The sequence below is a fragment of the Mustela putorius genome, unplaced genomic scaffold (genome assembly GCF_011764305.1).
Source record: "Mustela putorius furo isolate JIRA1106 unplaced genomic scaffold, ASM1176430v1.1 tig00000738_pilon_pilon_pilon, whole genome shotgun sequence".
NCBI classification, from domain to species: domain Eukaryota; kingdom Metazoa; phylum Chordata; class Mammalia; order Carnivora; family Mustelidae; genus Mustela; species Mustela putorius.
In genome coordinates this window covers 3,235,367-3,375,907 of record NW_025421463.1, presented here as the reverse complement: position 1 = coordinate 3,375,907, position 140,541 = coordinate 3,235,367, and the positions used below count along the sequence as shown (strand labels likewise).

Below are 140,541 nucleotides of genomic sequence, written 5' to 3'. Positions count from 1 at the left end.
CCCCGGTCCTCTAAGCCTCAACTCCATTGTCTGCAAAATGGGTCTAATAATTCCCGCATTGCAAGGTGGTCGAGATTGAACAAGTTAATGTAGGTATTCAAAACACGATAACTATTTAGGTTACTGGTAGTTTTATTAGAGTTCACACTGGAGAAGGAGAATAGGCTGCCCATTTGTTCCAGAAGCTTTCCCAGAGCCCCCTTTCTGGCCTTGCTGTGAACAGGGCAGGGACACAAGGCCTTGCCTTCAGGGAACCTGTAAATAATAATGATGCTCACAAACCCATGGGTCCCAGCCGGCTGGCTTTAGGAGGCGGTGTGCTTTCCTGCTTTATGAACACAACCTCAATTAATCCCCTAGAGAACCCTGTGAGTTGGGAGCCGCTAGTGCCATCCTGCAGATGACAAAACAGAGGTAAAGTACTTGGTCCGTGGTCACCGCAGAACAAGGACAGCCCAGGATTTGGGTGGAGGGTCCTACCAGCACACTCAGGCAGGACAGAAAGCTGCACACACTCTGCTCTAGATCATTGCTCAAATCCAGAAAGCACCCGAGGCTGTTTCCTCCCTCCACTGGGAGGGAGGGTGCTGAACGGGATGGCTCAGGAAGAGACCGACCCATGAGCAGGGACCTAAGGGTACAAAGCCTGCGACAGGAGAAGGGGAAGCGGCCAGGCAGAGAGGGCAGCCCGAGCCAAAGACAGAGCGAGGGAAGAGCAGCCAACCCTCCCCGGCCAGATCCTGGCTCTGCCCTCCTAGCTGATGCAGCCCGCTCACACTCGCTTGCTTTTGTGTCTGAGGTCCCCAATGTGCATGCCCTCTCCCTCTGCTTCCTTCCCGGTCCAGCGGTGGCACGGCAGGATTTGAAAACAGACCTGTGCATTTCCTGCCGCCCTGCTCTGCCTCATAGAGGGAGAGATTTGAGCCCGAAGAGGCTCACGGAGGGTGGAGTCTGCCTGGAAGCGCGTGGTGAGCAGGGGGAACAGAATGTGCAAAGATATGAGGGCAGAGTCTGGGTTGTGCCTGCCTGCATTGCTCAGAGTCCCCCCATCACATCCCAGGGCTCTGAAGCCAGTGCTGCTTCCACTGTCCTGCCTGAGGGGTGGTAGGGTATAGATAGGGCAGGGCATAAACCGGGTACACTTATACACTGGGATAGAATTCTGGCTCTTGTACCGCTCAGCCCAGTTTTTTCCTCTCCCTGAAATATGGCCTTCTGTCCTGTGACATGAGATTGTAGGCCCCACCTCAAGAATTACTTAAGCAGTGGGCACCTGGGTGGCTCAGTGGGTTAAGCCGCTGCCTTCGGCTCGGGTCATGATCTCAGGGTCCTGGGATCGAGTCCCGCATTGGGCTCTCTGCTCAGCAGGGAGCCTGCTTCCCTCTCTCTCTCTGCCTGCCTCTCAGTCTACTTGTGATCTCCCTCTGTAAAATGAATAAATAAAATCTTAAAAAAAAAAAAAAACAATAAGAATTACTTAAGCAGAGGCGAGGAAGGTCCCCAGCCCAGAGTAGGGTTTGCTCAACAAACAGCAGTTGCCTGGGGCATCATGACAGAGCCTCTGGGTGACAGTCCCCCCACCCCTCTGGCTCCTGGAATGGAGCCACTTCCGAGCCTGGAACCAGGAAGCCCTGGAAGTGAGGGAGGCTCGGAGTTGAGCCTGGGTGGGTCTGTAATTAGAGCAGTGAGGTTCTTACAGAGACAAAAAGAAAAAAAAAGGTAAACCCGGCCCCTCCTGGAGGCTGGGAAGTCTGTGGTAGCAAGAGGTCCCCTCTGCCCTCAAGGTCATGTTTTCCAAGGTCATTGTGGGGACCCTATCCCCACAGACGGCCCAGCCCATCTGACAGATGAGATGGGAGACAGATGCCTAGGACGGTTCAAGCCCTGCACGGACCCCTCGGCTCTCCAGACAGAGGCGTGGCTGGTGAAGTGGCCTTTTTCGCACTCTGACCTCAGAGCCTGGCCATCGTAGAAGTCTGGGGGTCCCAGGAGGAGACAGTGGCACTTACTGGGTACCTTCTGTGGGTGCTTTACGGTGTTCCCGGACTACTACTTCAGACACTTAGGTATTAATATTCCCATTGTACAGCTCGGGAAACTGAGGCTTGGAGAGGTAAACAAAAACTTGAATTGCTCAGTCCAAAAGCCCCTCTGACGTTATTCTTCCCTCCCACCGAATGCAGAGGTTGTTGGAACTCCCGTGATGATGGGGACCTCACTTCTGCAAAGATCGATCTTGGGCATACCCAAAAGAACGTTCTTCTCCGTGTGGGCTGAAACGGGCGACCTGAAGCTCCCAACAGAGCCCCCGGTGATCTGCTGCCTGGGCAGCCTTGGGAAATTGAATATAGCAGGACACCCCCCGATTAAGCAGCAGGACTCCCTTGGACAGGGCTCTTCTCTGAGCCTCACTTTCCCAAGCTGTACAATGGGGGTAACAACAGCCCCTGTGTGAGGGGGGTTGTGAGGCTTCAGGGAGCCAACAGCCTGGGAATTTTCCAGGAGCGTCCAGAGTCTTCAGAGAAGCTCCAGCCAAGAAAAGAGGCTCAGGGGGCTTTCCAGAAGCCTGACTCACCTTCTCCAAAGGAGGGAGTGGCCTTGATCAGAGCAACCTCATGGCTGTGGGGGGAAGGGACGAAAATTTGAAGTCTGTTATGAATGGGGATTTTGCCGTACAATTCTGCCTTTATTTTTAAAAAGAGGTTTTTGTAATCCCAACTTTTTTTTTTTTTCAGGTTTTATTTATTTATCTGACACAGAGAGAGAGAGAGAGCCCAAGCAGGCGGAGTGGAAGGTGGAGGGGGAGGGAGAAGCAGGCTCCTTGCTGAGCAGCGAGCCGGACAGGGGCCGATCCCAGCACTCTGGGATCATCATCTGAGCTGAAGGCAGAGGCACTTAACGGATGGAGCCCCCCAGGCGCCCCTTCCCCTCCTGCTCCCCCTCCTCCTCCTCCTCCTTCTTCTTTAAAAGAAGCTCTACACCCAACGTGGGGCTTGAACTCACAGTCCCAAGATCAAGAGTTACGTGCTCTACTGACTGAATCAAGCAAGCGCCCCTCACCTGTACAGTTCTGGCTCTCCCAGAGCCTGGAGTGAGCTCACCTGTCCCACCCAAAGGATGCGGCTCAGTTTTGTTGAAGTACAGCAGAGCGTGGGTTCAAGGCCTTCGTCTGCCGTTTCCCAGCCGTTTGGTAATGTGCCAGCAGGTCACCTCTCTGCTCTGAGCCCTGGCTTCTCCAGCTCCAGGGAAAGGCCTGTCTCTCAGGGCTGCAGCACTCAGGAGAGTATGAGGTTAGAGGTCGCCAGACCCTTAAGTGCAGAAACGGGGGCGCCTCAGGCCCCCACTGGGGACAGCCAAGCCACCCCCTCATTGTCTTCCCTGCCTCTCTGTTCGCTGAGGGAGGGACTGAAGAAATGCAGCCCAGAGGATGGCCCCATGACTTTGCACATTCTGTTTCCCCTGCCTACCATGCTCTTCCAGGCAGACCTCTCTCTACCCTGGGTCCCTCCAGGCTTAATTAAGTCTCTTCCTCTCTGTAAAGTAGGACAGTGCTGCAGGAAAGGCTGTGCTCAAGAGTCTACCGATGGGAAGCTGAGCCCAACGGAGGAGAAGCTCCGCATCCAGGATCACAGAGATGCAGAGGGACAGCGGGGATTCCAACGCAGCCTCCACAGCTCCTCCTAACACCTCTCCAGGCAGCACTTAAGACCTTCCCCAATCTGTCCCCTGCCGGCCAAGCTGTGCACATACATGTCGGGTACATTTCCCCCTGGGGAACCCCAACCTGGAAAACCTGCCCTTCTCTCCACCCACCAGGTTCCTGTTGACCTCGAAGGCCCCACTTACTCTCCTGTGCCCACCCAGGCCCGTCCTCAGCCCCAGGAGTGCACTCGCACTTGTCCGCCCAACCCCTCTTCCTCCAATTCCTCTTCCTCCTCTGGCCACCTCCTGAGCCACCACCTTCAGGAAACAACCTCTCTGAAACAAAGGAGAAAGTGATATAAACATCCAAGGAAAGCGCATACCTGGAAAAGGGACAGCAAGTGCAAAGGTCCTGTGGTAGGAATATACACGAGATGTTGGAAGAAATGCAAGGAGGTCAATGAGTGGTGTGAGGGTGATGGGAACTGAGAGGGATCAAGCAGCGGACAGACACAAGACTCTGCTTTGACTCTGACCGAGCCATTGCAGGGTTCTGGGCTGAGGAGTACAGAATTTGACCTAAGTTCTAACAGGATCACTCTGGCTGCTGCACCGAGAATGGAAGCCAGGGGCCCCAGGGAGAAGCAGGAGACCCACGAGGAGGCAGTTACACGCATACAGTGGCAGCGGACATGGTCAAATTGCTGATATATTTTGAAAGCAGAGCCAGGGATATTTGCTGATGGATTGAATAAGGGAGGAGCCCGGGGAGAGAGAGAGGAGAGAAAGGGAGGGGAGGCATCAGGAGTGTTTGCAGGGCTGCGGGGCCTGAGCAAGTGCATGGAAAGGGGAGGTGCTCTTACCTGAGATGGGGAAGATGTGGTGGGGGGGTAGGTTTCTGGGGGTGACCTCTGAGGGAGAGGGCCCAGCGGCCGTCCACATGGGGATGTGGCAGAGGGCATCGGCGGCATGGGTCTGTAGTTCAGGAGAGAAGTCCAAGCTGGGTGTGAGTCCCCATCAACCGTATGAGTGCCCATCTTTTGCACATAGTAAGTCCTTAGTAAATGGCTGCTGACCTGGCCCACAGGGCCTTGTGGGGGACACAAAACTAGCCACAGCCCCACTGCTGGCCTCTAAGGGAGGTAGACAAGGGCCCTGGGGCCCAGCGCAGAGCCACACCCTGAGAGGGGCCAAAGATGACCCGAAGGGAGGGTAATCTATGCAGGCCTCTTGGATGGGGCAGTGGAAGAGTCTTGGCAGGGACGGGGCAGCCACTGGAAGGCAGTGCTCCGGCTGCGCGGATGAGCTGGAACAGGTGGAGGAAGGCTCCACAGAGCCCGGGGAGCCGGAATGCGGAGGACAGGTGCAGGAGCCCACCCCCTGGCTCCAACCTGGGCTCCGTGACCTTGGGCAAAGATGCTTAATGTCTTTGTTTTTGCTTCTAAAATAGGAATCATGGACACAGGGGACCCATGGAAAGTTCTGTGCAGAGCAACGAAGAATGTTCCATTCGGCCCTTGGCTATCCTCCTCCTGGGCTCAGCTTGACACGTCCCCTTGCATCCCAGGCCCAACAGTCCTACCGGGCAACCTGCCTGCAGGGCTCAGGGGCCCATCTCATAAAAACAGCTAAGGCCTGGTGATCGCTCACTATGTCAGTCCTCACGATGGCCCCACATGTGGGGTTGGCCCTATTGCTATGACGCAGATAGTAGCTGGCAGAACCAGGATGTAAAAACCAGAATCTACACTGGCTTCGCTTGGCTCCAAGGCTGTCCCCGGAGCCCTACGAAGTGGTCGGGCACCTGGGGACTGTCCAGCCTTACGGATTCTCCCAGTATGCACGGTGGGACCCTTGTGCCAGGGGGTTGGGGGGGCTGGGCACTGACTACAAGATGACGTGACTTGCCCAGGGCCCCACAGCTTGTCCAAGTGGGAGTGGAGACTCCAATGCAGATCTGACAGACGCTAAATGCCGGTGCCAGAGGCGTCGTAGGCATAGCACCCCCAAACCTGAGCTTCCTGTAAACTGGGCCAGCATCGGGGGGAGCTTCCTCCGTCTGGAGCTATTTCTGAGCTCTGAGGTCCTCTTTGGAGGGGCAGGGAAGACAGTGGGTTCCCCCACGCCCACACTGCCCCTTTACTGTCTGCTCCCCTCCTGACTTTGTCCTTTCAAATCGGTTTTTCATCCCCAAAACCACCCTGTTCCCAGCTCCCTGTTCCTGGCTCTGCCCTGCCGAGAGGACACTGAAAAGCAGGCTTAACTGCATCGTCTTTACAGTTTCCCAGCCAGAAAAACCAGCAGAGGCAAATACAATGTTTGCAGACCAGGTCAGGTCCAAGGTCACGCTATAAAAATGGATTCCTGAAAAAACATAAACCAGCAATTTGCCCGGTGAATTTTATTGGCCTCAAACCCAAACAAAACAAAACACACCCAAACAAACAAACAAACAAACAAAAAAACTACCCCATTTGAATAACGAAGGGACAGAAACCATTCCCAGTTCCTCCTTTACTAGTGAATAAGGACACACAAAAACTCAACCAAAAGCAAACACATTGCATTAGGTCTGATTTATTAGACACTTTCAGTTCATAAAAACCAGCATTTCTATTAAAATAGGATGATATCCAAAAGGTCCGTTTGCTTAAAAAAAAAAAAAAGAAAGAAAGAAAAAAGACTGTATTTAATACAGGACAAGGCTTAGTTTTATTTTTTTGTTTTTTAAACAAAGCTCACATTCTCCTGACTTCACTCCGGTTACTACAGCCAGAGGGAAACTGATTTCAGAATCCATCTGATATGTCGGATTTCTTTGTGGCATCCACTCATCGCTCAGCAGCCAGCCATGATGTCATAAGCCCATCAGATTTCCGGTAGGGGGGAAACGCTGGGGAATTGGAAAGAATGGATGTTTCTTGCCGGTCAGGAAAGGGGGGCTGGGGGGGGGAAGGGGCTGGGTGTGTTAGGGAGGTGGGGGGCGGGAGGCAGGCTCAATGTTTGTGATATGTAATGTCAGGCAGAAATCTGAAAAATCCAGCCTCCCAGATGTTTTCTAAATATCCAGATGTCTGGCACCGAGCAGACCACGCTCCCCACTACCTCCCATCCCAAGAGGCGCTCGGCATTTCGGCTTTGACCTATGGCGAGTGCACGCTGCCAGGAGCCGTGCATCCTCAAGGCTGCCCACTCTTGGGTTGGGAATTTTTTTCTAAATCTTTACACATGGGTGACAGGGGTAACTAGGTCCAGATTTTTAAAAGCTGTTGAAGCAGTGATTTGAAAAGTTCAGTCCCTGGAATTAGCTTCCACGGAATACGCTATAGAAGCCAGAAAGGAAGAAAGCAATCCTATAGCCAACACTCACACAGACGTGCGTGACTCTTAAGCCACAGGACTTAAAAACCCCAAACAAAACCAACGAGTCTGAGAATGAGTCTGAGAATGGAGGACTCCAGACTGACACTGAGAAGCGATGAGCCCTCCCCCAGGAGCACGCTTCCCCCAAATCAGAAAAACACCAAACAGCTTTGTTCTTCCTGACAAAGCCCCTGGCTTCCAAGGAACAGACAGTGCCAACAAAAGCACAGGGTAGAACTAATTTACACTGAGGCTTGGGGCTTCAAGGAGTCATAAAGTACAGAAATGGCTTTGCCGGGGAAGCTGCCTCCCTTCAGCTAGCAGTGGGGACCCCCTGGCCTGGGGGAGTCCCACAGGCCACAGACGGAGTGGTGTTTGGGCTTCCAGGCACACACGCCCACTGAGACCACCACGGAGGCCTGTGACATCACGGCTAATTGCTCCTGAAAATGAGCCAAGAACTGCAGGCCCCTAGGGCCCAAACCCTGCGGCTCCGGCTTCGCAGGGAGCCAGGAGGAGAGGCAGCTGGGGAGGGGGGCCATCTCCAATTAGAACCCAGCGCTTGGATAATGCAAAAGAGGGTGGCCAAGGGGGAGGGTGTCTGGCAGAGGGGTGGAGGAGGTACACGGTGTGGTGGGGCTCAGGGGTCGACTCGGGGGTGCGCTCTGTGGCCTCATCTCCTAGAACAACCCCTATGCTTTCGAGATGGGGAAATTGAGGGCCAGGAGTGGCTGAGTGGCCCGCCCAAGGTCACCAGGCTAATTAGCGGGACAGCCTGTACCGGGGAACAGAAAACACAGGCCTGGCATTGCACAGCCCTTCCCTGAATGTTATCTAATTTAATCCTCCCAACACCCTGTGAGGGAAGGATTATCATTAACCTCAGTTACCAGAGGAGCCAATGGAGGCGCAGAGAGGTTAAGTAATTTGCCCAAGGTCACACAGCTTGTCATTAGCAGAACTCGGCCTGAACCTCTGAGCTGTGCCAACTCCAAATCCAGGGCTCTTTCTGTTGGGGTGGGGGTTGGGGGGAGATGCTTCAGGTTTAACTGGGAGCAGTGAATCTGATTTAAATACATATTTAAGATGCTGGTGATCCCCACAGAACAGAAGGACGTAAATCATTGCAAATTAATTTTTTAAAGCAATTCCAGTCAGGAGGGCTGGCTGGCTGGCTGGCTGGGGAGGCCGCTTCTGTTTGGTCCCCGCCAGAGCCTGAGTAAGGCTTGCAGACATTCTAGCAGAGCATGGAGGCAGCTCCCTGAGGTGGACGGGCGGAATGGGAGGGGGGAGCTGAAAGCTTTGTTGGGCATCTGTGAGAGCGTAATCTGCCACCGGAAAAGTGCCAGGCCCACAGGTCTGACAGAGCCAGGGGAGGGAGAAATCACCAAGTGTGGAAACTATGGAAATGAAGGAGAGTTGGTCTTTCAAAGCCTGAGTCCTACTTTCCTGCCAGGAGTTTCAGGGAAGGGTGGGGAACCTCCATGTTCCTCACAGCTAGCTGTGGCCCAGAGGCCTGACTCTGGGGCAGACAGGTGCCACAGACAGCCTGTCGGCTCCAGATTGGGGGAGAGGCAGGGGATGCCAGGCAGTTCCTATGGCCCTAGACCTTGGCCATCTGGGGACCCTGATGGCCACCACCTTCTCCAGAGAAGCATTTGAAAGAAATCAAGCCTCCCAGAGCTGGGACAAGGTTGAACTGAGGACTAGGTTGGTCTGAGCTCAGAGAACAGGACAGGCACATGTCCTCTGGCCTCCCCCTCTGCAGTCCCTTCCCTTCCAGTGGAATAGCCCTGGAGCTTCAGCGGGCCATCTCTGCCAGGCCTCTTCCTGCTCACTTCCTCAGCAGGCCTGCTGCTTCTTTTACTTTGCTTCTGTCAATTGCAAATGGGGTGTGGAGCCCAGGACTCAGTCCAGGGAAGGAGAGAGAAGTTTCTGCCATCTGGATGCCCGACCTGGCTGAGCAGTTCACATTTTTCTGGGGGAAATTCTACCCATCCTTTATTCAATTTGTCTATTGTCTACCCAAAAGAAATTTGGGTCCTGCCTTCGTGACACTTACATTTGATGGGGGGAAACAAATATTAACCCAATAATGACATAAAAATATCCATGGGAGGAGTGGTCCCCAGGCTATGACAGCCTGTCAACAGGGGAGGTGTCAGGTCAGTGAGGTCAAGGAAGGCTTCCTGGAGGAGGTGACTGGGGCCCAAAGGTTGAGGAGGCAGAATCCCTCACTGTCACCTCTCCGGAGCCTTTCTTCATGACCACCCAAGGTTGCCTCCCATTCCCTTGCCCCATTCCCTTCTGGACTATTATTCATCATCTGCGTCCCTGCGCTGGTCTGGAAGTCCCAGACTGGGTGGGCCTTGTTCACCACTGAGTCACCTGTGCCTGGGATTTTCGATGAGTACTTGTGGATAAAACAAAACAAAACAAAACAAAACACACACACACACACACACAACATGTGCAAAGGACCTGTGGTGCAGGAATCAGAGAGAAGGGGGGGGTGCAGGAGTAAGAATGGGGGCAAAAGTCACAGGGAGTACTGGGAAATGGGACTGGGCCACCCCAAGAGCCACCCTGGTATCTCTTCCCTCTTCTGGGCTCCCTTCTGCCTTCCCCCTGTGGCAGAAACTGGGTTTTGGGGTCTTCCTTCCCCTACAGGAGACTGTCACACAGGTACTCTGTCCCACTCCATCTGCCCCAGGCACAGCATCAGGAAGGCGGGGACTAGCATCACCTGCGCAATAGGCTTCCTCCCCACCCCTGCCTTCCATTCACTCCCTCTCCAGTGCTCAAGGGCCCCCCAGATCCACGGAGAGGCAGCGGGAGGCCGAGCCAGCAGTCCCGATCCTCTCCCTACACCCCACCCCCAAGCCCCATCTGCACCCGCCTCCCCAGCTCCCCCCACGCCTTTCTCCTCACTGAGGCGAAGTGGAAGGAGAGAAGGAGCTGGGCTGCGGGCTCGGACCAGACCGGGTTTGAGGCCCCTCAGCGAGTGTCGTGTCGGTAAGCTGGCCTCTGCCCCTCAGATTCCTCCAGGTGAGCTGGAGAGACCCCCGGGCTCCAGCGGGCACAGCGCGGGCGCTTCGGGAACCTGTCTGAAAGGCTCGAAGTCAATCTCCTCCGCTCTCCCGCCCGCGCTCAGTTCAGCGGCTCCCTCCGCCCGACCCCTCCCACCCCGCGGCGGCAGCTGGGCCGGGGCGCGGGGATCCCCAGGCTCCGGCGGCGGGAGCAGCGGACACTCTCCGGCCGCGCGCCCCGGGCCCCGCGCCGCTTCGCTCTGCGCTCAGCCCCCCGGCGCGCCCGCCCCGCGCGCTCCGGCAAACTTTCCGCGGCCGCCCCCCGCGCGCGTCTACACCGGCCCTCGGCTCTGCGGCGCTCCCCCGGCCCCTCCGGGGCGCTGCGGCGTGCCTCGGTCAGAGTCCGCGTCTCCACCGTCTCACTCCCGCGAGTTACGCTGACCGCCTGGACTACCTCGGGATTTCGGAGGCGCCTCCGCCGGACCGCCTGCGCGCGTCTACACCGCCACGGCAGCCCCCCGGGTCACTGAAGACTCCTCGGCTCAGGAGCCGCGTCCACGCTGCCTCCGACATGCCCCAGCTCCCGGACCGCGTCTACACTCTTAAGGCTCACGAGGCTCAGAGGGCGACCCAGGACGCAGACCCCGCGATAGCCGCTCAGTGAGCGGGGTGGTGCCGCGTTTTCCCCCGGTGCCCCCGCGCCCCGCGAAGCCGGCCGGGGGCTGCTTACCTTGCCCGCGCCCTCACGCTCCGGTCCCGGCGGTGCAGTCAGTCCCTTTCATACGTTTTGCAATATTGTCGACAGCGAAAGAAAATATTATAAATCCTCTCCCAGTCGCGTGGCTGCCCCCCAGTCTCCCCGCTTTCCTCTCTTTTCGGCCTTTGAGACAATACTCGGCCCCAGCGGCCGGCCGCTGGCCCGGGGGCTCCAGGCGGGCGCTCCTGGCCGCGGCGGGGCGGGGCCTGGGCAGACAGGGGGCGGGGAGGGGGCGGGGAAGGGGCGGGGCCGGGCGGGGCGCGCGGGCTCCAGCGGCCCTCCGGCGGGGAGCCGGGGCCCTGCTGCCAGCGCTCCTGTTCCTGCGCTGATTGGTCGGCCGGCCGGCGACGCTGAGGCCTGACTGGCTGAGATGAAGAAGGGGCTCAGGCAATGGGGTGGGGGTGGCGGGTTTCATTCTTTGCCTTTTCTTTCCTGCGGCCACCGCTGCTCTTTTGGGCCCTCCTGAGATCCGCAGCCTTTTCATCGCTGCTTCCGTGCACCCCATCGTAACACTTAACCACCGAGTGTAACTGCATTTCTTTGCCTTTGGCGACCAAAGAGGTAGCACCTTGAGGTCGGGACCCTGGGTACGCGGTGCTCACCACTGTACCCCCAGGGCCTGGCATGCAGGATGTACTCACACTGTGTTTGTTGATTGAATTAATGGAAATTAATTAATGGTTTTTAGAGCTCTCTTTAAGGCTGGTAACATCCCTAGAGAATGGTATTATCATTCATTCTCCTTCAAGAATGGAGAGACCGACGTGCGGAGGAATGCTGTTGCCGGGAGTGATGGCGGAGCTGATACTGGGACACGCTTACACCACTGGACCTCAGATCTCTACACAGCGATGCGCTGTGGACCATCAGGGCCTCAGTTTCACAATTGTCCAAAGATCAGATTGATTGGAGAAGGTGGTTTGGAAGTTGTTTCAGTGAATATGTTGTAGGCAGCCCTGTGCTTGTCCGTGTTAAATTCTGGGTTCCTCTCCTTTTCTGGCACCCCTCCCCCACAAATCACAGGGGATGTTAAAAGCGCTCTGGTCAAACCAGGCTACCTCACCCACCTCTGAGGGTTTGGGGACATGTGGGAGGATTTTTCTGGGGGGAGCCCAGGGAAACTGACTTGACCAGGCATGCTATTGCGGGGGGAGGGAATCCTTGGGAAACCCCACTGCATCCCAAACTGGTCCTTTTTTTTCTTTTCTTTTTTTTTTTTTTTAAATAGTTTCCGTGCCCAGCGTGGAACCCAACTGTGGGGCTTGAAATCATGACCCTGAGATCAAGACCTGAACTGAGATCAAAAGTCAGGCATTTAACTGACTGAGTCACCCAAGTGTCCCCCCAGACTGGTCCTTCTGACTGAAGGGTGGACTCTGAGATGAGCTAGGGGAGAAGGTTTCCTCCCATAAAAGAGGGTATAGGAGCTGCTTCTGGAGTTGGATGAGAGCACTAATTGACCAGAAATATGGGCCCCAGAGTAGCTCAGTGGGCTAAGCCTCTGCCTTAGGCTCAGGTTATGATCCCAGGGTCCTGGGATGGAGTCAGGCTGTCTGCTCAGGAGGGAGCCAGCTTTCCCCACCCCCACCCCCACCCCCGCCTGCCTCTCTGCCTACTTGTGATCTCTTTCTCTCTCCATCAAATAAATAAATAAAATCTTGGGGCGCCTGGGTGGCTCAGTGGGTTAAAGCCTCTGCCTTCGGCTCAGGTCATGATCCCAGGGTCCTGGGATCGAGCCCCACGTCGGACTCTCTGCTCAGCGGAGAGTCTGCTTCTCCCTCTCTTTCTCTCTGCCTGCCTCTCTGCCTACTTGTGATCTCTGTCTGTCAAATAAATAAAATAAAAATCTTTAAAAAAATAAATAAATAAATAAATAAATAAAATCTTTAAAAAATAAAATAAAAAACAAATTTAAAAAAATTGACAAAGACACACTGCCTAAGATCCTTGGATGGCCAGATTCAGGCATGCAGAGGAGCGGGCTTCATGGCACAGGGAGTTCTCCCTGTGTGTCTCTGTTTTCACAGGATCCCTTGTAAGGACAACCATCATTGCATTAGGGCCCACCCTAACACAGTATGGCCTCATCTCAACTTCACTACATCTGCAAAGGTCCTATTTCCAAATCAGTTACATTCACAGGTTGGGATATCAACATCTCTTTTTGGAAGACACGATTCCACCTGCAACAAGGCTCAATGAAGAAAGAACATTCTGGTCGGAGGAGGACAGCAAGAGCAAGTGATCCTTCTAATGCCCACTGCTTTCTGGGGTCTTATCTTTGGCTCCTCTCAGTTCCTGTTACCTGGCAGCTGCTTGTTCTGAGCCAGGAGTGAGCTGATCCTCTGATAGGAGGCTTTCTCAAGCCTCTCTCTCCAGCAGATTCTGCCCAGCCTGCCTGTCCCTCCTTTTCCTGCCTGCATGGTCCCCACCCCCATCCACATCCCACATATGAGATGGACAAGGACAATAAAAGCTGTTTCACAAGCAGGTGGTGATTAATCGCCAAGTTAATTAAAGAGGCAGTAATTACAGTCAGATTTCAGAGGAAGGAGCCATGTCTTGGGCAGGGATGGGTGGTCAGCCTCGGTCTCCCCGAAGAGCGGGGGCTGGAAGACAGAAGGGATTTGAAAAGACAGGAAGGAAAGGCAAGTAACATTTTTAACAAGTGGGTACTTCAACCGTAGCTGTAATGTTTTATTTGACGAAGTTAGGTGGTGGGCTCAGACATTAAGCTCATCTCTGTACTTTTCCGTGTCTTTGAAATATTTCATTAACAATAACAACAACAAAAAATGGCGGGGGTGGGGGTTAAGTTTGGGACTTATAAATGGCCTCAAATACCAGTGTGCCCCACTTTACACAACGGAGAGGGCCTTAACATTATGTGTAAATCGAACCCCTTTTGCCCACCCAGTACATTTTAACATCAGCAATGCTCAATCTTCATTTCTGATTGATTTTCCCTGGCAGAGGCACAGAATTCTTTGCTTTAAGTGTCAGGCTTTCTCTGTCAAGTAGTTAATGACCTATAAAGCACTTGAAATGTACTGGAGGAAATGCTATTTGGAGGCACCCTGTGGTGTACCCTCTTCTATTGTCGGTAATCACCCCTCATTTATTTGCTCTTATTGGTTTAGAATTTCCTATCAGCTTTCCCTAAAGTGAAGCCCATCAGGAAAAGTCCAATTCCATATGGGCCCAGGTGGGTGCTGGGGTTAGTACCCTGAGGCACCAGCAGCAGAGGAGGGAAAGGGTCTTTCCTTAAGAGTCCTTGACCTTGGGTGCCCTGGTCACCTCTTGCCACACCTTCCCTGACTACCTCATTCCCCCTGCAGCTATGCCCACCACAGCTTCCCAGTTTCTGCTCATCATGTGTCTGCGATCGCAACCTGTCCCCTGAGTCCTGATCCATTCTCTTAATTGCCTTTAGGACACCTCCTCCTGGTTGTTGCCCAGATTTCTCCCTACATTGGTGCTCCACTCCTGCATTTCTGGTCGTGTTTACTGAAATCAGCCTCTGTCCCCTGGATGAGGCATGGACACTTGAGGCCAGTAGATCACCAGGTTTTATTGTCCCCTCTCCTCCGAAGTGACTCTAGAGTCTTGTTCCCTGCCCCAGGCTATATCTCCTTGGCTTCAGTCCCAGTCCCAAAGTTTTCACTGGGGTCAGCAGCCTCCAAATGAAACAAACCAGCCTTCCCTGAGCCATTTACTTGAGTTGCCTCCTAAAGGACAGTGTAGGAGATTTTGCTCTTCTGCTCCCCAACTTCTGTGTGCTCTTCAGGCCTCAGTCTGGTACCCAAGGCCCTTCATGATCTAGGCCTGGTGGCATCTCCCCAGGCTCCCTCAGACACCTCACGTGTTCTGCCATCCCTCTTTTCATCTTCAGACCTTACTTAGCTCATGATATTCTCAATCTGGAATGCCTTCATCTTTCAAGGTCCCCTATTCCAGGAAGCCTTCCTTGGTTAGCTCAGGCTTGGTTTACTCTCCTTGGGGCTCCCATAGCCCTTCCAACAATATATTTTCTTTGGTTTTCAGTGTATGCCTGCCTTTCAGGGTCTCACTGAGACTGAGGCTGTCACTTATTCAGCAGTACTTATCAAGGGTCACTCAGGGACCCTCATTCAGTGTCCACTGGGAGAGGAGTTGTTAGGAGCACCAGCTCTAGGACCAGCCAGGTCCAAAGTTCAAACCTGGCCTTGCCCCTTGCTAGCTGAGTGCACTTGGGCTTTCACTGTCCCTCTCTGAGCCTCAGTTTCTTCCTCTGCTATACCCCAGAGCTGGTGCCTACTCTTGGACAACTAGAGGCTGACACCAGCCTGGCATTGTCAGTGCTGGGAGCAAGAGAAGAGGGCCAAGGTTGGGGCAAACGCAGAGCAGCAGCAGAACCTCCAGGGTCAGAGCTGTGAGAAGTGACCTCAGGGAGCACAGAGCAGGGAGGAGCCACCCACTAGGCCTGAGAGGTTGAACGAGGCCCTTCTAGAAGGGAAAGCATAGTAAACTTCTATAGCTGCTGTAACCAGGTACCACAAAATCAGTGGCTTAAAATAGTGCACATTTGTTCTCTGACAGTTCTGGAAGCCAGAAATTCAAAGTCAGTTTCACCAGGCTGAAACCAAGGGCTTGGCAGGGCCATGAAACTTCCAGATTTTGAGGATAATCTGCCTCATCCCCCATTCTAGCTCTAGAGCTGCATTCCTTGGCTCATGGCCCCTCCCTCCATCCTCCTCCAAAGTCGACAGTGTAGCAACTTTAAATCTCTCTACTCCCATCCTCCTATAGCTTCTGCCTTCTGTCAATAATCTCTCTTATACGAACACTTGCGAATTGTAATAACCAGGCTAATCTCATTTTAAAATCCTTAATCACACCTGCAGGGTCTTTGCCATATAAGGTGGCATTCGTGGGTTCCAGGAATTAGGATGTGGACGTCTCAGGGAGGCCCACTATTCAGCCTATGGCAGAGGGCCACTGAGCAAAGAGGTTCAGATCACAGACTCTGAAGTCACCGCTGGGCCTAAATCTATCTCAGTCTTACCACTTGGCCACCCCCCTGCCCCCGCCCATGTGGACCTGAGCAAGAGGCTACATATCTCTGACACTCTGTTTTCTCATCTATAAAATGGGAACAATGCCTGGCTCCAGATAAGAATGTAGCAGGCATGTAATTACACAGTAGGCAGAGAGGACTCCCATGTGTCAGAGTCTGGAAAGAGCCTTGTGTATGAGGGAGGGAGGAAGGGCAGGACATAGGGCGGGCAGCCTGGGGTGGAGAGCTGGAGGGTGGTGGACTTGGGTGCCTTCCCGGGGAAGTGTGTGTGTGTGTGCATGTGTGTGCGCACACATGTGTGATGTGTGCTCGGTCCTCTGTCCTGCGGGTCATGAACAGGGGACACAGAAAGTGGTAACATAGGGCAGTGTCTGGCTTTGTTTTGTCTTATTAAGATTTGATTCACATATCATAAAATTCACCATTTTAAAGGGTACAATTCAGTGGCTTTTAGCATATTCACAAGGTTGTGGAACCATTACCATTATCCTATGCTAGAACATTTTCATCACCCCAGAAAGAAACCCCATATCCATTAGCAGCCATTCCTCCTCCTCCAAGGCAAGGGCAGGGGTTTTTTGTTGTTGTTGGGTTTTGGTTTTTGGAGCATCTTAAAGCTCTCTGCGATCTCCCACTCCAGGCTTGAAGCAGGGGAGAAGACAGAGGTACCCTGTAGCGCTGAGCTGTGGGCTGGGAGCACCAGCCGTGGGACCAGTCCAGTCTGGGGTTGACTCTCCTCAGCCTCTCTGGGCTTCCTTACTATATCCCGGGAGGCAGGGTAACCCACTGTACAAGGCTGAGGAGGCCCGAGGTGTGGGAGCTCAGGGCTCACTTTGTATCAACACAGACAGCATTTTTTTTTTTCTGGACCTAGTCACTCCGTTCCAGAGTCTCCCTCCCCACCAGGACTAAACTGGCCAGACTTTTCCTAATGGGTCAAGGGGCAACTGTCCTGGCTTTACCCCCAATATACAGCACTTCAGGCTCCCTGCCCGCAGGAGGCAGTGGGCCATGAGGCCATTGGAGGCAGGTGGGGCGCATTTGAGGCTGAGTTCAGAGAGATCAGAGGAGAGGACTTTTTATAAACCCTGAGTCTCCCCTACCCATCCAGACATTGTCTGGGTGGCTCTGACCTGGCCAAGGGGCTTCTTGGGGCTCCCACCCTGCTCCCCGCCATGGGATCAGTGCTGCTGGCTGCTTGGAGGATCCCAGATCCCACATGGTCAGGGCTCGAAGCAGCTGAGGCGGGAGGAACGGCCATCTGGTGAGGCGAGGAACGGCGGTCAGAACATTGCTGAGCCGGCTAAAGCATCCCCTGGCAGTGACAAGGGGCTTCTGGGATCAATTAACAGAACCACCCGAACAGGGCTCTCGGCCTCTGAAGCAAGTTCCACAGGCACGTGTCATCGATCCGAGCCTCTGACAGCTTTGGGAGCAGGGAGGTGAAGCCCAGAGCCACTGCTCACTCCCGCTCTCGCTCACCTTTCTCTTCCTCATGTGCCTGGGCCTCCAACCACTCTGCACAGAGCCTGCCCCCTCCCGTCTGGAGGGCCGGTGCCAGCTTTCCAGACCCTGCACGTGCCTGGCCTCCCCTCTCCGGGACGGACGGAGCACCATGTCTGTTACAGTTCTCACCGATGTGAAATGGATCACGTCCTAGAGATCACTTTCTGAAAACTGGAAAATAAAATCATTCTTCCTCTTTCAGCAAGAACGGGCAGTAAGTTGCCAGCAAAGGTAAAAGTTCATTTATTCTTTAAACAATTCGCTCTTGAGCCCCTCCTATGAGTTAAGGAGATACACAGGGCCTCTTCTCCGTGCTCCCCTGGAAGTTCAGAGCCTGCTGGGGGGGGATGGGTGTGTTTGACCCGATTCAGGTCAGAGCAGTGAGAAATGCATGAACTGCTTGGTGGAAGTGGGGCTTGAAGGAAGGCTTCATGGAGGAAGTGGCATTTGAGCAGGAATACCTCAGGCAAAGAATGGAGTGAAGGGCCTTGGGACAGAGAAAATGGGAGAACAATTCAGAGCTTGGCAGCAACGTGAACTGCAGCTGTGTCCGGGCCGGTGGGCGCGGGTCAGAAATGAGGCTGATGGACGACGCGAGGACAGAAGCGTCCGTCTGTCTGTCTCTCTCTCTCTCTCTCTCTTTTTTTTTTTTTAAGATTTTATTTATTTATTTGACAGAGAAAGACACAGCGACAGAGGGAGCACAAACAGCGGGAGTGGGAGAGGGAGAAGCAGGCTTCCCTCGGAGCAGGGAGCCCGATGTGGGACTTGATCCCAGGACCCTGGGATCATGACCTGAGCTGACGGCAGATGCCTAACGACTGAGCCACCCGGGTGCCCCAGAAGCATCTGTCTCTTATCCCACTCTCTGCACAGGGCTGAAGAGTCAAGGCTCCAACCCGTGGACGGCGAAAGCCACCGTGTGGTTCCATATAGGGTGTGAGGTAGGGGTCTGGCTTCATCTTTTTGCATGAGAATGTCCGTATCTCCCACCACTACCTGTTGAAAGCCTGTTTTTGCCCCTATTGCATTATCGTGGACCCTTTGTTGCAATGAATAAATGTAAGTTACTATAGGGTTTTGAGGAGGAGAAGCATGGTCAGATCTGTGCTTTTGAAAGATCAGTTTGGTGGGGCACCTGGGTGGCTCAGTCATTAAGCGTCTGCCTTCAGCTCAGGTCATGATCCCAGGATCCTGGGATCGAGCCCTGCATCGGGCTCCCTGCTTGGCAGGAAGCCTGCTTCTCCTCTCCCACTCCCCTTGCTTGTATTCACTCTCTCACTCTCTCTCTCTCTCTCTCTGTCAAATAAATAAATAAAATCTTTAAAAGGAAATAAAGAAAGAAAGATCAGTTTGGTGGCAGAGACTGGGAAGGGCCAGCAGGAGAGGGGGTTGAAGGGACACAAGATGAGTGGGCTGGACCCAGGAAGGAGGGAGAACTGGGGAGAAACATGACCCCCTAATCAACCTGGGGCTCCCGTGGGGAGCCAGGTACAGGGCTGTGCCCTGAACCAAGGCCATGAGCTCAGCCAGCCTGGGGCCCCCGGGGCCTGCCTGCGGCACTCACTGGGGGATCGGAATGGGGTGGGCGAAGGGGCACAGAGAAAAAGCCTGGTCTCCTCGGCCCCTCAAGGTCCACAAAGTGGTAAACTTAAACCCTCTCCAGATACAGCCATTGCAAGGAGATTTTCAGGTAACGAGAGGGTTGTAAATGCACACCACTGCCAATTACAGCAGCGTTATCCCGGATTAGAAAGCTTCCGAGAGGCGGCTCACACCTCCAGGCGCGTTGTGCCCAGAAATTTTCAGGGGAGTCTAGGGATCCAAATGTCTTGGCTGCCTGAAGCCAGGCCCCACAGTGCGTGCTGTCTGCTGGGCGGGCCCAGGTCCACCAGGCTCTACAGACCCGCCTTCATTTCCTCAAGAAGATAGACCAACGGCGGGGAAGGAGGACCCCTGCCCCAACCCCCCAACAATCCTGGGCAATGTAATGCTGACAGTCTATCTCGGGCAGAAATTTGTCACCTCAAGGACTTCCCTAGCCCTGGGGGCACTGAGTCCATCCAAAACACTTTATGCAATACCCACCCCCCCACCTTCTGACCCATGGAGCCCGAAGACCACACACAGTGGGAGCCAACCCAGGGCTGCTCCTTCCGGGCTATAGGACCTTCAGCCTCTCTCTCTCTCATAGTTTCTGCTTTGGTAAGATGGGGAGACAAGGCCCCTGCCCCCCACTTCGCAGGGGGTCTTCAGGATTAAATGAGATAGTGCAGGTAGAAGCCTTAAAGAATGGAAACCCGTACAAACCTTCTGCATGCCTACTTGACAGCATCTGCTAAAAGAATAATGTCCACACCCTGCGCCCCCGCGAGTCCTTTCTGTCATTTCCCACAGAGAAAGTTCTGCAGATTATGTCCAAGACTGTTCCCTGCAGCACCTTCTGTGAGGCTGGAAATTGTAAACAACTGAAAAGGCCATTTATAGGGCTCTGGGTAAATTAGGGTCCATGGGTACTGCGGAATCCTTTGCTGTAATTAAGGAGTCTGGCAGCTTCTGTGCGCTGTCACGGGCAGATCCCCACCACGTGGGGCTGTACGAACAAAGCCAGCACAGACACCACCTACGGAACAATCCCATTTAAGCTTTCAGAACTCCCTGCAATCACTGTATAGTTAATATGTTCATATTTATGCATATTTGTTTGTGGACATGATGAAAACAGCCTGAAAAAAAAAGAAAACACACCCCAGTGACCCCGGGGTGGCCTCTGGAGGGGCCTGAGATGGAGGTGGCGACTGGCAGGAGAGAAAATTTGACCTCCTGGGGCACCTGGGCGGCTCAGTGGGTCAAAGCCTCTGCCTTTGGCTCAGGTCGTGGTCCCAGGGTCCTGGGATCGAGCCCCGCATCAGGATCTCTGCCCTGTAGGGAGCCTGCTTCCTGCTCTCTCCACCTGTCTCTCTGCCTACTTGTGATCTCTGCTTGTCAAATAAATAAAATCTTAAGAAAGAAAGAAAGAAAGAAATTTGACCTCCTGCGTGATGCCCGTTATGTCTGTGGCACACTCTTAGAAAAACACACGCAAAATACCGAGTGCAGAGTAGGGACCAGACCTGGGCTCGGTCAAGGCTTGCAGGTGGTAAATTAGAACGGCAGGTCAAGGAAGGAGCCTGGTGAGGAAGGTGGTCCAGCGCCTCCTGCTGGTGCCCCCAACACGTGGAGTCTGAATCCCGGTGGGAGGAAGCGCCTCAGGTGGGTAAGTGATGTTCCCTGCCATGGAGAGGGACAGAGAGACACTGCCTTGTCAGCCTAGCTGGGCTGGGGCCACAGCCCACCTCTCCCGGCTGAGCGGTCTGCCAAGAAAACTATTGAGCTACATAAAAATCCATCCTGGAAATCCCAAAGGCATCCTTAGAATGGAGTGCGCCTTTAAATTAGAATGTAAAAAAGAAGAGAAAAGAAAAGAAAAAGGCAGATTTGCCAGTAGCTTGATTTCAGGTTGGTGAGGGTGGGGGGCTGTGACCGTGGCTGTGCGGGGCTAAGGCCCCCGGGGCCCTGGTCCTGCACTCTGGGCTGTGAGGGGGTACCCCAGCCCCGCCGAGGTTCTGTGTGGAAGTGCACGTGTTCCCATGGAAACTCTGCTCCTCAGAATGCTCTGGAAATTGTTGCCGAGGAGGGGCCGCCGCTCCCACACCTATTTTGTGTTTCCTGGGCTTGGTTTTCAGGGATGATTTTCTCCAGCAAGCACTGAGCGGAGCGGGAGCAGGAGGGGGGCTGCTGGCTGAAGCCGGAGGGAAGGGGCCATGTGGGCCACATCTGAGGGGCTGCCCCAGAGAGGCCCTCGGAGGTGCAGGGTGTCGGAAGCAGCTGACCGGTTCCAGGTGCCCGAGGCTGTGTGGACGGTGACCCAGGAGGGCAGGCAGGCCCTGCTGAGAGCCGGGAGGAAATCCCTGTCAGGGCCAGGCAGGCCAGGTCCGACTGCCCCTCCGAGGGGGTACCTTGGGGCAGGGTCGGGGTGGGAAGGAGCGGTGCCCAGGGCCTGGCCCTCCAGGACCGCAGGGGACTTCTACCGGCCTAGGCCTGGGACCCACCACTGGGGATGCTGCCATCCAGCCTTTGGGTCTAAGGCTCCCCTCACCCAGGCCTGACCTGTTCCTCTTCAGATCCTCCTCCCGTGGGGGCGACAGAGCCCGGGGCCTGTTGTTTAGCGAACCCCCTCCACACTGTTCTGCCATCGCTTGTCTTTCCTGGAGGAGAAGCCGGAGAGGAAAACGCACACCCGCTGAGCAGAGAGTTCCCCATCTGTCTTCCCTGGGCCGCTCTGAGAGGTCTTGATTGTCCCGGCAACCGGGGCTCAGGAGGGCGTGGCTGCTGCGAGGGAGAGCTGGGGTTCCAGAAAGCTCGGCAGCCCCCAGCCCCACAGGGCTCCCAAGTTCCGTCCTTCCCTCCTCACCCTGCTCAGAGTCCAGAGTCCACACAGGCGTGCCCTCAAGGAGCTCAGTTCGAAGCCCTCTCCTCCCTACTGTCCCCTGCTCCCCCTGGGGGAATCTGCCACCCCTGCCCCCCACCCCTGCACCAGCAGCCCCTTGCTCCACACTGGGAGTCCGGGGATATCTCTTACCCCCCCCCTCCAGCTTGGCCCTCCTCCCCCTCCTCCTCCCTGCCTTGCTGCCTGCCCCTTGGACACCTCAGCACCCTCCCCGTCTTGCCCCCGGGCCAGATTCAGCCACTATGCTGGCAGTGGCTGTGTGTGCAGAAGGGTGGCAGGTTGGTCCTGAAGGGGCTTAGCATTTCGTTCCCAGTGAGGTGGGAACTGGGGACGGTGGGAACTGCGGAGCGCGAGGAGGGACGTGATCCCATGCAGATTTCTATTTATTTATTTTAAAGATTGATTGATTTGAGAGAGACAGAGCAAGTGCATGGGGGAGGGGCAGAGGGAGACGGAGAGAGAAACTTTAGCAGACTCCACAATGAGCAAGGAGCCCGACACGGGGCTCGATCCCAGGACCCTGAGATCAGGACCTGAGCTGAAACCAAGAGTCAGAGGCTTAACCTCTTAACCAACTGTGCCCCCCAGGCACCTGCATCCCATAGATGTTTTATCTGGATGCCCACCGTTGGGTGGCCCAGTACTGCTCGGGGGCCAGGGTCAGGGCCTGTGCCTCGGGCCCCTCATGGTCACTGTACATGCTTGTGGGCAAGGGCCCCTCAAGGACCTCTGGGGCAGCCTGGGGGTGGGAGGGAGGGTTTTACAAATGACAGAGTAGAAGGCAGTGGCAGGGGACAGGGGCAGGGGAGCAGGGGAGGGAAGGAGCCGAGCCCCGCAGCCTGGGGGACTCCCCACCCCTCAGCCCTGTCCGCCTGTCGAACAGGTTCCAGCAGGGCTGCTGAGAGGGAGGAACAAGCCCTGGGGGCTACAGAAATGGCTCCGTGCCCCAAGGGGCCCCCCCGTCTGGACAGGGCCTGAGCTCCAGCACCACCAAGCAGCTGTCCACCTGCCGGAGGAGCCCCAGGCACCAAGCCCGGCAGCTAGAGCTAGACGGTGGGAGGAGGGCTCCTCAGAGGCCTGGGCCAGGGGAAGGAGGCAGACCAGAGAGGAGTGGGGTGGGACCCAGGTACGCCAGACGGGAGCTCTGGGGAAGGAGGAGCAGGTGAGACCTGGACAGGGTGACCAAGCACGGAGTGCAGATGGCCAGGCTGATGGGAAACCACCTCCGGGTCCTTGCTGGAGGGATGGAGCGCTTCAGGCAGTTCAGCCCCTTTAGCCAGCATCTCCCCATTCCCTGTCCCAAGAATGTCAGATCTCCTTCCTGGCCCTCTGGCTCCAGGCCCCCAGCCGGATGACTTCCACTCAGCCGCCTCCCTGGCCTGTCCCCGAGCTCTGTCCCCGAGCCCAGCCGAGCCTCTGCGCAGCTCCCTTCTTGCCCATCCCCACACGCCCCCGCCCCAGCCCCCTGCCCCACCTTGCACGGCTGCCTTGTGCCTTCGACCCAGCTGGGCAGGGGGCATTTGTGTAATTGGTCCTTTAAGTGTCCCCACTGATGCTCGTGCTCACAGCAGGGACAAGGGTCCCTTGCCCATGGCTGGCCTTAGAGTCTGCGTGCGGGCAGGCTGGCGGTGAGCAAGCCTGTGGATCCTGAGAAAGTGCGGAGGGCTTGGGGAGGGGGAGGTCCCAGAGAGCCCATGGTGATGGAGGGAGGGCTGGTGGACAGAGGGAAGAGCCGGGGCAAAGGCCAGATGTGAGATGCTCAGTGGGTATGGCTGGGGCACAGAATGGGGGGGTAGGGGGCAGACCCAGGCTTGAAGTGCCTCGAATGTGGGGGTGAGGTGATGGGGCACCCCTGGGGCCTTCCTCCTGGTATGGGGCCCATCCTGTGGAACGAGGGGCTGCATGGGGCCCCGGATTCAGGCCCAGACCAATGGGCCAGTGGTTCCCGTTCTAGAGATTTTCATAGACCATGTTAAATTCACTGTCATCCGTAAATCCTTGCGGTTTCTCCTGGGAGAAGAAAGAAAGAAAGAAAGAAAAAAAAAGCAATAGGAAGAGAACAAAGTTGCACTAATTCAGTTTTAGTCAGAAGTCAACAGACAGCTTCCTGCGTGGCTTTGACAGGAAGGGCTGTCCTTGTCCCTCCGGCCACCCCGCCAACCTCCTCTCCCCCCATGCCACCCACACTTGCTCCCTGCTCTCCAGCCCTTCAGGCCTCTTCACAAGCTCTCCCCGTCATCTGGGGGGTTCCCCACCCCCAGCTGCTCCCCCACGGCCTCCTACTCACATTGCAAGTTTGGCTCAGCATCCCTGAGTGGCCCCTCCCCCAGCCCCAGCTTCCCCGCAGCCCACCCCTCACAGGGGGCTGCCAACGTCTCTGTTTGTCAGGTCAACGCCTCTTCCTGCAGACCTGAGGCTCCCAAAGGACAGGGCCACGTCCAACTGTCCCGGCCAGACCCTCAGGGCCCTGCACAGGGCGGACAGTGACTAGGATGGCCGAGACATCCTTGGGGGTCTCAGCCTGGGGAAGCCCTGCTTCCAGTCAGGGCCAAGTTCAGGGCTGAGTATAGAAAGGGCTTTGAGAAAAGGAGAGTCAACAAACAATGCCAGCCTGGGCCCCCTGAGCTGGGGAAGGCCAACTTCTGGCCCCCTCACTTCCTGACGCCTCTTCCAAGGTGTCCGTGGGCTCCTATAGCGGCTTGCTAACCCCTTGTACTTTAACGTGTCCAAAACTCTGGCGTAGATTAACCCAGAATTCATTTAAATTCAGGGCAGCTGGTTTTGCAGGAAAATGTTACTCATCCACTTTACAGATGAACAAACTGAGGTTTAAGAGGGAATCATGATCAGGTGCTACGATGTGGCCCCCATCATGATGACTACAGAACCCTGACCAGGCCAACCCAGGCCGGCACCAGCCCAGACCCTAGCTTCCCACTTTAGCCGGTGCCAGCCTGGGGACAGCTAGAAGCCTAGCAATACCCCCTGCCTAGTTGGCCAGTGTAGACACTGCTCACACTGCCCAAGGGCCCACCGGTCCCAGGACGACATTTAACCTTCCTGGCAGATCTTGGGGCAGAGGGCTGTGAGGCTCCTCGGGTTTGAGGAGGAGGGGTTCAGGCTCAGAGGGAGCCCTAGGAAGGCATGGAGCAGGGCTTCCAACCCTCCAGTCCCCCTAACCACCAGGCTGCCTGCCTAGGGGAGAGGGCTGGGATTCAGCTGCAGGTGGCTCCCTCCTGTGGTCCTGTTTGCCTTACAGACCAGAAGGGGCCCGGCATACCTGCGAGAGGAGGCTCTGGGTGGGCGGCAGCCTGCGGGCCTCATTCTGGAGGCAGGAGTAGACTTCAGTGTCTCTGCACTGCAGGGCCTGCAGGAGAGGGCGAGGGTCAGAGGAACGTGGACTGAAGGGCAGGGACGGTGGCCCAGCAGCCAGGCCTCCTTGTGGATGGCCCCTGCCTGCGGGAGCCCAAGGAACATTCCGAGTCCTCTGGGCTTCGAGTCCTCTGGGCCGGAGCCACCCGCCAGCCACACGCTGCACATTGCACCTGCTGTCCTCTCTCGCCGATACTCCTCCCCCTGTCCCCGCCTGCTCAAAGCGACCCTCTCTGGGCCCCCTGTCGCCTGCCTCATACCATCTTGAGGCTCTATGAGAGTCTTGTGCTCAGCCCAGGTGGGCCATGCTTCTACTGGGGAGCTGAGGCCCACTCCCACAGTCCCTGCCTGTCCTTAGGCCCTCAGGAACGTGGCTGCCAGCAGTCGCAGCCATGACACTATGGCTGTGGCTCCAATAGGCTGGCCCCCTGGGATCTGTCCTCACTCTGCCGGGGCCAAAGCTCCTTCCCCTGTGAGGGTCCCGGCCACCCCTCCTCCCCTCTAGGACTCCTTTGACACCCCACCTTGGCGTGTGCCCGTGGATGACTTAGGCACCCACTGGGGTCACATACCTCTCCCATCAGGCTGTACCTGGTTCACCTCTGGGTCACTGAATGCACAATTTGCTTGGCGCATGTGGACAATGGCCCCATATGAGCTATGAGATCCTTGCCCATGCCTGTCTTGGGGCCACACTCACTCTTGGCCCCCCTATGAGTAGCCGGATCAGAGGCCTCAGGATGGTAGAAAGAACCAGGCTTTGAAATCAGACAAGACTAAGTTCAGCTCTCAGCTCCGACACATTCTAACCCAGGGCAGCCCTGAACCTCTCTCCGTCTCCCTATCTGCAAATGGGAATAATTCTATTGATCTTGCAGGTTCAAAGCCTCATTAAATAAGGTATTGTATGTGAAGGACCCAGCACAGGGCTTCGTAAATAGTAGGCACTTAATAATTGCTGAATGATCGTCAGTTGAATGATCATCAAGGAGGGGGGCCTGATGCCTCCCTCCCCTCTCTGCGGCCCCAGCTTGGACCCTCCTTCAGACTCCGTCGGGCACCTGGGTCCCGGGCGACAAGCAAATGCTGCTCCTTGGAGTTGTCAGAGCAGAGCCACCAGCAGCCTAAGCGAGAGGCAGGAACCTTCCCTTCCTTCCCGCGTGTGCGTGTCACATGGATGCCGGCTGGTTGCCAAGGAGGTGGTTTCCCTGGCAACAGGCAAGCAGGGGTTGCCGAGGCAGGCTGGAGAGACAGGTGGTGCTCTGAGGCAAGGGGAGGGGGTGGGGAGGGGCGGAGGGAGGCGCGGAGAGGTAGCAGTGCGTGAAAACCCGCTGGGGAGACCCTCACTTCAAGGGCATCGCACACAGAGATGGCTCGGCAGCCCTGGGGATCAGTTCAAGGGGCCCTGAGTCGGAAAGAGGGTGGGTCTTGGGAGAGGGGCTTCTGACCTCCCTCCAGGCAGGGAAGCGGGCAGGACTGCCCGAAGGAGAAGCCCCATCCTCGGTAGAAGGCCATGTCCAGGGCCTGCTCCGGCCTATGGGGTCTTGATGCCTGCCCAGAGCGCTAGCCGCGGCCAGCAAGCCTGGCACACAGACCAGGCATCTGTTACTCGGCAGCCCTGCGCCCCCACCCCTGCCCGCCTGGACCCGGAGCTCCACTGAGCTGGCATCCCTCCTAGCTGGACGTGTCTGCTCATGTGTCTGGTCAGTGAAGGCAAGGGTCACCTTGCTGACCCCTCGGTGGGGGAGCCATTCTGGGGCCCCACAGGTGGTTCCCTTCTGCCTGGTGTCTGGCTCGCACAGGCTGCCTGTCCCACGTTAGCCCAGAGAGGCTCCAAGCTGTCCCAGGTCACACAGCGTCTTGGAGGTGGGGCCGGGATTGGGACTTGGGCCTCCCGCCCCAGCTCTGCATGCTCCCACTGGGCCAAGCCGTGACTAGGGGCTCTCTGGGCCCCAGGGACCCCACGGGCCTTTGACCCACACTGGAGGTTGGCCAGGCTAAGGGCGGGAGCAGCTGTGGGGCCAAGAGCAGGGGGGCTGCAGGCCAATTAGCAGCTGCGGAGTGAAGCCTTGGACAAGGCCTGACCTACCGGGCTGTGACTGCATTCAGGGTGTGACCCACATCTCTGGGCTGTGATGTGCCGCTGCCTTGTCAACAGGACACCCTCTGAGGCCCTGTGCTGGACCCTCCTAGCCTTCCTTGGTGGTGATGGCAACTGCCTCCCTCAGGGTGTGCTTGCTGACAGAGGACTGCCCAGGGATCTGAGTGGGCTGTGGGGGGCTGTGTTGTACCAGGCTGGGCTGGGCTGGGCTAGTCTGTGCTGTGCTCTGTTGTGCTGGGCTAGTCTGTGCTGTGCTGGGCTCTGCTGGGCTGGGGCTGGGCTGGGGCTGGGCTGGGCTGGGCTGGGCTGTGTTGAACTAGGGCGATTTGCCTGGGACCCAGGCCCTCCAAGACTGTTGGCTCCTGCTGCTCCGTGGGCGATAGCGCTGACCCAAACGGTTGTCAGCCCTGGCAGATGTGTGAAGTCAGCGGCAAAGCCTCCCTCTAGCCCCGCTGAAGTCAAAGCCAAAGTCAGCTGCCGCGGGCCGCCACTCTGAGGGTTCTAGACCTTGGTGCCCCTGTGAGACCTGCCCCTGCCCCGACCGAGGAAACACAAGAGCTGCACTCTCCTGGGCTCCTGCACAGAGACTTGTACAAGGCACTGCGGGGGCCGATGGGTGCGATCCGGGGGAGCTGTTCAGAAAGGAGCGGCCCTCGGGGCAGAAGAAGGGTAGTGTCCTGGCACGTCTTGAAGGGAGCGGCCTGGACTGGGGAGGGACTGGAGTCTGGGGAAGCCGGGCCAGGGTAGCCATCCCTGCTCGGGCCAGGGCAGAAGGCTGGCAGCAGGGAGCTCCTTGAGGCTGCCCGGTGGGAAGAGACGGCATCGGTGTAGGTCAGCGGGGCCCGCCGGCGGCAGCGAGCAGGAACGGAGCAGCAGCATGGCCAAGGCTGGAGCAGAGCTGAGGGGAGGAGTCCAAGTGCCCCTGAGGGAGAGCGACACCACCAAGCGGACGTCCCACGGGTGTCCCACGGTGCCTACTCTGCGCCCAGCACGGAGCCCCTGCGGAAACCCTGGCATCTGGAAGGGAGGAAGGGCCCTCCACTGCCGCCCATGGCCCCGAATGCTGAACACCTACTCTGTGTGGGACAAACGCAATCACAGAAGTAAGAGGGGGACGTAAGGGCTGTGGAGGACAGGAGAAGGAAGACAGGGTGGTTCGGGTCCTGGAGGGGGTGGGAAGCTCGCCCTTTTATTTATTTATTTATTTTTAAATTTTAAGATATTATTTATTTGTTAGAGAGAACACAAGCAGGCAGAGTGGCAGGCAGAGGCAGAGAGAGAAGCAGGCTCCCTGCTGGACAAAGAGCCCGATGTGGGGCTCGATCCTAGGACCCTGGGATCATGACCTGAGCTGAAGGCCGTGGCTTAACCTGCTGAGCCACCCAGGTGTCCCGAAGCTCGCCCTTTTGAAGGGGAGCTCAGGAAAGACCTCCCTGCGAAGGCGCCGTTGGAGCAGAGCATCGAGGAGTGAGGGGCAGCCCCACCGACCGCTGTGGACAGGCTGGTCCCGAGCAAAGGGGGCGGCCGGCACCAAGGCCCCACGGTGAGGACATGCCTGGTGCTCCGGGAACAGTGAGGAAGCCAGGGTGACGGGCGCCAGCAGATAACGGGGGGAATGGAGGTGGGGTGAGGGTACCCCGGGGAGTTCTGTTGGGGCTCTGATGTGGACTCTGAGTGAGGCGGGGACCTTCAGAGGCCTGAGCTGTTGTGAGAATGCGCTTCCCAGAGCTCCAGCGGCAGGAACCAGGACGGACCAGAGGTCCCAGCTGCCGGGCTCTGGAACCCATCATCATGGGTGGCTGGAGGCCAGAAGCCCTGTGCACAGTGGGCATGGCAGCACGGCCCCCTGCCCCAGGGAACAGAAGACGACTGCCGTGGGCACTCCCCAGCCTTGCTGAGCCTTTCCTACACAGTGTGGCCTCGGGGCCTCCCTGCGACCGTCCTGCCCACTTTCCTCGCTCAGGACCAGCTCTGTTTTGGTCCGACAGCTCACCCAGCCTTCCCTGTTTCCTCTCCTGAGTGGTTTCCCTTATTAGACCATGTCAGGCTCGCCCTAGCTTGGTGGCTGCTTCTCGGAGGACCAGGACTCAGCAAGTGCTCTGAGCAGACTGAACATAGTCTTGTTTGAGCAAGAAGTCACTCTGGCTGCTGCCCAAAGGCAAGGGTAATAATAAGCCAGTGAAAGGGTGGCAGGGTGACGCAGTCAGTTAAGCATCCGACTCGGTTTCGGCTCAGGTCCGGATCGCAGGATTGTGAGATCAAGCCCCTCATCGGGCTCCATGTTCAGGACAGAGTCTGCTGAAGTTTCTCTCTCTCTCTGCCCCTCCCCACACTTGCTCTCTCGCTCTCTGTCTCTCAACTAAGTAAATAAATCTTTAAAAAAAAATAGGCCAGGGGTGCCTGGGTGGCTCAGTGGGTTAAAGCCTCTGCCTTTGGCTCAGGTCATGATCCCTGGGTCCTGGGATTGAGCCCCACATGGGACTCTCTACTCAGCGAGGAGCCTGCTTCCTTCTCTTTCTCTGCCTGCCTCTCTGCCTACTTGTGATCTCTGTCTGTCAAATAAATAAGTAAAATCTTACAAAAAAAAAAAAATAGGCCAGGGGTGCCTGGGTAGCTCAGTCAATTAAGCGACCGCTTTCAGCTCAGGTCATGATCTTAGAGTCCTGGGATCGAGCCCCATGTTGGGCTCCCTGCTCAGTGGGGAGTCTGCTTCTCCCTCTGCCCCTGCTCATGCTCTTTCTGTCTCTCAAATAAATAAATAAAATCTTTAAAAAAAAAAAAAAAAGGCCAGTTGATCAGAAATAAATTGTAGGACTCCAGACAAGAAACGGCTGGGGCTGGGGTGGCTCTCACCAGTGTTAGTGCTGGAAGGGTGGGGAGGGGTGGGAAGGGGTATGTTTGGAAAAAAAAAAAAAGATGTGCCAGCAGATCAGATGTGAGTAGTGATAGAGGGAAGGAAAGGACCACTTCAGACTCTCAGCCTGAGCAACTAGAAGGATGGAGCAGTCAGTCCCTTGCAATGGGGACTATGAGTAGAGGCCCCTCGGTGGGTAAAGAATTGGAGGCAGGTCTGAGAGTGAAGCCAGTGGCTCGAATGGAATGACTCGGGTGTTCAGAGGACGTATCTGGCTGGAGACACAAATGTGTCAAATAGGTGTCAAAATATTGACGGTCTCAAACCTTGAGGTTGAATGAGATCCCCAGGGAAGGGACGGAGGTCAAAGAGGAAGGGTCCCAGGACTGGACTCCAGTGTTTAGAGGTCAGAGTTCCACTGGTTCCTAGAACCAGTTGAAGGAAGCTAAGAAGGCTTGATGGTGAATCGGGCGCAGGGGCATCAGGAGGGTGTGGAATGTTCCAGAAACAAGTAAAGAAAGTGCATCAAGGAGGAAAGAGAGGTTGATAGTGTCAGATGCTGCTGATCCATCAAAGACGATGAGGTCCAGGAAATGACCATTGGATTTAACAATGTGGAGGTCGAAGGTCACCTTGAGAGAGCAGATTTTGATGAATATGTGGACGGAAAGCCCAACTGAATGGGTCATAAAGGAGAGAGAAAAGCTGAAGACAGCGAGTTATGACAGTTCTCTTATGAGTCGTGGAGAAAAGTCAGGGTCACTGGAGAGAGATGTGGGCTCGAGAAATACAGGATGGAAGAAATTGTAGCATGTTTGCAAGTTTGAATGCAATATTCTGTTGTTAAGCCCTACTTTACAGATTATGGAGCCAAGACTCAGAAAATTTAAGTAACAGAATCTGTGAGCAACAGAACGAGGCTTTGAATCCCAGTCTGTTTGACCCACTACAAATCCATGCTCCTTAATAGATAACGTTTTAAAAACAAATTAGAATGACACAACTTTTTTTTCACGTCACAGTATGTCATGAGCATTTTCCCATACAAATAAAAAGTAAAATCTGACACAACTAAAAGGAGAAATAAACAAATCTGTAATCATATGGACAGACTTAACTCAATTCTCTTAATACCTGATAGACCAAAAAAAATCAGTAAGGGAATGAAATATTTTAAACAACATGATCAACAAACTTGACCTAATTGACTGCCACCTGGTAGCTCAGTCAGTTAAGCATCTGCCTTTGGCTCAGGTTGTGATCTCAGCATCCTGGGTCCTGGGGTTGAGGCACGGATCAGGCTCCCTGCTCAGTGGAGTCTGCTTCCCCCTCTTCCTCTGCCCTCTTCCCTCTGCTCATGCTCTCTCCTTCTCTCTCTCAAATCAATATATAAAATCTTAAAACAAAAAAAAAAAAACAAAAAAAACAAAACCTTGACCTAACTGATATACATAAAACATTTAGTCAACCATGCCCAGTGCAAGCTTTTTGCAAGTGTGCACGAAATACACACTGAGCCACAAAGCAAGTTTCAAAACTTCAAAGGGTTAAAATCATACTGAATATATTTTCTGATCACAGTGGAATTAGCAAGAAATAAAAAGCAGAACAATGACTAAAAGTAATTAAACATTTGAAAATGAAGCAAAACACTTTTAAACAACCCACGGGGCAAGGAGGAACTCTCAACAGAAAATTTAAACTGAAAGTTGGTGAAAAGAGGATGTATCAGAACTTGTGGGATGCAGCTAAAGCTATAGTTAAAGGGCAGTTCATAGCCTTTGATGCACAGATTCAAAAAGAAGAAAGATAGAAAAATCAATGATCCAAGGATCCATCCAAAGAAAGTAGAGGTAGAAGGTACAAAAGCCCTTTTCTGGAGGCTAGGAACAAGACAAGGATGCTGTCACCCATTCATCGTCAGACTGGACGTCTGAGGCAGTGAGAGAAAGGAAGAGAAAAATAAAAGCATGGATTGGAAAAGAAGAAATGAGACTTCCCTTATTCATGGATGACATGAATAGACTGGGTTCATAGAAAATCCAAAGGGATTTACAGAGACCTATTAGGATTAATGAATGAATTCAACAAGGTCACTCCATTATAAAGTCAATATTAAAAAACCAGTCATATGCCTACATACCAGCAATAGACAACCAGAAAATAAACTGGAACTGGGGATGACGTTCCAAGCAGGAGTGAGTCTCTTCCATTAAAATATGCTCTTGTAGGGGCGCCTGGGTGGCTCAGTCGTTAGGCATCTGCCTTTGGCTTGGGTCATGATCCCAGCGTCCTGGGATTGAGCCCTACATCAGGCTCCCTGCTCAGTGGGAAGCTTGCTTCTCCTTCTCTACTCCCCCAGCCCGTGTTCCCTCTCTCACTAGCTCTCTCTGTCAAATAAATAAAATCTTTAAAAAAATATATGCTCTTGGGCGCCTGGGTGGCTCAGTGAGTTGGGCCGCTGCCTTCGGCTCAGGTCGTGATCTCAGGGTCCTGGGATTGAGTCCCGCAACGGGCTCTCTGCTCAGCGGGGAGCCTGCTTCCTCCTCTCTCTCTACCTGCCTCTCTGTCTACTTGTGATCTCTCTCTGTCAAATAAATAAATAAATAAATCTTTAAAAAATATATATATATGCTCTTGTAGGGGCACCTGGGTGGCTCAGTGGGTTAAGCCTCTGCCTTCAGCTCAGGTCATGATCTCAAGGTCCTGGGATTGAGCCCTGCTCAGCATCGATCGGGCTCTCTGCTCGGCAGGGAGCCTGCTTCCTCCTCCCCCTCTGCCTGCCTCTCAGCCTACTTGTGATCTCTCTCTCTCTCCATCAAATAAATAAATAAAATCTTTTTTAAAAAGTGCTCTTGTAGAAGGGTAGTTATTCATGTAGAAAGATGCTCATGAGATATTGTAACATGAACAAAAATAGCTGTACTACTCCAAAAAGAAAAAAAAAGTGCGTGTGAGTGTGTGTATGGGTCTTTTTGTGCATATTTATAGAAAAAAGACTGGAAGGTATAGAAGTCAATGTTACTAGTATTTATCCTGGAAGAAGATAGGCTTAGGATGATGGTTATTTTCTTTATATATATGCGTATGTATATGTATATATATAATATGTGATATAGATAGATCAATCTATCTATATACCTATAGATCTACAGATATATCTGTCTATATCACATATTATATATATGTGTGTGTATATATATATAGAGAGAGAGAGAGATCTCACGTGTGTGCCCGTGTGTGTTTGTGGAGAGAGAGAGAGAGAAATGTTTTTATTCAACAGCTGATACCAGAAGTCCTCACAAGAAAAATACCATGAGTTGCTGGGAGAGGAGAGGGAATGTGGAGAAGTCTGAGGCCACGTGGGAAGCAGTGGCTGGTGGAAATTCCCAGGGGCGGAGGGGAAGGCTGTCTGCGGGCTGGCCGCGTTGTATTCTGTTTGGAGTTGTTGGTGTTGTAGCGACAGTCCCTTTGCCTCCTCCCCATCAGTCCCCACCCTCAGTAAACACCCCTACCCTGCATGCCCGGTGTGTGGACTCAAGTTTCATGTATGTCCGGGTGGTGGGGACAGGAACCGTGATAGCACAGACAGGCAGAACCCTCATGCAGGGGGAGCCCTCGAACGCGCCCCCTGGGGAACCCGCACATCCCCAGCAAGACTTGGCACCTGCCAGGGGAGGAGCCCAGTTCCTAACCTGTTGATTCTAGATCTCACGGAGTTAAGACCCCAGCTGACACGGGGTGGCATTCATTCTTCATCTTCTCTACAGTGAGCGCATGCTCCTTGCGGAACTAAAATAGAACTGGAAAGAATGTTTGTCCCCTTGCAGCTGCTGGGCCGAGAGGGCCGAGTCCCGCGGGGCGGGCTCACACCCAGTGCACTGGGCTGAGCCTCCCCCAGGTAAACACCGAGACAGGTGCAGCGACAGGAAATGCTCGTGACCTGGCATCCTGGCCCGTGTCTCTGCTTGAGTTTAAGGATAGAAAACAAGGGATGCCTGGGTGGCTCAGTTGGTTAAGCAGCTGCCTTCGGCTCAGGTCATGATCCCAGCGTCCTGGAATCGAGTCCCGCATCGGGATCCTTGCTCGGCAGGGAGCCTGCTTCTCCCTCTGCCTCTGCCTGCCATTCTGTCTGCCTGTGCTCGCTCTCTCTCTGACCAAAAAAAAAAAAAAAAAAAAAAGATAGAAAACAAGGTCTGCGTGTGGGGGGAGGGAAGTGTGAAGAATTGAGAAGCATCAAGTGTGTTAGGGCTCATGATGGTGCCTGACCTTTTCCTCTTTCTGTGATGTTTTGTTGTTGCTGTGATGTTGCTTGTGTAATCCAAACAGGAAGAGGCTGGTGAGCAGCTCAACATCATTAGTTCGGGTGGAGAAACTTCCCTCATCCCCCGCCGCCCCCTGTTCCAGAAGTGGAGGGGCGAGCCAGCGAAGGGGGCCCGGGGGCACCTGCGTGCCTGCGGGGGGCCAGGGGCCACACACGTGTTCATCTTCGGAGAAATTCCGCCAGGAGGGAATGCTGGTCCCCAGTTTACAGACAAGAAACCGGAGGCTGGGACCTGACCCAGCAGGGAGCCCAGCCCTGAGACTCACCGTGTAGACGGACTCGTCCAGAGGCTGCTGCTGGCCGCGGGCACCCGGGGCCGAGCCCTTCTGGGCGGGCTTCTTCCGAGGAGTCAGCCTCCGTTTCTGTGAGGACAGGAGTCCGGGCGGTCAGAGCCGGGGATGGGCGGCTCCCACCCCACAGACGCCCCAGGGCAGAGAATGGCCGGTTGCCAGGGGGCCACTCAGCACTGCCTCCCCACCCTCCCCAAGGATGGGCAGCAAATGCCTCTGGGACCCACGACATGCTACTCCTCTGTCTGCACAGACTGGACGTGGGATTGCCCGTGCTGGGTCACAGTCACGGTGACACGGGGCCAGGGTGACAGGGTCCCCGGCAGCAGAGCTGACCATTAAGGGTGGTCCTGAGAGAGTGCCAGCCAGACCGGATGTCCAGTCCCCCGCTGCCCCTTCCCCTTTCTGGGCCTCACTTTCTTCAGCCAGAACCTTCCTTCGTGAGGTTGTCGCAAGGATTCAGGGGGGATGAGGGGTAAGTGCTTGGCACTCAGGTGGCATGAGGTGGCCCTTGCCCGACCGACACACGCTTGTCAGCCGCCTCTGGCTAGCCGGGTGCTGTGAAGAGGTGGACACCGGCCCTGCGTTCCTGGGACTGAGGACCTAGTGGGGAGATGGATGAGGAACCCCGTTTGACTAAAGTGTGGTCCCTGTGCTGACCGAGAGGACACAGCCCATGGCACACACTGGGGAACAAATGCCTCACCTGGCAGAAAGAGGTGTTTGTTTATTTATTTGAGAGAGAAAGAGAGCAGGAGCTTGAGGGGGCAGAGGGAGAGGGAGGAACAGACTCCCAGCCGAGCAGGGAGCCTGACGCAGGACTCGATCCCAGGACCCCGGGATCATGACCTGAGCCAAAGGCAGTTGCTTAACTGACTGAGCCACCCAGGCGCTCCAGAAAGGGGTGTTTAAAACTTAAAGGCTGAGGGCGCCTGGGTGGCTCAGTGGGTTGAACCTCTGCCTTCGGCTCAGATCATGATCTCAGGGTCTTGGGATCAAGCCCTGCATCGGGCTCTGCTCAGCAGGGAGCCTGCTTCCTCCTCTCTCTCTGCCTGCCTCTCTGCCTACTTGTGATCACTCTCTCTGTCAAATAAATAAATAAAATCTTTTAAAAAACCAAAAAACTTAAAGACTGGGGCGCCTGGGTGGCTCAGTGGGTTAAAGCCTCTGCCTTCGGCTTGGGTCGTGATCTTGGGGTCCTGGGATGGAGCCCCACATCAGGCTCTCTGCTCAGCAGGGAGCCTGCTTCCTTCCCTCTCTCTCTCTCTGCCTGCCTCTCTGCCTACTTGTGATCTCTGTCTGTCAAATAAATAAATAAAATCTTAAAAAAAAAAAAACCACCAACAACTTAAAGGCTGAGAAACTCCTTGGGCAAGAGAGGGAGGGTAGGAAGAGGAAAAAGTGTGTGCCAAGACCTAAGGGAATGGGGGAACCTAAAGAGGGTCAGCCAGGAGGGGACCTAAACATTGACCTAAAGAGGACCAACGAGGGGAGGCGGGGGGACCTCCCCGGACAGGGGGGCCCAGCTGACAGCGTGGATGGCAGAAAGCATCCGAGCTTCACGCAGGAGAGGCCAGGAGGGGCAAGTGTCAGGAAGCTCACGCTGGCTGCGGAGGCAGGGGTGCTGGGCCCGTGGCGGGGCACCGGGCTCCGGGAGACAGGCAGCTCCTTCCGAGGCAGAGGGAGGCCACCCAGACGTCCCCCTGCTCGCAGGCACCGCTCTGCCAACCACAGGGCCATGACAGCCTCATGGCGGGGCCGGGGCTAATTAAAACTCCTGGCCGCCTGCCCGTCCCCTGCCTGTGCATGCAGGATTCGCTCCCCCGAGCTACTTTACCGTCAGGCAGAAGCCAGAACCACCCCGGTCACAGCCTGATCGGGGCCCAGGAGAGGGGCCTCTCCGGATACCAGCCAGGGCTCTCTCCGAACCCTCTCATGCGCTTCTCCACAAACCTGCAAGGCAAGTCTTCACACCATCTCTGGTCCACACTTGAGGACGAGAAGGCTCAGAGAGGGCAGGAGACTTGCCTGAGGCCACAGAGCCCGTTAGATAGGTATTGGCCTCCACGTGGCACTTTACTGTGTACAAAAAAACCCACGAGACACGTCCTTAGTCTCATTTAATTCTCTTCATAGCCTGAGGAAGTAGAGTTTACAGAGGGGTAAACTGAGGCCTGGCCAGCTAGTCAGATGGCTGCCTTTGGGTGGAACCCAGCTGTCTTCTTCCAAATCGAGTGTCCCTCCCCTGCACCACCTGCTTCTGGAGGCGTCTGTCACAGTCAGAGGCTGTGGCTCACCTCAAGATGGCTGGGGGGGCTGGTGCTTCTCCCCCGCATTGAGCCTGGTGGCCCGGACACTGTCAAGGCTGGCGGGTGTGAGCTCATGGGCGGGGGCTCTTCTGGACCCCGTGGGGAGCAAGACCCAGGCCCGGCCTCGTGGGGCTCCTACCGACACTGGTGGGGCTGCCGGGGAGGTAAGTGTCACTCTGGGGCTGAGGGAAGGAGCCCCACGACTGCCACAGGTCTGGGGCAGTCTTCTGAGTGCTTGCCCTCTTTCCCGAAAACAGAAGAGTCTGAGAAAGTATCGCAGGATACAGGCCATGGGGACAAGGCACCAGATCATATGGGGGCAGCAATGTCACACGTCAGGGACATCCTCAAGGATGGACCATCACATAGAAAGCCACCGATGGGAGTAAAAGGTGACAGCAGCCGTGCCGGGAGGCTGGCGAGGAGGGCACTGCCACAGAAGGCGCGATCCACCGTGTCCTCCCTCGGAGGACAGGGAAGCCATCAGATTTAGCAAGACCTGCATTTGGCTGCGAGCTGGGAGGGGCGGCAAGAGGAGGAGGCAGATCTCCAGGGGTGGTGCAGGGGCAGGGAGAGGAGGCCCGGGCTGTGGCCCACAGGGGGTGACCCTCTCAAAAAATCAGATGGGTGGGTCTTGTTGCAGGAGCAAGACGCTCGGCCCCTTGGAGCCACCCCTGCCCTCCCCAGGTGCCTTGTTCCCTGCCACTCACATTTGCCCTTCCAACTGTGATCTGCAAATGAACAAACCAATCCATGTGGCCACCAGCAGCTTCGGAAACCTGTAGAGCCTCAGTTTCCCCCTCTGTACAATGGGATGGCCTGGCCAGCTGCCACTCATCTTCCAAGTCTCAGCGCTCTCTTAACTAAGCCATCCCTCCCACGAGCACTTGGTGTGTGTCAGGCTACCCAGCCCCCAACAAGGGAGGAGACTAAGTCCCTGTCCTCTGGGGCTTACGTTATGGTGGAGGAAACAGTGACAAAGACATAAGCACAGGTATGGAGAGCAGAGCTGGAGGGGACGTGAGTGGGACAGGGAGACCTCTATTCAGGTAAGGAGTGAGGGAAGCCCTGGGCTGGGGGGCTGAGGCAGGCGAGAGGGGGCCACGGGGCCGGATCCTAGACAGACTGTGGGCAGGGCTTGCTGCAGTGGAAGAGGGAGGAGCCACACCCAGCTCAGAGGCTCCCGGCCTGAGCATCCAGGGGCACGGTGCCATCTGCCTAGGCAGGGCAGGCTTGGGAGCTACAGAGGGGTGTCAGGACCTGTGGGTGCAGATGCCCACGGGGTTCCACCGTGGACGGGCTCTGGGGCTCGGCGAGGGGCCCGGGCAGCATCCGTGTAGACAGAGCTGGGAGTGCTCCGAGGAAGGGCCAGAGACTTGCCATGTGTAGAGGCCACAAAGACGAGGGTGATCCGCACAGGGCTGCCCTGGGGGTCCAGGAAGCGAGGGAAGAAGTATGCAGTGGAGGAGGGTGCCCTTAGCGGATGAGAGCAGATAGGCCATCCAAGTCAGAGGCTGCCTGCCCTGGGAAGCCAGCCTTGACCCATCCCCAGGCTGGGGACGGGGAGCCCTCTGGTTGCTCTCAAGGCAGGAATCACCTGCCTTTTCTGGGCCAGAAGCTCCGGCTTCGATGGATTTATCTGCAGCCGCCTGGGCTCCTAGGGTCCTCCGTGCCTCCCCCACTGCCTGGCCGTCTCCTCTTGGCCCCCATGGCCGACTGCCTGGCCTGGCCACTGGCTGGGGTCCCCCGCCTCCCCGTCCCCCACCCCATGCTCTGTTCTTTCACTCAGTTCAAACCACACTTGCCTGTGAGGGGCAGGGCTATGGGCGCTGGCCACGCTGGAACAGACCCCGCACCCCAAATTTGGATCCAGTTCCAGGGAGCTCTGGGGACATCTCTGGCCTCTGGCCTTCTAATTTCTCTCTCCTTCAAGGCCAGGCTCCTGCACCCGCCCTTCCTCCCCCGTGTGCAGGGAGGGAGGCCAGGAAGCTCTACACACCGCCCTCCCACTGTGGGTCAGGCGCCCCGGCTGGTGTCTCCAAAATGCTCGCTCCCACCCTTCCCAGGTGAGGCGGGATCCATCCTCATCCCTGTTCCTGGAGGAGGACAGCCAGGCTCGGAGAGGGCTGTAGCTTGGCGAGAGGGCAGGGGCTGCCTCTGTCTTGCTTTCCACTGTGTCTGGCACTTAGCCTGGTGCCTGGCACGTTCTAGATACTCGGGAGCTATTCCTGGAAGGAGAGAGAGGCTAGGAGTGCTTGAAGCCACGCAGGACGGGGAGGGGCTGGGCTCTGAAGTGGGGCCGGGCTGAGTCTTACCCCCAACTCCCCTCCTCCCGGACTTTACTGACCACCTGCTCTGCTCCAGGTGCCTCCCTGACCTGGCAGGACCCCGAGCTCCACACATGACAAGCCAGTTTTTGCAGAGCAGCGGCTGCAGTGGAAGCTCAGGGTCAAGGTCTCGCCCTGACTCGGTTCTGCCCCTCACCTGCTGGGCTTCCTGCCTGCAGAAGGCACCCTTGCAGTCTCTCATACAAGCTGGCGTGGGGGTCCACAGCCCGAGTGGGGGTCCTTCATCGCCCCTGCCCGACACACAGCCTCTGTGTCCACACCCATGTCCCACTAAGCGCTCAGCTGATGTTTGCTGAGTGACAAGTCCAGAGCCGTCCTACCTGCCACCATCATGGGAAGAGCAGCGGGGGTGGGGGAAGGAATATACTGGGGGTAAGAGCCGAGCTGGGCGCACAGTAGGGGCTCAGCACATGTTAGTTGAAGGAGGGAAAGAGCCTAGGGGCGGGGGGGCCTCTCTCCTAAATGCAGGATTCATGGGAGGCCCAGGGAAGAATTTCCCATCGTTTTCTGTCTTCCCTGCTCAGTTGTCCCTGCGGCCAGGTCAGAGGCAGGGGGCCAAGGGCCCACGGAGGGGTCCTCGCCTCCCCGGGGACCTCATAGCAGAGCCTGCTCCTGGGTGGAACGGAGTGGACTCCTTCTGAGGCTTGTTGGCCGGATGAGCCCGATTAGGACCTGGTCACGCCAGGGTCATGCCCCACACCCGCGGATCACAGGACAGCAGAGGAACTAGAACGGTGGCTGACGCTGTCACCAGGCTGCGGCTCCCAGATGGCGGGAAAGGCAGCCTCCAGAGTTTTAGGGCCGGCCCAATGGCCATGTTCATCTTCTTTTATCACCCTGGAGCCTTTTCTGGAGAGTGACCATGTCTCCAGCCCGAGGCAAAGTGGGACACTGGGGCCGGGGTCCGAGCCTCCAACCTGCCTCGCTCGCCACTTCCCCAGAAGCCACCCTCGTCCCACCTCGGCCGCCCCTGCCTGGACTGCTGCAGTAGCTCCTCACCGAGTCTCCCTTCCCCCGCTTCTCACAGCTGCCGGAGGGTCCATCGGGGTCAGTCTGATCCTGCCCCACATCTCCCGACGCCCTGTGGGGCCGCCCAGTTCACTTAGAGTAAACCCAGTCAATGTGCCTCGCCTGACCTGCAGGGCCTCCACACACACACACACACACACACACACACACACACCCCCTGAACTCAGGCGGCCCCTGCAGCTCCTGCCTCAGAGCACTCACCCCTGCAGTTCCCCTGTTGCACACACTCTTCCTGACGTCTGCCTGCCCCTCTTCCTTCCGGGTGCGGTGTGCGGAGGCCCTTCCAGCTCCTCACTGAAAACCACAATCTCCCTCCTTCCCACACTCACCACGGTCTCCCCCAACACTCATCGCATCCGTTAGGCTATTTATTTCTCTGTTTGTTTAGGGTCTGCCTCCCCTCAGCTGGAATGCAGATCTGAAGCAGGCAGGGATTTCTTGGGGACCGTTTTAGTCATTGCTATGGCCCTGGGGCCTCCACGGGGCCTGGAGTCGAGTACGTCCTCATGTGGGTTGAATGAGCAAATGCATGAAATCCCGTCTCAGGGGGCCCTTCCCTGGGTGTGGATGGGGACGGGCAGGTGCAGGGGCTGAGCCTCTCTTGACCCGAGGAACCCTCTTCCCACACTCAGGGCCTTCGCTGATGGAGCTGCTCCCCAGACTTGCCCCCGAAGGCAAGCAAGGAGTTGGGGAGCTCCTGGTCCGGAGAGGGCAGAGCACAGGCCCGAGCTGTTCTGATGGAGGCCTTCAAGGAGCCAGGACAGAGGGTCCAAATTGCAGGCTGGGGCCCTGACCATCATCTTTGCACCCCCCTCGCCCCGCCCTGAGCCGGGCAGAACCTGGCACCCACTGGGAAGGCATTCTACCGCCCAAGAAACATCTACTGAGCACGCGAGGGCCTGCACAGAGCCACGCAGACAAGCTCACTGCGGACTCCGTCCTCAGGGTACTTACGGAATCAGCCCCCCAGGACTGGGTGACAAGAAGAGTGACAAGAGCCCACGGGGGAGACAACCCTCCCTGCGTTGGTGCCACCACAGCCCGAACAGGAGTCAGCCGGGCACAGACCTGGACCAAACACCCCATCCACCTGCCACTCCAGCCCCCGCCCCTGCCACAGGCTTGCCGGGAGACCTCGGGCGAGCCACCACCTCTCTGGGCCTCGCTTTCCAGAGCTGTAAAATGGGAAGAAACGTCCCTCACAGAGCGACGGTGGGACACCGAGGGGAGGGCAGGGGTGCCCGGTAGACGGCGGCTGTGAGGAAACGCTTCCTCCTCCCTTCTGGGGTGCTGGGCATCCGGAAAAACCAGGACAGTGTGGCTCAAAAGAGCCAGAAGTGGGGCCTGAGCCTTGCACCGAAACACCGGGGACGACCTGTGACCTAGAAAAGGCGGGTGGACCCTGGTTTTGTGCGAGACCCAAGGGGACCTGGCGTTGGCAAGAGGGTACCCCGGGCCCAGCTGCGGAGGTGAGCGAGGTGGGGTCCGTGTGCAGGGAGACCACGAGGAAGGCTACGGCCGCAGCCCTCCCCAGGGCCCCGGGACGCCGTGCGGGGCGGATGGGCGGGCAGCCCCTCCGCTCCTCGGGAAGCTCCCGGAGCCACAGCGAAGGGCCCGGACAGGCAGTGCTGCCGTGTGTGCGGATCCCCTACCTTCTTCCAGAGCAGCAGGGCTGTGACCAAGACGCTCAGCGCGGTCAGGAGGCCCGTGAAGCCGGAGAGCAGGAGCAGCTGGGAGTCCTGCGCGGGGGCTCGGTACCCTATGTCTGGGAGGAGGGCAGGGAAGCAGAGGGTTAGTCCCCCGAGAAAGGCAGGGATGCACCCCACCCCGCCAACCCCCAGGCCCCCCACTCCTCTGTTCTCCTTTACCCAGCACGCCACTGTCAGCACTCCCCCACCGCGAGCCCCCCAGACCCCACGAGGCCAGCAAGGTGCTCCTTCCCACGCTGGCTTTGGTCACACCCCTTTCTAGGTTGGCAGCCTTGATTCTTGTCAAGCCATCTTTTGCTTCTTGAGTCACCTGCCTTGGGGTGAATTGGCTCCCCCCAGAGCTGCCTGTGGGACCCTGGGCGAGTCACGCCATCTCTCGGGGCCTTCCATGCTCCGCATGAGGAACAGCGGACATGGGGACAGGTGTGATGGGGCGGTGGGGGGGGGGGCTGGGCCTAGCAGGGGACCGGCCTTCACAGGGGCAGGTGAAGGGCCCCGCCTGGCCCCTTCCCGTGGGCCATCCCTCCTTTTATGCCTCCCTCGCTCCCTCCATCTGCCGGCAGAAAGGGCCGGTGCCAACCACGCGCCAGGTGCGCCCGTGTCTGTTATTAATCAAACATTTCCTAGTAGCAGACACCAGCCCTCGCACACAGGATCCCGTTCATCCCCATAAAAGCCCTCGACGGGCAGGGTGTTGCCACAAAGCCCGGGCCCAGAGCCACAGCCCGGCCAGCTCCCCGAACCCCCACTGCTCCTGGTAGGAAGCACGGACGCAGGTCAGAGCCTCACGGCTTTGCCGATGATAACTTTTCAGTCATCACTCCTTCAGGGATGTGATGAAACTAGGAACCTTTCCCAGAAATACCTACATGAGCCAAGTGCTGCCATAGACACACACATTCATGAGCCCAATGGTGTACTCAGCCCCTGACACTCCCCCCTCACACACACACACACACACACACACACACACACACACGGTGCCGCAGCGATGCTGAGACCAGTGCGCCAGGGACTTCTCTGGGGCACCTGCCAGAGGTGGCTGGAGGCACAGCCACGACCCAGGCTTCCATCCTTCCCAAATCAAGGTAGACGTCGGCACACCTGCGTGGTCAGGGGCTCCCTGAGGACACGGTTGCCTTTTACCCAAGCTGATCAATGAGACAGCTTTATTTATTTATTTGTTGGTTTATTTCTTGTTGATTTTTTTTGTAGCGATCTCCATGTTTCTTTCTCTTTTTTAAATTTTTTTTCAGTGTTCCAGAATTCATTGTTTGTGCACCACACCCAGTGCCCCATGCAATACGTGCCCTCCTGAATACCCACCACCAGGCTCACCCCAGCCCCCACACCCCCAAAACCCTCAGTTTGTTTCTCAGAGTCCACAGTCTCTCATGGTTTGTCTCCCCCTCTGATTTCCCCCAACTCCCTTCTCTTCATCTCCCAATGTCTTCCGTGTAAGATTTTATTTATTTATTTGACAGAGAGAGACACAGCGAGAGAAGGAACACAAGCAGAAGGAGTGGCAGGGAGAGGGAGAAGCAGGTTTCTGGCTGAGCAGGGAGCCTGATGCGGGGCTCGATCCCAGGACCCTGGGATCATGACCTGAGCAGAAGGCAGGTGCTTAAAGACGGAGCCTCCCAGGCGCCCTGTTGCCTGCTTTAGATCCTGTGGCCCCAGATTTGCTGTGTGAACCCTCTGGATCCTGCAGGAAGCCTCACCTCTGACCAGGATGAAGACGCCGTCGCTGATCATTTTCAAGTCCTGCCAGTCCACGGAGCAGTAGTAGGTACCAGTGGCCGACGCGCTGGGCAGCGTGGGGGTGACCCGGCATTGCAGGGTGTGCGTCTGGTTATCTTTGGCCAGGTCGGGTGAGCATTTCATCTGCTCCTTGGGGCTCTCCCGTTTCTGGAGGTCCACGTGAAAGTACCAGGTTGTGAAGTCCCTGAATTTGGGGCTGTCCGGGTATGTGATTCTGCAGTCGAAGGAAATGGCCTTGTTGGCCAGAGAGACCAAAATGGGGGCACCAATTTGGGTCACAGACTGCCCTCCTGCAGGGGAAGAGAAAGGAAAGAGTGGGAGCTTACCCTCCGGGTCGCTTCAGTCCTTTCTACCTCCTCGCAAGGACCTCGGCTCACGCTCACACTCACAGCGCCGTTCACGCAGGCGCTGTGTGCGGGCGTTGTGCCAAGTGCCTCACACATAGAGCTCTCCGTCTCCCGACACACCCAAGGCGAAGTGTGTAAGAGCTCCACTTCACAGAGAGGAAGAGTCCGAGGGTCAGGCAGGTCAAGCTGCTAGCTTTCACTCTCTCAGCAGGGATGGTGTGGAGCTACAACCCTGCCCAAGGCGGGCAGACTCCAGACCCCACAGCCCTAACCGCTTTCCTGATCAAAGGCCAAGAAGCCACATTGGATAAAAGCACCAGCCTGAGAAGACCCAGAGCTGCTGGAGAATGAGAAGTAAAGAGGAGGGAGACAGGAGACAAGACAAAGAAATGCTCCCTGGCAGGAAGAAGAGCTTCCTGGCAGTGGCCCCCCCGGAGGGTTCAGGGTTCAGGGTTCTCTCCAGCCCGTAGGAGGAGCCAAGCCAGCCATCAAGAGAGAAGAGCCTTGCCCTGAATCAGAGCTTGGAGAAACATCTGTCAAGTTTCTATGGACGGTAACAAAAAATGCCCCAAGAGCAGCTTTCCAGCAGCACAGAGGGAGCCGTTCGGGCCACAACCAGGATATCTGATGACCGTTACAAAGGCAGGTGTCTATGCGGGCCTCCTTCCTGGACACCTGGACACCCCTCCTCATCACAGGCTCCTAGGAAAACACTGGCACCTGCCGGGCTGGGCCTCCCACCCTCCCGCAGGCTCCGGGCCCGAGCAGCAGGGGTCCCCTCACACCCCCAGATGTCAGCACACAAGCCCCCACAGCTTCAGCACGCCTCGCCCCCTAGCCCCTTCCTTCTCCAGCAGCCGAACGGACAGTTCTGAACGGAGGTCGGCAGGAAGCAGCCAAGAACACGCCGGCCGGGTTGTTCGTCGGGAGAAGATCGCACATTGGAGTGACTCAGAGGAACCGGCCAGGTGTATTTTGTTGGGGGAGGGCAAGGCATGGGCCCCCAGGGGACCGGGGTGTGGGGCTGGCATGAGGCCAGACTGGACTGGTCTCTGGGCTCTTCCACTGAGCCCCGCGCTGGGTCCCCAGGGGAGGTGAGGCCAGGGCCTCTGGACGACTTGGGGACAGGACAGAGGGGGTCCTCTCAACCAGCCAGTCCCTCGGAGCTCCCACTGCGTGCTTATTTTGTGCTTCGTGCTGAGTCACAGAAGAGTTCGCCCCTCCACCAAAGAGCGAAAGGCAGTTCCAGTCCCAGGGACCGGGCTGGATGTCTAGGGGACTAGGGGGACCGGCTTCGCTGTCCTGCAGGACTATGACGGTGTTCGCACCTGGAGAAGCCCCTGGGCTGGGACCCAGGGTTCTCCTCCACTGAGCGGGGCGGGAAAGATTTCACGGGTCCTTGGTGTCACTGGGCACGCCAGTGGGGTGGCCGTTGTGGTTTAATGACACCGCTCTGTGCTGTCGTAAGAAAGAGGAGCTCTGATTCAGGCCCGAAGTTCCCCTGACACATGGCAGCCAGGGCAGAGGCGTGGCAGGCGGAGGAAGGGGTCATGGCATCATCCCAGGTAAGGACAAGCAGCCAGAGGGTTGAGACAGACCTGGTTTGCCCTGCCCATCAAGGCCATGCTGCATGCAGGCCGTGGCCATGCTCCTCACCCCCCCAAAGGGCCACTTCCCATGCTGCAGCTACCCCTGCACGCCCCTCCGGCTAGGACTCCTACCCAGACCTCCAGACTCAGCTCAGGACCCGCTCTGACTTCTAGCTGCATTCTCCCGTTTGGCTCTGCAGGCGGCCAGTCCTCCCTGCTAGGGGGCGGGAGGTGGGAACCTGGCCAAAACCACCAGGAAAGTGGCCACACCAGGGCTGGTACGGAGGGCTCGCCCCTCCCCCCACTTCAGACACCTGCTTCTCACCGCAGACCCAGAGGGGCTCTGGTGGGACCCTCGCAAACCTTGCAGGTTGCCCCCCGAGTGCACAGGGCTGGCGCAGTGGCTGGTGTCCATCTTGCACCTGGTGGCGGCTGTATGATTTGTCCCTTGTTCAGGTCAAGGGCGCCTGTGCCCTGTGGAACAAGGTTGGCCGGAGCAGAGTGAGCTGGTCTCAGAGTGGGCTGGTCTGGGGATCTTCTTAGATTCTGCCCATGGGCCGCGCGAAGAGGGGCACAGGGTTCAGAGCGGAGGACTGGGGAGGAGGGGTGGGTGGCGACTCGGGTTCCTGGGACTGAGGCGGGGCGGGGGGCGGGGAGCCAGGGGAGGCCGGCTGGCACACCCCAGTGACCCACGAGCGTGTCCGAGGGGGTCCACTGCACCCACCCTGAGGGGGTCTAGGGGGAGAGGGGAAGAGAGCCCTGACCCTTTACTCTCACACGGGTCCCAGACCCCGCCGCCGGCCTGCACCACATCCAGCCTCCCACTCTGGCAGGCGCTTCCAAGAACCAGGAGTTGGTTCTGACTGTGAGTGACTGTCGGGCACAGGGGCTGGGAGAGCCCAGCCCGGCTTGGCTTTCTCTTCAGGTACCTGCGGACAAGTCCCCAAGACAAAAGGCCCCAAAGGGCTACAGAAGCAACAGGAACTTGCTCTTTGGATAATTCTCCAGGAAGGGGGCGGGTGAGTCCTCGGCACAGCCTAGGCCAGGCCAGGCACAGGGAGGAAAGCGTTGCCAGGAGCCTGGCTGGTTTTCTGCGGGGAGATGAATTCGTTCGGCTTGCAGATCCCCCCGCCCAAGAGGGCGAAGGGCCTGGAGGTGGCCAGTGCGGAGGGCGGGCAGAGATGGGGCAGCCCCGAGGAGGGGAGGGGAGTGGAGAGGCGGGATCTCCCACCTGCCCCAGCACCTGCTCTTTCCAGCGTGGGGAGGAGAGGGAGGGAGGGGAGCGGGAGGAGCCGGGGAAGGAGAAGGGGGAGGCCAGGGGGAGGCCAGGCTGCGTGTCCCCAGTGACAAAAAAGAGGCAAGGTAGTGAGCAGAGCCCCGAGTCCTCGCTGAGTCCAGAAAAGCAAACGCCAGACTGGCCCTTCTGCCTAGAAAGTACCAGGCCCACAGGGCAGGGCACACGCGGCCTGGAGTGGCCTCCACAGGACAGCCTGTCTACTGCCTCAGGCCTTGGGCCTGGGCGGGACACGGGGTGGGGGTGGGGGACTCCCTGGGGTGCAGACCCAAGCCTGGGGCGCCAGGCTCCCCGGCGGGGTGGCGAACGGAGCAAGCAGAGAGAACCCTCCCCCAGTAGCGGCCTCCTCCGGCTCTCCCCGCTCACTCCTTATCTGTTACCCTTGTTGGGAAAGATTTTGTCTACTGCCCACTTTTTGAATCTTTGGCCACTTGCACTGCGGTCTTGAGAGCGGTAGGGAGGGGCCCCAGTCCTACCCTGACCCAGGCACCCCATGCCGAGTCCCTGGGGGGAGGGATTCACAATCAAAGAACTTGGCTGGGTGTAGAAAGGATGCCCCCCCATCTGCCCACCCCACCCCCTATACAGGACACCCCGCACGCACGCAGTCCTGCTCTGGAATCTGGACTCCCCGCCCAGCACCCCACCCCGCAACCCCACCCCAGGCAGAGAGCTGCCTGGAGCTGCTCCCCAGGGAACCACACACCATCTTGCCGACTGACCCTGCTGCGGTGCCCCCCACCCCAGAGGAGACCCAGGAAGGAGTCTGAAATCAATTTACATGGTGAGGACAAGCAATTTTTAAAAATAGAACCTTGCAGCATTTTGTGCGTAACGACGACGCTTTTTGTGAACTTTTGGTTTCAGTTACAGTCGCACAAGTGGGTTCAGACAGGGTCTTGCTCTAACACGCATCCCTTTGCTTTGGGTCACCTTTAAAAAAAAATTGCACGTTCTTGGGTTGGAGGATCCAGTCCACGATTCCGGGCCCTACGCAGCCCAGCTGAGTGGTCCTCCGTTCACACCCCCGCGGACGCCAGGCCTGCTGGGCCGTTCCCCTTGCTCAGAATGCCGTCCTGTTCCCTTCCTCTCCCAGAATTGGGGGTCACCCTCTCGGTCTGCAGGACTCCCTCTGCCCCACAGAGACACTCGCGTGGTGTCGCTGTGAAGCTGTGTGATGACAACGCGTTACTGTTACTGCGGGGCGGGGGCCAGGGGGCACACTCCCCTTTTGCAGAGGACAAACCCGAAGCTCTGAGAGAGGAAGAGGTTTGCCGAGAAGCACAGCTAGTCAGGGGCGGGCATGGGATTGTAAGCGGGGTCTCTTTGGGTCCTTAACTCCAAACTCTTCATCACTGCCCTATGCCACAATTTTAAAATCTGGGAGCAAGACAAAGAAAACATCTCTCAAATGAAAGGATTGCACCCCTTTATTTTTTTTAAGATTTCATTTATTTATGAGACCGAGAGAGACAGAGAGCACAAGCAGGGGAGCCACAGGGAGAGGGAGAGGGAGAAGCAGGCAAGGGGCTGAGCAGGGAGCCCAATGCGGGGCTGGATCCCAGGATCCTGGGATCATGACCTGAGCTGAAGGCAGACGCTTAACCACGGAGCCCCCCAGGTACCCCGAGCTGCACCCCTTTAAAGGGAGCTACAAATTCAGAGGCCATTTTTCTAGATTTGGGTCATCTAATAGACATGTCGTCTGGCAGGATACGAGGACAAAGCTCCTCACCAGAACAGACCCTGCCGCTTTATAGGGACAGCTACTGTTATCCAGCTCAAGATCTGCAGCTCCCAGAGCAGAAGCATGTGGTCCCACAAACCGTGTACAGACGGTCCCGTGTCAGCACCAACCAAGTGCCCAAAGGGCCAGCCAGCGTCCGTCCTTCACTGCAGCGATGACACGCCCCCAGCCCTGGCATCGGGCACTCCCTGCCCGCTCTCCCCAGCTGCCCCGCCCCCTCGCAGCCCCTCTGGCCCCCCTGGCCCAGGCCTTGCCCCAGCTGTCCACTCTGCCTGGAACTCGATCCCTTCCGTGGCCCCCAGCCTCGGCAGTCAAGGGGGTGAGGATCCAGACGTGCTGATCAAAGGTATCCATCCCCACTTCGGTCGATTTTAAAGGAAAGTACTTTGATTCTCCAGCTACAGAAGAAAGCAGTTCCCACGGTCTTTATTTTAGGCATGGAGTTTCACCCTCTAATTTAATTCTGGCGTCTCTCAGAGCCATGCCATTTTTTTTTTTTTTTTTTAATTCCTTTAAGGCCCATGTGAAGGGTTGCTGGGAAGCCACAGACATGGGGCTGCTGGCTTTATCACAGGGCTCCAGCCATTTGCCTGAGCACGAATCCCAGGACACCACTGAAAAACGGGGGAGTCCTTCAGGACCTGCGCATCAAACAACGGCGCGTGGCCAAGTGGCTGATTAGGGAGAGGCGTGTAGCAGGCCTTGGAAGGCAACCTTTGAACAGAGAGTGTGTACTCTGAAGCTTTTAGCGCTGGTGCCCTCGGAACACTGCCATCAGACCGGCTGTCACATCTTTCAACACCTCTGAATTACAGAGATACAGACGGATGTGGCTGGCCTCGGGGGCCATTTCCACCGCCCTGCCTGCGTTCTGTTCTAAAGCCTCCAGACTCTAGACCCCGGGAGCACCATGACCATGCGGGGACACAAACCGAGTGCAGAAGGTCGACTGTCTGGTCCCAGAAACGCAGAGGCTTTGTGGGTATTCACAAGCATTTGTATAACAATCACCTCTCCTTCAGGTTGAAAAAGGCAAGTTTCTCCAACTTTGAGGGTGCCGCCTAGGACAGCTGGAGACTCAGTTTCTCCCTGCATACTGTCCTCTGCCCTCAAAGAAGGACGTCGGGTTGGGGTGGAGATGGAGATAGGACCAAAGAGGGAGAATGGGGGTTCTGGTTCTTGTCCCTGGATGGGTGTAGGACAACATGGAGCGAGGGGGGAGACCCCACCAGGGCACCCCCCCTTGCAGGGGGCACCCTCCCGAAGTCCTGCCAGGGCGGGCTGGGCCCTGCCACTGGGCAGAGCTCGCTGATGAAGTCGGAACGTGGGAAGATAAAGGGAAGTCCCAGAGCCTGCCGAAACCCAGAGCAGGGGACCCAGCCCTGCGGGGAGGAGTGGAGGAATCCAGGAGGGGCAACTCCTGGATCTTTGTTTTTTTTAATTATAATTCTTCAGCCCCTCCCCCCCCTTACAAAAAGGAAACGTGAGTGAGTGCCGTAGGAGTTCTAAACACCACAGCGAAGGATCAAGAACGTTGAACTTGCCCACAGTTCTGCCACCCTGACATCACGGCTGTGGACATCCAATCCCGTTGCCAGGCTGGGCTTTGAAGGAAGAGTGGGAGGCAGCCAGGTGGGGGAGGGGAGCAGAGATGGGGGCGGGTGACGTACAAAAAGCTCTTGGATGAAGCTTCTAGAAGTCATCATTGGTAGCTGCGGGACTCAAAAGGAGCTGTGGAGGCATAAGGGTTGGGGGGGGGCGGCTCAGGGAGGTGGGAGGGAGACGGTGCAGGGCAAGGGTTGTCCTGGAAACCCAGGGGGAGCTTCTGAGGCTTCTAGATCTGGGATGGACAGGATCACATTCTGTGCTAGAAAGACCAAGAGAGGGGCATCTGGGTGGCTCAGCTGGTTAAGGGTCCAACTCTTGATTTCGGCTCAGGTCATGATCTCAGGGCTCTGAGATTAAGCTCGGTGTCGGGCTCCTTGCCGGGCATGGAGCCTGCTTAAGATTCTCTCCCTCTCCCTCTGCCCCTCCCCGATCTAAAAAAAGAAGGAAAGAAAGATAAGAAGAGAAACACTACAGAGTTCCCATCTTCTCCAGCTGCCGAAAACCCTCACATTAGTGATTCATTCTTACGGCTTGGGACCCCTCCCCCTCCAGGCTCCTTCTAAAACATAAATGCTTCTGGCTGTCAACACGCAAACTCCTTCCTATAGACGCCTTCGCCAGATCACTTTTATCCTGACTTCTCTTAAATCTCTATCTCCCCAAAGATCCGGTGCCCTCCGGGCGCGAAATCACTCACCGACCTCCAAGCTGCGCAGCCTCTCCTTCCCCAGCCTCTGCGCTGCCAGCCCTGTCCCTGCCCCTGTCAGCCTCTTCCGCTCCCGTGGCAAGCGGAGGTCAGCCAAGGTCTTAGAGCCAAGGCTGTGGCTCCCACTGCTTCTGGCCTTGATCCTCACTTGCAAATGTCTTCCTCTCTGACCTTTCCTCCTCCCCGGAGAGCTCCCCAGCCAGCACCCTCTCTCCTGGCCCTTTCTCTGGCTTTTCGCACGGAGCCCGCCTCTGTAGGTTGGGGACCTGTTCCCTGGTGCTGTTGGGACCCCCGGCTGCCCAGGGGAGCTCTGTCGTGTCCTTCATGCCTCTGAGTTCCTGAGCAGAACCACAGGGGAACACCTTGGTGGGGCAGGGCTGGCCATTGGGTTTGTGGGGGGGCGGGGGAGAGTGGACCAGAGTGGGCACCACAGAGAAGGTCGCCAAGTTTGACCTTGAGCAACAGGTTGGAGTCACCAGGTGGGCAAGTGCAACGACCCCTTCCAGGAAAAGGGGGCATCGGGAGCAAAGGCTTCCGGGCAGGCCGTCATCCAGCAGGGCTGGAAAGTGGGTTTGGGGGGCAGGAGCCGAGAGCCAAGGGTAGCTCAGGGCCAGGGGGTGGGAGAGGGTCTTGTCTAAACCCACTGTGGTGAGGGGCCAGCTGGTGGCCCTGGGAGTCTGCGGCTGTGCTCCACGGACCCTTGAGGGATCGGTCTTGTATATAAAGGTTGTCTGGTCCCGAAAAGGGGAGTTAGTGGTTCAAAGGGGATGTACCCAGAGGGCACCGGGTGGCTCAGGTGGGTCAGCATCCGACTCTTGATTTTGGCTCAGGTCATGATCTCAGGGTGGTGACAGTGAGCCCCCAGGTCAGGGGTCTGCTTGAGATCCTCTCTCTCCCTCTCTCTCTCTGCCTCTTCCCCTGCTGGAGGGTGCGCTCGCTCGCGCTCTCTCTCTCTCTCTCTCTCTCAGAAATTCATAAATCTTCAAAGGGTGGGGATCCTTTTAAATCTTTAATTTTTGCTATAGGTTGTCAAATGGCCTTCAGAAATACGGCCACAGAGCCTGCGCTGCCGGGAGGTCCTCTGCTGACTGAGAAGCTGGCTTGCCTTGCCTGGGGTTGTGCCCGCGCGGCCCCCCTCCCCCAGCCCACCGCGGGTGAGCACGGATCTGGCTTCTGACATCACCTTCTTCCCCCACAGTCCATGCAGTCCTGGCGGGGGCGGGGGGCGCGGGGGGCGCGGAAACAACCCGGCTTCACCACACCTTCCCTTACAGGCACCCCAACCCCATGGTTGAAGCCCTCCCGGAGGGGTCCCACGGGCCAGGTCCCAGGGCCACCGGTGGTCCTGGATGTGCCTTCTTGTTCCCGTTGGCAAGGGGCCTGCATCAGAGGGCGCCGAGGATCCCAACAGGGAAGTGGGGGCGGAGTGCTGGGGTGACTCGGCTGTGTCTCCCGAAGCTCCCAGGCCGGCCACACTGTCCTCCCCAGGGGACCAGGAGCTCCTCCCGCCAACTTCACACCCAATCCCTCCCCCTCCCCCTCTCCAGCCTCAGGTTCCCCCCTTCCCTTCCTCGGTTTCCAGACCCCACTCCAGTGCCCTAGGCCGGTCCTCGGACCACGGCCCCTAGATCCACAACAAGGGTCCGCTCTCCTATGTCAGGGCCCATGGGGACGCGGCATTCCCGTATCCATACGCTCGTCCCCAAGACACGAGGGTCTCGCTGCTCTGCCTGTGCCGAGAAGATCCGAAGGCCGGGCCCCCGCCCTGCCAGGCGGACCCACCTCGCAGGCCTGGACCCGCGTGCCTCTCCCTGCGGCGGCACATCTCCACCCGGCCCTCTTGGAACTCCTCCTGGGCTGAGGAGCTCAATCCTGGCCGCTGTCTTTGGAGTCTGCCGGGCATCCTTTGGGTGCCAGGCTCTGTGCTAAGGTGTCGAGGATTTGAACCAAGAAAGTGCACGCGTTTCCTGCCCCCCGAAGCTCACAGTCCCCCTAAGGGAGGCAGACAGCTGGGGAAGAAGCAGCCTCCACGGAAACCTGCGCTCCCAGAGGCCCGGAACACACGTGGGCCTGGAGGCCGCACCGGAGTGCTCACAGCCACAGACAGCAAGGCCTGAAACGTCCATCATAGAGAAAGAAATTGCAATATATTCCTTCAGTGGGACACTCGACAGCGGGACTTGACCAACATGCTCTGTGAAGGGCCGGAGGGTGAATATTTTCCGCTTTGGGGGCCATGGGGTCTCTGTCCCAATGCTCAACTCTGCCGATGGAGGGTGACAGCCTCCTAGATCGCCCACAAATGAATGAGCGTGGCTGTGTTCCAATAAAACTTTATCTGTGGGCGCTGAAATGTGAATCTTGTATCACTGTCACGTGCCGTGAAATATCCTTCTCTTGATTTTCTTCCAACCATTAAAAACATGGGAGAAAAACCACTCCTACCTCCTAGGCCTTACCGAAAGGCAGCGGGACTGGACTGAGCCTTCCCCCCACTCCGCCACCCCTGCCCTGGGGCCGCTGTTTACGACCCCTGCTCTTTAGCAATGAAAACGCACAGACTGTAGCCACACCGGCAACTGGACAGATCTTGCAAAACACAACGGAGTGAAAGAAGCAGGTCGTGAGAGAATACACAGCCTCACTGTGATTATACAAAGTTCAAGGACAGGGAACATGAATCCGCATCATTCAGGGACACACACTGAGCATTAAAACTATAAAGAGATGCCGGGAAGCAATTGCCCCCAGAGTCAGGACGGGCGAGAGGGGTGTCTAGGTGGTGGCCGGGGGGGGGACCAGGGACTGCAGAAGCTGGCCCCACGGGACTTTGTTTTATGATGTTTATTGTGCTGCTCTGCACAGGTATTAGAGCTCACGACTTAAAAAGAGAAAGCAATGATAATAGGGCCAACTAGAAGAGCATCTGAACCCCGACCTGAGAGGCGTTTACAGTCTACCTGGAACACAGCCCAGTGGGATTCCTATCCCACTGCTCCACCGAGAGACCCCCCTCTCCAGTCAGACTGAACCTCTCCCCCTCCCCGCCCCCTGGCTCTGCCTTCTGGCCATCCAGTCTTTATTCCCGCTGTGCGTGCCACCCACGCACCTGCTCGGCCTCCTCCCCCTCTCCGCTCCCTTGCCCCCGCCAACACTCCCCCTGCCCCACCTCCAGCGGCGAGGTGCTTCTCTCCGCCTGCCTCCGGAGCTCTGTATTGGGATTAGACAAAGATGAAAAGCAGAGGCCAATCCCGACAGAGGCTCCGAGCTGCGGGAAAGAAGGCGGGAGGCTCCCGAACATCTTTTGGACAACAAAGGAGCGGTGACACCTGAGTCCAGAGCAAGGGGGGAGGGGAGAAACCTGCATTGGCAACTCTCTCCTTGGGTCATTTCTGTCATGTTCTCTGGGCAAGCCTCAGTGTTTCCATCGGGCTGAGAGTAGGGATGGTTCACCTCTAGTCGCCCCCCAACCAGCCAGTGCCCAGAACAGGTCCTCCTCATGGGCACTGGAGAAATAAATACAGCCCAGAGTTCTGAAAAGGCCGAGAAGAGTGAGGGGACTGACATTTGTTGGGAGCACAGAGGCTCAGAAAGGTTAAGTAACTGCTCCAAGGTCATGCAGCAGTCAGTGGAAGAAGGTAGGACTTGAACCTGGGCTCTGCCTGGCCCCAGAGCCCTTGCAGGTGACTGAAGGCGCTGGAAGTGGGGAGCCGACGTGCAGCTGCTCCCAGGACAGCTGAATCTCAGGTTTGCATGCCTCAGCCCTGGGGGAGAGCAGCTGCCCAGGAGCCCACAAGTGGCTGCCAGACCCTTCGAGAAAAGTAGAATTTGCAGAGAGCTCAAAAGACTGGAGGAGGGTAGGACTCGGGCTCGAGTCCCAGCTCAGGAAAGGAGGAGAAGGGCTGGGAGCAAGGGAGGTCCTGAGACACTAAACGCATAATGAGCCAGAGGCCACCGGCAAGGTCAGAGAGAGCCCAAGGAGCCCGTGGGCTCGCTAAGATACCCAACTGGCCAACTGACTCTTGGATTTCCATTGGTTCTGTTAGACCGACAGGTGGCTGACGTTCTCTGAGCCCCAACCACTCCGTCTCCGGGCCCAACGCCAGGCAGGAACTGCTATTGTGCCCATTTATCAGATGAGACAATTGTGGCACAGAGACATTAGGAACCTGCCCAGGGACTTGGGGTGAATCACAGAGCTCAGATGGAAAGTCAGCCTGAACGCCCTGGTGTATGTCCTCAATCCTGCACCACCCCGTGGCTCAGGGATGGGCCTGCTCTCCCTAGGCTTAGGGGACAGTTGGAGAGAGTGAGCCAGGGCGGGACAAGGAGTGACGTTGCTGTCTGCTGCTCTGAGACGTTCTAGGGGACCACAAGGCTTTGTCACCTCTTGTGAAAGAGCAGAGTTTCTCTTTTGTACAAACTTTGCTGCAATCCCGAGGAAAAAAAAAATCTGCCGTGTGTTTACAGTTCAGACGGTTACAAAAGTGCTTCTCACCGCGGCATCCCGCAAAGTGTCACCCACTGTTACCCAGGTGTGCTGGGTCCCTTCTGGGGAGGAGGCCCGCACAAGGAGAAATGATGGGAATTCGAGGGAAATTCAGTTAGACATGACCGAGTTGACGCATTGCCACCAACAAGCTGCATTTCCTTGGGGCCATCTCTGAACCGGCCGCCTGGAGGGGGTGGGGGGAGGGTGCAGGAGGGACACTGTAAGGTGTGCGAGGAGAAAGCACATGACGTCACAAGGGGCCCAGCCCAGGAAGCCCGCTGTAGGTACCCAGTCAGCTCTTGCCTCCTGGGGGCAGGACGGTGACATTTTTCTATGAGGAATGTCCTTTCAGAGAGAGCTGAGAGGTGGGGGCCTGGGTGGCTCAGTGGGTTAAGCCTCTGCCTTCGGCTCAGGTCATGATCTCTGGGTCCTGGGATCGAGTCCCGCCTCTGCCTCCCTGCTCAGTGGGGGAGCCTGCTTCTCCCTCTGCCCCTCCCCCACTCATGCATGCACTTGCTGTCTCTCTCTCTCAAAAATAAATAAAATCTTATAAGAAAGAAAGACTGAGAGGAAACCCAAGGGTCCTGGCTTAGGGATCCGGCTGACTTGGGTCTAAACCTGACCTCCACTCACCCTCTAGGTCTTGGGCAAGCTACCTGGCCTCCCTGGGGCTCCGTTTCCCTGTCCTTAAGCGGTGCCGGCCGTGACGGCACCCCAGGGGTGGCGGGAGGGGGGGCCGAACTGGGAAAGTAAAGCCCAGAGCAAGTGCTCAAAGAGGCTCATTCACGAGAGTAAGAAGAGCTGTTGTTGTTTACGGCATAAATGAAAGGCAGCGCATGAAGCAGAAGTTGGAGGCAGCCCCCGGAAGCCTCAGGAAAGTCTGGGTGAATGCAGGAAACCAAGCACCCAGGCTGCACAGGGGGTGGGGGGGGGGACCCTGGGAATCCGAGAGTTTGCCAGGGCAGCCCTGGGAGAGACTGAGCTGGAGGGACCCCCGCGTGGGCAGCCCCGGAGAGACAGTCCTCGTCTGGGTAAAGGTGCTCCAAGGCCACGCACCCCCGGGCCTGGCTTGGATCCAGGCCGCCCTGTTTCTGAGGGGACCTGGGACCAGGAAAGGGGGCACGGCGTTGGCCCCGGGAATGGCATCAGCTCCTGTTGCGAAAGAACACGAGGCGGCCCCTGGTTGTAGGTCAGGAAGTGGGGCGCGCTCCCCTTTCTGGAGAGAGGGACCATTTGGCGTCCCCGGGCACAGCGTCCCTGGTCTCCCGGGATAACACAGGGAGCGAGGCCGAGGCTGGGGGAGGGCTGTCCCTCCCCACCGACCCCACACCTGCGCTGACACCCTTGGCCGCAGCAACGCCCACCCACCCTGTCTGAGGGCCAGGGGTCAGGCTGGGGGAGGAAGGCTGCTAACTCGCCGGGGAGGGGGGCATTAGCGAACCATCTCCTGGATCCCCGAAGGCATTCCCTGTGAAGTCTGCAACGTTCCAACGTTCAAACGCAACCAGCAAATCTCCTGAGACAGGTCCCCAGGAATGAGCCGCACGGGCAGATGAAAGCGGCTGTGATGTGCCGGCCAGAGGGCTCGTGGGAAGGAGGCAGGCAGCGTACCTGTGAGCCGCAGGGTCCAGGGAAACAGGAGCAAGGCCAGGAGCCAGGGGCCCGAGAGCAGGTCCGGCGGGGCCCGCCGCCACGGAGGCCGGCGCTCCATCGGGGCCTCCTGCTCGGTCTTCCTCTTTCGTCTCAAGTTCACTGGAGGGGATGGCCTGCCGGCCCCACAGTTCCCCTTTGAGTCCCCATAAAGCTCCTCCCTAGCCAAGCTTCTGCTTCCTCGGGGCCTCACTGGGTTGGGTCCCCTTCATAACGTGGACTTTCGGAGCTAGGAGTGGGCACGGCTCGGGGGCGAGGAATCTGGTGCGCGCGCCCCTCTGCCTCGGGGAGCTGCTCCCTTCCTCGGTCCCCTTCGAGCTGGTGGCCCATCCGCAGACACCTGGCGACAGAGGGGACGCAGGACTGCCACGAGGAGCTCAGGGGCTTGGTTTAGCTGCTCACAGCTGAAACTTTTAAAACTGTGTTCACAGATTTCCTGCCAGAAATTGTCCAGGGGCCTGTGGATTCGTGTGCTCATCCCAGCGCAGGGTTTCGGGGGGGCGGTGGGCGTTGGGGTATCGGCTGGGGGCGTGATGGAGAAGGGGCAGGCAGCTAGGGTGAGGGCAGGAGCCCATGTTCACAGCCCTGACTGGTGCCAGGAAATCAGCTGACGGTCATCAGCGCAGCGGGGGCCACCACTGACCCAGCGCAGAGGCCCAGGGGTGGCCTCCTCTCTGACTCCCCTGCAATGTCCTTCCCCCCCAAGCTTCCCTCTGCCTGAGCGCACCCCTCCCCCACCAGCAGGCACCTTAATTATTGGCCTCCTGACCCCCTCCTTCCCCAGCAGCCTCCAGTTTTGCCCTTGGCCTTGTGGAGCCCAGCCCTGGGCCTGAGCCGGGCGAGGTAGGGGGTAGATGTTTGCCCGCAGGCTCTGGGAGGCAGAAGGCAGGGGTCTGGGGCTGGAGGGGAGGACCCAGCCCGAGGCAGAGGAGGCTAGGAGAAACGCGGTCGAGCTTCTGCGCACATGAGCGCTTCTCCTTTCCCCATGAGTGCCCGTTAACCCTCAAGACAAATGTGATTCTTCCAATTTTACAGAAGAGAAAGAGCAGAGCACCTCGCTGGAGATCGGGGCAGTTCCGTGGGGCCAGAATTCAACATCCAGCTGTGCGAAGCCTGCCCCAAGCAATCCCCAGCGGCAGGGCCCAGCTTTGGTTCTCCCTCCAAAAGCTTTGCACACGCACCATGAAAGCCAGAGATGTTTCCCCGACCCCAGCAGCCCTAGGAGGGTGGCAAGGTGAGGAAGACCCATGGACGCCAGCCCAGTCCCGCCGGCTGGGGGGCCGCGGGGACCCCGGCGCTACTGACTGTTGATCCGTCAGTGATACACGATCGCATATGTCACACTGAGACACAGATAATCTGCTTCACGCTGTTTCCGACCTCCGGGGGGAGCAGGTTGTCTAAGCACCTCCATGCCATGGTGATAGACGTCACGTTAATGTCTCTGTGTGCGGAGGGAGCGTTCTGAAGGGATCGGTTTGTGCCTCTAGGAGTCTCTGTGGCTTGGCACTGAGGCTGAGCACCAAGACTCCTCAGAACTCGGACACGGGCTCTGCCCCCGCTTCTGGCCGGGCATGTGCCACTTTTCCCCCTCCACAGGCAAAGCCCTCAGCCCCCAAAGAGGGCAGCCCATGATATGCTCCCCAGGGCAGCCCAGATCTGCACCCCAGGGCAGCCCATGATCTGCACCCCAGGGCAGCCCACGGTCTGCACTGTGGAGCCCTGGATGCCGTGCAGCTTCAGGGGCTGGGTCTGGCGTATGATCTCTGGCCCGTCTGGGGCCACCTCTGTCCCCTTTGCCTCTGACACCCCTGGGACTCGGCCCAATGCAGGCACCTCGTATGTACTCAGTAAATATCGGTGTATGAATGGCCGGCTGGCTGGATGAGCAGAAGGCAGGGTCAAGTGCCTTCCTCCCAGGCTTGCTGTAAAGGTGGTGCCTACTGAGGAGCCTGGCACAGGGCAGGATCCCAACCGGCTGCCGTGGGATGACTGTCCCCAGCGAAAGGCAGGGATGCGCCTTGGGCAGGGAGCCAGGGGTCGGGGGGTGCCGGGCTGGCCTGTCGGGCCTTCAAGAGCCAGGTGATGGAAATGAAACCACAGCACATCGAGAAACCTCATTTTCATGAACGCTTTCCACCTGTTCTCCCCGCCGTGGTCCCCGAGCAGAGAAGCCGCTGGACTTGGATGTGATGACTTTTCCTCCCCAGCGCTCCTGGTGGGGCTTTCGGGTAAGCAGGGATGGGAGGGGCAGAGGACGTGGGTTCTGGGGGCACCCCCAGCAGGTAGCCGCGGGCCAGGTCTCCCCAGCTGAGTTTGCGGGTAAAGACCCTACGGGCCGGCACACTTCAGTGCTCCTGCTTGTGCAGGCATCGGTCTGAGCGTCCATCCACGGTCCCCTCGCATTTGGCTGAGCGCCTCCCACCATGAGCACTGGCCACAGCGGGAGGATGCAGAAGTGAGAGACCCAAGCTTCGAGGGCCCCACACGTGGGTGAGGAGCAACCATCCCAGCGCAACGAGGCAGTAACATAGTTCTGAGCGGTTACTAAACGCCAAGACACTCTGAATCTACAAATCAGCTTAATCCTCACTGCAATCCCATAGGTAGGTACAAAACCAATTCCATTTTACAGATGAGGACAGCGAGGCACAGGGAGGTTAAAATAAGATTTGCATGGGACACCTGGGTGGTGTAGTTGGTTAAGCTTCTGACTCTTGGTTTCAGCTCAGGTCATGATCTCAGGGTCGTGAGATCAAGCCCCGTGTCAGGCTCCGTGCTGGGCGCCGAGCCTGCTTAAGACCCTCTCTCTCTCCCTCTGTCCCTCCCATGTATGCTCTCTCTCTCTCTTTCAAATAAATAAGCTTTATTTTTTTTTTTTTTTTTTAATTTGCCTATAGTCACAAAGCTAAGAAGTGTGTCTAGAGGAAGTGACTGAGGATAACCCCAGGCTCTGGGGTCCCATTCACTCTTCCAGCCTGCCTAAATAGCAGCAGTGTGGACAGAGTCAAGAGTGGAGCACAGAGGGGCGCCTGGGTGGCTCAGTGGGTTAAAGCCTCTGCCTTCGGCTCGGGTCATGATCCCAGGGTCCTGGGATCGAACCCCGAATCAGGCTCTTTGTTCAGCAGTGGGGGGGGGGGTAAGCAGGAAACCTGCTGCCCCCTCTCTCTGCCTGCCTCTGCCTACTTGTGATCTATCTGTCAAATAAATAAATAAAATCTTTAAAAAAAATGAGCGGAGCACAGGAAGAAGGCATTTAGTCAGGGTGAAGGAAGGACGGAGTGCCAAGGAGGGCTTCATGGAGGAGGGGGCAGCCCTGAAGGAGGAGGAAACGAGAGAGCGCAGACCTCTCCGGCAGTCCAGAGGTGCCTTACCCACACGAAGACTGCAGCTTTCCAAAGTGGACCCAGATGACTGGTCTCTGTTCTCAGTTTAGTTCCTAGGCGCACTTATTAAGTGCCTCCTGTGTACTGGGCAATGGAAGCACAGAACATAAATCGGGTTGCTCCCCATCTAGAGAAGAAAACAGAAACCCCAGATGGGATTTCTGACTTCCCTGAGTGAGCAAAGGTGAGCAAGCAGGCGACCATGAGGCCCCTGGCCTGGCGGCTTTGGTTCCCGAGCTCGGGAGCTGCGTGTCTTCCCTGTGTTCCCCTTCCCAGATGCAGGACGTCATTTCCTTTCTGCCCACAGACTCCAGAACCAGGGGAACCCCACTAGTTGGAGGGCCCCCCCGCAAAACAACCCTCTGCTCTGGCCTGGTGTTCAAGATGGAGAGCGTTGGCTCCATCGAGCCCCCTACCTCCCCGCACTGGAGAGGGCTGCTGGGGAGGGCAGCCTCCCTTCTCTCCTAGCACCACCCCTGGGAGCAGGGAGCCTACGCGGGGTGGGTGGGGGTGGGATGGGGGGACCTGACCACTAAGTCAGGGGCGCGACCCAGCCTGAGAACCAGCTAGCACTCCGTTGAAGGGGACCCTTCTGATCGCGAGCTGGGCCGGCGCACAGTAGACCGGGCTCCTTTCTCCGGGAAAATGAGCTCGCTGTCCGTGGAGGTGAGCAAACCCACCTGGAGGCCCTTCTCCCTGTAGGCTGCCCACGTCCAGACTGCCGTCCCTGTTCAAGCCAGTATTTTTGCCTGTTTTGTTTGTATTTGTTTCGTGCCAGACATGGTTCTAAAGGCTTTTCATGTATTGACTACTTCAGGCCTCACGGAAACCTCATGTAGATACTATTATTAGTGCCCCTATTTTACAGATGAAGAAACTGAAGATCAGAGAGTGCAAGCCACTTGCCCAAGGCCACACAGCAAGTAGGCAGAGGCTCAAGGACGTGAGCTCCCGTGACTGTGCTTTTAATCATTATGTTCTCTTGCAAAATTCACTTGCTTCTCCCGGCAGGGCTGGTATTATAACCCTCATCGTCCAGAATTCGTGAAAGAGGAAAAATCGGGCAAATGACCTGCTCAGGGTCACAGAGGGGATGAGGGGCGTACCTGGGGGCAGAGACCAGCGTTTTCCTGATGGACACATGGCCAGAATGAGACAAGACTCTCCCGGCTAGTTCTGTTGCGGGAAGGCAGCAAGGAGACAGTGCTTCCTCCTCAACCCCTGCCACACGGAGAGTAATCCTTAAGATCTGGGAGAAGATAAAAAACAAACAAACAAAGACGGCATCATTTTTCAGTATTTCTCCATGTTTGCTGTGTGCCGAGGCCCTGTTAGGCTCAGCATCCTGGTACAACCGTGTCCCTGGGAGAGATAAGCACTGAGCAGGTGGCTCGGGGGAGGGCCTCCCTGGAGGTCCTCAGGTGGACCGAAGGCCTTGGTCTTGAACTAATGGTACCACCCCGGTCCCCACTGGCCCCACGGGACAGCCCCGTGTTGTCCTGTGCTAATGGCGCCACCTGGTGGCAAACAGGGGAAGGCTCACCCGAAGTGCCTCTCCCGGTCACTTCTTTTCCCTCTGCCAGAAGCTGCCACCCAGCAAGCTCGGTGGGGGGCTCGAGAAGCAGCTTGATGGAGTGGCCGGAGCAGGGCGGGGGAAGGGGGGTTTTCGGGGCAAGCGGGGCCGGGGGCGGGGTGCAGGGAGCCTGTGGGAACGGAGTGCTGGGCACGCTGGCTCTCTCTCTGCAATGCCCTTCCCAGGGACCGGAGCGTCCTTTAGAGCTTGCCCCCCTGGGTTCTAACAAGCTGCTTTGCTGGAAACACTTTATGAAATCTGCTTGGGGGAAGCCATCGGAGCCAGTCATTGGCCACCAAGCAAACCAGTTCCACGGTTTTGCGGTGACAACTGGAGACTTTCTGAGCAGGGCTCCCACAGTGAGTTCAGCCAATTAAGGAAACAATTAGCCTCCCCTGAGGCTAATTCATGCATTGTCACCCCACACAGTTCTGTGGTTTTATGAGCCAGAGGGCCTCAGTGTCCTGTGGGCAGAGGGCTGTGTGTGGCCGCTGGTAATTATGCGGATTTCTGGCCCCACCCCAGAGATCTAGCTCTGAGAGCCCAGGGCATCTGAATTTTAACATCCCGTAGTTCTCACACTGGAGAAACTGCCCGAAGCACTTTCAAGTCACATTCCCAAGGGGCTGTGGGCAGGGCGGTGGCCGCCTTCCAGGAGGCCTGCTTGGAAGGGGCCCGGAGGAGCCCTTCAAAGAGATTTGATCCTCCCTCCTTCCCACTGCCCTTCCCCCTCCCTTGGAAGGCCAGCAGGTGTCCAGGGAATAGAGAGCAAGCGCCTCACCGTGCCCCGCCCCCTTACCTTCTAAGCCAATAGGGACCGTTTCCTCCGCCACCATGGATTTGATGAAAAGTGGTTGGGAGTGACAGGAGGGAAAGAGTTTGCAAAGAATAAGATGTGAGTTGAAAGTAGCTGTTCTGGGGCACCTGGATGGCTCAGTGGGTTAAAGCCTCTGCCTTCAGCTCGGGTCATGATCCCAGGGTCCTGGGATCAAGCCCCGCAAGGGAGCCTGCTTCCTCCTCTCTCTTTCTCTCTCTCTGCCTGCCTCTCTGCCTACTTGTGATCTCTGTTCAATAAATAAATAAAATCTTAAAAAAAAAAAAAGAAAGAAAGAAAAGAAAATAGCTGTTCTGCCTTCAACTCTTATTGAGCCTCTTTCTCGTGCTGGTCTCTGTGTGGGGCTTGGGGGATGGGCAGAGAGCAACATGGGTCCAGCGTGGGGTGCGGACGCGCAGGGTGTGTGGTTAGCCATGAGGACATCTGTGGAGGGTGACAGGTCTGGGAGGGGCAGTGGGAGACACTTGGGAAGGGTGGGGAGTGGGAACAGGAGGAGGGACAGGAGAGGCGGTCCCCAGTGGACTTTTGTCTAGGAGCTGACCCCTGTTAAGGCTTCAGAGTTGGGGACAGGGGGCTGGCAGGGGCAGGGGAATCTCCGGGAATTCCCCCATCAGCTTGGCTTGATTCCTCAGGAGAGCTTCTCTCCTGCTCTCCCTCTCCCCTCTGCCCAGAAAGTTCTTTTTCTCCCACTTCCCTTCGGTGTAAAAGCTAGGCCTTTTTTTTCCTAAATACCCCATGCCTGGGGAGACCTGGGTCACAGGCAGAAGGCCCTGGTTCCAGAGACAGCAAAGAACCCAGGCCAGCCCCTCTAATTCTTAGAGGAGTCTAGAAGTACCTCCAAAGACCCACCAGAAACGTTGAATCCCTCTATCATTCATTCAACAAACCTCTTGGGGACGCTGCCCTCCATCTAGGGCGGAGCCTGACTCCCACACACCTGAGTCACAAACCTGTAGGAACCCAGTGTAAGGACACAAGCCCAGACCAGGCTGAGCCTGCCACGGACGCCAAGGCCAGGGCATTCACAAAGGCTCAGTGAGAAGCTTCTAGGAGTAGGAGAGAATGACCCAGCCAGAGGGACTGGGGCGCTAGGTCCCAAGCTCTGCGAGGGGGACCGGGTGAGCAGGACCTGGAAGGCCTTCCTCCTCCCCACCCTTTCCTGAAACTACCTTTGCTGTCTGGTGACAACGGGCAGATAAATAAGACCATTTATTTTTCTGTTAAAAAATTACTGGTAGTACCACCAGTATCGATTTCTACTGTTTTCATTTCACGTGTACAGATTTTCAGCCACGACTGAGTTGAGCCGCTTTCCGGCTCTGGTTCCCAGAAGCCCTGGCATCATTTATGATAGGGTTTCTGAGTGGAAAGATTCTTCTCTGGAACACGGCTCGTTCAGAAGTGGAGACCCTCCCTGCAGTCACTGGGGTGAAAATCCCGTTTTACAAAATGCCCAGCAGCCCCCAAGAGATGCGGCCTGTCTTTCTAGGACCAGAAGTCTCCAGAGGACGCGTGGATCGACAGTAACCACAGGCTGTTCTAGGTCCAGATAGAAGGAGGAAGAGAAAGCAGCAGCCTTGGGCTTGCGTCCCGTCCCGTGACATTGGAGCCTCCCCACCGCGCCCCCCGCCCCCAAAGTCCCCTACCCCCACCCAGGGCCAAAGGAAAGTATTTTCAGGCTTTTTGCCTGAAAGTCTTCCTCAGGCAGCAGCCCTGCCCAGGGGAGACCTCTCCGTGCCAGCACCTTCCAGAGACGCCCAGGGAACGGGGGATGGGGGTGTCCCCGAGCCCCCAGGGGAAGGGGCTGTGCTCCTGGCTCCATGCTGCTGACCAAAGGGGAGCCAGGGGGCCCTTTGTCCCCTGGACCCCCATCAGGGTCCCCTCACTCCTCACCCACAGATTCCTGTGACACCATGACCCACGGGGCATCCAGCCAGCAGCAGCCGGGCCTGGCCAGTGTCTGGAGGCAAGTGGGAGGGTAAGGGGGTGGAGGGGGAGGGAGGTGGGGTGGGGCTGCATCCCCAGGAGGAACTGGGAAGTCATCTTTGCCAGATGCCGGCCTTGCTCGCAGCCACCCCGCCGGGTCAGCTCTGTTGTAGCTCCCTCTTATGGATGAGGAAACTGAGGCCCAGAGACAGGAGGTCACTTTTCGAAGACCACACAGCCCGTGAGGGCAGAGCTGGGCTCTGGCTCCAGTCTGCCAGCTGGGGCTGCCTTGGGACAACCTTCGTGGGTGTCCGCACTCCCTGGGTGGATTGTGAGCTCCCTGGGGCCTCCCCCGAGCCCCCACCTGGCCCTCCTGCGGCGCCCCTCCCCGGCCAGGCCACGGACCTGGTACCTCCCAAGTGCGAGAATGAGAAATCAAGAAGGGCCCCCTGGGAGGTCCTTTCTCTAGCGCAGAGGTGAAACGGGCCCCACAGGGACTTCTAATCACGTTCTTAATCAATAAATAACTTTGGCCATGACTTGTGGAAAGTGCACGTCAGAGTCTGGGAGCAGACTCTGGGCCTGCGTAGGCAAGAACTCGCTGACCTGTGGGAATCTGGAGTAACAGGAGAACCGGGGCTCCCTGGGGAGCTGGTCCCTCAGTCCCATTCACGCCTGCTCGAGGGTTGCCGGGGTCCCGAGCTCAGTGCTGAGAACACAGGAAAACTCAGATCCCCACTCCCCCAGCCACCAACACCAGCCTCAGGGACACAGTGCGGAAGCTGAGGGCGGGGAGGGCGCTAACCAACAGTCGGGGCGGCTGGGGCAGACCAGGGGACAAGTGGGAAGGGCAGGGTCAGGAGGCCTCGTCTGTTTGGGGAACACGGTGGAGGGAACTTGGGGACAGTAGTGGACAGGCTCAGTGGGCCTCCTGGCGTCCTGGCCTGGGGCTCCTGCCACCTGCCCCCCCTCCCTGGGCCCTCTCTTGGCCCTCCCCCACCGCTCCTTTCTGCTCCTGTCCCCCGTGCCTGGAGGCTCTCCGCTCCCCGAGCAGCCCCTCCGGAGATGAACAGTCTCCCCCTGGGGTTTTTCCCACAGGCCCTTCTCCCTTCCGTTGCCACAGCTGAGGACAGGGGTGTGTGGTCCCCCGCCTCCCCTTCTGCAGGCCAAGACATCCCTAGTCCTGTTGACTCCCCTGAGCCGGCTTCCAGACCCTTCCCCCACAGAAATCTTCTCCAGCCTGCAGGGCCCTTGTACCCAGGTGGGGTCTGGCCAAGGCAGCAGTCAGGGGGACCCTGTCCCTCCCTCATTCTTGAGAAGCCTCCTCAAGGCGCCTAGCTCCTTTCCTCAGGCTGCTGGCTGGCTGACCACCTGCCGCACTCCCTCTGAGTTCTAGGAAGCCTTTCCTGCCCCAGGAATATGGGAACCCCCAGATGTGGGTCCTCTTTCCTGGTAACCCACAGTGGTGCTAACATCGACTTCCCCCACAGCAAGGTCCTGCCCTTCTGGAAGAGGCCCATGAGGACAGCCTGGCTGGGGAGAGACTTCTTTGGATGATGGTCCTCCCCTCCCTCCTCCCCCTCTCTTAGCCCAATGCCTTGCCCCCGCGGCTGAGATTGTCCACGGTGATTTTGATTCAGAGAAAGGCTTTCTCAGGGGCAGCTTGGTGGCTCAGTGAGTTAAGTGTCTGCCTTCGGCTCAGGTCATGATCTCATGGGTCCTGGGATGGAGCCCTGGGCACTCCGCACTATAGGGCGCCTGCTCAGGGAGAGTCTCCTTCTCCCTCTCCCTCTGCCCCTCCCCCTCCTGCTCATTTTCTCCCCCCCCCCTCAAATAAATACATAAAATCTTAAAAAACAAAACAAAACAAAAAATGTTTCTCAGACTCTGGGAAGCTCAGTTTATAGGCAAGGCAGACACCCCCACAGTCTTTGTGGACCAGCAGGGAAACATCTGGGGAAGGGGACCAAGAGCTGGCCTCCGCTACGGATTCAGGAGGACGACGGGCACTTTTCACACATGACCTCATGGCCATGATGATGAAGTCCCAGAACCTTGGTTATATACACAGGAGTTGGGTAGGTGAGGACAAAGGGGTGTTCAGAAGGGCTATTGGGGCAAAGAATACTATCAGGATATTGAAGGCTTAGTTGTTATCAAGTAAAGACAATTGGAAGTCTGGTGGAATGTTACATTCCTGCTATCAAGCATCCTTGTTAATGAGATTTAGGTTTAGAAGAAATTTAACTTTATTTACTTTTCCTTCTACCTCCACCTCCTTCCGTTTTTCATGGAGGGGAGGGTGACATTAGGGCTTGAGGAACTGAGTTCTGTGTCCCTGGAAATTGGGCTATTGATAAGGTAACTTCTTTGTTGTAATCTCAAGAACATTTGCAAACCAAGGGAGACTCCTGTCTTGCAGGATTGTGATCTCAGCAAGTTAACTATTTATCATTTTATGGCAGTCAGGGGTGCCTGAGCAATGCTACACCTATGGAGGGGAGCGGATGAAGGGGGGGGTGCAAGGCGCCAGCTCTTGCTTTGTCCTCAGCCAGCCTCCTGCTCCCTCATCAATGAGGGGCATGACTCACTGTTGGGCAGGGTAGGGAGGGAACTCAAGCCGAGAAAAACAAGTCAGCCAGAGTCAGGGAGGAAGTGGCAGGACCAAGCCCCCTTCAAACCAACTGTTTTGAGCAGAGAAAGTTGGGGTCTGGGGCTGATGCAGCTTCGAGGGGTTCTTATTGCAACAACAGAAGATTCATAACTACAAAGCCCACATCAGGTGTAACTGAATATTAATGTCGTCCTCTAATGAGGACAGAACTCACAGGTTACAAATTCTAGAAGAGGGACCGACACCATCAACAATCCAGCCACTCGGGAAAACGGGGTCTTTGGTATTACCCCTCTCACGGCCTCTGTAATATGTTCCCTGTGATGTCGCTCCCTCTGATCCCTCTTTGTCGGACCTGGATTCTGCCAGGCCCCCCTTCTGGAGAGAGAACACAAACTTTGGCCGAGTTTCCTTCGTACATGAGCAGTAAGAATTCAGGGTACGTCCAGTTTTCTCCTGCAGGGACTGACCTCAAAGGCTCCTGGGATGGATAGCACAGGGCGCCCAGCCCTCTTTGCAGGCGCCTAGAATGACTTTGCATAGTCTTTGTTCCAGGGCCCGATTTCTGGTCAAATAAGCAGGAAATGTAAATCTATTGGGCTCACAGGATTCCCTCTTCTTTATTTATTGGCGCTAATATTCCTGGAAGTCCTCTGCACCCTCCGCGGCCCAGTAACCGAACCCTGGAGGCAAGTGAACCACGCAAAATGGCCCACCAGCTGGAGCCAAACGCATTCCCCCATCACCCCGGCCCCCAAACCCCGCGGCCTCCCACAGCACCCACCTGGATGGGAGGCGGGAAGGGAGGGAGTCAGGTGGAAAGAGGCGTCACCGAGGTTTAAATGGCTCAGCATCTGGGCACCTGTGGGGCTTCGTCGTTAAGCTCAGCTCAGGATCCCGGGGTCCTGGGATCGAGCCCCACATCGGGCTCCCTGCTCAGCGGGGAGTCTGCTTCTCCCTCTGCCTCTGTACCCACCCCTCACTCATGCTCTCTCTCGAATAAATAAATAAGTCTTCAAAAAAAAAGAAAAAGCCCAGCATTTGCAAACTTTACTGAAAGGTCCCACCACGTGAACAATTACCTATTGCAAGTCAGTGACAAAAAAAGAAAAGAAAAGAAAAAGGATTTGTTTTTAACCAAATGGCACTGACTAAGCGGGAACATCCGGCAGGCGGAGCCAAGCCACACCCTGGTTGCTCCAGAGAGAAGTGTCCCGAAAAAGAGGCCGCAGCCAAACCCTGGCTCGCCTTTGCTCTCCCTCCCAAGACCCAACCTGCCAACAAGCCCACGCCGGCACGTGGGGTGGCCTCTGCCTTATGGGAGCCGGAGCTTGGACGTGCAGGCAGGGGATCTGGGTTCAAGGCCCAGGCCTGTCATTTCCTGCCTGAGGGGTCTTGGGCAAGTCACCAGGGCCCTCTGAGCTCCTCCTTCCTCCTAACCAGGCACTCCCGAGAGCAGAGCATGTGGCACCGCTGGGCCAGGCGGAAGAGAAGAGGAAGGGCCAAAGGGGCAGCGAAGTAGGCCTGTGGGCCGTGAGAGAGCATGGGTGTGTAGGGGGCTATCCTCCCCGCCTTCAGAGGCTCCTGCCTGGGGAATACTGCGCCGCAGGGCTCCGCTGGGTGCAAGCCTGGGGGGGGCGGGTTGGGCTCAGCTACCTCCCCAGGTGTGGAGAAGGGATGGTATTTCTGAATCAGGATTCTGAGCCAAATTCCAAGCTGGACTACGGTTTACCAGCAAGCCGGGTCCAGAAACCCCCATCGCCCTGGCCTGAGCCTGCCTTTGCCTGCGCTTCGTGCTCTGCCCAGCCAGCCTACGCCATGCTAGCTGCCAGGCTCCGAGAAGACACAGAGAGCCCCCATTTCATTCTCCCCTTCAGGCTTGACAGATGAAGGGAGACTCCTCCTCCCGCTGAGGAGAACTCCAGCCCACACTTTGCCTCCAACTCAATCACGGAGGACTCGGCCCTTCATCCTGGCATCAAAGTCTGTTTGATCAGCTTTTCATCCATTTTCCGAAAATGGAGGATTTAGGGATGTTCTGAATCTTGCAGGACTAGAAGTGCGGCAGCCTGATAATAGACTGGGGTATTGGGTACCCCCAACCTGCCATGGGGGAACACCCTGCTCTGTGCCAGCCCTTCCCCACCTACTCCACCCCCCAGGCTCCCCACCCCGCTGCCAGAGCCTTTGGGAGGGAGCCCCAGCGAGCCTGGAAAAGCAGGGGACCTGTCCTTACTGGGCGGAGATCTAGTGCCCCCTGGAGGTCAGTGAGGTCGGGGTAGGAGTGGGGGGTTGGGTGACGCAGGATAAAGCCTTCTCTCCCTGTCCTGACATCCTGGATGCAGAGCAGCCCTCCTCAGCCTTCCTGACAGTAAAGGGGAGAGTGCGGGTTAAGGGCTCTGCATCCTGCATCTTTAATAATAAGAAGTTTTCTCCTTTGCTGACAAATCCCAGTTTTACTGAGCATTTTTTCAACCATTTTCTCTCTTGCTTTCCGGAGCAAGAATCGGGTTGGGCAGCATTTCCCTCTGTTCTCAGAGAAGAGAGCGGGGATCTGAGAAACTGCCAAGTTCACGAGTCACGGTCGAGGAGGGCCACGGGTCCGTTGGTCTGGTCGAGGGATGGGAAGACCAGGGGTACCTGGGGGGCGTGCTGGCCTCAGGGCCAGAGAACCAGGGGTCCTGGAAGGCAGGGCTGTGGGTGGCAGGGCCCTGGACCAGGGCTCAGGGTGAGGGAGGAGGCCCAGCAGAGCAGGGAGGACCCCAAGGGCCCAGCATGGGTTGCTACGAGGCAGAATGACATCAGAGCTGGGAAAGTGCAATACATGAAGGCCTATAGAGGAAAGCGGATCACCCCCACGCTCCCACCCCCAGTCCCTCTCCCCAAAAGTGTCTACAGTCTCCAGCTCACCTGCCATGGGTCTCCTGACTCTGCGCACGTACAAGGCCGCAGCTGGCGATCTGGGCCTGTTTGTTTCTACTGCGAGAGGGTGGTCCTTCTCTCTTTACTGGAATGTCTCTTGCTTGGGGCTGCGCCTGGCAGGTCCCGAACTCAGATGGGGACGGCCAGGTAAGGATCTGCTCCACCCGGCAGTGGAGAAGGACAGGAGGGGGCAGAGGGTTAGGAGCTGAGGGTGGGGGCCCGGCCTCCCTGCCAAGTGACCTTGGGAGGACAGGAGTCCGCACCATAACATCGAGGCTGTTCCTGGGGGTGCGGGAGGATGCCGGGCAGGCAAACACTGGCAGAACCCCCCACTCATAAAAGGCTGTTTGGTCAAGCACATTTCTAGTCCAGAATGCCTCCCCCGACGCCGCCCCTCGTTTCTCTGGGTCCGTTTGCTTTAAGCTGGGGAGACTGCTGGGAGGAGGGGAAGCAATGGGGTCCTTGAAGAAGGTGCATTTGTGATTCTCTGCTGCCGAGTGACACCTCTAGCGCGCCTCCCCAAGCCCCTGAGAGTGACCTAGGCCACGAAGGGTTGCAGACCCCCCCAGCGAGCACCAAGGCTCAGCCTGGCTTCCGCCCTCACTAAGAAAGTCTCACTGAATGGAGGAGCTAAGCTCAGTTGTGTTTTCCAGAAGACATGCTCAAGTGCTAAGCCCTGCTCCTGTGAACGTGACCTTATTTGGAAAAAGGGTCTCGGCAGATGAATCTTGAGGTGAAGTCCTCTTGGGTTTAGTGTGGGCCCTGAAGCCAACAGCTGCTGTCCTTCTAAGAGCAGAGGGACAGACGAGATCCGGTGCATTCAGTGGGGGGATATACACAATGGGATATTACTCAGCCATCAAAAAAATGTAATCTTGGGGCGCCTGGGTGGCTCAGTAGGTTAAGCCTCTGCCTTCGGCTCGGGTCATGATCCCAGGGTCCCGGGATGGAGGCCCACATCGGGCTCTCTGCTCAGCGGGGAGCCTGCTTCCTCCTCTCTCTCTCTGCCTGCCTCTGCCTACTTGTGATCTCTGCCAAATAAATAAATAAAATCTTAAAAAAAAAAAAAAATATATATATGTATATATATATATATAAAGGAAGAGAGGGACACAGAGAGGCAGGAAAGAGGGCACCGGGAAGATGTGGCAGAGGCTGGGGGAGGCAGCCTCAGCAAAGGAGCACCTGCGGGCAAGGAAGGACTCTTGCCCAGAACCTTCAGTGGGATGGTGACCCTCCCGACGCCTTGAGCCTAGACTCCTGGCCCCCAGAACTGTAAGGGAAAAGGTTGGCTGCTTGCAATCATCCAGTGTGGGGAGCTTTGTCTTGGTGGCCTTGGGAAACTAATTGGCTGAATCAAGAAACCAGGCAAGTTGGGCGCCTGGGCGGCTCTGTCGGTTAAGCGTCTGCCTCGGGCTGGGATCATGATCCCAGGGCCCTGGGATGGAGCCCCGTGTCGGGCTCTCTGCTTCTCCCTCTCCTCCCTGCTTGTGCTCCCTCTGGCTATCTGTGTCACTATCTGTCTCTTTCTCTCAGATAAATAAATAAAATCTTAAAAAAAAAAAAAAGGGAAGAAACCAGAGAAGCACCAACAGAAGAAACAGTGACTCTCCCAGAGAGGAGGCCATAGGCAATTTTAACTATTTCCGAGGCCACAACAGGAGCAACTCTTTTACAAGCAATGGGTTGTTGGAGGGAAATAAGTAACTTTTTATTTAAAGCCCACATGAGGGGCACCTGGGTGGCTCAGTGGGTTAAGCCTCTGCCTTCAGCTCAGGTCATGGTCTCAGGGTCCTGGGATGGAGCCCCGCCTCGGGCTCTCTGCTCTGTGAAGAGCCTGCTTCCCGCCCCCTCTCTCTCTGCCTGCCTCTCTGCCTACTTGTGATCTCTGTCAAATAAATAAATAAAATCTTTTTTAAAAATTTGTTAAATTCCCAGGCAGTAAAACGCACTCTCTTCTTCAGTGTCGTTCTCGGGGTTTTGACATAAACGCAACCACCGACCAGCGTCCATATAAAGAACACTCCAGCGCACCCCCTTCCCGCCAGATTCCCTTCTCTGTCCCTTTGCGGTCAGTTCCTCCCCCGGCCCCTGGCCGCCACGGATCTGTTCTCCTTCTGCATTTTTCCAGAGTGTCAGAGAAGTGGAATCACATGGCACGTGGCCTTTCGAGTCTGGATGCTTCTGAGGTTCACCAAAGCTGTTGCATGCATTCCTTCTTATTCTAGATGATTCTGTCACATCGCCGAGGTGACTGTGCGGCCCGCCACGGTTGGCTGGTCCCTCCGCCCAGCGAAGGATGGGGCCTGTCCTCGGATTGCGGCGATGAGGAACAAAGCTGCTATATACATCCGTGTCTGGGTTTCTGCGCGAACAGACGTTTTCATTTCTCCCGTGTGAACACCTGGGGCCCAGTCAGGTTGTGACTGTCACCACCAGTCAGGCTATGCATGACCTCCACGTCAGCCTCGCCTAAAGGTGTGGCTGGGGAGAACACGGCCTCGTCGGCTCCGGGTCCCTGCCAGCGGTGCTGGGACGACAAAGGTCAATCCCTGAGGAGCGGACGAACGTTCGCGGTCACTTCAGCCTCCTGCCATCCGGGCCTTTTCCCTTCAAATGTCAAATCATTGTTTTGGTTTCATTTCCTTTTATTTCCACGGATGTGAAGAAGTGCCCGAGAACAGTGAAAGGACCAGGAGTGGCTCCAAACAGCCCAGGAAAGTGTTCATAGTCCCCTAAGCAAGATGGCCCAATCTCGAGGAATTGGTAAATCAACCTTAAAAGCCAAAAAAAACCAACAGTCTTTTAAAAAAAAAAAAAATACTCCGATTTTTTTCTTTATCACAAAACATTATATATATTTCCAACTTGCCCTGAATGTGACAGCAGGGAGGCTGTCTAACAGCGACAAGGCCGTGCCCCCCATCAGAGGACAGCTGGCTGCAGGTCTGTCTTAGGACTGTCTTAGGACTGGGCTGGGCCCACCCTGCTCGGGGCTCTAGGACCAGGACCCTCGGTCTGCAGGACTCGTTCCAGAACTGCAGCTGGGAAGCCACAGCTGTCTATGCCATTGCCCTGAGCCCCGAGCCCCGATTCTGCCCAAACACGACCTGGCCTGGCTCAAGGCAGGGGCGCCTGGCCTCCCTGACTCGTGGGTCTCCCTCGACCTCTTGTTATAAGAGTCATGGGAGCTGCATTCATCAGGGTTCCCCAGAGAAACAGAACAGATAGGGTGTGTGTGCGTGTGTGTGTGCATGTGTATGTGTAAGGAGATGTATTACAAACACGGTCCCACAAGACTGCGGAGGCTGAGAAGTCCTAAGACAGACCCGCAGCCAGTAAGCCGGGGGCCCAGAAGAGCCGACGGTGTACGTGCCAGCCTGAATCTTAGTCCGAAGGCGGGAGAAAACCAATGTCCCAACTTGAAGACAGCCAGAGAGAGAACAACCCCTCTCCTGCCCCCCCTCGCCTTTTTGTTCTGTTCAGGCCTTTGATAGATTGGAGGAGGCCCAGCCACGTCAAGGACAGCCATCTGCTTGCCTCAGGTCTCCCGATTCCCATGGGAGTCTCCCCGAGAAACACCCCCCAGGCACACCCAGAACCACGTTTGACCAAATATCTGAGCCCCCCGCCCCCACCCCATGGCTCAGTCAAGTCACATGTGAAATGGACGATCACAGAGACCGGGGGCCCCTCCCTGCCCAGGCTCATCGATGGCACCCTCCCCCCCCCTCCGGCCCCGCAGCATGTAACCGGGGGCTGCTTCCTCAGGCCTGGCTGCCAGCCCGGGGCCCGGGTCTGGCCGGGAGACAGCAGGCCGAGGTGGGGACAAGGGAGGCGGTCAGCCAGTGACTGGTGCCGCTTGGCAGAAACTCTGTAGCCAGCGCAGGCCACTCGGGGATACACACCAGCTTCGCCGGGTTAGTCATCAGGGTTCCCCAGAGACTTTCTCGGGAACCCCTGCCTCCTCCTAGTCTTGGTGCGCCCGGGCCTGGGAATGGAATCTGCGCCTTCTTTCTCCGTGATGCCGCTTCTGGAATATTCTCCACAGGAAGCAGACCTCTGGACCTCCTGTTGTCAGATCTTCCTCCGGCCACCTCTCCGTGCCTTGGTCGCCCACAGACCTCCAGGACACCCGCTCTCCATCCCTGAAGATCCTGGTGCTGGGCCTCCTGACCCTTTGCACCTGCTCACTTCCTGGGGTTCCAGCCCCCACACAGGCTTCCACCTCATCCCTCACCTCCTCTCCTCCAGCGGCTCCTCCTCACGGCTCAACAGCTGGTTCCTGAGGGCACACACTGGGCCGGGCGAGCACGCCCAGATCCTTCGGACCCCCAATTCCCAGCCCTTTCAGTCCCCCACCTCCTACCATCCATTTCTTGCTTCTAGATTCCTGCACCCCAAGATGTCCTTGGCCATCTCAGCACCCGCGAACCATGGTCCTCTGGCGCTCTTCCCCGATCCTCGCTCCCGGACTCCTTTCCCGCCCTCATCCCACCGCCCCGGGGTGGCAGGGGGACCCCTCGCCTCTGCTCAGACCCTGCCCCCTGCCCTGCACTCCTGAAAGTGGCTGGGGACACGCACGTTCCCGCTGACCAGTCTCATTCACAGTCAAAGGTGCTCTGCTGGATGGGGCCCCGGGCCTCCTTCCTGTAACCCACGGCCACCCGACCCAGTCCCTGCCCTGCTCCCCGGGGGGGACTCCCACCTGCCCAGGCTGCTTCCCTCTCACTGAAGGAATGGGGACCTGCCAACCAAGACCTCCCTCAGGCTCTCCTGGCTACGCTCTTCTGATTGTTCGGGTGAGCCCTGGGCCCGTCTCTCACACTCACAGTCGCCTCTACCTGCGAAATGTCACCAGGATAGAGGCCCCTCTGGCCCCTGCCTCCCGCCTCCTGCGAGGCTCCCAGTCGCTGCCTCTGTGTCCTTCCCCAGCCTGGGCTCAACCCAGTAGCCAGAGAGATGGAGTTAAACACAAAAGCCAGATGGGATCACACCACATCCGCAAACACCTGCGACCGCCTCTCATCACTTCTCTCTCTTTCTTTCTCTCTCTCTCTCTGGGTCGAAGCTCCCTGGGGCTTAGCCAATGCCCGGCCGATGCCTGGACCAGGTTACCTTCTGCCCAGTCTCCGCCCCTTCTCTCTTGATCTCACCCACCTGCCAGCCTCCTTCCGGGCTGACCAGCCCCCTGCTCCCACTGGAGCCTTGCTGTGCCCCTGCCTGGAGCCCTGCCCCACCCTCACACCCAGGACTGTCCCTCCTGTCCCTGTTTGCCTCGCTTGTATAAAATGTTACTCTCCTAGCCAGGCCTTTCCGGGCCACCCCACCTAAGATGCATCCCTCCCCAAACCCAGCATCTCCCTCCCTGCCCTGGGTTCCACGCGGCGCTTAGTGCCCTTTTTTTTTTTTTTTTAAAGATATCATTTATTTCAATCTCCAGTAGGTGGAGAGGCAGGCAGAGAGAGAGAGAGAGAGAGAGAGAAAGGAGGAAGCAGGCTCCCCATTGAGCAGAGAGCCCGATGCGGGGCTCCATCCCAGGACCCTGAGATCATGACCTGAGCCGAAGGCAGAGGTTTAACCCACTGAGCCACCCAGGCGCCCAGTGCCCTGTCTTTTGTTAAATCTTTCTTTACCTGGTTTTGCGCCCACCTCTCCGTAGGGTATTGGAAGCTCCGTGGGGGCCGGCAGTTCTGTTATTTGCTGCTGACACCCCTCCCCAAGCCCCGATCCTCTCCCCCACCACACCTCCACCCCCACCCCCATCTACAGCAGTGATGCTGGTTCATGCTAGGAACTCAGTAAGACTCTGCAGTCCTTCCGTGTCCGCCCCCACCTGGCACCCCTACTTGGGTCCAGATCCCAGCCCTTCTTGCTGACCCCAGCCCGATGCTTCAGCAGCCCCCACCCCTGCACCATTTCCCCCTCACTACCCACTCCTTCCCAGCAGTGTGCCAACATGCAAACACACTGTCATTTCTCCCTTCTTACAAAACCATCACAAACCCCACAAAAGCCTCTCTTGGCCCAGCATCACTTTCCAAGAAGCGTGCCGGTCCTCTGATCTAGAAGATTCCTTCAAAGAATGTCTGCATTGTCTGTGTCCCTCCCCCTCCTCCCACTCCCTCCAGATCTCTTTCGGATAAGCTAACGTCCCCTCCTCTCTCTGAGTGGCCCTTATCGAGGTCCAATGATCTTGGGGCTGTAATCCCAGGCCACACCCCCTTGGCTCTGGGATCCGCTCCCGCCTGGTTTCCCCTGGCCAAGTCCAAGGCTGTCTTCAAATCTCCTCCCTGCTCACGCTCACCGGCGTGATAAGTCACTGGAGGGCTTGGACTCTCAGCTTCAGCCCTCTGGCCAACCCCTTAACCCTGACTCCAGACTCCAATGCCCAGCATCCTCCTCAAAGCCTCCACTTGGGGTCCAGTGGGCTCCTCTGACCTTCCACGGCCAAGCCCATTGTCAAGCCCCTCCCCCACCAACCTGCTCCTCCCCACCATCACCCCTCCCCAGCAAAGGATGAGGTCTTCCTCCCCACCCCACCCCCACCCCTCCACCCCCAGCCCTAAACTCTGGGGCCTCCGCCTCACACTTTCCTCCACTTTCTTCCAGTGGCCGGTTCACACCGTAGAACCCGTGCGGGGACCACCTGCCCGATCCTTGCTGTTCCCCATTTCTGGAATGTTCTCCCCACGACCCCCACCTATCTCTGCACGGTTTGTTCCTACCCCCTCCTGGATATATTTGCTCCTTGGCAGGCTGTCACTCTCTCTCACACTATACATGTGATCGGCTGATCGGTTGAGTGAGGGACCGTCTGTCTCTCCCCCCCCCCCCCCGCAACTAGAAAGTGCCAGAATGCCATCTCCTTTGTTCACTAGCAGAGCAGTATCTAGTACATCGCAAGTTCTCCCAGAGATGTCCTGGATGAGAAAAAATGACTACGATTGTACTTGAGGATTTAATGTAAATGATTAAAAAGTTTAAACGCCAGGCGTCTCTGCAGGGCATGTGGAAAGAACAGAGTTTTGTCTTTTCAGATTAACTCGGACATTCGTGTTCTCCAGAAAACACCATCCGGCTGCAACTCTCCACAGCCTTGCTGGGGATGGTGGGGACTGAGGGTTCCGATGGAAATCTAGAACCGAGCAAAAAGCACAGAAAAATCAAGACTTGCGTGGGAGCTCCGCTGAGTCAGATACTTTGAGATACGTGATCTGGGTCAAAATTCCAAGATGCTTTTATTCCAGTGGCGGGTTCACACCGTAGAACCCGTGCGGGGACCACCTGCCGGATCCTCGCAGACACGGCCCCTGGAGCCGGGCTGCCTTTCACACCCAGCCCCGGCCCTCCTGGCTCTGGGACGCTGCATGGATCGCCTACGATGTCCCTGCCTCATTTTTCTCATCTATAAAGTGGGGACGGTAATCCATCCTTCACAAGGCTGTTGTGAGAGTTAAACGGGTAAAGCCTGGGGCAGGCTAAGAGGCAGCTTCTAAAAGGCACTGGATTCCTCCCCACCCCCGTTTCCCCCATGCACAGCCGCGTGTAACCCCTTCCCTCCTGTAGAGTTGGACTTAACTGCCTACTTCCGCCCAACAGCAGAACTGATGCGCTGTGGCAGCTGAGATCAGGCTCTGAACGACAGTGACTGGCGGACCCTCCCTCCTTCTCCCCTCCCCTCCCTTGCCCTCCTGCGCTCACTTGCTCTCTGATTCTGTATCATGAGCTGATTCTATATCATGATTCTATATCATGAGCTGCTCTATGGGGAGGCCCACACAGCAAGAAACTGAGGACAGCCACAAGCCACCCATCTGCCAGGAAATCCCGCCAACAACCCCATGAGTGAGCTCTGCCACCCGTCCTTCCCCGGCCAAGCCTGGAGATGACCACAGCCTTGGCGACACTTCGATGGCAACCTCATGGAACACTCGGGAGTCAGAAGACCCAACTAAACTGTGCCCAGACTACTGACCTGCAGAAACTATGAGATAAAAATGTCTGTTACTTTAAGCTAAGATCTTTGTTTTGTTTTGTTTTTTTTTTTTTTTGTTACACAGCAAGAGCTAATTCATACAGCCTAGAAAACGCTCAGCATGGGACACCAGCCTGGCTCAGTCGCAAGAACGTGTGGCTTTTGATTTTGGGGTTGGGAGTTTGAGCCCCATGTTGGGTGTAGAGGTTACATTAAAAAAAAAATCTTGGGGCTCCTGGCCGGGTCAGTCAGTTAAGCATCTGACTCTTGATCTCAGTTCAGGTCTTGATCTCAGGGTTGTGAGTTCAAGCCCCATGTTGGGCTCCACACTGAGTGTGGAGCCTACTTAAAAAAATACATAAAAAAAGGGTAAAATCTTTTTAAAAAATAAAAATAAATAAAATGCCTAGTACAATGACTGGTTCAGGGCATACATTCAATAAATGACTTGTAATGACCATGTTGTGTGTTCAAGGGGAATTCAAAATACATAGAATATAAACCTAGTCATCAGGTCATTGATATGGCCTTCGAACAAGGAACCCATGTCCTTTGCCACTTTTTAAAGCCATCAAATGGGGCACCTGGGTGTCTCAGTTGTTAAGCATCTGCCTTTGGTTCAGGTCATGATCCCAGGATCCTAGGATCAAGCCCCAGCTTGGGCTCCTTGCTCTACAGGAAGCTTGCTTCTCCCACTCCCACTCCCCGTGCTTGTGTTCCCTCTTTCACTGTGTCTCTCTCTGTCAAATAATAAATAAAATCTTAAGAAAAAAAATTTTTTTTTAAATCCATCGAACAGGTGCACTGAATCCAGAGGAGAAAAATGTATATTGTATCCTACTTTTTAAGAAGGAGAAGTGGCCCAAGCATATAAAAGTATTTGTTTATATTAAACAAAGAAAGGAAAACCTAAAAGCCAATATCAGACAGATGGATTGAGAGGGAACAGTGTAGAGAGAACATGGGTAGAGCTAGACTTCTCCAAAGACACTGTTTTGTACTTTTGACTCTGGAACCATGGAAATGCTTTATTCGATTATAAACCTAATTAAACTGAAATGGAAATAATCCCCTAAAAAATAGAAGCAAATGAAACAAATAGATGTAACTGTATGTAAAGTTGGTGGGTCACCCACCCAGAGGAACTATTTCAAGACTAAGTAATTTTACCATGGGGTGCCTGGGTGGCTCAGTGGGTTAAAGCCTCTGCCTTCAGCTCAGGTCATGATCTCAGGGTCCTGGGATCGAGCCCCACATTGGACTCTCTGCTCCGCAGGGAGCCTGCTTCCTCCTCTCTCTCTCTCTCTGCCTGTCTCTCTACCTACTTGTGGTGTCTCTCTGTCAAATAAATAAATAATATCTTAACAACAAAAAAAAGTTATTTAGTAAAAAGAAAAGAGTAAGTAATTTTATCATACATTCCAGAATGAGATACCCTAAATCCCTAAATATTTTTTTTTAAAGGAGCAAATAAATGGGGGGTGCCTGGTTGGCTGTTGGAAGAGTGTGAGACTCTTGATCTCAGATTGTGAGTTCAAGCCACAATGGGTATAGAGATTACTAAAACTAAATAAATAAACTTAAAAATAAATTAAATAAAGAAAAATTTAAAATAAAAGGATCAGGGCCACATGGGTGCCTCAGTCGGTTAAACATCTGCCTTTGGCTTAGGTCATGATCCCAAGTCCCACATCAGGCTCCTCGCTCAGCGGGGAGCCTGCTTCTCCCTCTGCCTGCTGCCCCCCATGCTTGTGCTCTCTCTCTCTCTTTCTCTCTCTCTGACAAATAAATAAATAAAATCAAAAAATTAAATAAATAGGGGCACCTGGGCAGCTCAGGTCGTGATCTCAGGGTCCCGGGATGGAGCACCACGTCGGGCTCCCTGCTCAGCAGAGAGCCTGCTTCCCCTACTCCCTCTCTGCCTACTTGTTATCCCCGTCTGTCAAATAAATAAAATCTTTAAAAAAAAATTAAATAGGGGCGCCTGCATGGCTCAGTGGGTTAAGCCTCTGCCTTCGGTCCAGGTCACGATCTCAGGGTCCTGGGATCGAGCCCCACATCGGGCTCTCTGCTCAGCAGGGAGCTTGCTCCCCACCCCCCGGCCTGCTGCTCTGCCTACTTGTGATCTCTGTCTGTCAAATAAATAAATAAAAATCTTTAAAATATATATATATATATACAAATAAATAAAAAGAGGAAATAAATCTTTTAGTAGTTATATTGTTAGCAACACTATTGGTATTTTTCCAAAATACATAATATAATTTAATATACACTATATGATGTTTATAACAATATAATTATGCATAGGGATAAAACAAATAAGTCATATGTTAATGTTCTTAGGAACCAAGATTTTCAGCAGAAGAGAAAAAAGAAAAGAAAAAAGAATCAAATCAAAGAAGATAAGTAAAAACCCTATAATCCTAAATTTAAGCTGGCAATATGAACGTAAACACATGGTGCATCTCTTATTTATTTATTTAATTTAAAAATATTTTATTTCTTTTTAAAAATTAAATTTAATTAATTAACATATAGTATATTATTAGTTTCAGAGGTAGAATTTTGTAACTCATCAGTTGCATATAATACCCAGAGCTCACTACAAGTACCCACCTTAATGCCCATCACCCAACTACCCCATCCCTCCACTTACCTCCCAAATATATTTTATTTTTAACTAATGTCTACACCCAACGTGGGGCTCAAACTCACAACCCTGAGATCAGGAATTCCACACTCTACTGACTGAGCCAGCCAGGCACTCCACATTTTCTCTTTAAAATGAAAGGTATTTCCCAGCTCTAGCCACTAAAGGCACTTAAAAACTAATAATCAAGCAGTGACAAAACACTTGACTCCAAGATTGTGGTCTTTAAACACCATTTTCCACTAAAAGGAGCTAGGGCTTCTTGGTTGATTCCAAGTCGAGGCAAAAAGGACAGGATGAGCCAGGAAAATCTGGTCAAGCAAGCAAGAGAGGTCTGATAGACTACTGTAGCTCTTCCTCTTTTCTTTTCTTCTCTGCTTTAGAAAATACTCACTGGTTTTTCCCCTTTTTTGTAGGCTGTTAGGACCTGGTAGACCCCTAATGAGTTTGTGGGGTCACACACTCAGGTGAATGGCAGCCCACAGGTCTGGAGGTAAATGTCAAACAGAGGAAATAAGGAAGCCAATTTCTGTCTATCAGAGAAGGGACATACAAATATGGGAAGGGGGAAGTCTAGAACAGCGTTAGCACTCCTGGAATTGTCAGTAATGCTGAGACTCAAGGTGTTTTTAATAGATAGGAGGGGAGAAATGTAGGAACTATTGTAAGGTTTTTATAGTTTCCACCAAGCAGTATATTATCACTTAAAGGTAGATTGTGATTTCCTTCTTGTTTATTTATATTTTTTAGTAACCTTTACACCAATCATGGGGCTCAAACTCATGACCCCAAGACCAAATGTCACACACTCCTCTGACTAATCATCCCAGGTGCCCCAAGATAGACTGATTAATTTAAGTTGTACTATAAACCCTACAGCAACCATTACAATAATAAAAGTTATAATAAGCCAACAAATGAGATACAATAGAAATTTCAAAATATTCAATTAGGCCAAAAGGAAGAAAACAATAAGATAAATAGAAAATTAATAGCAAAATGTTAGATTTAAACCTTTATAACAATGGCCATATTAAATATAAGTGGCTTAAATATTCAAATTTAAAGGCAGTGAGTGTCAGACTGAATAAAAAAGCAAGACTCAGCTGCATGCTGTCTATAAGAAACACACTTCAGGGGCACCTTGATGGCTCAGATGGTTAAGTGTCTGCCTTTGGCTCAGGTCATGATCCCCAGTTCCTGAGACTGAGTCCCACATCGGGCTCCCAGCTCAGCGAGGAGTCTGCTTCTCCCTCTGCCTCTCCCTCTGCTCCTGCTCTTTCTCTCTCTCAAATAAATAAATAAACAAATTTAAAAGAAAGAAAGAAAGAGCTCTTAAAAAAAAAAAAAAAGCATCTGACTCTTGATTTTGACTTAGGTCATGATCTCAGGGTTGTGAAACTGAGCCCCAAGTTGGGTTCCATGCTGGGTGTGGAGCCTACTTAAGATTCTCTCTCTCTCACTCTAAATCTCACAAAACAAACTGAGGGTTGTTGGGGGGAGGTGGGGAGGGATAGGGTGGTTGGTTTATGGACATTGGGGAGGGTATGGGATATGGTGAGTGCTGTGAAATGTGTAAGCCTGATGATTCACAGACCTGTACCCCTGGGGCAAATAATACATTATATGTTAATAAAAATAATTTTTTAAAAAGGATTCTTTCTCTTCCTCTCCCCCCCCACTTGCTTGCACATGCATGCACACCCTGTAACACACACTTCAAAATAAAGACACAAATAGATTACAAGGAGAAGAATGGAAAAAGATGGAGCTATCATTAATCAAAACAAAAAGCTGGAGAGACTATATTAATATCAGACCTAGTAAATTTTACAATAAAATATATTATAATGATAAAAAGGGTATATAATAATGACAAAGGGGCCAATTCATCAAGAGGACATAACAGGGGGCACCTGGGTATCTCAGTTTAAGCACCTGCCTTCAGCTCAGGTCCTGATCTTGGGATCTTGGGATCAAGCCCCACATCAGGCTCCCTGCTCAGCAGGAAGTCTGCTTCTGCTTCTTCCTCTTCCTCTGCCCCTACTCCCCACTCATGCACTCCCACTCTCTTTCTCAAATAATAAGTAAAATATTTTTAAAAGAGAGGACATAACAATTCTAAATGGTTAAGCACGTAATAACAGCTTCAAAATGCTTAAAGCAAAACCTGATCTGCAAAAAGAAATACACGAATTGACAATTATAGTGGAAGATTTCAATATCCTTCCTTCAATAATTGATAAAACAAGTGGACAGAAAACCAGTAAGTTGGGGGCACCTGGGTGGCTCAGTGGGTTAAAGCCTCTGCCTTCAGCTCAGGTCATGATCCCAGGATCCTGGGATCGAGCCCCGAATCACACTCTCTGCTCTGCAGGGAGCCTTCTTCCTCCTCTTCCTCTGTCTGCGTCTGCCTACTGGTGATCTCTGTCAAATAAATAAATTAATAAATATTTAAAAAAGAAAGAAAACCAGTAAGTTGGGGCACCTGGGTGGCTCAGGGGGTTGAGCTTCTGCCTTCCACTCAGGTCATGGTCTCAGAGTCCTGGGATCGAGCCCCACATCAGGCTCCCAGGTCGGCAGGAAGCCTGTTTCTCCTTCTCCCATACCCCTTGCTTGTGTTCCCCCTCTCTCTCTCTCTGTGTCTGCCAAATAAATAAATAAAATCTTAAAAATAAAAGTCTGAAAATTAAATAACACACTTCTAGATAACCCAAGGATCAAAAAGAAAGTCAAAGGGAAATTAAAAAGTATTGTGAATTGACTGAAAAGGAAAATGTGACATATCAAAACTTGTGGGAGTATTAGCTATCGATTTTTTAAAATTTTATTGATTTATTTGACAGACAGAGATCACAAGTAGACAGAGGGGTAGGTGGCAGGGTGGGGAAGCAGGCTCCCCACTGAGTGGAGAGCCCAATGTGAGGCTGGATCCCAGGACCCTGGGATCATGACCTGAGCTGAAGGCAGAGGCTTTAACCCACTGAGCCACCCAGGCGCCCCTAGCTATTGATTTTTTGTAGATGCTCTTTATCAAATTATTCCTCCTATTCTCAGGTTGTTGAAAGTTTGGGGGTTATTTTAAACCATGAATGGGTGTTAGATTTTGTAAAAAATTCTTTTTCTGTATTAAGTGATAGGATCATATCCTTTTTCTTCTTTAGCCTGTTGATCTGGTTGAGTTACATTAATCGATTTTTGAATATTGACGCAGCCTCACACACGTAGATTGTGACCCACCTGGTTATGTACGGTATGTAATTCTTTCTTATGTACTGCTGAATTTGATTTGTCAGAATTTCACTGAGGATCTTTTCAAGTTCATGAGAACTATCAGTCTACGGTTTTCTTCACACTGTCTTTTCTGATTTTGATATCAGGGTAATACTGGCTTCATAAAATAAGTTGAGAAGTATCCTTCCCTCTCATTTTTGGGAACAGATTGTGTAATATAGGCGCCAATTTTTCCCTAAATGTTTGGTATGATTCTCTTTGAACCCACCCTGGACATAGACTTTTTTTAAAAAAGAATTTATTTATTTGTTTGACAGACAGAGATCACAAGTAGGCAGAGAGGCAGGCAGAGAGAGAGAGAGAGAGGAGGAAGCAGGCTCCCTGCTGAGCAGAGATCCCAATGTGGGGCTCAATCCCAGGACCCTGGGATCAATGACCTGAGCTGAAGGCAGAGGCTTTAACCCATTGAGCCACCTAGGTGCCCCTGGACATAGACTCTTTAAAAAAAAATATTTTATTTAGATATTTGAGAGAGAAAGAAAGAGAACACAAACACGGGGAGGGGCAGAGGGAGAAGCAGACTCCCCACTGAGCAGGCAGTGCGGCTCACCCCAAGGTCCTGGGACCATGACCTGAGCCAAAGGCAGACGCTTAATCGACTGAGCCACCCAGGTGCCCCTAAAGAGACCTTTTTTTTTTTTTTTTAAGATTTTATTTATTTATTTGACAGAGAGAGATCACAAGTAGACAGAGAGGCAGGCAGAGAGAGAGAGAGAGAGGGAAGCAGGCTCCCTGCCGAGCAGAGAGCCCGATGCAGGACTCGATCCCAGGACCCTGAGATCATGACCTGAGCCGAAGGCAGCGGCTTAACCCACTGAGCCACCCAGGCGCCCCTAAAGAGATCTTTTAAAGTTTATTATTTTTTTAGTTATCTCTACAACCTACATGGTGCTCCAACTCCTGACCTCAGATCAAGAATCATATGTTCTTCCAACTGAGCCAGCCAGGTGACTCTGTAGACATTTTTTATGGGAGATCTGAAATTATGAATTCAATTTCCATAGTAGTTATAGGACTTTTCAGATTATGTATCTCATCATGATTGAGTTTTGGTGGTCTGTGACTTTAAGGAGTTGGTTCATTCCATTTAAATGATCAAGTCAAGTTTTTCATAGCATTCTTTTATTATCTTTTTAATGGCTGTAGGATCTGTAGTGATACTCTTTCTTTCTTTCTTTCTTTCTTTTTTTCCTTTTTGAGAGAGTGAGAAGGTGAGTGAGAGGGCACGAGCAGGGCTGGGGCAGAGACTTTTGATCCCAGGGCTCTAGGATCATGACCTGAGCCAAAGGCAGACACTTGACTAACTGAGCCACCCAGGCGCCCCGATACTCCTTATTTCATTCCTGATATTGGTGATTTATGTTTTCTCTCTTTTCACATTGTGGTCATTTTGGAGGTTTATCAAATTTTATTTTTTTTCCCAAAGAACCAGTTTTTGTTTCATTGATTTTGTCTGTTTTCCTGTTGTCAATTTCATTGATTTCTCCTCTTTATCTTTCCATCGTACTGCTTGCCTTGGATTTATTTTATTCTTTTTTTTTTTTAATCCGGTTTCTTGCAGTGGGAATTTAGGTTATTGATTTGAGACCTTCTTCTTTTCAGACGTAAACTCTGTATTTCCCTTCTGTATTCTGGTGCTCTGTATTTCCCTTCCAGCTCTACTTTACCTGCATCCCACAAACGGCTCTATATTTTCATTTTCAGTACTGCGTAGCAGATGATTTTGGGAGGTGGTACCGAGAGATGTCTCGAGAAGACAAAGACAGGATCTACCAAAAGTCACACCGCAGCCCTCAACAGCACAGAGGTGCTGCCAGGGAGTGGCTGTCCAGCCATGTTTCCACGTTGTCCTTGCCCTTGGCAAGATGAACAGTTCTTGCCAATGGAGTGTGAGACGCACTGTGTGTTTCTTCCAAGCCAATGCAGTTAAGAAATAAATATTCTTGGGGGCGCCTGGGTGGCTCAGTGGGTTCAGCCTCTACCTTTGGCTCAGGTCATGATCTCATGGTCCTGGGATTGAGCCCCGCATCGGGCTCTCTGCTCGGTGGGGAGCCTGCCTCCCCCTCTCTCTCCGCCTGCCTCTCTGCCCACTTGTGATCGATCTCTCTTTCCCTCTGTCAAATAAATAAATAAAATCTAAAAAAAAAAAAAGAAGAAGAAGAAGAAAGAAATATTCTTTGTCCATACTCTCCCTTTCCACTGACAGAGGCAACCAATGATGACAAATCCTACAGGGGTAGAGCCAAAAGATGGCTTAGATGGACAAGACTCATGCCTTTTGAATTAAGCCATTAATAGTTTGGAATGCACGTGGTAACAGCAGCTAGTATGTCTTTGCCATTAACCCCCAAATCAGCCAGTGCACCTTCAGCGATGCCTGGTAATCATACGTATCAATGAACATACTTGAACTTGTTGATTTTATCCAGAAGCCATTCTTGGGTATTAAAGGCTCTAAGTTTATTGTCTTGTTATACCTACTACACTGAGAACACTTTAAAAGAGAAGGAGGAGAAGAACATTCTGGACACGAGGGCTGATCAGAACTCCCAGTTCAAAAGCCCTGGGGAGTGACGCGGACAAGCACACTTCAGAGCTCCCGGTTCTGACGGTTCCTGCCCGGACCTTGGCTCTCTCCCCACTGACGTCTGCTGAAGGCAAACATCTGGAGGACGGAGAATCCCTGAACGGTCTCCCCAGACTGTTTCTGCTTCCTACCTTCCCGCCATGGGCACTTGAATGCCCTGGGAAGAAGCTCATGCTCCATGGCCCGGAGTCTCATTCTCTGGTCTTTGTGCTTCATTTTTGTATATCAGGGAGGACCGGATCCAGAGCCATACACAAAACACAACCCCAAACATCTGCTCTGTCCAGCTCGCAATTAAAACGACCTGCTCTCGTCTTAGATCTCCTCTGTGTCGCTGTATCTGTATCTGTTCCACTGACCAATGCATTACATTCAAAATAGGAAGTTGACATGGTTGTACCTTTCAATGAGAAACATCTTCCCTCCCAGGCCAAAGGAGGGTGCTTTTCCCCATCTTTGCTCTCTGCACTTCCTCTCCCATGAAAGCTACTGAACTTGAGTCCTATTAACTCCTCTCTGGTTTATAAGCTCTGATTTATAGGACAAATTACCAATGTAGCGCTCGGAAAGGAACTTTTCTGTCGGCTACCACCGGGGCCGGAGCCCATCGCCCTGCCCCCACGCCCGTTTATTCATTCCTGGCATGGAGAGATCGAGAGGGCTGGAGCAATTTCATCAGCCCTTGGAATTCACGGACTGCCAGCCTCCTCTCCCCGGACCACACCACTACCATAAATAGATATCACGTGGCTTCCTTTTATGATAAGGTCAGAAGAAACGAGTGCACAGGGAGAAGGTGCTAGGAGAGCCAGAGCTAAGAGTTTCCCTATAAAACCCGAACACTGCTCGTCTTCTTGCCTGGGGGCTGGATCAGAGTGGGGAGGCGAGGAGCCAGCACACGGTGCACCTCCCAAGGCAGCTCCCCTGGACGCCCAAACCCTTCCCTGACCCCCTGCAGTGGTCTCTGCCCTCAGCCATCCTTACCAGGGGGGCTAGGCCCACCGCCGCCTCCCCTCCCCACCTGCCTCACCGGGCTCTGCAGCTCCCCTGGCTCATTTTCTGATAGAGCTGTCGGTTTTTATTGCTGATAGGAGAAATCATTTCCTCTCTTAGCTGAATGTTAATTGGCCTTTCCCCTCTCTCATTCAGTTACTCCACACCATCCCCTAGTCCCTACCTCAAGCAGAGGAGCCTCCCAGGAAGACGAGGAAGGTGGTTCTTTTCAAACTGCTAAAGCAGAGGTTTAGGGGAAGCTAAACAGGAAGGTGCAGAGGGAGTTTTACCCCCGTCCTCAGTAACTGCCTGTGAGCTCAGCCCATCACCCGCTGCGCAGAGGACTCAGATTTCATGGGCAGACCCATGAGGCCTGTTGCATCTAGCTGAAGCCTCCATGGAGCACGTTTGAGAGGCCAGGCTCCAAGGCGGGACTCTGAGAGGCAGACTCATAGACTGGAGGCATTGGTTCGATGTGACCAGAGCCGTGGCAGAGGTGAGCTGGGGTACCAGAGACTCAGAGGGTCACAGAGCTGCTCTGGAGAAGGCGAAGCCACAGGCCCACTGCACAGATTAACTAGGGTGGGAGGGGTGGCCCCCATGGAGGGGACAGTCTGTGCAAAATCATGGGCGCATGGAATAGCAGAGTGCACGAGAGGAATGGTGCGAGCTTGATTGGGCTGAAGGTTAAGGTCATGTGGAGGACCCGCCACAGCAGGGCTTGGGTGCAGGGCTTCCCCTCTCATATAATTTCAGGCACTTAAAAAATAAATAGCCTTGGGGAGCCTCGGTGGCTCAGTGGGTTGAGCCTCTGCCTTCTGCTCAGGTCATGATCTCAGCATCTTGGGATTGAGCCCTGCGTTGAGCCCAGAACAGGGCTCCCTACTCAGCAGGGAGTCTGCTTCTCCCTCTCCGTGCTCATGCTCTCTCAAATAAATAAATAAAATCTTCCCAGGGTCCTGGGATCAAGCCCTGCATCGGGCTCTCTGCTCGGCGGGGAGCCTGTTTCCCCCCTCCTCTCTCTCTACTTGCCTCTCTGCCAACTTGTGATCTCTGTCTGTCAAATAAATAAATAAAATCCTTAAAAAAAAAAAAAGAAACAAACAAAAAAAGGAAATGAAACTAGTTTTCACAATAAAGGGAACTCAGTTCTGAGAAAATCTTGCCTAGGATCATGTAAAAAAAAAAAAAAGGGCGCCTGGGTGGCTCAGTGGGTTAAGCCGCTGCCTTCGGCTCAGGTCATGATCTCAGGGTCCTGGGATCGAGGCCCGCATCGGGCTCTCTGCTCAGCAGGGAGCCTGCTTCCTTCTCTCTCTCTCTGCCTGCCTCTCTGCCTACTTGTGATCTCTCTCTGTCAAATAAATAAATAAAATCTTTAAAAAAAAAAAAAAAAAAAAAAAAAAAAAAAAAAAAACCTCTCCCTACCGAAACAGAAATGTGTGATAAGGTATAACCACACACACAGATTGTAAGTGTGTGGGGTGTGATTTGACCCACAGCTGAATCCAGGAGGGAGGCCAGAGAGGGGCGGGAGGATGTCAGAGCTGATAACCCAGGGCCCTCGGCTTTGGCCACGTCGAGATGAACGTAGAGATTGAAAGTAAGATCGCCAGCTGACAGCACATAGAAACTTGAAACTGTGACTCTTTGGGAAGCCAGGCTCCTTAGAGACCCTCCAATGGCTGATCACCCAGGGAAAGGCCAGGCTAGGAAAACCCCATCACCAACACAAGGAAGCTTGTCTGCCACAGCATGGGCAAGAGTAGTGAGGGTCTTCAAAAAGCGTCCTCTGGAAACTGAAAACTGCCTGTCTGAGCTCTGAGTGGGTTGGAAGTCTAAATTTATATTGCATGCATGGTCTGGGATTCATACATCAAGAGAAAAAAATTGATCCCGAGCTGGTGATAATCCCAGACCACCTGGTAAAGCAGATGCAAAATGGCTGTAGAGAGACACTCTTTCAACTCAGGTGGCAGTCTCCAAATCCCCCAGAAGAAACACGCTCCTCCAAAGATGAGCTCACAATGTCGAATCCCAGGATGTGTGAAGAAAGAGGTCATCTTGGACATGGCAGCAGGTGCCGCAAACATGAGGATGGCGTGCTCAGACCGAGAGGACAGAAGAGCCTGCACAGGAGAGCATACATGCAGAATGTTTCTCGTGATAGAAGGCCGAGATGAAAGAGTCAGACGCTTAAGGAGACAACAACACATCACGGAGGTGAGAACAAACAGATCTGGACAACATTTACGTTGGGAATGACGTGGTGTCTGAGAGTTGGGGAGCAGTATGTGTGCAATAGGAATGGCCGTGGGTGGATATTTGGTGAGGGTGAAGAAGAAGAAGTGTCTTGGGGCCTTTTGTCCTATTGTCTCTAATTTCACATACATTTGAACATGTCCGTATGGAAGATCAAAAAACAAACAGGTCTCCAGACAGAACTTCTAGAAAGGCACCATAGACATAGATGTAAACGTCAGGACAGACAGGTCTGATGGCAGGGTACACGGATGAAGAGAGAAATGATGAACTAGAAGGTGTAAAAAATATCCAGAATGCAAAGTAGAGGGATAAATAGATGAGAACCTTCCAGAGAGATTAAAAGACACAGAGGAGAGACCAGCCAGTTAGAGAGCAGTTTGACATCATGTAGTGACACTCTAGGACCCTCCTGTTTTACTTCTAGGCAAGTATCCTAAGGAAACGTACACAGGAGCACTATGCCACATGTGAGAATGTTCACAGCAGCACTATGTGTAATCGAGAAAAGATGGGGATGAGCTAAATGCCCTTCAGTGGCAGAGAAGATCCACTGATTGCATTTTATTCATATAACCCACGACTATAGAGCAGTAAAAATAACCTGCAGCTAAATGACATATCAGATAAAGGGCTGGTATCCAAAATCTATAAAGAACTTATCAAACTCAACACCCAAAGAACAAATAATCCAAGCAAGAAATGGGCAGAAGACATGAGCAGACAATTCTGCAAAGAAGACATCCAGATGGCCAAAAGACCCAAGGGAAATACAAATCAGAACCACAGTGAGACACCACCTCACACCAGTCAGAATGGCTAAAATTAACAAGTCAGGAAACGACAGATGTTTCTGTTGATGCGGAGAAAGGGGAGCCCTCCTACACTGTTGGTGGGAACGCAAGCTGGTACAGCCATCTGGAAAACAGTATGGAGGTTTCTCAAAAAGTTGAAAATAGAGCTACCCTATGACCCAGTAATCACACTACTGGGTATTTATCCTAAAGATACAAATGTAGTGATCCGAAGGGGCACATGCACCCCAATGTTTATAGCAGCAATGTCCACAATAGCCAAACTATGGAAAGAACCTAGATGTCCATCAACAGGTAAATGGATAAAGAGGAGGTGGTATATATACACAACGGAATACTATGCAGCCATCAAAAGAAACAAAATCTTGCCATTTGCAATGACGTGGATGGAACTGGGGGGTATTATGCTGAGCAAAATAAGTCAATCAGAGAAAGACAATTATCATATGATCTCTCTGATATGAGGAATTTGAGAGGCAGGGTGGGGTGGGGGTCGTAGAGGATAGGGAAGGAAAAAATGAAACAAGATGGGATCAGGAGGGAGACAAACCATAAGAAACTCTTAATCTCATAAAATAAACTGAGGGTTGCTGGGGGCCATGGGGGTAGGGAGAGGGTGGTTGGGTTTTGGACATTGGGGAGGGTATGTGCTATGGTGAGTGCTGTGAAGTGTGTAAGCCTGACAATTCACAGACCTGTACCCCTGGGGCAAATAATACATTATATCTTAATAAAAAATAAAAATAAGAACCTTCAGCTAATGTATCTCCTTGGATATTTCTTAAAACCATAACTTGCAGAAGCATACTTCAGAATCATAACTTTTAGGTAAAGCTTAAAAATATAAAACAATGCTACATATTGTTTAAGGCTACAGACCCTCTTAATAAAATGATAAAATGTACTGTTAGGAATAAACAGGATTGTTACCTATGGTAAAAAGGAACATGAAGAAGACATAAGAGGTCTGAACTCTTAGGGACCCAACAACGTGTCAAGGGTGGTCCGAATTACACGCAGAAGTTGACAAACCCATTGTGCTGGTTTGGATCGTCCAAGAAACATGCCCGGATGGAGTGAGATACACAAGAGATTTATTGGGGGAAGCGTCCATGAGGGACCATGGGGAAAAGGTACGGGAGCAGGTCGGAGAGCCTCAGGCCACTCGGGCAGGTGTGACACCTGAGAGAGAAGGAGGAAGCCTCACACTGCAGTATGACTGAGAGGAAGCTCTGGCCAGCCAGGTGGGCTGTCCCCAAGCAAAGACTGAGGCAGAAATGGTCCTGCTTGGCTATGTGGAGATTAGCAACCCCTCTCCCCCGGAGCAGCTCAGGGATGCAGGAGGTGGGAAGGTGGTTTGGGTGTGAGTGTCACAACAGGTCTGAAGGTGTCCCGGTTGGAAGCTCGAGGGGACTATATACTCCCCACAGCTGGTTCCTCTAATGGGGACTCTGAGTTGCACCCGTCCACAGCTGCCACAGGTGCCATCACAGTAGAGTATCATAATATACACCAGACACAGCCCTCAGTGACTGATAGATCAGGCAAGCAACATTCAAGATCTCCTCCTGAAGAGTAACAGACAATAATCAACACCTCTATCCAGAAATTAGAGAACAGACCTTGCAAAGCACACATGGGACTTTTATAAAAATCACACGCGTTGTAGGTCACAAAGCCACTTTCAACCCATACAAAGAACTGAGAGTTGGTCATATAAAATAAAATTAGAATTAAATCGTAAAGCTTTGGAGGGTGTTTGAATGGCTCAGTCGGTTAAGCATCTGCCTTTGGCTCCGGTCATGATCCCAGAGTCCTGGGATCCTGGGAGGGAGCCCTGCATCGGGCTCCCTGCTGAGCGGAAAGCCTGCTTCTGTCTCTCCCACTTCCCCTGCTTGTGCTCCCTCTCTCGCTGTGTCAAATAAATAAATGAAATCTTAAAAAGAAAGAAAGAAAAGTAGAAGGGAGGAAACACAGCTGGATCTTGGAGAAGACAGGCCAACCAGGCCGATCTCGGGCAAGACGGACGGAAAGGAGAACCCACGAGGCATGTCCAGAAGGAGCAAAAAGAACGCAACACAGCTAGAGCCGAGGTTCAAAAATAAGGGGAGAGCTCGCACGCACAGTTCGTCTTTCACACCTCATTCTACAGGACAGTATTTATTTAGTTTAGGCTAAAACACAAATCCCTTGCCCGTAGTAGCAGCGATGGACTAACACTTACAGAGGACTTACTGCGAGCCATTCCCTGCACCTGCCCTGTTCTCTCTGGCCTCCCTACCTTTGGCCAGGCTGTTTCCTCCGCTTAAAACACCCTTTTCCGGGAGCCTGGGTGGCTCAGTGGGTTAGGCCGCTACCTTCGGCTCAGGTCATGATCCCAGGGTCCTGGGATCGAGTCCCGCATCGGGCTCTCTGCTCAGCGGGGAGCCTGCTTCCTCCTCTCTCTCTGCCTGCCTCTCTGCCTACTTGTGATCTCTGACTGTCAAATAAATAAATAAAATCTTAAAAAAAAAAAAGATTAAAAAAAAAACCCACCCCCCTTTTCCTTTTACGTCTCCTTCAAGGTTTGGCTGAAATGCAAATCCTCTAACTGTTCCTGCCAGTAGCATGCCCCTTAGTCACTGTACCCCTCTTCCTTACCAAGAGAACCGTAATTTTGTTCAGGAGATGATAATATGCTCCACTGAAAATGACCACATCTACAATACTATATTCCTAGGCTCCCCTGCATCTCTTGGTGGTGCACGACATGATGTTGGCCAATGAGATATAAGTAGATATTTGCTAGGCATATGTTTTAAAGTTTTTTAATCTATCTACCCATCCATCTATACAGCCAGCCAGCCACCCAACCAACCAACCATCCATCCGTCCATCCGTCCATCCATTTATCCGTCCATCTATCCATTTCTACGAGCCTATAAAGTGCCAGGTACAATATTTAGACACTTCATACAGAAAATGAGTGATATTTGTCTCCTGCCTTATGTAATTACACTCTATTGTACAGACAGATAAGAAAACAATATTCATTCATGGTAAATGCTGTGCTAGAGGTAAAAGGGGAATATATTTTTTAATATATTGATACTTTTTCCTTCTCTTATTCAGCCAGAGGGAGCTGTTTGCCTCAGGAGGATGTGATTTCCATAAGAATAATGTAGCAAGTGAAAAAAAAAAATGACCTTTTTTGCCTTTTGAGTATTAAGACCAACTCTGAGTCCATGAGACAACAGCCTCGAAACTGAGCTTGTTTCAGAGAAGAAAGGGACTTTCTAAATTCTAAAGGCATCGATTTAAGAAGTGATAATTGAGTCTAGTGGACATGGACGTAAGCAGGGTGCAGGACCAGAGGATGTATATGATTTGGGGAAGTTCCCAGGAGGTAGGAAGAGACAGAAGATCTGAGAGGAGGCCCCAGCTCCTTCGTCCCGGTCAGAACACTGGTGGGAAGGCCCAGCATGTACATGGGACCAGAACTGAGAAATGCCCAAGCTATGGTTTCAAAGCACACGGGTGGGAACCTGAGACCCTGGCCGGACAGCCTGCTCAGTGAGCCCCAGGACAGGCCACCAGGAACTACCTCAGCCCCATGCCTCAGAGGCAGGAGCCAGGAGCCTGGACCAATTCTGGGGAAGAAGCAGGAGAAGCTGCCCTGACAGGGAACCTGAACCTTGAATGTACTTGAACTACTATCTTGATGCATTTGCATTAAAGTGCGAGTTTTTGAAGCCTGAAAAGACAGTTAGCTTTTATTAGCAAGTTCACGGTGTTTTAATTCTTTTTTTCTTTTTCTGGTCCTCATGAGAGTGGGGACTTGGGAGTAAGACGGAATCAGTAGGCCATTTTCAGTTCCATTTCTGTGCAGCTCTGCTCACAGCATAAAGACTTGTAGCCCATGACAGAGGGGTGCACAGAGGGCGAAGGAGCCCGAGGGGCTGGGTGTCAGGGTCAGCTTCATGGGCACATACCCAGGGCAGCCAGGTCAACTCAGAAGGGCCTGTATCTAGTTTCATGCTCCAAGGTCACTATCTTGAAATTCTTAATAATTTCACCTACGAGTCTGTGTTTTATAAGTGAAGTCCGACGGGACAATGGAAGTGTGGGCCGTAGGCAGTCCCCGCCTCTGGACTAGAAGGTTCTCAGCTACCTGCCCCCTGACCTCCCCCTCCCCACCCCAGCCTGCTCTGCCCTCAGCCCAGGCTGGTGACTCAGTCATGCTGATGGCAGGGGGATGTAGGGGAGGCTAGTATGTTGCTATAACCCTCTGTTCCCAGCAGAGGTCTAAGGGGGGACACAGTGGCAACTGTCTTTGCCCTGGGCTGCCTAAGCCATGGTGTGCTTGACTCGGTGGGGGCGTCCCTTTGCCTACCCCCCTATCCAGGCACCAAGTTGCATTCCCTTGGGGTTCCCCATCCACTGTGGGCTGGGGCAGCAGGCCCACGGGAAGGAGAGATTGACTTCTGGCCCCCAGCCAGGGCACCGTGGTCCCCACTATGGCAAGAGGGGGATCTGATAGTCCATACTTGTCCTCTGAGTATCCTCAGGCCCAAGGGGACACAGCATTAAGTAACAAACCAAAAGCGTCCAGTCAGGCTCTAGAAGGTAGAGAAAAGCTTTGTGAGTGTCTGTAATGGCACCTTTTCCTCCTTTCTGAACAAGAGGCCCGTTTTTCCATTGTACACGGGGGCCCCCCAAACCGCGCAGCCAGCGCTGGCATCAGGGAGGCTCTGCCAGGAAGGAGGGCAGCTGGGCCTTCGGCGGGGCTGGCGCATCCCTCGAAGGCCTCCTTGATGGCCGGAACCCTAAAGGCATTGCCCTGCTGTCCAGTGGGGCCACCATCAAAGTGGGGCCACAGTTTCAGAAAACCCAAGGCCGGCAGTTGCCTGGGTGGCTCAGTGGGTTAAGCCTCTGCCTTTGGCTCAGGTCACAGTCTCAGGGTCCTGGGATCGAGCCCCGCAGTGGGCTCTCTGCTCAGCGGGGTGCCTGCTTCCCCCCTTTCTCTCTGCCTGCCTCTCTGCCTACTTGTGATCTCTCTTTCTATCAAATAAATAAATAAAATCTTTAAAAAAAATGAAAAAAAAAAAAAAAGAAAACCCAAGGCTGGACTCTGCCACCACTCGAGACATCTCCAAGTTCCACCAAGGCTGTCCAGGGGCATCTCACTGATTCTCAGGCACAGTTTTCTCAGCTACTGCATAATTGTTGCCATCTTGCTTCTCTTTGACCTGGGAGGGCCACGTTAGGCTCTGTCTGCAGCCCTCAAAGTCCAAGAGAACTTTCCACCACTGCGCGCCTCTGTCCTCCCCAGCACGAACAGACTGGTGTACTCACAGCAAAGATGCCTGCGGGCCTGCTCGGTGCTGGGCGCCCCACTGTACACGGACTCATTTAAATCTCTCATCACCCCAAAGAAGTACGAGCTTAGCCCTGCCCCTCTGCACATGGAGGGCGTGCGTGAGTAAGCGGGGGATGGGGAGTTAGGACTTGAACCCCAGCCGGGAAAATGGCAGTCTTAATGATAAAACACAGGAGTTGACAGACGCCTGAAGTGGCGCCCGTGCTGGAAACCTGAGCGCAGGGGCTGAACTTGGAGCTTCACCTGCCTGAAAAAATTTGCCCAGCCGAAGGGAAACGCGGAGTCACTAATGTGACAATGACAGAGCCTTCAGCTCGGAGAGCTTTGGTGAGGTTGGGCAGCCTCCCTGGGATGGAGAAGAGCAGGGAGGGCGTCTGGGACCCAGGAACACAGGGTGGGACCACAGTGGGGTGGGGACGGCTCCGATGGCTGGGGGCGCGGACCCCCCCCCCTCCGGAAAGCCGGGATCGGATCACTCACCGGGGTCCCAGGCCCTCAGGATTCCCAGGCCAGGGAGCGGCCGGGTCTCCAATGCCTACATAGCCGGACCCCCAACTCTAGGTTAACAAGGCCTCGTGCAGGAAGTCATAACTCTAAATCTGGTTGGCTTAAAGGCCACGGTGAGATTTTAAATTTTTAATAAAAATCTTACGTACTTGGCCACAGCTGATTTATTGGAAGGCTGTCTTTATTTCTTCCGGTCACGGGTGCCCAGATTCCATTTTGGAGGTTGACTACCCGCCCCCTCCCCCCTCCTTCCCAGCAACTACCACGTCTCAGAGACTTCGCCTTCCCCATCAGACCCCAGACCCCTCTCTGCGTTTCTCCCGTGTGGCACCAGGAGCCTCTGGGGTTTCGTTAGGAGCCTTGCACGGTTTGTCACTGTCACAGAGCTTTCTAGGAACAGATAAAGACCTGTGGCCTCCCCAGCTTGAAGCCTGCAGTGGGGGGCCGCGGTCAGCCCTCGGCTCACCCCTGGAAGCAGGCGCTGCCCCTCCTTCTGGGCCACATGTGTGCGAACAAAAGCAGAGGCCACGCTTTGAAGATCACGCTGCAAAGTTTCAACCGTGCCCTTTGGGAGTATAGCTCTTTCTGGGAAAGTGCCTGCCTTTGCTCAGACACAACTTTTCCTGAGATCTTTGCCAAAGAATCCGGGATTTAAAATTCGGTCAGCTGCAAAATGAAAGTGGTATGTATGTTTGTATGTATTTAAGATTTGTTTATTTATTTAACAGAGAGAGATACAGTGAGAGAGGGAACATAAGCAGGGGGAGTGGGAGAGGGAGAAGCAGGCTCCCCACTGAGCTAGGATGCGGGACTTGATCCCAGGACCCTGGGATCACCCCTTGAGCTGAAAGCGGACACTCAACCAACTGAGCCACCCAAGCGCCCTGATTTTTAAAATAACATTGAATTCAGTGCCTCCCATGCACATGGGCACACGTACTTAAACCTCACCAGTCTTCTAGGTTCGATGTGGAAATAAAGACCCACCAACAGAGAAAAGCAAAGGCCGTTCCTTGCGAATATGCTAGAGCCAAGGAGAGGGGCCAGGGTCACTTGCATTTGGGCCAAGATTCAAGGCAGTCAGGGTGGGGAAGGCTTGCACTGGAAGAAGGGAAGACTTGGGGGGGGGTGCCCTGATTGGAAGCTGTTGGCCCCGGGAAGCTGCAGGGGGCTGACTGCAAGGGGCTGTCCTATGTGATTGTTCAGGGGGACCTACTTGGTTTTCTCTGGCTAGTCCTAAATTGGAAGAGGGGACAGAAATTAGGGAAGCTGTCAGTTCCTAATCACTGTCAGTTCCTAATCACTGTCAGTTCTTAATCACGAGCTGGTCATTCTGGGTCCATTGTCACGGAAGCCGTTTAGCTTCGTAGATCCTCACGGGAGCAAGGAACCCCACTGAGGCTTCCTGCAAGTCTGATTTACAGCTGCCTGGCCTCCCGGGTTGTTGACTGTTTACTGTAGGGGAGGGGCGGGGCGGTGCTGATGTCCTAGGCAGGCAGCTGTGGGTCAAAGTTCCATCTTTACATTTGCTTTGGCGTTGGTCATTTTTATATTCAGACTCTCAGGCTGATTATGTAAGAACTGGTCAGCTAAGTCCATCCCTTCTCTCTAAAGTGTAAATCCGTCCACTCAGCAGGTTGAAAAGGTGACCTTTTGAAGAGAAGCAGGTATCTGCTTGATTCCATCAGACCTCGAACAACGAACAATGTCTTGGCGCAAATTCCCTGGAAATACGCATCACTAAAGGGTAGCCGCCTCCCACACAGAGCCAAGCTTGTATTTGGCGACAGCCTGGAGATCATACTGGACCTGGGGCTGGCAGCAAAAGGATGGCGACTCTTCCCGACCCTGCGGGCAGCTCCCGACTTCCCGCCCTCCCCGCCTGGGCTCCACGCAGGGTCTCAGCAGGCGGGCGCCTGAAGGAGTCCTGGTGGAAGGACAGAGAATTAAGGAGGGAGGAAAAGGAGCTTGTTGATACAGTTCAAAAAACCTCATGCTTTCTTTCCTCCTAAGTGACTGGGACAAATAACCCAGCCAGACTGCCCTCGGGTGGTGGGGATGAAGGAGGTAACTTCGGAAGATCGGTCCTCGGTCTCCTGCCCATCCGGACGGAGGCAGCCGAGGCGATGCTCCTGAGGCTGGTGCCCTTTCTCCCGCCAGGGGCTCTTAGAACTCTTCTCTGGGAGCAACTCTCCATCCTTCGTGCCTCTGCCTCTGAACCTGGGTGCTCCCAAGGCCATTACTTCACTGAGGCACCAAACAAAGGCAACAGAAGGGGTCCAGGAGGTGGAGCAAAGAGGCCCCGGGCGGGGGTCACAGAGATAGCATCAGGGGACCGCTGGACCCCGAGTCAATAATGACTTTGGGCAAACCCGTTGTTCAATGCATTTCGTTTCAGATTTCTTACCGGCACGTTGACAGTGAAGAGACCAGTTGGTTTCCACCCGTTCTTTCACTCAGATGCCCGCTCCGGGCCGGGCATCACGGGCTGGGGCCGTGAAGACACACAGGGTTCCCACCCTGAGGACCTTCCAGCTACAGAGAGGCAGATGACAAAGCACATAAGCAAATCAGCAAATTGCAGTCTGGAAGCAAGGAGCCTGACGCGGGGCTCGATCTCAGGACCCTGAGATCATAACCTGAACTGAAGGCAGATGCTTAACCCACTGAGCCACCCAGGCACCCCGAGGACAATCCTTTGACAGCATAAGCCCCATCACATGATTCTGCTCAAAATCTTTGCACAGTCTCCCAGCTCCCCCAGAGCGACCGCCAACATTCTCAAGGTGACCCGCAAGGTCCTCCCAGACACACCCCCAGCCTCTCAGACCTCATTCTCCTCCCTCCTCCCTTCCTTGTGGTCCAGCCTGCCCATGCCTCCCAGCCCAGGGACCCTGCTGTTACGAGGTGACGTGTGTCCAGGAATGTGGCCACTGGGCTGGCACGATTATTGATGGCGCCACTTCCCCTCTCGGGGGGCCCTGGCTGGGATGAGGAATTAGATGGCCGTGCTGGCCTCTGCAGTTGCTGTTTTCTCTCCTCTGCCTGGCCTGCTCTCTCCTCAGATAGCCGCTGCCTTCCCTCCCCTGCCTGGAGTCTCTGTCCACACGTCACCTTCAGGGACACATCTGTGACCGTGCCGTTCCTGTGGCACAGCTCCCCCCTCACTTCTCTCCCATGTTGACTATGGGCCCCCCACTTCCCAGCACGCAAGCTCTGTGAGGGCGGACGTCCTCCAGGTCTGATGCTGGATCGCCAGTACTAAAACAGTGCTTAGCCTGCAGCGGGGGGCCCGAGAGAGGAACCGGCTGAGTGTGGGGTGCTGCTTTAGGTAAGACGGTCAGGGACGGTTTCTCTGAGGGGTTGGCAGAGAAATTACAATCTGTATTACTTTCCCTGGGCTGGTGTAATGAAGTACTATAAGCACAATGGCTTAGAACAATATGAATTTATTACCTGAGAGTTCTGTGGGTCAGAAGTCCAAACTGGGCCTCACTGAGCTAAAACGAAGGTGTTGGCAGAAATGCATTCCTTTCTGGAGGCTCTGGAGGAGGGAAACAGGTATCCCCGCCTTCTCGAGCTTGGAGAGGCTGTCCCCATTCCTTGGCTCATGGCCCCTGCCTCCCTGGTCAAAGTCTGCAAATCTCCCACAGGACACCGTCTCTCTGGTTCTGAATCTTCAGCTCTTCTCATCCCCACGTGAGGACCCTTGTGATGATGCCGGGCCCATCGAGAAAACCCAGGGTCATCTCATTATCTGAAAGTCCATCAATTAACAAACTTTATTCCATCGCAAACTTAATTCCCCCTTGTATGGAACATAAAGTAGTCCCAGGTTCCAAGGATTAGGATCTGGACATCTTTGGAAAGGGGCATTACTCTGCCAACCGCAGTGGGGAAGCTACTTTGGTTTTTGGTTTTTGTTGTCGTTGTTTTTTTTTTTAAGATTTTATTTATCTGTTTGACAGAGAGAGATCACAAGTAGGCAGAGAGGCAGGCAGAGAGGGGAGGAAGCAGGCTCCCTGCGGAGCAGAGAGCCCTATGCGGGGCTCGATCCCAGGACCCTGGGATCATGACCCGAGCCGAAGGCAGAGGCTTTAACCCACTGAGCCACCCAGGCGCCCCAGTAAGCTACTTTGGATACAGTGGTCAGGGAGGGCTTCTCTGAGGAGTTGACCTCGAAGGCAAGGTATGAAGGACAAGAAGGAGCCATCCATGTGAAAAGCCAGAAGAGCTTTTCAGACAGAGGGAGTAGCATGTGCAAAGACCCAGGGGCAGGGAGAACTTGGCGTATCAAGAGGCAGAAGGTCTCCCAGGGTGGTTACAGTATTTTGACTAAAGGGGACAACAGTCCCGGCTGAGGCTGGGGAGAAAGGCAGGAACTGGATGGTGCAGACACTTGGCTCTCTCTCCCCATCTAAGTCACGTACGATTCCCGGACTGGGGTCTTGGGACTCCAGCAGCTGCATTTCATAATGTGGGATTCTTGTGGGTTTGTACGCAGCTGTTTGTGATCTGACTGCGTAAAGCAGATAACTGCTATTCGTTGAGGAGGCCACCTTTTACACTGGCTAAATGGACAGATGTGCCCTTCCAAGAGAAGGGGTCGGTTTATTTTCAGACTACTGGGATGCAGGGAAGCCAACAGATCAGGGTTGATGTTGGGGACTTTTATTGGATCACACCGAAGCACGGGGCAGCAGGAGGCTCTTGAGAAAATGGCCATAGCCCTGTTCCCATGGCCTGTAATGCTCACTCACTCGGCATGAGGAGGTTTCTATCAGGCATTGACCTTATTTATTTATTTTAAAGATTTATTTATTGGAGAGAACGAGCGAGTAGGGGGAGAGAGAGATTCTCAAGCAGGCTTCCTACCGAGAGCGCGGAGCCAACGCAGGGATGGGGCCCACCCCACGGGGATCATGACCTGAGCCGAAAGCAAGAGTCCAACCCTTAACCAACTGAGCCCCCCGGGCACCCCCATCGGGCGTCGACTTTAAAGATTTTTTATTGAGAGGCAGGCAGAGAGAGAGAGGAGGAAGCAGGCTCCCCGCCGAGCAGAGAGCCCAACGCGGGGCTCGATCCCAGGACCCCGGGATCATGACCCCAGCCGAAGGCAGAGGCCCAACCCACCGAGCCACCCAGGCGCCCCCCCGGGCGTGGTGCCCCCTTTCCCTGTGAGTAACTGGAGTTTGGGAACTTGTGTCCAGAAAGCAGGTGAGGTCCTGGGAAGGGGTCCCCTTCCATGTGGGGAGGCTGCCCTTAGGTGGCGCCCCAGAGTCTGTGGAAGAGGAAAGAGGACGGGGCTCCCTGCAGTGCCCAGCAGTGGGCATCAGTGAGACACAGACCTCCCCCAGCTTGCTCTGAAGATTCCTCTCACCGTGTCCGCTTCCTCCAGCCGCGCCGCTGGGCCGATGGCCACGAACTGGGAGGCCGAAAACAAGAGACGCTCCTTCTCTCACAGTTTTGGAGGCCAGAGTTCAAAATCAAGGGAGCACGATGGCCACGCTCCCTCTGACGTCTCTGGGGGAGGGTCCTTCCTTGCTTCTTCTAGCTTCTGGTGGTTCCTGGCTGTTATGGACCCAATGTCCCCCCACCCCAGTCCATGTGGTTGACAGCCTAACCCCCAATGTGATGGTCTTAGGAGGTGGGGCCTCTGGGAAGAGTCTAGGTTTAGATGAAGACAGAAAAGGGGCTGGAAGCCCATGATGAGATTTGTGCCCTTATGAGAAAAGACGTGAGGTCTGTTGAGAAGGCAGCAAGAACACAGCCGTCTGAAAACCAGGGAAAGAGCCCTTCCCCCATGCCAAATCTGCCAGCGCCTTGATCTTGAACTTCCCAGCCTCTAGAACAGAAATGGGCTCCTGACCTGCCTTGGGTGCTGTGTGCACTCCCACCCCAAGATTCCAGGTCCGATGTCCGAGGTCCCCAGCACCCGAGGTCGCAGAGGCCAGCGGAACGCAGGCTCCCAGTGGTTGCGTGGTTGGGCGCCCACAAAACCCAGTTGTCCTCTGCAGTGGCTCCTGTCCCTTTCTGCTTCGAAGGCACCTCTGCTTATGCCCACTGAACCTGCGCTCCACAGAAGACGGACACAATTACAGAATCCCTAGAACACTGTATTTCACTCCCTTTCTTCCCCACTGGACAGGTCCCGAAGGCTCTGTGTCCCTTTGGCGCACAGCAGAGGACCTGACGCAGCAGGGACCCTCCGACTCGTGCTTGACGGAGGGATCCCTAGGCTGTCTCCAGCGTGCAGTTCCCAAGGCAACGTGTCCCTTTCTCATGCTTTATAAATTCCTCTTGGTGGGGAGGGGGAAAGTCAGCAAAGATTCCGCCAGCAGGAACTTTAGAAACGGAAAGCTTCAAATAATTTGCTTTAAATGTACTGCTAAACCAGCAAGGCCATTCTGATCACTGATCTGCGAACCAGCTGGGTCAGGAATTAACACTGGTACGGAACGCTGATGACAGCGGTGTCCGATGATGTGGCAATTTGGCGCACTTGGGGAAAGGGCCGGGCTGAATGGGTGAAAAGTCTGAATCAAACAAAGTGTGTATAAAAATGTAACCATTTTTTCCCTAAAGATTTACCTATTTATTGGAGAGAGAGCGTGCACGCGCGTGCACGCGCACCACGCATGTGCAAGCTGGAAGGGGGGGGAGAGAATCTCAAACAGACTCGCCTTGAGCAGGGAGGAGGGAGAGGGGCGGGTGCTGGGCTCCAACTCACCATCTGGGATCATGACCAAAGGAGAGTCTGATGCTTAACACACTGCACCAGCCAGGGGCCCCAGACCGTAACCACTGTAAGCGATGCCTTTCCAACCTTATTTTAGACTATTGGTGCATACCATAAAGAAAGGGTCTGTGAAGGCAAATTGATAAGGCCGGTACCTAACTCTCAGAAGTGAAAGAAATGATGTTTTGACGCATGCTATAAATACAGTCGAGGACCGAAGTAAGTCATTTCAACTTCATATGGTTTCTATCGCCCTGGAGGAATGAAAGTGCAGTATTTGTCACCAAATAAGACAGTCAAGTAAGAAAGCTTTTCTTTCATTAACTTATAAAACAGTATAACAAAAGATCTGGGAGAATGTGACCAAATGATCAGCATTTTTTTTTCCAATTAATATTTGGCTATTTAGGAACCAAAGTATCCTTTGATCCCCAGAATATAAGGTTCCTAACACCAGAGAAATCATTTTAACCGTGATCTTTGACCATCTTAATGTTCTTTGCAGGTAGGACTTTCTGAGAATGCTTTACTCTGCACTTAACTTGTGCCATTCGGAAGTTTGCAGAAAAGCTCGCTAAGGCAAAAATCAATCCTGAATTAACACCAAGACTCTTACCAAGACTGAGCTCCCCCTATGAGTTGCTAAGTATTTATCAAACACCTTTAAGGGCGGGGCACCTGGGTGGCTCTGTCCATTGAGCATCTGCCTTCGGCTCAAGTCATGATCTCAGGGTCCTGGGATCAAACCTTTTTCAAAGGTTTTATTTATTTATTTGACAGAGAGAGAGCCCGATGCAGGGCTCCATCCCAGGAGCCCATTGTGGGACTCGATCCCAGGTCCCTGCTCTGTGAGCCTGCTTCTCTCTTTCCCCTCTGCCTGCTGCTCCCCCTGCTATGCTCGCTCTCTCTCTGTCAAATAAATAAATAAAACCTTTAAAAAAAAAGAGAGGGAGGGCGCCTGAGTGGCTCAGTGGGTTAAGCCGCTGCCTTCAGCTCAGGTCATGATCTCAGGGTCCTGGGATCGAGTCCCGCATCGGGCTCTCTGCTCAGCAGAGAGCCTGCTTCCTCCTCTCTCTCTCTGCCTGCCTCTCTGCTTACTTGTGATCTCTCTCTCTGTCAAATAAATAAATAAAATCTTTAAAAAAAAAAAAAAAAAAAAAAAGAGAGGGAGAGTATGAAAATTTTTCCCTCTTCTCCAAATTAAAAAAAAAATCAAGAATAGAGTGGGCGGGGCGCCTGGGGGGCTCAGTAGATGAGGCGTCGGACTCTGGATTTCGGCTCAGGTCATGATCTCAGGGTCATGGGATCCAGCCCTGCATGGGGCTCCACACTCTGCCCAGAGTCTGTCTGTCCCTCTCCCTCTTCTCCTCCCCCTGCTCACGTTCTCTCTCTCAAATCAATGAATAAAATCTTTAAACAACGGAAAAACAAAAACAGCCCGAGGCAGCAAATACTCAACTTTTGTATCAACATGGATGGGACGGGAGGAGATGATGCTGAGTGAAATGAGTCAAGCAGAGAGTCCATTATCATACGGTTTCACTTACTTGTGGAGCATAAGGAATAACACGGAGGACATGGGGAGATGGAGAAGAAAAGGGAGTTGGGAAAATCGGAGGAGAGACAAACCATGAGAGACTGTGGACTCTGAGAAACAAGCTGAGGGGCTTGGATGGGAGGGAGGTGGGGGGATGGGGGAGCCTGGTGGTGGGCATTCAGGAGGGCACGGATTGCATGGAGCCCTGGGTGTGGTGCATAAACAGTGAATGCTGGAACACTGAAAAGAAATGAAATGAAATGAAAAAAAATAAAATAAAATACAGTGGGTATAATCTAAGAGAAAAGCCTTCAGGCTGAAGTCAGGAGACCCTGGGTAGATCATTTCACTTCTCCAGGCCTTAACTTCCTGCTCCCCAGGGTCCCAGGTTCAGCTTACACCCGGATCTAGGACCTTACCTTTCGCTGAGCCTTTCTGTCCAAACCCCAAGCCTTCCTTGAGAAAGCTCGTTCAAAATCACTTTCCCTCTTTTGTTTAGGGTCAGTCTCATGCTATGGGGCTCCTCCACCGGACCCAGGCTCCTCCACGTGGGGCTCAAGGCATGTTTGCTAAATGAATCAATAACCCGAGAAAACACACACACATTACTATGATGAGGCCATGTGGTCTCGTGAGGAAGGAGGGACCGGCATCTGCTTTCTGCACTGCCATTAAAGAGAACGCTTGCCAGACTTGTAAAGCATTTCCCCTTTCCTATTGCTCATCCACCTGTTAAGATATCTTGCAATATCCTACTTGGGGAGGACTTGCCGAGTTTGCTAAAAGCAAAGGAGAGAGGGAGGGTAGGAGGTGAGACCCCCGTAGAGCCGTGCGCGTGTTTCTACTGACACCAAAGGTTTACTCAGAGACGGACTCGCAGCCCGCTCGCAGCTTGCCGCAAGGATTAGGAAGTGCACACCTGCTCGGTCGGTCTGAGAAACGCACCTGGGGAGCTGTCTTTAATAGGAAAATGGGGTGTACCAACCACTGACCAAGTCTTACATGAAAGTTCCTTCCCCGCTGTTCCTGGTCTGTGTCTAATTCTGCGGGTAGGTATTAGAAAACTATACCAGCACTCACAAAACCCCCCTCTCAGCCTGTCGAAAGCTATAAAGGAGAAAAGGAATTAATTACGCTGAAAGTGGAGTCATAAACCCTCAATGGGGATGGCAGGAAGGGCCCAGGATGGTCTATTAGGATCAAACAGACGGCTTCAGCCTCCTTCTAGAATCCTCTATGCACCGCCACCATTTAGAAATATAGTAATAGTCAAAAACAAGGGGCCCTAAGCCACCGAGCGGTTGATGGTTAAGACAAAGAAGCTTGTCTCAGGTGCCCTCTCTGCATGGGAGCCTGGTCTTAGGTCAGTGGGCCCCTGCCCCCACACAGATGGCCTGAGGCAGCTTGGTTTAGCGTCTGGTCCTCCTCCTGCGGCCCAGGCTCTGCCCCCGCCTTCACCATCCCCCCACCCCTGCACGCATGGTGCCCATCTATGCCCCCAGCTCTGTCGAGACAGCTGTTTTGAGTGGCCCCCATAACCCTTTCCAGAAGTCTCCCCAGGCAGGTGGTCAGACAACAGTAAGCCCCTTCGGAAGGAAGCAGAGGATGGGAACATGCGAAAGTCATGGTGACCTAGCCGGATGGAGAAGCGCACTGACCAAAACAACTCGCATCATTTAAGATCAAAAACAAAAAGTGCATATATGGCCACAAGCAAAGTAATTTGTTGTGTAGTCTGGACTCCTTCTGAGGTTTCTTTTTAAGAGAAGTTCCAAAAGTATTTTCTCATCCGTGATAATGACCAGTGTAAGTATTTCCAAATCAGCTGGAAAAGGCTTATCAAGGTTTATATTTTACACATTCTTCTATCTAATTTTTAACAGACTTCCAGGAACCAAGCCTTCCAAATCAGCTACTTAAAGAAGTGTAAATTCCTGGAGTTAGACACTTGGCACAGTCCCATTCTCTGGGACAGAGAAGATTAGGTGTAAAGTTTCCAGAACTGAGGCCCATGTGTTCCGAGCTAACCCTTCACACTCAGGGCTATCATGAAATAGCCAATCACCTTTCCAGTTGAAACACAAAAATTTTTTTTAATATTTTATTTATTTATTTGAGACAGGCAGAGAGAGATCACAAGTAGCAGGGAGGCAGGCAGGGAGAGAGGGGGAAGCAGGCTCCCTGTTGAGCAGAGAGCCCGATGTGGGGCTCGATCCCAGTACCCTGAGACCATGACCTGAGCCGAAGGCAGAGGCTTAACCCACTGAGCCACCCAGCACCCCGAAACACAAAAACTTTTATAGGAGTATTTGCCCAGGATCCCACTCTCAGTAACGAAAGCCCGGATGTGTATATTCACACTGGCCACGTGCTACGGGACAGCCTAAATCTCGACGTGGATTCACTTGCTCCGCATGACTCATCCCCAGTCTTCAATGAAGAAAGTGAGGTTTCCAGAGGGGAGATGATTCATTCAGGGCCCCACCGCCCCGCTGGGCTAGGATCCCAACCCAGGCAGTCCAGCTTCAGATCCTGGGTGTGCACCCTTGCTGCATGAGCATGAAACAGCTTTCAATAAAGTTACTAAACTCTCTCAAAGTGGGGACCCAGGGGCAGAAAGAGCCACAGCAGTGACATTCCCCAATATCACGGTGGCTGGGGGGTCTGAGGCCCTCAGTAGACACATCTGGGTCTGTCCTGACTTGGGGCTCCTAATGCTCTGTGGGTGACAGGTCCTCTGAGACTCTAGGGAGGGCTCTGGAACATTCCCCACAAACATGCGCATGGGTACACCCACGTACACACATGAAACTTCACACAGTCCACAAGCTCATTCCCATTAGGGGTACGTCCTGCTCCCCTCTTCCCTTCTCCTCATCCAAGGCTTTTTCTTTTTTATTATTTAAATTTATTTATTTTTTTTAATTAAAAAATATATTTTTTATTTTTTTTTAATTAAAAAATTTTTTTTATTTATTTGAAAGACAGAGAGAGATCATGGGGGGAGGAGCAGAGGGAGAGGGACAAGCAGACTCCATGCTGAGCCCAGAGACAGAGACTGGCTTCAATCCATGCCCTTGAGATCATGACGGGAGCCGAAAGCAAGGGTCAGACCCTTAAGCGGCTGAACCACCCAGGCACCCCAAAGTTTTAGAATTTTTGATTCACTCATTCCCATACCTGAAATGGATTTGGAATAATAAAGTCCCTGTTTTCCTCAAGATCAAATGTCCTGGACACCCTTGCCTCCTCCTATTCCCCACCCCCACCCCCAATACAAAACCACGCTGAAATTCCAGAATAAATCTGCCCGAAACCCCAAGTTCGATCCCAGTCGGGAGCTAGTGCTGCAAGCAGGTAGGCAGAGCCCGCGTGTCTGGCCCTGAGCCGCACTCATTTGTTCACTCAGCTGAGTAAGGGCTCCTGGGTGCCGGGTGCTTGGGATGCCCTGGAAGGGAAACAAGCCGCGCCTTCCCCTTGCAGAGCCCCGGTTCCGGCAGAGGGAGACAAACAATACTAGACGGGAAAAGCAATTCCACTCGCTGTCTGGTAGAGGACAAAGTGGTACCGGGAAGAAAAAGGAGAAGTTCGACAGGGATGCGGGGGACCCAGATGTCGGAGCAATTCTGAGTCAGGTGGTCCGAGCGGACCTGGCCCAGGAGGTGACCTTCGGGTAAAGCCTTGAACGAGATGGCAGAGCCGGTCCCGTGGATAACTTGCAAGGACACCCTCCTGCTCACGGGGTCGACCTGGGTAAGGAGGGCACATGCCGCGCGCGTTCCCCGAGGCCCGAGGGGCTGGAGAACAACAAACAAGATCAAGGGCAGCGGATGAGCTCCGACGGGGCCTGGGGCCTGGGGCCCCTCCAGCGGGACTCGAGAGGTCGCCGGAAGAGCGCGGGCTTCCTGGAGGGACGAGGGAGGAGCAGGCTGACCTCTGGGGGGGCTACAGCACCGGTGCAGAGGGGAGCCGGAGTGTGGCTCCACAGGTCCGGCCGCACCCACACGCCAACGGACAGACGGACGGACAGACGGACTCTGCATCTATTTTGACGCAGAGCCCATGGCAGCTCGGGGCAGCTCCGCTCGGCGGTGAAGGAGAAGGAGGAATGGACGGCTGTAGGGCTCGGGCGCGGGGAGAGCTGCGGCCAGCTGCGCGGGGTCAGCCAGTCTGAGAGGTGAGCCTCCCGCGTGTGAGAGGAGGCAAGGGGAGTGGGGCCGCTGGAGATGCGCATGCGCAACAAGCAGGGCGGCTGGGAAGGTGCCGGAGACAGAAAAGGGTGGGGGGGGGGGGGGTGCATAGGGCATGGGTGGCAAAGCCCTGAGAAAGTGCGGGAGAGAAAAAAGTAAAAGAAAAAATTAGTTTCTGGCTCAAGCAGAAATGTTAATTTCACCCAAAGAAAGAGAAGGCCCCAAACACGTTCATCAGGACTTTGGGGGAAATCCAGCGATCACGCACAGATTTGGTTCAAGCTGTCATGGAGTGGATGATTCTTCCAGCACTTTCTTGGGCCTCTTAGATCCTTATTTATTTATTTTTAAGATTTTATTTATTTATTTGACAGAGATCACAAGTAGGTAGAGAAGCAGGCAGAGAGAGAGGAGGAAGCAGGCTCCCTGCCAAGCAGAGAGCCCGATGCGGGACTCGATCCCAGGACCCTGAGATCATGACCTGAGCCGAAGGCAGCGGCTTAACCCACTAAGCCACCCAGGCGCCCCCCCCCTTTTTTTTGGATTAAAAAATCTTTTTATTCAAGAGAGTGGGAGAACAAAGGGCAGGGGGAGGAGCGGGGGGAGGAGCAGAGGGAGAGGGACAAGCAGTCGCCATGCTGACCGTGGACCCTGCGACGGGGTTGGATCCCACCACCCTGACCTCATGACCTGAGGGGAAACCAGGATTCGGGAGCTCAAGGGACTGAGCCACCCAGGCACCTCTCCCCTTGATCCTATTCTTATCAGTGTTTAAAAAGTGTAAAACCTGGGGCGCCTGGGTGGCTCAGTGGGTTAAAACCTCTGGCTTCCGCTGGGGTCATGATCCCAGGATCCTGGGATGGAGCCCCGCATCAGGCTTTCTGCTCAGTGGGGAGCTTGATTCTCCCTCTCTGCCTACCTCTCTGCCTACTTGTGATCTCTCAAATAAATAAAATAAACAAAAGCTTAAAAAAAAAAAAAAAAAAGTAAAACCTGGGGATGCCTGGGTGGCTCAGTTAAGCGACTGCTTTCCACTCCCGTCCTGATTCCAGGGTCCTGGAACTGAGTCCCACATGGGGCTCATCGGGGAGTCTGCTTCTCTCTCTGCCTGTTTCCCCCCTGCTTCTGCTCCCTCTCTCTGACAAATAAATAAAATAAAACCTTTAGGAAAAAAAGTATAAAACCTTATGCATCACTTAGATTGTCCTGTACTGGGATTATCTGTCCACCTTATGCCATTTACGATGATGCCGGCCTCTCCAAGGGACCAAAAAGACTGTACATTTCTGACATCGAATTAGGGAGGAAGAATATCATCTATTTTAAGATAAAAATTGGGGGTGTCCATTTGTTCGCTCTGCTGCTGTCTTTTCTCTCGTTCTGCTCTGCCATGCCCTGCTCTGAAGCAACACCCGCCATCTCCCCCCGCAAGACTCGTGGGCCTGCAGAGGACAGCACGGGGTTTCGCTTTGTCCGGCTCTCAGAGCACGCCACCACCCTGACCAAGGGGTCCATGCAGGCCACGACTTGTACCTCACCTATGATTAAACACTACCCCCTGTGGAAGAGGCCCTTGTAAAAATGGACATTCATGGGACACCTGGGTGGCTCAGTTGGTTAAGCGGCTGCCCTCGGCTCAGGTCATGATCCCAGTGTCCTGGGATTGAGTCCCACATCGGGCTCCTTGCTCCACAGGGAGCCTGGTTCTCCCTCTGCCTCTGCCTGCCTCTCTGCCTGCCTGTGCGCTCTCTCTCTCTCTCTCTCTCTCTCTCTGACAAATAAATAAATAAAATCTTAAAAAAAAAAAAATGGACATTCAGGTAACTTTTCCTTCTGCGTACTATGGAAGAGTAGCTCCCCATTCTGGTTTGGCTGCAAAATACTTCACTGATGCAGGAGCTGGCACCCTAGATGCAGATTATAGAGGAAATGTGGGTATCATACTACTTAATTTTGGCAAAGGAAGTTTGAAGTCAAAAAGGGCGATGGGGGGGGGGGCGCCTGGGTGGCTCAGTGGGTTAAGCCGCTGCCTTCGGCTCAGGTCATGATCTCAGAGTCCTGGGATTGAGTCCCGCATCGGGCTCTCTGCTCAGCAGGGAGCCTGCTTCCTCCTCCTGTCTCTCTCTGCCTGCCTCTCTGCCTACTTGTGATCTGTCTGTCAAATAAATAAATAAAACCTAAAAAAAAATAGTTTTTGTCTTAACAACAACAACAAAAAGATAAAAATTGAGTTCTGAAGGTCACTAGACATCTTATTTCAGAACTTGCATTCTTGTAGCATTTCATAGCTTATACCCAGGATCCGATGTGAGGATGAAAACCTCCGTGAGGCAAATAAGGAAGCATTATTTGCTGAATGCCTGACCCACTTTCCTGGGCGCGGTATGTGAACCCGGAGGATTCAGGGACCTGCCCCCGTAGCCTCGAAAGGCTCCAGCCAGGCTCCCTGACTCTGGGCCCAGTTCTCTATTTCTTATGGTTCTTTTTGACTACCTGAGGGCAGAGTGTGTCCTCTGTGTCTGGTGTACCTACACGAGGCCTCACATGGAAGGTGTTCAAAACGCTTGCCGTTGGGGAGGCCAACGGTAGGTACTCGGATATACTAGGGGGAAGAGAACACTATTCCAAAAAGTGGACAGCCATCCCTATTGTTTGGCCAAAACTACAAACAAAGGAGGGGCAGGAAAATGGGGAGCTGGTGTGTAGTTGGGGCCAGAAATTCAGTTTGGAAGGATGAATGTCCTGGAGAGGGACGGAGGTGGCAGTCACACAGCAGTGGGAATGCACCTGGTGCCACTTAAGTGTATGCTTGAAAATGGTTAACATGGTACATTTTATGTTATGGATATTATTAAAAAAGAAAAACTATTAAAAAAAAAAAACACCATGAGCAAAGGCACTGAGGGGTAAGTAATATGTCTTAACAACCTTGTGTTTCCAGAGCCAACCAGGGATTTTACAAAATGTAAAATTCCACTCTACGTGTTTTTTGTTTGGGGAAAAATAGTTGTTCTTCATAAAAATATGCCGTTTGTGTTCCTCTTTAATGGGCTTATTGTAATTTTCAAATGCACTAATGCCTATCTTTAACATTTCTCAGCTTTAATATCAACAGATGTAATCTACATAAAGGGTCCTTGATATTTACAAGCGCATAAGGGTCCTGATACCCACATGCCTGGGACACTGGCTCAGTGGGAGAGACAGACAGGCAAATGGGTGACCAAGAAATCAGGAAGTGCCCAGTGCCACCGGCATGAATGTGGACAGAAAGGGGGTCTCTCCAAGAAGCAGAGCCCTGAGGGTAGCAAGGAGCCTGGGCTGCAAAGCCCAGAGGTCAAGCACAGTCGCAGGAGAGAGGCTGGCATTTCCTTAGGCCGGATTAACAAAAAAATAAAACACCCAAAAATGCCAGTCCTGTGAAACCGCGTGGTTGTAAGCCAGAGAGGAACAGCACACAGCGCGGATCATGCAGACCGGGGTCTGGAACGGACAGACAACGTCACGGCTGCTTTGTGGAGAATATTCTAGAAGGCGCCATGTAGCCAGGACACTGAGCGGGAAGCGCAGATTGTAGATGGGGCCTGAGTTGGGATGGGAGGAGAGGGGCACAGGGGCCAGCCACCACCCCCTTGGATCTTTCCTTACCGGGGAGCTCCGCCCTCCAGGGAGCGCTGCGGCCCAGGATTCCCTGAGTGCACCATGGGGCAGAGGATTATCCCAGAGCTGTATCTGCTACCCGACTCCCCTACTGGGGCAGGCAGTGGGGGGGCAGTGAGACCTACACTGTCACCCCTGTCCCTGCACTACCCGGGAAAGTCACATGCAGCAGACAGTCATGCTGGTGAATTCTGCGCTGGGCACGGTTCCCGACGCTCCACATACATGAACTTACTCAGTCCTTACAACAAAATGGGATGTAAATGAGATTCTTGGGCCCACTTTCCTGATGAGGAAACTGAGGGACAGAGTGGTGAAGCATCTGTCTGAGGTAGCAGCGGTTGCAGGATACAGCCTAGAATTTCTGGCTAAAATCAGCTCCCCCCCCCCCCACACTGCGATACCCAGTAGCTGTTCGCTATGGGAATGAATGTGTTAATAAACACAATAGTGCGGGGGGGGGGTGATTGATTTTTCAACTAGTGGCTACACTCAAGGAGGGCTTTGAACTCACAGCCTCGAGATATCAAGATCAAGACTTCGGGAGCTCTGCACTCCTCCAAATGAGCCGCCAGGCACCGCCCCCAACCCACCTTTTGTTAAGTTTATTTAAACTGCGCCGTTTTTAAGTAAGCCCATGGAATCAGCAAAATGCAACACACCGGCGGCGGTGGCGGCATTCCTGACTGTCGTGGGGGCAGTGAGACACCCTACCTGCTGGCTGTCTTCACCCAGCTCCGTCTCATCAGCTCAGCCCACTGGGAATAACTGCAGAAAACAAGTATTTACTGAGCTCCTGGCAGTGCCAGGCGTGGTCGTAGGTGCAGAGGCTGTAGTAGTGAAGGGGACCAAGTACTCCGGCTCAGGAAGCTTCCCCGCCAGCAGGGAGACCGACTGTAAATCCAGGAAGCAGGAAAAAGGGCCCTCGCATGGGGCAAGTGCTGGGAAGGGAGATGCGGATGCAGGGGGACCTCCGGAGATGGACCGGTCCAGGATCAAAACGGCAAGCTTCCACAGAGCCCCGGAGGCCTGGACTCAATTCTGAGTAGCTGGGGAGCCAGGGAGGGATCCTGAGGTGAAGTGGAACCTTGTCTTACCTTTTATGTATTTAATTTTTAAAGATTTTATTTATTGGAGAGAGAGTAAGTGCACGGCTAGGGGCAGGGCCAGAGGGAGAAGCAGACTCCCCGCTGAGCAGGCAGCCTGACCCAGGGGCCCGGGGGAGGGGGGCTCGATCCCAGGACCCTGAGATCATGCTGAGCTGAAAGCAGAGGCTTAACCCACTGAGCCACCCAGCGTCCCTGGTCTTACCTTTTATAAGGATCATTCCATCTGCTCTGGGGAGAATAGGCTAGAAGTACAGAGACCGGTGAGAGGCCACTTCCCTGGTCCAGGGGCCAGGCTGGGGTAGTGGTTGGGGGGATCAGAATGGACTCACTCTGGGATCCACTTAGACGATCAGGCCAGTGGGATCTGCTGATGGGACTAGAACCCGCTTATGCCGTGTTTGAGTCCTGCCCCTGCCTTATCTGCCCTACCAAGTTCTGCAGATTCTTCTTCAGGACTCAAGTCAAATCCCATGTTCCGGCCCTCCTGTGAGTGGTCAGGGCGCCCCACCCCCCACTGGCTCCCCTCTCTGGCTCTCATCAGGCAGCACTCCCGTGAGCCAAGTTCTGAGCCTGCCAGCCTTCCAGGGGCCACTGTGTGCCCACTGTGTGTTTACTGAAGCATTGTTTAAAAGATGAATTGAGGGGCGCCTGCGTGGCTCAGTCGGTTAAACGTCTGCCTTTGGCTCAGGTCATGATCCAGAGATCCTCAGATCAAGTCCCACATAGGGCTCCCTGCTCAGCGGGGAGCTTGCTTCTCCCTCTGCCTGCAGCTCCCCCGGCTTGGGCTCTCTGTCAAATAAATAAAAAATAAAATCTTAAAAAAAAATAAATAAAAGACGTATCGATGTTGACAACTCAAATTCTCAGCAGTAGGGGAAGGAGTCCATAAATCATGGTACACCTATGCTCCAAGGAACTACAGAACTGTTTGTTACAAAGGTTGAAGTAGATCTTTGCGTACTGATAGGAAAGAGGTCTGCAACTTACATATTTTCAGTAGGAGTAAATTGCAGGGGCCTCTGGGTGGCTCAGTCGGACACATGTCTGCCTTCAGCTCAGGTTGTGATCTTGGGGTCCTGGGATTGAGCCCCAGTCGGGCTCCCTGCTCAGCGGGGAGTCTGCTTGTCCCCCCAACTCGTACTCTCTGTCAAATAAATAAAAATAATAATAAAAATCTTTAAAAGGGAGGGGTGCCTGGTTGGCTCAGTGGGTTAAACCGCTGCCTTCGGCTCAGGTCGTGGTCTCGGAGTCCCGGGATCGAGCCCCACATTGGGCTCTCTGCTCAGCGGGGAGCCTGCTTCCTCCTCTCTCTGCCTGCCTCTCTGCCTACTTGTGGTCTCTGTCTGTCAAATAAATAAAATCTTTAAAAGGGGGCGCCTGGGTGGCTCAGTGGGTTAAGCCGCTGCCTTCGGCTCAGGTCATGATCTCAGGGTCCTGGGATCGAGCCCCGCATCGGGCTCTCTGCTCAGCAGGGAGCCTGCTTCCCTCTCTCTCTCTGCCTACCTCTCTCTACTTGTGATCTCGGTCAAATAAATAAATAAAATCTTAAAAAAAAAAATCTTTAAAAGGGGGCGCCTGGGTGGCTCAGTTGGTTAAGCATCTGCCTTCACTTCAGGTCACAGGCCCAGAGGCCTGGGATCCAGTCCCGCATAAGCTCCATGCTCAGTGGGGAGCCTGCTTCTCCCTCTGCCCTTCCCAGGACTCAAGCTAGCTCTCTCTCTGAAAAATAAATAAATACTTTTTAAAAAATCTTTAGAAGAGTACATTGCATGAAAATATGTATGCTTTCCATTTTTTATTTGAAAAGACTTGATATGCATATTTGCACGGGCAGAGAAGAGTTAGGACACACACCAAATCCTGCATGGTAAGTACCCCCAGGCATGGGGCCCCATCTCTATCTCTGTCTTAGGTTTTTACAATGATTCAGTGTCATTTTTATAATAAAAAATGCCATCTTTTCCCAAGATCCCACCTGGCCCTCACAGGTGCTGGGGAAGCCGCCATCCCCTCCACCGGCACCCCCCATCTCCTCTCCACATGCAAACCCCGCCCCCAGCCCCATCTCCTGCTCTCAGTCCTCAGAGTGCTGTGCCAGGTCCTGCCACTCTGTGCCCTGCAGACTATCGCTGGCTCCGAGCTTTTGGTTTCCCTCCCTGGACTGCACCTGAAGAAGCCTCTCTTCTGGTTGCTGGCAGAGCCCACAACCCCCTGTGGGGACAAACCCTCAGGCCAGTTCCTACCCTGCCAGGCCAGCCTCCCGCTAAGTATTCCCACGCCCCTTCTCAAACCTGGCCTCCATTATCTGCAGCTTTGAATCACTTCCCTACTGAGAAACTTCTAAGGCTTCCAATGCCTGGAAATGAAATCCACTCTGGCACCACAATAAAGGGCTTTTGCAAAACTTGGCTCAAGTTCCCTGCCCACTTCCAACCATTCCATGGCTCCCCTGCTTCCGTGCTGGAGCCAGGCCAAACCGTCCCAGTTCCAAACACACCACACCCTCCATCCAGGTCGGCTTGCCTTTGTGCCTTTGCTCAAGCAGCCTGGAACGCAGCAGCTCTGCTTCCCATCCCCTTCAACAGACCCCCTGGCAAACAAGTACTTAACCTTCAAAACCCGTGTGCAATTCCCCTGGTCCAGGAAGCATCCCCTGAACCTGGCTGGGTCCTGCAGGAGTGGCTGACCTCTGCCCGCCCTGTTTCCCTGGATTCTGGGCCTCCATCTGGAACAGTCCTTTTAGGACTCAACACATCCACTACAGCCCATGGCGCCCCCGTCTGCTCTGCCACTGGTTTCCACCGGACCTGGGAGCTAAGCATGGTTTATACATGGCTAAATGGTTGAACAAAAATCAAAAGGAGGGTGTTTCATGACACTTGACTGTTGTATGAAATGTGTACCAAGGGGCGCCTGGGTGGCTCAGTCCTTTGATCGTCTGCCTTTCGCTCAGGTCATGATCCCAGAGTCCTGGGATCCTGCCCCGCGTTGGGCTCCCTGCTCAGCGGGGCGTCTGCTTCTCCCTCTCCCTCTGCACCTCCCTTCGCTTATGCTCACTCTCAAATAAATAAATAAATAAGATCTTAAAAAGAAACGTATACTGAATTATGTGAAAATGATACTGATAAAGAAGGCCACACTTAAGGTATATAAAAAAAATATATGGCTGCTTTTCACCCTCCGATGACAGAGATAAATGACCCCAGAGCCTAAAGTATTTACTGTCTGGTCTTTTACAGAGTTTGCCGACTCCTGGCCCGCTCTCCTTATGTATTTACACGTCGATGTTCAGATCCACAAGATCAGATTACACTTCCCCGTTGATCTGTTGCGGCTTATTACTGTAGCCCGCGTGACGGGGGATCTCAGCACGTATGGAACAGATGCCTAGCTGCTCAGTCATGGCGATGTGATGGGTTTTTTTTTTAAGATTTTATTTATTTATTTGACGCAGAGAGAGAGAGATCACAAGTAGGCAGAGAGGCAGGCAGAGAGAGAGGGGAAGCAGGCTCCCTGCCAAGCAGAGAGCCCGATGTGAGGCTCGATCCCAGGACCCTGAGATCATGACCCAAGCTGAAGGCAGAGGCTTAACCCACTGAGCCACCCAGGTGCCCCAGCAATGTGTTCTTGAAAGGGAAAATGCAGCGGCTTCCTGATTTGTGGAGGAAACACGGCCATAAAAGAAAGGTCAATGTCAGACATCCCCGGGGTCGGGGGTCAGCATTTTTTTCTCCCCAGGAAAAGAGTAAAACATGTTACAGCCTCAGTTCCGCTCACGATTCCTCTGGACTGAGGACAAAAACGGAGACCTAAGTCGACACTTAAAAGATAGATTGCTTCTCGCGAGAAACCCCCAGACCCCCCAGTTCTGTGGATCTTATTAACCTCACACAGGTGCTTGCCAAAGGGGGCTATCATTAGGCTAGACGGGGCTTAAGAGACATAGATGCTCTTTCCTCTCTTTGCCATATCTAAAGAGGTGGTTTTTAAAAAAGATTTTATTTATTTATTTGACGGAGATCCCAAGATCTCTGGCAGAGTGAGAGGAGGAAGCAGGCTCCCTGCTGAGCAGAGAGCCCGATGCGGGGCTCGATCCCTGGACCCTGAGATCATGACCTGAGCCAAAGGCAGAGGCTCTAACCCACGGAGCCACCCAGGCGCCCCTAAAGAGGTGTTCAGTTGCCAAAGTCCCCCATAACTTACTTCCACCTTACCCCTCCAACCCCAAACAGGAATTCTGCCCCACAGGCAAGCACGGCCTCTCACTCTCCCAGGGAGCCTGTCTCCTGCCAAGGTCGACTATGCACGGAGTTTTGGAAAGTTGGTGCAGTCCAGAGCGGACAGCCGAGAAAGAATTCTCGAGACATCTTTGATGCAAAATGGTGGGGACAGGGCGTAGGGACAGGGCACGGGGACAGGGCATGGGGGGCAGAAGGAGCTGCTGTGGCTGTGGGATCCCTGCGGCCCTGGGATTGTGAAGAACAAGTGATTATACACCTTGGGGCTAGGAAAAGTGAAGATGAGGGGAAGTTCCAAGAGGACTTTCCTGCGTTAAAGCCTCAGGATCCGGAGGAACGTTTTCATGAGCCTATCTCCAGCACTTATCAATGGGCTGCAGGTTATAAGGACATTAAAATTTTTTTTTTAAAGATTTATTTATTTATTTATTTGACAGAGAGAGAGAGAGAGATCACACGTAGGCAGAGAGGCAGGCAGAGAGAGAGAGAGAGGAGGAAGCAGGCTCCCTGCTGAGCAGAGAGCCCGATGCGGGACTTGATCCCAGGACCCTGAGATCATGACCTGAGCCGAAGGCAGCGGCTCAACCACTGAGCCACCCAGGCACCCAGGACATTAAAATTTATCTATATTTCCTTCTGCCTTGGTCCCCCACGTCACTATCCAGCTCCAGGTGTCCTTAAAGACCTACCTCCAAACCCGGCTTCCTCGGGCCCCCACCCACCTGGGTGGCTCAGCAGGGAGTCTGCTTGAGTTTCTCTCCCTCAACAGCCCCCCACTCCCATGAGCACGTGCACATGCCCCTCTCTCCAAAATAAATAGATAAATCGTAAAACCAACCAACAAACACTCCTCCTTCCTTGAAGATTCGGACTCCTCTAGATCTGCAGGCCATGTATTAGAACCAAAGCCATTGCCTGTGCTCTACGTTTTGGCACCGGACAGAGTTCTGCAATCTAGTAGCCACAACGCAAGTGTGTACTTTGCAGAAAAACTCCGTCGCACCCCGTCGGTGTGTCCCACACAGGCCTAGACCCTCGGCGAATGCTGAACGGTTTCCTGAAAAGAGGAGGAGCCGAGAGCAGACAAGAACACCAGATCCGCAGTAGGTGGAGAACTAAACTTGGCAATGTAGATGCACCTGCCTGCTAACGACAAGTCCGTGGGATTCTCAAGCCGTTTCAGGAACAGGTGCACTCGAAATAACCACCAGGGAATGCTGGGGAGGCCTTCGAGATGCAGGAACACAAGGAACGGGAAAGTAATCCAGACCCTCTTCCAGGCCGGGCTGTGGGAGATGAGAAAAAAATCAGATTGAGCTGGTTAACAATTATTAAGGGTTGGACATCGATGACTAACTTAAGTTTCCCAGCAACCCTATGATATCATTCCCCCTTTTACCGTCGCGGACACGGAGGCACGGAGAGGGTGTAGGCAGAAAGAGCTAGGGATCCCCAGAAAAAGAAAGCCAAACCATACCTTTTTGAACATAAGAAAAGTCACGGTAGGTCCCTGGCCATCTTGGGAAAGAATGTGAGATCTCCATGGGGCGTCTGTGTCTCCCTCTGCCCCTCCGGAGGGCAGACACACACACACCCCCAACGATTCTCCCTCAAATAAGTAAAATCCTTAAAATTTTTTTTTAGAAAGTGAAGACTGATGTGCCACTCAAGCAATCTCTGAGCAGTCTTCACAGGATCTAAACCCTCTGAGCGCCCAGATACCAGGCTGACCAAAGCCAGAGAATTAATGATGCCAACTCTTGCCTGCCCTCGGCACTCTGATCTGCTCTCCGTCACCTTAGATGACTTTTGCTGCAATTCGATGCTGTCTTCCCCACCGCAAGAGACCCTTCGTGATTCGTGTGCCCTTAGCTTCAAACATCCCCAGTTTTGTTGTTCGGGGAGACACTGCTTTGGGAACTATCCCCAGGGTTCTCCTTCCTTGTTTGTTTGTTTGTTTTTAAGATTTTATTTATTTATTTATTAAAGATTTTATTTAGTTATTTGACAGAGAGAGATCACAAGCAGGCAGAGAGGCAGGCAGAGAGAGAGGAGCAAGCAGGTTCCCTGCCGAGCAGAGAGCCTGATGTGGGGCTCAATCCCAGGACTCCGAGACCACGACCTGAGCCGAAGGCAGTGGCTTAACCCACTGAGCCACCCAGGCGCCCCAAGATTTTATTTATTTATTTGACAGACAGAGATCACAAGTAGGCAGAGAGGCAGGGGGCGGTGGGGGAGGGTGGGGTAGCAGGCTCCCAGCAGAGCGGGGCTCAATCCCAGGACCCTGAAACCATGACCTGAGCTGAAGGTAGAGGCTTTAACCCACTGAGCCACCTAGGTGCCCCTAAGATCATTTATTTTAAAGATGTTATTTATTTCTTTGAGAGAGCAGGCACACCTTCGTGCTAGTGGGGGAGAGGGGCAGAGCCGGGCGCCAGACCAGGGCTTGATCTCACAACCCATGAGCAATCCTGACCTGAGCTGAAACCAAGAGACGGACACTTCACCAGCTCAGGCACCCAGGTGCTCTCCAGGAGTATGTCGTTTTTGGCTAATAGCCAGAAGAGGAGAACCCAGGCTCAGGTAACAAGGGTAAGAGTAACATGTCACCACGTCACAGGTTGTCAGTGTCAGAACCTGGATTTAAGCCCAGAACAGCGGAGTGCAGAGGCTGCTGTAAAAACTGACCCACCACACATATGAGGTTAGTCGTGGGGCAGGGAGCACGGGTCGGGAGCTTTCGACAGAACTCAACCTCAAATTGATTATCATACTATTTTTTTTCCCTTAAAGATCTTATTTATATATTTGACAGAGAGACACGGCGAGAGGGAACACAAGCAGGGGGAGCAGGAGAGGGAGAAGCAGGCTCTCCACTGAGCAGGGAGCCTGATGTGGGACTTGATCCCAAGACCCTGGGATCATGACCTGAGCTGAAGGCAGAGGCTTAACGACTAAGCCACCCAGGGGCCCCCATACTATGTCTTGACATGCTGCATTCATCATTCTTTGAAAAATCAATTTCCATTTAAGTATCTGTTTTCTTGAAAATAGCTTGGGTTTATAAAAGCTTCAACACACCATCCTAAAATGTCCGTCAACGGGGGGCCACCAGCCATGAGAAGGACCAAGGTGTCGCTGCTGGTTGCCGCAGCATGTGAGGAAGACTCTGCCCTTGGCCAAACCGTGGTCCTCCACCGCAGCCTACAAATCCTGCACTTTGCAGGACTGTCCCTTTCACCCACCCCACAAGAGACTTGAACAAACCCTGGCGTGGTTTCCAGCTGCCCACAGCTGTCCCTAGGAACGTGGACTCAGCCCTCTTCAAATGCCTAACTGACCAAGCTCAGGCTGCCCATTCCAGGCAATCCCTGAAGCGAGGCCTCTGAACCCCCCGAGAGCAGTTACTTGAGAAAGTTTAGGATTTAAGTCCCTCCTCTGTCTCTCTCAGACAGACATGTATCCCCCACCCCCACCCCAGAGTGTCATTCTCAAAGGCCCACATGCTCCAAGGCCATTCCCTTTGAGAGGATTACCATCAGAGGGACAGGCCCCCTGTCTCCTGGTCTCTGTGGGAGGGCAGGAGCCCCACTTGGACAGTCACTGGTCATCGGGCCTGCTGGCCTTGACACTGACCGACCCTCGTACTCACTGTGTAATTTTCCATGTGTCTGACTCTCCCCCTCGCTCTACTCCCTCATTCTCAATTTTTTAAAAAGATTTTATTTATTTATTTTTAAAAGATTTTATTTATTTTGAGAGAGTGAGAGACAGCATGAGCAGAGGGGAGGGGCAGAGGCCGAGTGAGAAGCAGACTCCCCACTGAGCAGGGAGCCCAAAGCAGGGCTTGATCCCAGGACTCTGGGATCATGACCCAAGCCAAAGGCAGACCCTTAACTGACTGAGCCACCCAGGCGCCCCGCCCCCTTATTCTCCCTTTGAAACACCCCACCAGCCTTGCACAAGTTGGAATGCAGCTTGGCTCTTCCCTCCCTGGCAGTCTGGCTTTATAAGGGATCACCAAGATACGCTGTTGACTGGAAAGCGCAAGGTGTGGGATGGTGACCCGGGACAGCGTGGGCGAGGCCACACCTCCCCAAGCGCCCCCTCTTCCTTGTCAATTTTAAAGCATCATGCTTAGTCATGGTTTTCAAAGTCAAGGCACAAACCCTACAATAATTTTAGGTAATATTGGGCACCTGGGTGGCTCAGTGGGTTAAGCCTCTGCCTTCAGCTCAGGTCATGATCTCAAGGTCCTGGGATGGAGCCCCACATCGGGCTCTTCAGTCCGCGAGGAGCCTGCGTCTCCCTCTCCCCCTCCCCCAGCTTATGCTCCCTCTCTCGCTGTGTCCCTTTCTGTCAAATAAATAAAAATAAAATCTTAAAAAATTTTTTTTTTAATTTAGGTAATATTTATTGAATGTTAGGTTCAACCAGTTTAATTCATCCCATTTTCATGGCTCCCATAAAGTGCTACTTTTATCAAACCCATTTTACAGATAAGACTCAAAGCCACAGAGGGGTGCCTAAGTGGCAAAGTAAGTTGAGCCTCCAACTCTTGGTTTCAGCTCACGTCATGATCTCAGGGTCCTGGGATTAAGCCCCAGGGTCAGAATCTAGCTCCTACTCTGTCCCTCTCCCAGCTTCTGCGGGGGCGGGCACTCTCTATCCCTCAAATAAATAAATAAAATCTTAAAAAAAAAAATCACAAAACTAGTGAGAGGCTGAGCCACACCCCACGTTGTCTCTAGCAGAGCAAGTCTGTTCTAAGGACATGGATAAGCATCTACATCCACTTGGTAACAAATCTGTTATGTTTGAAAAAATAAAGTAAGGAGCGCATAGTAATTTTATTGTATTTATTATTTTTTTAAGTTTTTGGTTTTTTTTTTTTTTGGACACACAGAGAGAGACGCAAAGGCAGACACTGAACAACGGAGCCATCCAGGTGCCCAAGTGCATTGTAATTTTAAACCAAATGTAAAAACTTCCATTGCTTAAGCTTCTCTAGAAACATTTCAAACAAAGAGAACAAACAAAAAGATAAGGAAGTGGGAGGAGGCAGACAGCCAAACCACACAAAGGTTTTTCCCTCACCCGCTTCCTGCTGGAAGATTTCAATTTCTTGTTCTACCAAAAGAAAGTGAAACAAAAACCCAAATTCATGGAAACTGGATGCACTTGGTATTTAAGGAACCATGTTTCCTTTGTCCGAAGTGGGTTTCTCTTTGTGGATGAAACGTATTTATTAATGTAAGTAAAGCAGCCATAAACCCAAGTCACTCCAGCCTCCAAAACAAACTTTATTTCATAGAACCTGGACCAAGATGAAACACGCAAACCCTTCCCAAGGGGCATCGGAGTTACAGAGGGTCTCTGCCCACATGCCCAGCTGGACCCTATTGCCTTTATAAAGCAGTTAGACGCACCTCTCTCAGAATAGTCCTTTTTTCTTTTTAAGATTTTACTTATTTATTTGACAGACAGATCACAAGTAGGCAGAGAGGCAAGCAGAGAGAGAGGAGGAAGGAGGCTCCCTGCTGAGCAGAAAGCCCCAGATGCGAGATGCCATGTGGGACTCGATCCCAGGACCCTGAGATCATGACCTGAGGCGAAGGCAGAGGCTTTAACCCACTGAACGACCCAGAAGCCCCTCCCTCAGAAGTCTTAGCCTGAATGCCCAGCAAGCCAGTGACTCCTAGTTCATGTTTCACCACTGACTTCGGGCCTTGCGTAACTCAAGACTATTTCTGAGAAAGCGGTCTCTCTCATAGGTATTTTTATTTCGACTGTTTAGTTCAGAAGTCAAACTAATAATTGATCACTAATAACAGCTGCCACATAGTGAGCACATAGGACAGCAAAACTGCTAAATATTGTGTATGTAAATATATACATATATATGAAAATTACTGCATATTAAAATAAATCAATACAAATTAAGTAAGTACTTTATTTAATCCCACAACAGGTTTTAAGTAGGTAGCATATTATTATCTTTTTAGAGTTGACTCCACACCCAACATGGGGCTTAAACGCCCAACCCTGAAATCGAGAGTCCCATGCTGGGGTGCCTGGGTGGCTCAGTCCTTAGGCGCCTGCCTTCAGCTCAAGTCATGATCCTGGGGTTCTGGGATCAAGCCCCACATCAGGCTCTCTGCTCAGCGGGAAGCCTGCTTCTCCAGCTCCCCCTGCTTGCGTTCCCTCTCTCTCTCTGTTAAATAAATAAATCTTAAAAAATAAAAATTTAAAAAATCACATGCTCTACTGACCGAGTCAACCAGCCCTGGTATTTAGCTTTATTTAGAAAATACCTATGTGGGCGCCTGGGTGGCTCAGTGGGTTAAGCCGCTGCCTTCGGCTCAGGTCATGATCTCAGAGTCCTGGGATCGAGTCCCACATCGGGCTCTCTGCTCAGCAGGGAGCCTGCTTCCTTCTCTCTCTCTCTGCCTGCCTCTCAGTGTACTTGTAATTTCTCTCTGTCAAATAAATAAATAAAATCTTAAAAAAAAAAAAAGAAAATACCTATGTATTGTAGGAGCGCCTGGGTGGCTCAGTGGGTTAAGCCTCTGCCTTTGGCTCAGGTCATGATCTGGGGGGGGTCCTTGGATCGAGCCCCGCGTCGGGCTTTCTGCTCAGCAGGGAGCCTGCTTCCCCCTCCCCCCTGCTTGCCTCTGTCTACTTGTGATATCTCTCTCTCTGTCAAATAAATAAATAAAATCTTTTAAAAAACAAATAAATAAAACCTTAAAAAAAAAAAGGAAAATACCTATGCATTTAAATCAATTACACCAAAATATAAATATTTAAATGAAAGGTATACAGCTTAAAAACTTGACATTCTTAAAATACATCACACCAAGACACTCAAAAAGCAGTTAAAAATGCATTTTGAACACTTAAGCCAGTTTTCATCTACATAGTAGAACAGGAGTGTTTTGACCCTGCATAGATGTAGTGCTGCCGATAGGCTTAAGTGCAATAAAAAAGTTTTCTATCTGAAATCTTTCTCATTGAACAACTTTTTAAAAAGATTTTTCAAGGGGGCGCCTGGGTGGCTCAGTGGGTTAAAGCCTCTGCCTTCAGCTCAGGTCATGATCCCAGGGTCTTGGGATCCAGCCCCGTGTCGGGCTCTCTGCTCGGCGGGGAGCCTGCTTCCTCCTCTCTCTCTCTCTCTCTCTCTGCCTGCCTCTCTGCCTACTTGTGATCTCTGTCTGTCAAATAAATAAATAAAATCTTAAAAAAAAAAAAAAAGGAAAAAAGATTTTTCAGGGATGCCTGGGTGGCTCAGTCAGTTGAGAGGCTGCCTTCCTTCGGCTCAGGACATGATCCCAGCGTCCTGGAATGGAGTCCCACATTCGGATCCTTACTCTGCGGGGAGCCTGCTTCCCCCCACCCCTCTCTCTGCCTGCTTCTCTGCCTGCCTGTACTCTCTCTATCTCTCTGACAAATAAATAAAATCTTTAAAATATTAAAAAAAAAAAAAGATTTTTCATTGATGGGGCACCTGGGTAGTTCAGTTGTTCGTGTCTGCCTTGGGCTCAGGTCATGATTCCGGGAGTTATCAAGCACCTGTTGGGCTCCTTGCTCAGCGGGGTGCCTGCTTCCTCTCTTCCCCTCCCCCCATTTGCATTCCCTCCTTAGCTGTCTGTCAAATACATAAACAAAATCTTAAAAAAATAAGATTTTTCATTTATCTGACAGAGAGAAAGCACAAGCAGGGGGAGCAGCAGAGGGAAAGGGAGAAACAGGTTCCCACTGAATCCGGAGCCAGATGTGGGGCTCGATCCCAGGACCCTGAGATCATGATTTGAGCCAAAGTCAGACGTTTAACTGACTAAGCCACCCAGGCGCCCCTCATTGAGTAATTTTTTAGAAAATCTATTTGTATCTATCATTTATTCTATGTTGGACACCGAGCCAGGCACCCTACTGACCTTATTACATTGATTTAACAATTCAGTACATAAAAAGTTCTAAGAACCGTGCTGGACCTAGCGCAAGCTCGGTACCTGTTGGCTGCTGTGATCTCAGTCTTCCCATGCCTACTAATTCCTAATGAGGGAAGGATTATTATGCCCCACCACAAAGGAGGGCCTGGTGCTGTGTCCAGACTGACCCAGCTGGTCAATGGCAGAGCCCAGCAGAAGTCAGGTTTGTCTGTTCTTACACTTGCTGGTGCATCAAGAAATGTATGCATTAAATATAAGTCCAGCCAGGACACCTGGCTGGCTCAGTTGGTTAAGCGTCAGCCTTCGGCTCAGGTCATGATCCCAGGGTCCTGGGACCAAGTACTACATCAGGCTCCTTGCTCAGTGAGGAGCCTGCTTCTTTGTCTGCCTCCCGCTCGCCCTGTTTGTGCATCTTCCTTCTCTCTCTCTCTGACAATAAAATATCCTTAAAATACATACATTTAAGTCTCGTTCAGACACATGACACAATGTAGATCCCATGAGGTCTGAAGAACTCATTCCCTCTGGGAATTGGGAAGTGATAGGGGACGGGGGACACGGGGTGCAGAGACTGCCAGAAAACCCATGAACACCGACCCTACCTTGCACACAGCCTCCAAGAGGGCTTGCGCCTCCCTATTTGCTCAGAGCCTGCAGCAGGCACAGTACGGGCGGCTGGAGATCTGAGGGGTTGGGGACTGCCCTGAAGAGCTAACATAACAGACACCTGACAGTACAAAGTAACGCAAACTGGGGTAAGTGAAGAAAACTGACAAGGTGCTGAGCCAGGGACTAGAGTTACAACTTCAGATGTGCCGAAAGCAGTTTCTTAGAGTTTTCCTATTAAATGTCATATAATCAAGTCCTACGGGCAAGAGAAGCTATATACTCTCCTTTTCTATCTGGCACTTTGCATAACAACAGACTGGATGCGCGAAGCCAAGGAAATAGGAATCTATTTCTATCCAGCCCTTTATGGATCAACCAGCAACTGTGTTCTCACACAGGTAACGTAAGGTGGGTTTTACCGCTAAAAGGGTCCCATTCTGTCTTCCATTATCCTGATGAAGTTTCATCTAGCAACTATTTATCCCACTTGGTCATAGCTCTAGAATGACCCGATCCCAAGACCCGCAGGGGCTGCAGTAAGGTGGGAGGCCCGGGCGGAGGTGTTGGTCTGCCTGGGGCGGGGGTCAAACCCAGCGCCCTGGGTCCCCGCCGCCCGAGCTCCGCGCGGTGCCCCCAAGCCGGTACGGGCCATCCAGCGGCCCCTTGCACCTGCGTCCTTCCCCTCCTGAACCGCCTGCCCTGCCCGAGCCGCTTAATAGGACCGAATCGGGGTCTTCAGGAGCGGGTCTCCCTCTACCTACCACCCACCCGCCAAGGGCAACTTTCAGAAGTTCTCCTTCGCCAACAAGAAAGACACACACACACGCCCCCGCACACACACACACCCCGGGGGCGGCGCAGTGAGGGCGCCAACACACGCGCGCGCGCGCGCACCACGGACCCCGCACCCCCAGCTCTCGCACCCCCAGTCTGCCCGCGCGCTCTCGCCGCTCGCCTCTTCCAACGATCCCCCACCCCCGCCCGCCCGCGCGCTCTCCTCCCCCGTCGCCGCCCCCATCGACCCCCGGGGCGCGTGCCCGCCCGCGAGCTCTCGCCACGCTTCCCCGCGCGCGCATCCGCGGTAACCTCGCCCCCCCCATGCCTTCCCGGATCCCTTGAAAGCAAATCAGCGCCACAAAACCAACCAAAGGGCGGGAGGCGGGTGGTGGCGGGTGGCGGCGGGTGGCGGCGGGTGGCGGGGAAAATCAAATCTAACTGAACCGCCTTGAATCGGACCTCTGCCAGGGGGAAAGCCTTTCCCCCACCAGCCCGCCCCGGGGCTGCGGGATGAGGTTAAAATACTCACCCCTGCTTCCTCCGCTGCAACCTGAGGGCCTTGGGGGCGGTTTTTTCCTGGGGCCCAGCTGAGGGCTTCTAAGTGTCCAGACCGCCTTGAGCCTGGGGCTTTGGCCGACTGCGTGGCGACGGAGCCGCAGTCTCCGCAGGGGAGGTAATGGTCCTTGGCGAGCATGCAGCCGGTGGTAGTTAATGCACGTATGTGACTCGGCCGGGTTGGACCCAGTTCAGAGCCGTGTGGCCGGAGACCCACGAGGAAACCAAGCCTGCACCTGGTGGGCTGGCAGGGGTCCCTCCCGTCTCCGCTGCGGGACAGTGGGGGCAGGCCGGACCTCTGCGTTTGGGAGAGTCCAAGAAAGGACCGCGTGCTAGGGCCGAAGAACTACCTCCCTCTCCAGGTTCCTGCCCCCTCACCGGCTTTGGGAGGCGGAGGTGGTCACCACCCTGACCTCAGCCCAACTGTTCACTCAGTAAATGTCAGTTTAGCGAGGACCATGGCTAGGACCGTCCAGGAAGCTGAGATGTGCGCCCTGGTAGTTCCTGCTGCGCCCTCACAGTGACGTGGGAAACAGAGGCCGAAGAAGAATTAAATTTCTTTACTCCCTACAGCCCATTGACAAATCCTTGAAAAAGGCAGAGTGACATTCCTCTAGGAACTCAGCGGCCTGGATGTTAATATTTAGCTAACAAGGGACGCCTGGGGCGGTCAGTTGCTTAAGCAACTGCCTTCAGCTCAGGTCCTGATCCCAGGGCTCTGCTCTGCTCAGTGGAGAGCCTGCTTCCTTCCCTCCCTCTGCTGCTCCCCCTGCTTGTGTGCTCTCTCTGTGTCAAATAAATTTTTTAAGTCTTAAAAAAAACAAACAAACTTGGGGGTGCCTGGGTGGCTCAGTGGGTTGGACCTCTGCCTTCAACCTAGAAATTCCTTCTAAGAAGTTCCAGCAAAGCAGATTCTAAAAGATCTGTATGATCACACTCACTGTTCTTGCTGAGCTTATGTAAATAATAGGCAAAGTTTGTTAAAACTGGACTTGTTTCTCAAGTGAATTAGTCCTGACTTGGTTATCTCTGGAAATGAGGGTTATTTTAGAGAGAAAAATTGGTTTTAGTAACACACCTTTATGGATGTTAAATTCTAGATTTGATGGTCTTTAAATGTTTGTTTACCTAAGCTAAACGATTTGAGGTAAACTTCAGAGAAGTTGCACAATAGCCTCTTTAGTCAATCTTATTATTTTGTGGGGATATTAGAACCCCATGGCACATGATTAAACAACTGGAAAAATGGGATTGATTCCCCAACAATTGTGTAACTTAACTAACACCCTGTGTGTGGCTGGGATAATGAAATTGCCTAACAGCCAGCATACCGCACTCTATAGGATTAACTATGGACTTGTGGAGATAATGGATGACCCCACTTTCTTCATGATTGGATCGGATGATGCATGGGGGACTCCCCATGCCTCTTGACAAGTTTCTCCCACTTGCTGTACCACTCAAAGGGCTACTTAATGGTTTCATCCCTTAGTCAAATTTATGCTAGAAGCCACTTCTGTTGAAGTACAATTGCAAATAGATGCTTTAGCTAAGCATAGAACAGCCCTCCTCATAAAAAGAGCCTTTAAAAAAAAAAAAAAAGAACCTTAAATCTCACTATGGGACAGTCCCTGATGTAATCACTTCACATCAGGTCCAGATTGGTCTTAGAAGCCAAAGGCCATTAATGGGTGATGGAGGCCGACTAATTAAATATTGGGCCATACTTACAGATATGCCAGAAATAATACTTAAAACTTGGCAAACTTTAAACCTAGTTACCTGTATGCCTGAACCTGACCACTGTGCTTCTTTCTCTATAGAGCAAAAACTGTTCAGAGGTTATTGATCTTGCTTACTCGATATGGCCAGATTTAAGATGCCCCTGTTAAAAATACAAATGACAGTTGGTTTACTGATGACAGTAGTTTTCATAAAAAGAATAAGAAAAGCTAGGTATGCCATAGTGCTCACTAGCACTTTGCAATTGCCAAAGCCCCAAAATAAACATTAACACTGACTCCAAATATGCCTTCCTGGTACTACATGCCCATGGAGCTATTTGGAAGGAAAGGGGATTACTGTCAAGCCATAACTCCCCAATCAAATATTGGCCTAAGTTACAAAACCCTCTTTATCGCTATACTAAGGATGATATATATCAAATCTGGGATACATATTTGTGGCTCACACCCACTATTGGACAGCTCAGTCAAAAGGCAGTTTTTGCTGGGAACAAAGAAATCAAATGTATGATACTTGGGCAAATAACACATGACATCTAGGATGGCCTTAGGTGTCCTGACAGCAGCACAGGTTGGCACATGCGCAATTAACAAAACAGAATGTTGCGTGTACATCCCAGACTCTCACAAAAATGTCACAGGACTAACAAAAGATACGAATACCCAGATTAAGGCTCTATAAGATCCTTCTCTCTCTCAGTGATTGGTTAGCCTCCTGGTTTGGAGGAGGACTATGGCCAACGATTAAAAATCTCCTTTTCAGGATTCTCATTCTTATTGCCTTATTAATCTTAATATGTTGCTTTGTTCAATGTTTCTCTACTTGGTAAAGACTCATTGCAGCAATGACTTTCACCATGACAGATGATCCTGATCACGCAGAGACACTTCTTCACTGTCAAGCGCTGGATTCAGCTGCTTCCACCTTTTGTAACTCCCCTATTTGTTCCTCCACTGATCAATGTTGACCCCAGTAGGTAGGGACAGCTCTATGCCCCTATTTAGCAGGAAGAAGTTACAGAAGATGAGACCTTCCACCTTCAACCACCTTAAAGATTTAAGGGTCAAAATTGTTCAGGGGGGAATGATGAGGGAGCAGGAGGCTGACTGAGGACAAAGCAAAAGCTGGTACCTTGCACCTCCTCTCCATCTGCTCCCCCTCAGTAATATGTGTAGCATTCCTCAGGCACCCCTGACCTTATCAATAGCACAAATTTCTAGAGGCAAATAAACTCAGTTCCTCAGCCCTAAATAAAGTTAAATCTCTTCTAAACCTAAATCTCACTAATAAAGATGATTGATAACAGGATTGTGACATCCCACCAAAAACCTCCCAACTATCTTGATGTTAATGGCTGGTCTAAAGACAATATTGATCAAGCCACACGGGGAAGGCCTTCGGTATCTTGGCACCTTGTAGGCCCTCCTTAACATATGAAAACTCCGTTGAAACCTCCCTTCCTCTCACCTTCCATAACCGCAGGGTACATAACCTGCCATCCCTCACAACGCGGGGCAGCAGCTCTTCTGCCCATGGGTCCTATCCCCGTGCTTTAATAAACCACCATTTTGCACCAAAGATGTCTCAAGAATTCTTTCTTGGTCATCGGTTCTGGACCTCAGCCCACCGAACCTCACCTAGGTTCTAGAACTTCATCAATATATACAATGGAATATGACTCAGCCCTCAGAAAGGATGAATGCCCGCCCATTTGCATCGGCATGAACAGAGCTAGAGGGGATTATGCTAAATGAAGTAAGTTAAGCAGAGAAAGACAGTTCTCATGTGGTTTCACTCCTGTGTGGAACATAAGGAATAGCGTGGAAGACCCCAGGGCAAGGGAGGGAAAAGTGAATGGGAAGAAATCAGGGAGGGGAACAAACTGAGAGTTACAGAAGGGAGGTGGGTGGGTTGCTGGGGTAACTGGCTGAGGGGTATTAAGGAGGTCATATGTTGGAATGAGCACTGGGTCTCATACGCAACTAATGAATCAGTGGACGTTACAACAATGACCTATGATGTACTATACTTTGGCTAACTGACCATAATAATAAAGTTTAAGGGCAAAAGGCAACCTTAGCCCAGCCCCCAGGATCCTGTGAGTCCACTTCAACATATAAAAACTCCTTTGGAGGGCACCTAGGTGGCTCAGTGAGTTCAAGCCTCTGCCTTTGGCTCAGGTCGTGATCCTAGGGTCCTGGGATCAAGTCCCGTGTGGGGCTCTCTGCTCGGCGGGGAGCCTGCTTCCCCCTCTCTCTCTGCCTCTCTGCCTACTTGTGATTTGTCTCTCTGTGAAATAAATAAATCTTTAAAACAAAACAAAACAAAAAAAAAAACTCCTTTGGAGGGCAGCTGGGTGGCTCAGTCAGTTAAGTGTCTGCCTTAGCTCAGGTCATGATCTTGGCATCCTGGGATAGACCCCACATCAGGTTCCCTGCTTAGCGGGGAGCCTACTTCTCCCTCTCCCTCTGCAGCTCCCCCTGCTTGTGCTCTCTTGCTCTCTGTCAAATAAGCAAAATCTTTTTTAAAAAATGAAAATATAAAAATTCCTTTAAAAAATTTATCTCTAAACCTCCCAAGATATATGTTGGAAATCATATGTCCCACCAATATACATCTGAAGAGTGTCCTAAGGTTTTTTAAGACAATAATGAATGACCTTTTCCTAATGATAGCTAGGTCCCTCGAGGTCCTAGAAACCTTGCTTCCAAAGTTCCTTAGAGACTTACGCTCTCCCTAACCCCCTGCCAACTTGGAAGTATATAACGGGCCACTACTCATGACCCCAGTGCCACTTTTCCTGCCCATGGGTCCTGTCCCAGTACTTTAATAAAACCACTTTTTTTGGGGACGCCTGGGTGGCTCAGTTGGTTAAGCAGCTGCCTTCGGCTCGGGTCATGATCCCAGCGTCCTGGGATCGAGTCCCACATCGGGCTCCTTGCTCCGCAGGGAGCCTGCTTCTCCCTCTGACTCTGCCTTCCACTCTGTCTGCCTGTGCTCGCTCTCACTCTCTCTCTCTTACAAATAAATAAATAAAATCTTTAAAAAAAAAAAAAAAAAAAAACACTTTTTTGCACCAAAGACCATTTTTTGACCATTTGTTGTGAACCCCACCCCTTCAAACCACATCCACAATGACCATGGCTGTTACACCAACAGCACCTTTCTGCTGTGCGCCTCTTGTCTTGGGCTATAGGCTTCCTGCGAAACGGAATCTGCATGTCTGAGATGTGCATCCAGCAAGCCCTATGGGGCAGTGCTCCCAGGAGGCAGGGCAGGGCAGGGCCTGGGCCTGGGCCTGGGCCTGGGCCGAAGGGGAGCTGTTCTGCAGTGGGAGGGGGGCAGGGCTTACCCAATTCTGTATGGAACTCAGGAGCCAAGATAGTCCTTTAGAGCTGGTCCTGAATAAGGTAAGGGTGGGGGGTGCCCTTTGTAACCCTGTGTGGACCAGTCACTGGCCCTGAACTGCCCTGGGGAGGGCAAGTCTCAGAGAAGAACTCAGCTAGCTGAGCCATCACAGCCAACATGGGACTGGAGCAGGTGGAGGTTTGTGCCTCTGCGCCCGTGGGATTGTAGGTGGCACACCATAACACCCGCTACCCTCCCTGAGAGCAGCCTGATGGACTCCCCCTGCTCTCTGTACCTCTTCTCTTTCTCCCGCCACCTAGGCTGCAGGGGTGGGTGATGGTCATACCACAGCGCCTAATTTAAAACGACAACAACAATAGTAATAAGAACGTTGCATTCTAAAGACGAGCCCAAATGTAATTCCAAATTTCTGGAGTAGAGACCGTGGCCCCCCTTGGGTCAGATTGCCCAGACCAGTTATTGATTCTGGCCTGGGAACAGAGTCCAAAATACAAATATAGCTGCCGACAGCCTGCCCTGTGACTGCATGGTGGGGAGAGGGACGGATTCCCCCCAAGGAGAATTACTATGTCAGGCCTAAAATTAGGAGCTCCTACAATGAGTAAGAGCCTTTGCACCGATGTCGTAACAGAGGTTTGGGCTTGGGAGGGCGAAAGTGTGACATTCGTGGAAATTCGCACACTTGTTTATTCAATAAATATTGACTAAGCACCTGCTAGTTACAACTGTGAGGAAAACAGCTCCCGCCATGATGGGGCTGACATTCTGAGGGAAGAGAACAGGCCCCGAACAAACATGCAGGTGCCTGAGGTGGACAGAAGTCCCACAGAGGGCGCCTGGCTGGCTCAGTGGGTTAAGCCTCTGCCTTCAGCTCAAGTCGAGCCCCGCCTTGGGCTCTCTGCTCAGCGGGGAGCCTGCTTCCCTCTCTCTCTCTGCCTGCCTCTCTGCCTACTTATGATCTCTCTGTCGAATATATAAATAAAATCTTTAAAAAAAAAAAAAAAGAAGAAGTCCCACAGAGATACGCAAAGCCAGAAAGAGATCACTGGCCAGGGCAGGTGAGCATGGGGGCTGCTCTTTCTACAGGTGTCACCTTCACTTTTGAACAAACACTGGAGCGGGGGGGGGGGCAGGGAGTGGCCCTGGTGTGCCTGAGGTGGGGCAGAAGCGCTGCCACACTGGGAGTGGAGGGGAGGAATGGGGTCACCACGGGGCAGGGCCAGATCCCACGTGACCTTGAGCGCTGTGGGCAGCCCTTGGGCTTTCTGTGGGATAGGAGGGTGGGCTGGGAAGTGGGAAATAAAAGCAAAAGAAAAAAATTTAAGTTTCCTTATTGCCTACAGCCCACTGACAAGTCCTTGAAACCGGCAGAGTGACCTTCCTCTGGGAGTTCAGCTACTTCGATGTTAACACTTTGCTAAGGGCCAAGGGCAACTTGACCTTGACTTAACCTCCCAACCTCCGGGATCCTAGGAGTCTACTTTAACAGGCAGAATTCCCTTTGGAAACTTCCTTTATCTCTAGCTCCCCTCACACAAGATATCTGTTGGCCATCATCCCCCAAGCATATGACCCACTGATATATTTCGGAAGGGTCTCATGGACTGGGGTTTTACAGCAGTAAATGATCTTTTCCTAATAACAGCTCACTCCTCAAGGTCCTGGAAACCTTGCTTCCAAATTCCTTAGAGACTTAGGCTATCGCTAACCCCCTCCCAACCTGAAAGCGGATCATCAGCCCTTCCTCACAACCCCCGTGCCGCTCTTTCTGCCCACCAGTCCTGTCCGCAGGCTTTAAGAAAACCGCGTCTTTGCATCCAAGACATCTCAGGAATCCTTTCTCGGCCGTCAGCTCCAAACTCCAATGTCTTTCCTACGTCAGGCCGGGAGTTGTTGCAGAAGAGACTAAAGAAATATGGTGGATGGACCCTGAGCAGAAGGCAAGTGGAGGACAGAGCAGAAACTGACACGCAGCAGTCCCCCCGCCCGTAATCCCAGGTGGGATCTGTGTGACATTCCTCAGGCACCCCCGGTTGCCTTAAAACTAAGGCAAGGGAAAAAACCAAAAACACCAAATGGTTCACTGATAGAGATCACGTCCAGTAAGACTTGAGTCTCCCTAGTCTACAAATTGTCTTAGCAATTGACATGAAAAAAAAAAAAAATTCTTTTCAATAGCCTAACTTCCAGAAGGAAACTACCAACTATCTTAATGTCCCTTTTCCCAAACCTCCCCCAACGCCCAAGCATTTAATCAGCCACTCCTCACGTCCCCAGGGCAACAACAGCTCTTCCCACCCTGGGTCCCATCTCTGAGCTTTAATAAAATCACCTTTTTGCACTGGAGATGTCTCAAGAATTCCTTCCTGACCTTCCACTCCGGACTCACCCACACTACTGTCAGGTCCCGCCTGTGAAGTTTCCTCCATGCCCACGGAGGGGGGGGGGCGGCCAAGACTTTCTCTGGGCCAGGGAATGATGTCACAAGATTATTGTTTTACAGAAACTCCTCTGTAATCGTCCCCAGATTTAGGACTGCAGAGACCAATAAAATAGCAACAACGAGAACACCAAAAATTCTTTAAAAGCTAAACACACGTACATCCTATAGCTTATCAGTTCCATCCCTTGGTATCTACCCTCCAGAAATCCATATATATAGTCACCATAAGACATGACAAGAGGAGTGCCTGGGTGGCTCAGCGGGTTAAGCCTCTGCCTTTGGTTCAGGTCATGGTCTCAGGGTCCTGGGATCGAGCCCCACATCAGGCTCTCTGCTCAGCGGGGAGCCTGCTCCCCGCCTCTGCCTGCCTCTCTGCCTACTTGTGATCTCGCTCTGTGTCAAAAAAAAAAAAAAAAAAAAAAAAAAGACACGGCAAGAATGTTCTTAGCAGTAGACTACAATAGCTCCAAACGGGAAACAAGTTATGTTCGTCTGAGGTAGAGTGATAAGGAGGTCATACAACATTCGTACTGTGATATCTCAGATCACAGAAACTCACCAAACATAATGAAGAACAAAAGAAGCCAGACACTACAGAGTCCTTGCTGTATGACTTCATCTGTATGAGGTAGAGACAGAGGTCAACCCTGACAGAGGTCAACTGCTGTTAGAGTCGGGTTAGCAGTAACTCGGGAGGGGAGCCTGGAGGCTGGAAACACCAGAGGCTTCATGGGGTGCTGGGACTTTTCCAGTTCGTGACCCAAGTATTGTGCAAGGGTGCGTTGAGTTTGTGAACATTCATCGAGCTGTACATTGAGGAGTACGTGGACTTTTCTGTATCATGTTCTACTTCCAAAAAATTAACTTAAAAATACTTTGCGGGGACACCTGGCTAGCACGGTCGGTTGAGAAACCAACTCTTAATTTTAGCTCAGGTCATGATCTCAGGGTCATGAGATCGAAGTCCTACATCGACTCCACATTCAGCACAGAGTCGACTTGGGACTCTCTCTCCCTCTTCCTGTACCCCGCCCCCTAAAATAAATAAATATAAATATTTTAAAAAGGAAGAAAGCATCTGACTCTTGATCTCAGTTCAAGTCTTGATCTTGGGGTCATGAGTTCAAGTCTCACGTTGGGCTCCACAAGGGCATGGAGGCTACTGAAAACAAAACAAAACAAACGTTTGCACCTAGACCTAGAATTGCCAGATTTTTTTTTTTAAGATTTTATTTATTTATTTGACAGAGAGAGAGAGCACAAGCAGACAGAGAAGCAGAGGGAGAGGGAAAAGCAGGCTCCCCACTGAGCAGGAACACTGATATGGGACTCAATCCCAGGACCCAGGATCATGACTTGAGCTAAAGGCAGACACTTAACTGACTGAGCCACCCACATGCCCCTGCCAACTTGTTATTTTGCAAGTGAGGCTATTATGCCAGAAAGGAAAAGTAGTCATGGTTACAGGATGCATGACCTTTCTGGAAACACAATTGACTTCCTTTTGAAATCTTTCTGCATCATCTTTATGTGAACTGATGTTGGAGCTTACTGGTCTATGTACGAAGTAGGTTGGCCGGGGAAGAAGTAAGTCCATACAAGGACAATGGCAGTCTTCATGATGTGGTGGTGACCCTGGGAGGGCGAGGCAGGGCTGGGGAGATGTCTCAACTTAGAATCAATGGGACTTGTTGGCAATTTGGGTTTGAGGGTGATTGAATTTCTCTTTGCTTGGGAACCTGGAAGATGGTGATGCTGTTCCTTGAGACAGAAAATAAAGGAGAAACCCATTGAGGGAGGTATTAAATTTCATCACGGGCATGTCACACTTTAAGTACCTGCTAAATCATACAAGAGTATTTGTCCAGGAGGCAGTTGGTAAAGTGGGTTGGGAGAGGTCAAAGACAAAAACTTCAGGACTAAAACTTTAAAAGTCTCAGAAGAAAACACTGGGGAAAAAAGTCTTCATGACATTGCATTTGATGACTGCATGGACATGAGGCCCCATGCAGAGGCAACAAGAGAAAAAATAAAATCGAACTTCCTTACAACTAAGAACTTTTAGGCATCAAAGGATAGGTATCAAGAACAAGAAAAGACTGCGTATTTATGGGGTTAGTGTCCAGAATATATAAAGAACGCCTAAAAGTTAACAATAAAACACCAAACAACCCGATTCAAATATGGACAAAGGACTTGGGCATTTCTCCAAAGAATATATACAAATGGCCAATAAGCCCATGAAAAGGTCCTCAACAACATTAGTCTTTAGAGAAATACAAACTATGGGGCGCCTGGATGGCTCAGTGGGTTGAAGCCTCTGCCTTCAGCTCAGGTTATGATCCCAGGATCCTGGGATCGAGCCCCGCATCCGGCTCTCTGCTCAGCAGGGAGCCTGCTTCCCTTCCTCTCTCTCTGCCTGCCTCTCTGCCTACTTGTGATCTCTGTCTGTTAAATAAATAAATTAAAAAAAAAAAAAAGAAATACAAACCAAAACCACAATGAGATTCCATTTCCCATGTCCTCGGATGGCTATAACCGAATACAGAAAAGATGGTCAAGTATGTAGAGAAATTGGAGCCCTTGTGCCTTGCTGGTGAACTGTAAAATGGTGGTAGTCACCATGGGAAACAGTTTGGCCCTTTCTCAGAAGGTTAAACACATAGCTACCATGTGACACAGCAATTCCACTCCTCGGTGTATATCCAAAAGGAGAACTTAAACAGATGGACTTGTACACCCATGTCCACAGAAGCATTATTCACAACAATCACACGGTGAAAAGAACCTAAGTGTCCATCAACAAATGAACACATAAACAAAATGCATATGTGTATGTGTGTGTGTCATTCAGCATAAAAAGGAATGACTTCATATATGCTACAGTGTGAAGGGACCTTGAAAACATGCTTAGTGAAAGGAGGTCAACCATTATATGATTCCACTTAGAGGAGGTCCCTAGACTCGGCAAATTCATAGAGACAGAAAGTAGATTTGAGGTTCTGAGGGTCTGAGGGGGAAAAGGATTAGGGAGTTATTAATTAACGGATAGAGCTTTTGTTGGGGATGATGAAAACTTTTGTATGTCGATAGTGATGATGGTCGTACAGCATTCTAAATGTGCTTAATACCTCTCAGTTGTACATTTACAAATGGTTAAAGTGATAAATGTGCTATATTTCATTTTTTTAAAGATTTTTTAAAAATTTATTTGACAGACAGAAGGAGATCACAAGTAGGCAGGGAGGCAGCAGACAGAGAGGAAGAAGCAGGCTCCCAGGGGCGTCTGGGTGGCTCAGTGGGTTAAGCTGCTGCCTTCGGCTCAGGTCATGATCTCAGGGTCCTGGGATCGAGTCCCGCAGCGGGCTCTCTGCTCGGCAGGGAGCCTGCTTCCTCCTCTCTCTCCGCCTGCCTCTCTGCCTGCTTGTCATCTCTCTCTGTCAAATAAATAAATAGAATCTTTTAAAAAAAAAAAAAAACTATTAAAAAAAAAAAGAAGAAGAAGCAGGCTCCCAGCTGAGCAGAGAGCCCGATGCGGGGCTCCATCCCAGGACCCTGAGATCATGACCTGAGCCGAAGGCAGAGGCTTTAACCCACTGAGCCACCCAGGCACCCTATGCTATGTACATTTTCACACACACACACACACACACAGCAGGCAATAAAAGAGTCTGGAACTCAGGGAGAGGTCAGGGCTGGTGATGGTCATGTGAAGTTGAGCCGTTCCCCTTGGAGCTAGAGTCTTAAGGCCAAGTTCACCCAGGCGGATCACACAGCAAGAAAGCAAGACCAAAGACTAAAGTGCAGCAAATATTTACTTGTAAGGACTACAGAGGAGCAGAAAGAAGGAAGGGGGGGGGGGCTAGCAACAGGTTTAAAAGAAACAGCTGAGGAGGCAAAAGTAGGAAGAAGGGAGGGGAGCCAGGAGAGGCATCATGGGGCCACTGAGAAGGGTCAGCAGGTGATGAATGATGTCCAGGGCCACTACCACTCCAAGTTCATCGGGGAAGAAGCGATTGAAAGAAGGAAGCCTTGCACGAGGTCCTTGGTCACCTTAGCATGAGTCGTTTTACTTTCTTTCTTTTTTTTTTTTAAGATTTTATTTATTTATTTAAGAGGGAGAGGGGGAGTGGGAGCACGAGGGGGGTGCCAAAGGGCAGGGGCAGAGGGAGAAGCAGGCTCCCTGTTCAGCAGGGAGCCCAATGCGGGACCCAATCCCAGGACCCCGGGATCCCAAGCTGAGCTGAAGGCAGACGATGAACTGACTGCGCCGCCCAGGCGTTCCCAGCGCGAGTCATTTTAGTGGTCGAGGTGGAAGCAGCTCAGTGGCCTGAGCAATGAATGGACGGTGAAGAAGCGGAAAAATCAATCACGTTTGCATAACTGTAAAAAATAATGGGGATCAAAGAGACGGGAAAAGAGCATGTAACGGCTTGAGAGGAAAGTGGGCCCAAGGAGTTGGGTTTGTTTGCTGAAGATCTAGGTGCTCCGAAGATCTAGGTGCTCCAAAGATGGAAAGAAGAGGGGAAAGATGGCCCAGAGTC

General features: G+C 53.4%; 1 protein-coding gene and 4 long non-coding RNA genes across 8 annotated transcripts; 2 read left to right on the top strand and 3 right to left on the bottom strand.

Moving 5' to 3' along the window:
• Positions 1-6,330: 6,330 nt before the first annotated feature.
• Positions 6,331-10,986, bottom strand: LOC101671189. Its single transcript, XR_200781.2, has 3 exons — positions 10,765-10,986; positions 9,937-10,112; positions 6,331-6,535 (listed from the first exon to the last, which is right to left on the bottom strand). It is a non-coding gene; the product is annotated as an uncharacterized LOC101671189 (long non-coding RNA).
• Positions 10,987-23,591: 12,605 nt separating this feature from the next.
• NFAM1 (NFAT activating protein with ITAM motif 1) lies at positions 23,592-57,492 on the bottom strand. The gene is made up of 6 exons (XM_004771201.3): positions 57,334-57,492; positions 43,900-44,229; positions 42,122-42,234; positions 34,760-34,855; positions 25,123-25,209; positions 23,592-23,852 (listed from the first exon to the last, which is right to left on the bottom strand). The coding sequence occupies exons 1-6, from the start codon at positions 57,431-57,433 to the stop codon at positions 23,793-23,795; spliced, it is 786 nt and encodes a 261-aa protein (XP_004771258.1). The 5' UTR covers positions 57,434-57,492; the 3' UTR covers positions 23,592-23,792.
• On the top strand, positions 46,559-49,657 carry LOC123393077. The gene is made up of 3 exons (XR_006607796.1): positions 46,559-46,894; positions 47,758-47,953; positions 49,434-49,657. It is a non-coding gene; the product is annotated as an uncharacterized LOC123393077 (long non-coding RNA).
• Positions 51,899-53,583, top strand: LOC123393078. The gene is made up of 2 exons (XR_006607797.1): positions 51,899-52,384; positions 52,505-53,583. It is a non-coding gene; the product is annotated as an uncharacterized LOC123393078 (long non-coding RNA).
• A 19,720-nt stretch (positions 57,493-77,212) lies between the features above and the next one.
• Positions 77,213-115,015, bottom strand: LOC101670706. Of its 4 annotated transcripts, none has more exons than XR_001176277.2 (6): positions 114,511-115,015; positions 113,914-113,967; positions 102,454-104,066; positions 100,530-100,830; positions 99,481-99,608; positions 97,870-99,000 (listed from the first exon to the last, which is right to left on the bottom strand). It is a non-coding gene; the product is annotated as an uncharacterized LOC101670706 (long non-coding RNA). The 4 variants fall into 4 exon arrangements; XR_001176280.2 differs by lacking the exon at positions 114,511-115,015 and having other exon boundaries at positions 97,874-99,000; positions 102,454-103,142; positions 103,968-104,066; positions 113,914-114,355; XR_001176279.2 differs by lacking the exons at positions 97,870-99,000; positions 114,511-115,015 and adding an exon at positions 77,213-77,766 and having other exon boundaries at positions 113,914-114,355.
• Positions 115,016-140,541: the final 25,526 nt, after the last annotated feature.

What these genes read in the sequence shown, in the direction of transcription:
- NFAM1 (XM_004771201.3), bottom strand. Translation starts at nt 57,433, where the DNA reads ATGGAGCGCCGGCCTCCGTGGCGGCGGGCCCCGCCGGACCTGCTCTCG. An exon ending in CTGGACCCTGCGGCTCACAG is followed by an intron (nt 44,230 to 57,333) that starts GTACGCTGCCTG and finishes CTTCCCCTGCAG; the next exon opens with GAGGGCAGTCTGTGACCCAA. An exon ending in CCCTGCTGCTCTGGAAGAAG is followed by an intron (nt 34,856 to 42,121) that starts GTAGGGGATCCG and finishes CTGTCCTCACAG; the next exon opens with AAACGGAGGCTGACTCCTCG.